The sequence below is a fragment of the Prionailurus viverrinus genome, chromosome E2 (genome assembly GCF_022837055.1).
Source record: "Prionailurus viverrinus isolate Anna chromosome E2, UM_Priviv_1.0, whole genome shotgun sequence".
NCBI lineage: Eukaryota > Metazoa > Chordata > Mammalia > Carnivora > Felidae > Prionailurus > Prionailurus viverrinus.
The window spans coordinates 6,968,164-7,112,342 of NC_062575.1; positions in this window are offsets into that span (position 1 = coordinate 6,968,164).

Genomic DNA, 144,179 nt, shown 5'->3' on the forward strand with positions numbered 1-144,179 from the left:
TCTTAATAAATGAGGCACCTTGGTCCTATGCCTACTGGGGCCCCTGTGGAGGTAAAGGGACTACCGAAAGGTGGGAAGCTCAACATGGTTTGTGATGCTGTTACTGCCTTTGTGCTTACTACCACTAGTATTATAAACTTCATTAATTGATTCAAACATCTACCCATTCTCAATAGAGTCAACCTCCATTTCCCACACAATTCAAATGCAAAGACCTCCAAGAATACAACCACATGCGTCCTTGAGCCCTGTAGCTGTGCTTCTCCTGGCTTCTTGCAGGAACCTCCACAGTCTTTAACTTGGTTTCCTTCCTTTGAAAAAAAAAACCAATACCTTGGGACTCCTGGGTGGCTGTCTGTTAAACAAATGACTTTGGCTCAGGTCATGATTTCAAGGTTTGTGAGTTCGAGTTCCATGTTGGGCTCTGTGCTGATGGCTTAGAGCCTGGAGCCTGCTTCAGAGTCTGTGTCTCCCCCTCTCTCTGTCCCTTCCCTGCTCATTCTCTGTCTCTCTCTGCCCCTCAAAAATAAATAAACATTAAAAATTTTTTTAAAAAGAAAAGAAAGAAAACAATACTTTGAAAAGCCTTGGTGATCCCCAGTTTCTTAGGCCAAGTGGTGACACTCGCAGAACTTGGGGGGACCCAGGAATGACCCAGCTTCTGAAAAATCACAGACCTGTTTATGTGCAAGAGAACATCTCTGATCACTGGCAAGAGAGGGTATGTGGCTCTCCCCTTTAAAGTGTGATTTTCAGGATCATTGTCAAGCCATGGAGAAGCCCAGAGCCTCAATCCCAGGCCTCTGCCATTCTAACTGATCACACACCTCTGTCTGTTCTCCCTTCCACCTAGATAATACACTCTTTTGTCAGTGATTAAATAAACCCATTAACCTGCTTCCAAGATTAGGAAGAGGTTATTCCTATTTAACTGTTTACAATGCACCAGAAATTGCTGAGGGCACCGAGTACAAAATGCAATCCACTCTCCCCACTCTCTCCTTCCACTCTGAGATAACATGCCTGCTGTAAGAAGTAGTATGGCCTGCCAGACTGGGGTTAAACATGCACATTCTTGATGGCAAAATACATCCTTCCACATAGCAGAGGTCAATTTTGTAAAATTAAAAGCAAACATCAAGTGGAATCATTTTTCCTGGCCAGGAGGAGGCTTATAGGATGAAAATAAAAAATGAAGAAAATAAGGATGAATTTACTAAGCCAGGCATCTGATTTTTTTCTAGCTTGTTTAAATATCTGTGATTCCAGCATGGGGTCCCACTCTCTAAGCTCAATGTTCCCATCCAGGTGATTTTCAGCTGAGTTATCTGCATGATCTGTTTCCATGGAAACAATGGTGAGGTCACATACCTAGCAGAGTGACTTCTTGGTGACTTTACGAGGGTTAGATCTAGGTGAAAAGTCGAATTCTGTCATTTAAGAGCTGTGTGACCTCGGGCACATCAGTAGACCTCCCTGAGCCTCAGTTTCCTCTTCTGACAATTGTGGATAACAACAACAGCCCTAGGAGTTTTTACAAGAATCAAATGACACTATCTGGGTAAAGTGCACGGTATGTTTTCCGGCTTTGAATATGCTCAGTAAATGTTAGGTGCTTCTGTTTTTACTATGTATTAGGAAGTTAGACCATTCACTCGTTCATTCATTCATTCTCTCATTCATTTATTTCACAATTATTGAGCTTCACTATGTTACAAATACTGTTCTAGATGCTAAAGATAAAATAGTGAACAAAGTTGACAAAGTCCTGTCCTCATGGACCTTACATTCTTATTCTAGTGATGGAGATAGACAATGTACAATAAACCATACGTATATTTCACATTCTATTTGGAGTGATAAATGCTATGAAGAAGCTTACAAGAGGATTACAGGAGAGAGGCATCAGGTTGCTGCAGAGGGAAGGGGAGCTATTTCAGATAGCATCATCCCTGGGGAGGAGACATTTGAGGAGAAACCAGAAAAGCACACGACAGAATATGCCTTGTGGATGTGTGGGGAAGGGGAAGGGCAGGAGGTGAGCCGAAGAGCAAATAGGCTACTGAGACAGGGGTATAGAGAGGAAGGGAGAACTCATGGGTCTTAACATGTTAAAGAGCTGCAACAGGAAACAAGAGAGCATGGTGATGAAGAGACAAAGCCCCAGAGTCCTGCTGCCTGTAAGAGAATCTCAACTCCACCATTTACCAGCTCTCAGTGCTGTCCCCTAACCAGCAGCCTAGGCATCACCTGGGAGCTTATTAGAAACGCAGAATCTCAGGCCCTAACCCAACCCTCGAGATCAAAATCTGCATTTCAACCAGATCCCCTGGTGATTCATAAACCCGTAAAATTCTGAGAAGCACTCGCCTAGGGACTCATTAGTTAACCTCTCTGGGTCTCAGAAACCCAATCTGCAAAATGGACATCATAAAAGTAACTCTTTCATAAGGTTATTGTGAATTGTAAATAAGCTTGTGGCAAGAAAGGGCTCAGCCCAGTGCTTGAGACTTTGTAATTGCTCAATAAACCTTATTTTTGCATTTAATCCCTGGTGGGTTATCATACCAGAGGGCTAGGTCCTGAAGGTTTAATTTAAAGAGGATGAAATCCCTGCATCCTTTATGAAACCCCATAAGAACCCAGGATGCTAAGGGAAAGTTCCCCTGGGACTCCCAGGAACTGTCACATTGCTTGTTGACTGCTTTGAGCCCCATTTTGAACCTATACAGAAGGAATGGTACCCAATTCTACTGCACCTATTGTTGAGACTGCTGGCTCTAGAAATACCCATCTCCGTGGTTACATACAGAAGGCCATCTTCACATGTGAAGAGAGCACTGGAGCCCTATTATCAGCAGTGCCTACAGTACGAGTCAGGTCTCTGATAGTGGAGATGGTTTTCAGGGATGCATGCACACTCCTTGACCTAGTTCCTCTGTGATTCATTGTTGTCATCGATGGTTTTCCTCCATGGGAAACTAGCTGACTCTGGAGAGGCTCAAACCTGAATATCGGCCTGGATACCACTGTATTTTCAAGTGTAAGGGAGTGCCTCTCGAGCCAAGATGGCAGCTGTCAGAACTCCCTCAATCCCAGTTACATCACTGTAAATCCCCAAACTATAATTGTGTAGAAAAGCAAAATCTGTTTATTAAATAGGAGCTTGTAACTTTCAATTAAACATTGTTGGCAACTATAAGAGAGTAGCTAAGCAGTCTGCTGTGCAGACAGACTCTCTGGTTTCCAACCCCAGCTCAACCCTGTCATGCCCTCACTCCAGTTACCTAACCTCTGTAAGTTTGTTTCCCTCATCTGAAACTGGGGGGAGGAAGGGGGAAGGGTAGCAAGAGGACACAGGGATATTGTAACAAGTAAACCAGAACCTTTAAAAGTCCTGCGAGACACTGAACATTCTAAAAATGTTAGCAGTTGGGACACCTGGGTGGCTCAGTCAGTTAAGTGTCCGACTTTGGCTCAAGTCATGATCTCGTGGTTTGTGGGTTCGAGCCCGGCATCAGGCTCTGTGCTGAAAGCTTAGAGCCTGGAGCCTGCTTCAGATTCTGTGTCTCCCTCTTTCTCTCTGCCCCTCCCCTGCTCACACTCTGTCTCTCCCTCTCTCTCAAAAATAAATAAACATAAATAATAAATAAATAAATAAATAAATACCTATTTAAAAAAATAAAAATGTTAGCAGTCACCATTGCTGTTATTATTGTCTGTGATTCCAGGTGTGTTACATGCTAAGTCAAAGAGGACACTTTCTCAGATAGACGGGGCCCATTCTTCAGCTAAGAGAATAATAAGGGCAATGTTCTGCTAGTAGGGACCAAAAAAATGACAAAACTGAGCTGGGATGATCACAACAGGAACGAAAAGAAGCAAACAATTCAGGGCATATTTTTAGAAATAGGGGCGTTAGGACTTAGCGATCGTGTGTGTACAGGTGGTAAAGGAGAAAGAGAGTCAAGGTTTGCAGTCTACATTCTTACATAGATGGTGATGACATTGCATTCCAGGGGAGACACAGAGAAAAAGTTCATGGAAAAGGTCAAAAGAGTTTAAAGGCAGTTTGTAAACTCTGGGAGTGTGCAAGCTCTGGACAAGGAATGTGTAGCTGTTCAGAATGCAGGGGTAAGAAAACAATGAAATATGCCACGAGGGAAATGCATGATGCAATCACGCTGAGGTACCAGATGGTTAAATCCAAAAGCATGAACAATACCAAGAGTTGGCAGAGGTATATGAGAACTGGAACTCTCCTTCACTGTGGATGGCAGGGTCAATGGGTATGATCCCTTCAGGAAAATGTCTGGTAATATTTATTAAAACTAAATACGTTAGCAATTCCTCTCCTGGGCATAGACACAGTCTACGTGAATGCTTAGTCCGTGAAAATACGTGTATGAAAATGTTCTGAGTGGTATTATTCATAATTGACAAAAACTGAAAGCAAGCTAAGTGTCCTAAATGTAGAATGAATAAGGAAACTGCAATGTGTTCATACTATGTTACAGTGCACAGCAATGGAGAAAAATAAACTATTCAATGGCATAGTCAAAATATTGACTGAAAATATCCAGCTATTAAAAAATAGCACTGAATAGTGATATTTATATAAAAATGCAAGAAAAGGCAAAACTAATCTATGAAATTATGAGAGTGGAAATGGTGGTTACATTTGGTGGTGCGGGGGCCGGGGTGGGGGGAGCATATCATCTGTGAGAGAGTACACACAAGCCTGCCCTCTGGGGTGGAAATGTCTGTATCTGGGGTGGAAATGTCTGGATCAGAGTGGTGGTTCTCTAAATGCACACATATGAAAAAAAAAAAAATAGTGAGCTGCACATTTTAAATGTCTGCCATCTATTTTGTGAAGGTTATATCTCAATTTAAACAAAATACATTTTAAAAAAGAATACAGGGCTAAAATATCTGAGCAGCTCTTGAAACAGCACACACAAGAGCAGTGAGCAAAATATAGGCTGAGGTGATTTAGTACTCAAAATTCGTTTTTGGCTCTAAAAGGACTATTGATCACTGTTGATGGTCATTTTTGGAATTAATTGTGGTTTTGGTGTTTGCCAACCATGGCCCGGTGGAATCTGTAACAAGCCTCCAGAAGGAGCCAACTGAGTGAGTCTGAAGGACAAGGGTGTGTCCTCTGCTCATGGACTCCGGGGAGCTTGGGACAGCTGAGTGTCTATCACAGAGCTGCCACTAGAGGGCACCCCTGGGAGCCTCTGCCGGGACCAGCCCAGGAGCTGTGGCTCCGGAAGGCTTTGGAGACACAACCCTTGTCAGCAGCCTTCCCAGTAGAGACCCACAGGCTTATAGTACAGGGTGTCAGCCTGGATTCTTCTTCTGGGGTAGCTTGAGTGGAGCTGCTTCCTTTCCTGGGCCTCGCCCTTCTCAGGAGCAAACAAACAAACAAGCAAAAAAAATAAACAGTGCTGGCTCCTTCTAGTCCTATAAATTTCAAGATTTCATGATGCTGTAGCTGAAGTGTTCCGCTATCAACTGTTTGTCCAGTATTTATGGAGCACCTACCATGTGTATGGGGGACACAGCCACAAGCAGGACAGAAATGGCTCCTGTCCATATAACTCTTGACTTTCTCATAAGGGAGACAGACAGAAAACAGGATGTGTTCAAACGTAGCTAGTGATCTGAAGAAAATGTATTAGGAGGACCTGGAAGGTGACAATGTTAGATGGGGTGGTCAGGGGCTGCCTTTCTGAGGAGGTGGCATTTAAATTTTTTTTGTTTTTTGGTTATTTATTTTTGAGCAAGCAAGAGAGAGACAGCGTGAGTGGAGAAGGGACAGAAAGAGAGAGGGGAAACACAGAATCCGAAGCAGCCTCCAGGCTCTGTCAGCACAGAGCCCGATGCGGGGCTTGAACTCACTAACTGTGACATCACGACCTGAGCTGAAGTCGGCCACTTGACTGACTGAGCCACCCAGGCACCCCCCCACCCCCACTCCAGGCAGGAGGTGGCATTTAAATTGAGGCTTGAATAACAGGAAGAGGGTGACTAGGGGGAGAACAAGGGAGGAGATCAGAGGCGGAAGCTGGAATCTGGAGTCCCTGCCCCACCTGAGCCAATCACCTGTGCTGGACTGGCGGTTAGAAGGGCCTCCGGCATCTCTCTGCTCCTGTTCCTTGGAATCAAGAGGCAGCAGTGGTCTCCGGTTTTCCTGCTCTCCTCATCACAGAGAGGAAACAGCAATTTTCCACCAGCAAACCCAGTTAAGTGGAGACTAAATGGCACAGGAGTTAACACTGAACATGGGAGCCGGGAAACCTACGGGATTTGGAATGCATTCGTTCACAACAGAGGCACACACACCTGGAGGCAGTTCCAACAGGAAATAAACATGAACTAGCAATTAATTACGTGTTGGGTCTGCAGATGGAATCACACGTGCGGAAACAGGAAGGACCCTCAGCCCCCCTGGCTGGTCTCCCCTCTCCCCAGGCTCCCTTCGCACCCAGGGTTTACACAGCCTCATGGTAATTATCACATTGGATTGCTATTGTTGGCTTGCCTGCTCTTCTCACTAGGGTATGAGCTACTGGAGGCCCAGACCATGTGGAGCTTGTCTTGCTCACGGCAGCTCCTCTTCACTAGCTGGCACTTTGTGCACATTCTAAATGTTGCAGAAATGAATGCATGCACACGTTCACGAGTTAGTGCACCAACTCAATTCAGACGATAGTTACTGAGTACCTACTATGTGTAGATATTTCTCCAGGGGCAGCAAGTAGAACAGGAAAAAAAGGTCCTGAGCTTACAAAGCTGGCCACATGGTGGGGGACAGGGCAGACAGACAATAAAATCAGTAAGTGAGGAGGCCCGGTGGCTGCTGTGGAGTGAGTGAGGGCAAGAGTAGAAAGTGAGAAAGCCAGAGAGTCAAGGGCAGCTGGTGAGGGGGGACAGAATAAGACCAAGCATGAGCCTTGTTAGTTAGGGCTTGGCTTGACTGTGAGAAAGATAAAAGGCCATCAGATAGCTCTGAACAAAGAACGACATGATCTGGCTTGTGTTTTTAAAGAATCAGGAAAACTCACCTAGATATGAGAGTTAAGGGCTTTAGTGTCCATCCTGTCCAGTTACATAAGCACCAAAAGAGATGAACCCTTACCCAGGGCAAGAATGAAAGAAACAGGTATCTGAGGCTCTCCCTGGGAGTCAGGTAGAGAAAAAGCAGTTTGAACCGTACTCTCAATCAACTGACTTCAGAGTTGAGCTGCCATAGCACCAATGATATCACCTGTCTCCTCGCTCATTTCTACCCGTTTTATGGAGACGTAGTTGACATACAACACGGGATTAGTTTAAGGCGTAAGCCTAACAATTCAGTATGTGTACATATTGCAAAATGATCACTGCAATACGCTTAGTTAACATCAATCTCACCACCCCACGTAGTTACAAACTTTTTCTCTTATGATGGGAACCAACTTTTAAATGTGCGGTATTGTTAATTACAGTCATGGTCATTTTCAAAGATAAATGCGAAGGTAAGGAGTGACCGCCTAGAAGGTGAGCGCTGCCAATCTTAGCCCCAATCTGACAGTCGTCTCAGAGACCAGAGCTCTCTGTCAGGGTCTCTTGGTGTGTGTAAAGACTTACAAGGCAGACAGAGCTTGTCGGGGTGTGAAGATTTGCTCTGAAAAGTCCCTTTTCAGCAACCAGGGCCCAGCCATGCAGGAGCTAGAGACAAGGGGGGGCCATCAGCTAGAAGGTAACCAAAGACATCCCCGTCTTTCTCTCGTCCAACAAGCAAGTGGTCCTCCCTCCTCAGGACCATGTACTGACAACGGAAATCCCAGAACCTTCTTCCTCCTTTGCTAGCTATCTCTCGACTTCCTCTTCTTGTCACACCTCCCCGTTGTCAATCTCAGCTAAGTCCCTGGATTCACCCCATTACTGTGATCTGTAATTGATTTCCTTTAGGAGCTTTGTGTGTGTGTGTTTTTTAACTGTCGCTGCAGGTCAGAGACAAACCTCCATTTCTACTACAGGTTTTCCTTAAAAACAGAAAAAGCCCATGTCCCAGTGCACCTGCCGCATCCTGTCCTAGGCACTTACAGCACTTTGGAAAGCACCCTCCACCTGGTGAGTCCCCGACTTTGATCTCCCCCCACCCCCTCCACCCCATACCATGCCCCCTCCCCTCCCCGGCTTCCCTCACCAAGGGAGGGTCAGTGACCCAAGCCTAGCCAATCAGAATCAAGGTGTTGGATTCAGATTAAAGCCAGGCCCCTACATGTCACTCTAGGAACATTTGCTGATATTATTTGGAAAAGAGTGTTCTTTGGCCTACCAGGATTGCTAAAGTGGCAAAGTGGAAGGCTGTAAGCTACTGAAGGGCCCCAACTCAGGGAAAGTCTGCCTGTGAACAAGTCTATCACAGAAGAAAATAGAGCTAAAGTATGATGAGGAACAGCTTGATGGCCACCTTGTTAGAGCACCTGGACCTAGCCATGCCTGAAGCCAGCATTGCCCTGGACTTTTTTAGGTATAGGAGTTGAGTTATTTTCCTACGGCTGCTGTCATAGATCACCACAAATTTGGTGACTGAAAGCAACACATACGTATTTACTCTTTTACAGTTCTGGAGGTCAGAAGTCAAATCAAGGTGTTGGCAGCACTGTGTTCTTCCAGAAGCTTCAGGGGAGAATCCATTTTCTTGCCTTTTCTAGCTTCTGGAGGCCACCTGAATTCCTGGGTTTGTGGCCAGTTTCTCACATGCCTCTACCCTTCTGCTTCCATCCTCCCATTTCCTACTTCTGCAGTGAAATCTCCATCTTTCCCTTAGAAGGACCCTGGTGATTACACTGGGATCACGCAGGTGGTCGAAACTAATCTCTCATCTCAAAATCCTTAGTTTAATCAGAACTTCAAAGCTCCTTTTGCCATTGGAGGTGACATCTACATAGGTTCTGGGGAATCAGATGTGGACACTTTGGAGATGCCACTGTGCAGCCTATCCCAGGAGTCAATGCATTCTTTTTTTTTTTTTTTTTAAGCTGCAATCTGTCACTAAATCCACATCATTTTACTTCTGGGGAACACACAAACCCTTGTATTCAGTTCATCCAATCAGAGTTCTAACTTCTTTGTGTCACTTCAGTATTTTTAATTTCAGCTGACAGTACAGAGCAGAAGTTAGGAACACAGATTTTTGGATTCAGACAGTTTGTGTCTACATCCTGACCTTTCCACTCACCATTTAAGACTTTTAAACGACAACCCTTTTGACCTGACAAATGGAGATAATAAAAGCACCTGCTTCAGATGGTGATTGTAAAAATTAAATGAGATAATGAATGTACCATGCTCGCAGTACAATGTCGATGCTCCCTAAACAATGCTCTTTCCACCAGGCTGCAGACCTGACTCCTTCCTTCTGGCATTACACTAAATTTACATACAGTGTGTCTCAATTAATTGCTACATTTTATTCAGCTCCTTTAGAAATGGCTCCAGACTCAGAGAAGGAACCTCTCAGCAGATTCTCACACCAACACCTCCGTTTTAAAGATGTTGTCAAGCACTTCCACGGAATAGACGACTGAACCAAATTTCTGTACATTGGCCATGCCTCCCTTTCTTCATCATCTGCCTTTATTGCTAACATCACTCTGCCTCCAGAGTAACCCTATCCCATCTACGAGGTCTGTATTTTTCAGCCACTTGAGGCAAACACTCCTCTTCATACCTATGTAATTTCATTTTTTTCCCTGGCTTATCCGATAACTATGGCTTTTCATGTTCTTTCAGAAAATGTGATTGTTTCTCCCTTCTGCCAAATTCCACTCAGCACTTAATGTTCTAGTTTAACTCGACAGAAATTGTTTCAGCCTCGTACTCCCTGGACATCGCATTTGTCTGCAGGGTGCCTCCCTGGATGGAGTCATGGGGATTTTCGAAGTTGGTGTTCCATGCTTCCACAACATCTCATAGAACAACAGGCAATAGCTTTACTGGGTGGTTCAGCTTTGGACTGCAAGCCGGCAAGGGGCAGTCATCTGTGACAAGTGACAGTTACACTATGTGGCTCATAGTGGCTGAAGTTTCCATGTATTTTATACCGCAGATGCAGGCTACCTGGAGGAAACACAACAGGGTTTCCTAGAGACAGGACAATTTGTGCTGAACTTTTACTGGATACCTGCCCATCCCAGCATCCACCCCACCCACTGTCTCCTCTTCCCTCCTCCCCTATGAAGAATTTCTTTGACATTTATTCCTACACATTTAAGGATAATTTTTTTAATTCGTTCATACAATTAATCAAAATATACTTATGGAATACATTTTCATTTCCACCCACTCAGCTAGTAACCCCTTTATTATTGAAGACAGTAGAAACTTCATTTCATGAAAGGAATCAGGCCACTTCTGAGCTTCAGGTTGGTCTAAACTACCATGGTAATTCCTTCCCTCTTTGCCAGCCATTGGCTTACGTTTGGGCATGTAACCAAGTTCTGTCCAATGAGACATCAGAATAAGCCTGCTGGGAAGCTTCTCTTTGCTGACAAAACAATAGAACCTCAGGGGAAAAAGTCTTTGCTTCCCTTCCTTTCTGCTTGGAATGGAGAGATTGATGCTTGGAGCAGTGGCAACCATTTTTTCCCCATGAAGTAAAGGCCAAAAATAATCTTAGAAACACTGAACCCCACTCTGACCTCATTGAGCTGCGAAACTTATTATGTGATATTTTTAGCTACCTTTATTATTTAAGCTGCTATTCATTAGGCAATTTGTTACTTGGAGCTGAATGCATTTGAAATGATACACCATTTAACTCTTTGCTTTCTAGGTGGACTATTAAATAAAACTTAACCCTCCCTATGCCTGCCTTAAAAATTGTGTGGGGCACCTGGGTGTCTCAGTCGGTTAAGCATCTGACTTGGGCTAGGTCATGATCTCATGGCTCATGGGATCAGGCCTCACATCAGGCTCTGTGCTGACAGCTCAGAGCCTGGAGCCTGCTTCAGATTCTGTGTCTCCCTCTCTCTCTGCCCCTCCCCTGCTCACACTCTGTCTCTCTCTCTCTCTCAAAAATAAATAAACATTAAAAAAAATTTCTTAATTGTGTATATAGATATGGTGGGTGCACCTTCTTATTGAACAACCTTTAAAATGACATCAAGTGTTAGACTCCCAGATGGTTCAGTCATTAAGCATCTGACTTCAGCTCAGGTCATGATCTCACAGTCGGTGAGTTCAAGTCCCACATTGGGTAAGCACAAGCCCTGCTTCAGGTGAGGTTGTGCACCACTTCAGGTGAGCTCCAGCCCCACATCAGGTAAAAACAGGAGCCCCAAGTAAGCCCCACGTCTCCACCTCTCTCTCTCTCTCTCTCTCTCTCTCTCTCTCTCTCTCTCTCTCTCTCTGCCCCTCACTCACTTGTGCCCTCTCTCCCTATCTAAAAAACAAATAAATAAAATGACTTCAAGTGTTAACAGTCCCAAAATGTGTAGTTATGTATCTTGGGAGGCTGAGTTCCCCCACTGAGCCTACTTACTGAACAAGATTTCTACCTTCCCTAAGCAGTCTATTAAGTGCATTTCTGGGCTCTTAAAACCCAAATATTGTAGCACTTGATGGTTCTTATCACCCAATATTGTAGAATTTGATTATCTCTCTCCCTTTTCCCTATCTGGGCCATGCAGCAAGGTATCAGGACCAGATCTTATTATATAGAAAATATGCAGAAAGCAAAAAAAAAAAAAAAATCCTAGAATTCCCAGCTGTGAAATAAGAATAAATCTCCAGTATAAATCTGATTTCAAGAAAAAGGGAGAAAAGAATCAGGAGCCATACTTTCCATGGGCATTGCTAATTAAAAATGGCGGCTTAATCACACAGTTTCCAGTTTAGACTATAACTAACATAAGACTTTTTTTTTTACTATAGCTTCGCATCTGATAAGTAAATTAGAAATCTAAATATAAAGTGGTCAAAGGACAAATTAAAAATATTACATAAGGATCAATGAGTCAGGAGAAGCAGTTAACCCAAGGCCTAAGCATCTTAGAGCTTCCCAAAGGCACATCTACAAAGAGTGTTACATGCCTGATGATCCCTAAGACTAAGACCTAAAACACTCAAATGAGCATTAGCTCACAAGCAAGGGCATCTGGTAAGACTACAGATGGAAGTCAGATGGTCCACACAGAAGAAACTTCTAGAAACATTAACACAGTCTCTCAAATGCAGATGTGGGTCAACCACCAAAAAAACAGGCCAGTAGTCTAAGCCTCAAAAGGCCTCACATAGTGGAATTTATTCCCTTGGTATATTTACTAGTCTCCAAGGGCTGATCCCTCAGTCTTAGGGGCTCAGAAAGCTGACTTTTCTAACACAGAAGGATCAGTTCCTTCTTCAGATATGGAATCATATTACTGAAGCTCATGGGACTTGTTATAAAACTGAAATGTCAACTTATTAATGCAAAATGATAAATGACTGGCATAAGAACTTTTAAAAGTTCTCCCAATTAATCCAGTCTCTTCATAGAGCCGAATGTGTGAGGAGGAGGCAAATCTATTTTATCTGAAAGTTTAATGGAATCAAAAGGCACTGGATCTGTAAGAGCATCACATGAGATAACCTGATAGAGCCAATGCACTCTGAAGATGGCCTTGCCAACGGACCAAAATCAACTGAGTACTTCCTCATCATCTCCATAAGGGATGCCCTTGCCAATGGGAGTAGAATTCTTCTAGGTGGCTGGGAATGCCCTTTTCCCCCAGGGCAGAGTCTATATGTGCAGTACCAAAAACTGCCTCCAAGACAATCCTTTCTCGCTGCTCTTATGAACACATTAAAATCCCTTTGACCAACATGTTTTGGTTTTTTGGTTTTTTGGTTTTTTGTTTTTTTACTAAATGTGCTTATTCATTCAATCAGATTGCTGAGAAATCTTGTAGCCTAGAAACCATCTTCTCTTTTCCAGTTGTTCAGAAACATTATATGTTGACATTAGGGCTTCAATCTCAGAATATAATCCTGATTAATGTCCTACAAGAGCTTCCAAGTGATATCCATAAACCCCACATCAGATCTTGAGTTCTACATTAGATCAGTAACACATGACCAGTATGGTTGCATCCCTCCCTTCCTTCCTTCCTTCCTTCCTTCCTTCCTTCCTTCTTTCCTTCCTTCCTTTAATCAACAGATATTCACTGGGTAGCTGGTATACAGTAGGAAACAAAACAAACAAAGCTCCCATCCTCATGGAGTTCATGTTCTATTAGGAGGAGATAGACAGTACACATACACATATTATGTCTGACGGTAAGGATTGGAATGGAGAAACATAACGGTGGATAGAGATTTCTGGGGGTGAAGTATGCAGTTTCTAAAATATGGCATTGGGAGTCCTCATTAAAAAATTACATTTAGACAATGACCTGGGAGGTGTGCATGCCATGAGGATATCTAAGGAAAGATAATTCGAGGAAAAGGAAGTAGTGTATGTAGCTAGAGCAGGGTGGATCTGGGTAGAGAAGCAGGAGATGAGGTCAGGGAGTTAATGGTGAGCAGGATCAGGTAGGACCTATGTCTGTGTCTACCCAAAACTGGGTATATAGACAAAGTTAAAACATACCATTGATAAAAATGTTCTCATCCCTCTGGCCCATGTAAACAAGTGGGCATTCTGGTTCTTCAAATATTAAACAAATTTAAGGCACTGTCCCAACATTCATTCAACCACTATTGCTGAGCTCCTACCATGTGTCAGTCCTTGGGCTAGGTCTGGATGATACCATAATGGAGAAGAGCCTACAGTCTAATGGGGGAAGATAGACCTCACACAAATAACTACTTGATCTCAATTGAGGTAAGAGCTTTGCCAAAAAGAAGACTACTGGATATCTCAAGATGTAGTCTAGTCTGGGAAGCCAAGAGAAGATTTTTTAGGAGGACAGGCATTTAAGTGAAGACCCAAAGATGAGACATTAATTAGGGAAAGGAAGAAAGGCAACAAGGAAAGGGAACTCTTCCAAAAAGATGGGAGTAACGTAAGGAAAGGCAACACAGTCAGTGAGTCAGAAAGAACAATATGGATAGAGGGAGATAAGCAAGAGAAAGCATGATGGTGGATTGGGTTACAGGAGTCGGGGGCCAGACATGCAGGTGAGAACGTTGAGTTTGGATTTTATGTCAGCACAATGAGAAGGCAAGAAAAGTTGGGGATCACCTGTTTATTCCTTCAACAGATAGTTAAGGCCCAACTAGGTACCAGATGTTGTCCTCAGCACAGAATGTTGCTCTGTGTAGCTCACAGACGAGTGAGGAAAGCAGGAGCTAGCATAAACCAAGCAACTATGGAATATCCACAGCCTTGCAGCTCTAGAGACTATAGGTCAGTAGTTCTATATTATCTACCACATTTACCTGTTTATAAAGTCCTTGAAGAAGCTATTTATTTTCTCCATCTTATAGCTGATAAAACTAAGATACAGAAAGGCTTAAGGAATTTCCAGAAACACACAGACGTATGTGATGGATTTAGGATTTGTGGCAGATTAGGTTTTCCAAACCTAACCATGACAACTCATCCTATCCCACACACCCTTTTTGTTAAATGACCTTGACATCCCTCCAACTGAATGGCAGAGACTAAATCCCCTTCCCTTGAACCTCAATGGGCCTGTAACTGTGGTGGAAAAGATGGTGTGTGATCACAATTGTGTAGCTAAAAACACACCTCCCGTGTTTCTCCTTTACTATTGACACATAATCCTTCACTTCTGACACTTCTGGCCACCAAATGTGTGTGGGTTTTCCCCATCAAGCAAATCTCTGGGACATCAGCTGGGTGTCCTACAATTCAATTCAGTTCTGACACTATCTACCCGGACTTGCCATCAGATTCCACACACACACACACACACACACACACACACACACACACTCTCTCTCTCTCTCTCTCTCTCTCTCTCTCTCTCTCTCTCTCACACACACACACACACACACACACACACACACACACTTTAGATGACATTTCTCTCACATTGTCACCTACACTTCTGACTGGCTATAAATCAAGGTTCCCACAACCCTTTCATTGGGTTCCACAATTTACTAGAATGGTTCACAGAACTCAGGGAAATATGTTCACCAGTTTATTATAAAAGAATATGATAAAAGATACAGATGAACATCCAGATGGAAGAGATACATAGGGCAAAGCACATGGGAAGGGACACAGAGCTTCTACGCTCTCTCCAAGAGCACCACTCTCCCAGCATCTCCACCTGTTTGGTGACCCAGAAGCTCCCCACATCCCTATGCTTTGGGAATTTTTATGGAGCCTTCATCACATAGGCATGGTTGATCATTAATTCAATTTCCAGACCTTCTCCCCTTCCAAGGAATAGAGGCTGAAATTCCCAAACTTCTAATAGGACTTGGTCTTTCTGCTGATGGCACCCACCCAGGAACCCATCAAGCATTGCCTCATTAGAACAAAAGACACTCCTATCACCCAGGAAATTTCAAGAAATTTAGGAGCTACGTGTTAGGAACCTGTTTGAAAAACCAAACATTAGAACCAAAAATATTCCTAGTGCTCTTATTACCTAGGAAATTACAAGGGTTTTAGAAGTTCTGTGTCGGGAACCAGGACAGAGACCTGTATGTATATTCTATTATTTCCACAAGGATCAGTCACAAAGGTGAAATGGTTTCCAACTGCTTCTGAGAGGCCTGCTTCTGGAACCAGCCAGCATGCAGTGAGGAATCCCCCCTGGGTCATGTGGAATGACCACATGGAGAGGTCATGCAAGATGTCCCAAGTGAAAGCCCCAGACCCAGCCAGCAGCCAGCATCAACCCGCAGACATGTGTGCAAGCAAGCCTGCAGATGACCCTAGCCATGGAGTCACCTCTGGTTTTCAAGCCTTCCCTGATGAGGCCCCAGATACAGTGGAGCGGAGAAGGACTAGCCCTGCTGAGCCTACTTCAGATTCCTGCTCCACAGAATGTGTGCGCATAATAAAGCAGTGATGTTTTCACACCCCTTAGATTGGGGGGTCTGGTGTGCAGCCACGGCAGCCAGAACAGGTTCCAACTTCCTATGCCCTCACTCCTCTTGAAACAGGACTTTGGCTGCCTCCATTTTGACCTCCATCTCGCTAGTTGGAGCTCTTCTTTCCAGCTTGTCTCTTGGCTCCGGTGAAAGACCCTGTGGGCAAACCATCCCCTGATGGGAACAGAAGCTGCCTCCTTAAGCGATGAAGACTTCCCAGAGCCCACAAGACCCCAGTGGGGACTGATTCCAAGACAATGATGGATTTGACCTTCAATGCCCACCTGCATGTATCCACCCACCTTTGCCCCACATTTTCCTTACCTAAACCTGGAAGTATTTTTGACACTTTGGAGACAGTCTTTGAGCCGCTAGTCTACTGTCTTCCCGTTGTTGGTCTTACTGAAATAAATCCCTTTCTTACCTATCCACCACTTGTCTCTCTGCCTTTGGATTTTGTCAGCTTTGAGTGGCTACACCATGTTTGCGACCCCCGGAGACAGGTGCTCTTGTACCCTGACTACAACACTTGTTTCCTGAGACATTCATAACCCCTAGGGTGTACCTTCTCCCATTTGTTGCAACAAATCCGTGAACCTAATTTTGTTTGCCTACAGGGGTATTCCTGGTGGTCCTCCACTGTCTACTGACAATAAAAAATTGGTATAACTACTTTGAAAGCTGTCTGGCAGGATCTACTGAAGCTGAAAATATACATGCCCAGCGACCCCAAAATTTTAATCCTAGGTATAAGCCCAGCATACGTGAGTGCCTATGTGCACAAAAAATAAATGTACAAAAATGTTCATAGTGGCATTATGCATAATAGGGGAAAAAAAACTGGAACCCACCCAAAGTCCATCAATAGCAGAATATATAAGTAAATTATGGTATATACTTAAAAGAGAATTCTGTATAATAAAAGGGAATGAATTCTTGCTACACTGAACTATATAGATAAATTTCCCAAAAAGAATGATAATGGGAAAAAGGAAAAGCCAAACATGAAAAAATATACCAAATTATTTCAATTATATTAGGTTCAAAAACAGACAAAATTGATTCATGAAGTAAAAGTCAAAACAGTGGTCATCTGGAGGAGATAAGTAAGGGGCTGTTAGGAAGCTAGTAATGAGTTAATTTTTTGTCTCAGTGATGGTTCTATCAGTGTGTTTGTGATAATCCATCAAACTGCATAATTTTTTAAAAATTTTAATGTTTATTCAATTTTGAGAGACAGAGCCAGAGCAGGGCTGGGGCAGAGAAAAGAGGGAAACAGAATCTAAAGCAGGCTCTAGGCCTGAGCTGTCAGCACAGAGCCCAACGCGGGGCTCGAACTCACCAATGGAGAGATCATGACCTGAGCTGAAGTCAGATGCTTAACCGACTGAGCTACCCAGACGCCCCAACAACCTGCATATTTATAAATTATACAATTGTCTGGATAGATGCTAACTTCAATTAGTAAGGTTAGTTTAAAGATTACCTAGCCATACTTTGTTAATACTTACAACTGAAATAAACTGAACTATTATATAATGTATTCACTTAACTAACTTTATTGAATACCTTCTATATGCCACACACCATGGATATACAAGAGCTAATGTTCAGTCATGCCCTTCCCTTCATGGACCTTTCCTTTACAGTCAAATGGAGGAGACTATATAAGAATAAATGCACAGTAAATGAAGCATGAAGCACTGTGGGGAGGGGGGGGAGGAAAACAAAAGGAAAAAAGAAATATTAGAAATTCTTAGAGGCAGCCTCAACATCCTGTAGGTTCATGTATATTGCATGTGAAAAGAAATATTAAAATGATATATTTGACTATCACAAACAGATATGCCGAAACACATTGCACTGATAACAAATAAATTGCAATGTGCTTCATAAAATGTTGATGTGGTTATACGTAATATATTCTCATTTCAAAATTTATTGCTAAATTATTTAACAATTCAAAACTGTGTGTATAGATCATAATTTTGTCAAAGTTGCAAAAAATGGTTTCTATTTTTTAAAAAAAATTAATTTCTTTGGATATATTTTTTTTCCTTCTTTTTCCTTCTTGGTCTTTAGAATGTTAAAATAGAACTACCTGAATGTGAGGGGGTGGAGCATGAGGGGGGTAATTATTTTCCACGCTTTTATTTTAACCCTATCACTCACCCCCTGAGAGACCTTCTCCATCTACTTATCTCCTGTAACTCACTTGCTCATGTGCTGGAGTCCAGCCAGCCTAGACTCACTTTAAAACTCCACCACGGTTTAGTGCTAAGCTAGGCAGAGAATTAGGAAAGAAAAATTGCTCAGGGAATTTTTGTTCAGTAGTCAAGAGCTCAAGCTCTAGAGACCAAGAATTTATACTTCAACTCTGCCACCTGTTGTATGACCTCAGGCAAGTCCTTGATCTCAACTGCAGTTTCCTCTTCTGCAAAATGGGGATAATAAAAATAGCATCATCTACATAGAGTTATGAGATGAAATGGAAAAAAATGAAAAGCATAACATAGCACAGTGCTTGGCATATTGCGAGTTCTTCCCCTCTTGCAGACAACACTCTGGGATCTGAAATCACACCCCCCACTTCTCTTCACTCCCAAGCCTCAGTCCACTGCCATTTGGAGACAATCAACAGAATCCTAACCCAAAACGATTTAAGCAAAAAGACTATTTAGTGGCTCTTGTAACTGTAAAGTCTAGGGGAAAGGGGCGCAGGATCAAGGAATTCAACATGTCAGCAGGATACTAACTCTGTATCTCTGTGTGTTTCTGTCTTTCTGTCTCTGTATTTGTATGCACCTCTGGTCAGCATCATTTTCCTGCAAGGTATCTCTATGTTATGTCAAAGATGGCCACCACCACCTACAGGCTTAACCATTTATTAGTACCAGAGAAAAGAGAGTATCTCTTTTCTAACTGCCCCATCAAAATTTCCAGGAGTGTCTCTCATTGGCTCATAGTGGTCACATGCCTATGCGTGAACAAATCACTGTGGTAAGAGGCTTGGAATAAACCTTGCAGCTGAGTGCTGAACTGAGCCTCACCCAATTACATAAACAAAAATCAGAGCAGGAGTGGTTCCCCAAGGGAAACTGAAACTACCATGCTGCCTACAGCGAGTGACTTTTCCCAAGAAACAATTAACATTCTCTGGTCCATTCCCCAAAGTCTTTTCTATCATAGGGAGGCTTCAAAGAATAGCTAATACTAATTAAGTGGAGTCACAGAATATAGGACAGTAGAGCTGGGAAGTCATCATGTTGCAACTCCCTCATCTCACAGGTGAGAAAGCTGTGTCTCAGGAAGGAAAAAGGACTCACCAGAGACAACATGGTGAATTAATGACCAAGGCAGGAGAAACCAAAAATCTGTGGGTGCCTGATCCAGTGGATTGTTATCTCAGTTTTTATTTTTCCCTCCATTCAAGTGTATGTGGCTAATATTTGCCTACATCAACCCCTTTAGAAGAGTCTATTTTTGGGGCACCTGGGTGGCTCAGTTGGTCAAGCGTCTGACTCGGTTTCGGCTCATGAGTTCAAGCCCCACATAGGGTGCTGATAGCATGGAGCCTGCTTAGGTTTCTCTCTCTCTCTCTCTCTCTCTCTCTCTCTCTCTCTCTGCCTGCTTCTCTCTCTCTCCCTCTCTATCTCTCTCTCTCTGCCTGCCTCTCACTCTCTTTCTCAAAATAAATACATATTTAAAAAAAAGAAGAGTCTACCCTGATATGAGCAGAAATTACAGGTTATGCTCAACAGTAACATACAGTTGTATAATCCTTGTACACTCTCTACCAAGGATGAAGAACATACCATAGTGAAGCTTAATACACACCACTTCATGCCTAGTGTAAACCACCCAAAGATTTCACTAAATATTGTGACAAGGGAGAGATGAGGCCCCAGTGAAGATTCCAATGGAGGAGCAAATCACCTGCCTTCGAGCATCATGAGGGTATTGAAGGATGACTCTTTGAACTTCTCATTTCTGCCCTGCCTGGCAAATGTTATCATGACCGCCCCTGAAATAGAAAGGGACTTCAGCTTCTTAACTGTCTGTGCTTAGGACAGGATGGACGTCAGGCAGCCTTGGAATTAGAGGTTATTCGTGTTTAACTTATGTGAATTCAACCATATGCACTCAGTACAGAAAAAGAGGGCAAAATTAAGCAGTGTGGATTATCCTACCATTTTTCAATAAATGAATGTCTGCTCCAGATTGACTGTGAGAGGGAAGTATAAATCTGTAAGCAATGCCTTTATCTGGAGCTCAACCCACAACAACACAATTGGATTTAGTGCTAGCAGGAAAACCGGCTGGGTTGACTTATCAGAAAATATGAGGGCTAGTCTCCAGGGGAATTTGGAGGTAATTTGGGCTATACAAGGTATTCACCTTAAGTGCTGACTTTGAATAAAATGTGATGGCTTGCAGAAAATGGACAGCACAGAAAACCTCACAAGCAGTATAATTAGCAAATAGTAACAATGGCTAACACTTTACAGCACTGCCCTATACATTTGTACCTCCATTAATTAAATTCTCAAAAACAACCCTAAGAAGTAGGAAGGCAGAGTTTTTATAATCTCAAGTTTATAGATAAAGAAAATCAGACCTGCCCAAGGTCATGTAGCTAACAAGTAACAGGAACCAGAATATAAAGATATAAATGTGTGTTTTGTCTTCCCTACTGTAGGTTAGTTTTCTCTTGCAGACTCAGAAAGGTAGTCCCTTCTTTGTATAATGTTGCCTTGGTTGTGCTTTAGTGGGCCAGAGCTTAAAAAAAAAAAAAAAAAAAAAAAAAAAAACAGCAGGCCTGCCAGGCAAAGAAGAAAATGTCCTTCCTAGCTATTTTTTTCCAAAAGCCTTGCCTCTCTGAGAAATGTTACAGTAGGTTCTACTATACAGACAGAAGGGAAAGTTAGATGCTTGGGCTTTTTCAGGAAACCTGATTTGAAGACAGGTAAATATTTATTCAGCAAGACAACAAGCACAAAGTCCTTTGCAGTTCCCACATGAGCTGGTCCACGCCTGGTGGCTGTTGGTGGCTGGGGTCGTGACTGAACAGTGGAAGCTTTAGTCCCAAGAACCGCAGAGCCATGCCCAAGCTTGGCATGGAAACCTCAGGGTTTTCCCTTCAAGTGAACTTCAAGGCTGGAAAAACGAGCCTGTAAGTGGTGACCCGTGTAGGCCAAGACAAGTGGACCCTTCCTTGGAAATGCTGCCCTGCAAAGACTTCCTGAGCCTCTGCTGGACTGTATGAGGTAGGAAGTAGAAGAATCTCAGGTAAGGACAAAAATTGAATTTTCTGCTACTGCAGATTAAACTTGATTTACACAACTACGGGAATGTGCCATGTCTTGCCCCATGGTGTTGGGGAATAAAATGCATCCTTGCTACATAGATAAGGAGCAAATTCCTGAGAGAGGGGACTAGAGTTGACCTTTGTAAGAAAGCAGTGGAGTGAAGGTCTTGGGGAGGTGAAGGAGGTGATGAAACAAATTAGGCCTCCACACAGATAATATTCCTGAACAAGGCAAGATAAGGGAACAAAGGCATATCCTTGGCTGACTAGAGATAGGGAAACAAAGAAGAGATCACTGTGGGTGGCCTCCAGAGACAGTGATGGGCAGGGAGAGAGGAGGAGAGCTGAATGATGGGAAGGAGGGAAGGGGAAACTTGGAGGAAAAGTGCTTAAGCTTGTATAATCAGTGTGCTGCTTTAAATCGGCCTGCTTGGTGTGGCTTTTTCCCCTCAGCTGGTGGACTGATGGAAGAGACAGGACTGAATGCAAATGGGGAGTTTAGTTTCATGAGTGTGTTCAATGCTAAGGTGCCCTTATCTCTCAGGGGACTACTATAGTAGTCTGTCTATGAGATATAATTGGTGTCATAATATGTATGATGCATGAGGGGACAGGAGGACAACAGAGAGATTGATAGAGAGGGTGAGTGAGGCAGAGCTGGTTGGCCAGGTAGCCAATAGGTTCAAGGGACCAGCACCCCAAGGACAGATACAAAACTCAATAAGCACAGCACATCCTGCCATGGTTTGATCAGGATTCAGCAGGGGATGCCAGTTTTGAGGTCAGAGGAGCATGGAGACACTAGGCTGAGTCCCAGTCCTTGGGTTAACTGGCAGGAGAAATAAGCAAACCACACTGGATGGAAGAGGTGAGAGGGGAACAGCTCAGAGCTTCCATGAAATCAATAAAGAAGGGAAAAAAAAGAGATCTGGACCTCAGAAGGCTCCCAGGGCCCAGCGCTGATGCAGGGTCTACTGGAAACTGGGTCTTGTAGGTAACATCATCTAATTCTAACCTTCCCAAGGTGTGTTGACAGTAGGGATGGTGACAAGTGCCAATCAGCCTGGGCTCAGGAGCAGTGTTCTTGGGTTCAAATCCCTGCTACACCACTTACAACTTGCCTGTGGAATCTGAGTTAACATCTACCCACCTCACGTTATCTCATGGGTGGATGAAGCTAACTGCTATCACCTATTCCAAAGAGTTACTGTTTAAACTAATTGAATTAATTCAGGTTAGGTACTTTATACATACAGAGTAACCACACATCCCAGTTTGTCTGAGACAGTCCAGTTTATGCCTACTACCAGATATATTTGTTAGTATAGCTTCCTTTAACTGAATAGTATCTTGGTTTGATTTCTGTTTCTGGCCAAGATGGAGTACCATGGGAAGCATATGGGTGGCTCAGTCGGTTAAGCATCTGACTCTTGATATTGGCTCAGGTCATGATCTCACAGTTAGTGTGTTCGAGCCCTGTGTGGTGCTCAGCATTGATGGTGGGGAGCATGCTTGGGATTCTGATTCACCCTGTCTCTGCCCCTCCCCTCACTTGTGCTCTCTCTTTCTCAAAATAAATAAACTTAAAAAAAAAATGGATGGGCTCATGACATTTGAGAAAACATGGATGGGCCTAGAGGGTATTACACTAAGTGAAACGAATCAGCGTGGGAAAGACAAATACTATATTATGTCACCTATATAAGGAATCTAAAAAAAAAAAATGAATAGACAAATAAAAATCAGAATCACATCTGTAAATACAGAGAACAAACTGATAACTGCCAGAGGGAAGGGGGTTACGAGGATGGGCAAAATGAGTAAAGAGGAGAGGGAGATACAGGCTTCCAGCTATGGGATGAATCAGTCACAGATATAAAAGGCACAGCATAAGAAATATCGTCAATGATACGATAATAGCATTGTATGGTAACAGATGGTGGCTACACTTGTGGTGAGCATAGCATCGTGTATAAACCTGATGAATCACTATGTTGTACATCTGAAACTAATGTAACATTGTGTGACAACCACAATCAAATAAAAAAAAAAATTTAAGCCAAATACTTTTTCAGACACACCACAACGTGAAAGAATTTATAACGGCAGACTTGTAACTCAAAAATTATTAAAAGGTCATTTATGAAGAAAAAAAATTATTCCAGATATAAACCTGGATTCAGAAATTTTAACTGCCTGTATAAATACAATAATTTTTTTCTCACCACTTAATTTTATCACTTAAATATTTATTAAAACAACTGCTTAAAGTATTCACACACATACATATACATACATATATAAGCACATATACGTAAAGTTTTAAACACTGAAGCAACCACTAAAATAACACAATGAAAAGTTATAGCTAATAAACCAACAAAGGACAAAAAATGGAATCAGGAAAATTAATCCAAAAACAAAGTGGAAAAATAGTAAAAAAGGATTTAAAAGGAGACAACAGAAAACAAAGAAAAGGATGTAGCCCAAATATATGTATGTCAAGCACAATACTCAAATTAAATGTAAATAACCTAAATCCCTCAATTAAAAATCAAATTGTCAAGTTGGATACAAAAAAAGTAATACCCTTACATGCTGCCTGTAAGAAACTCATATTAAATATAAAAATTAAAGGTAAATTGATGAAAAGATATATATCATGCTAATACTATTTGAGATTAAAAGGAAGAGGCTAGGGGCACCTGGCTCTCAGTCAGAAAAGCATGTGACTCTTGATCTCAAGGTTTTGAATCTAAGCCCCATGTTGGGTGTAGAGATTACTTAAAAATAAAATCTTTTTTAAAAATGAGGAGGCTATATTAATATCAGACAAAGTTTAAAAAAAAACTTCACCAAAATTAAATATAGCCACTTCAGATGATAGAAGTCAATTCATCAGGAATATATAACAATTTTAAATATTCACGTACCTAAACCAAGTAAATCCAGAAGTGATGGAAACTTCCATGAGAAATATATAAAGTGTCATTTTTGTCAAAGATTTCAATACTCCTCTTTTAATTATCGATAAACTACAGAAAATCAGTAAAAAGAAAAAAGAAAAAAAGCTTAGACAACACTCAACCAACTTAATCTAAGTGACATTACTTTAACACTTATCAACAGTAAACATTCTTTTCAGATGTACATGTAATATATATCAAAACAGCTCATATTAAAGGCCAAAAAATAAGTCTCAACAAATTTACAAGGATTCAAGTCATATAATGTGTGCTCTCTGCCCACAGTGGGATTATATTACAAATTAAGAATGGAAAGAAATGTCGAAAATCTTCTAGATATTTGGAAACTAAGTAACATACTGCTAAATAACCCAAGAGTCAGGGTGCCAGGGTGGGTCCGTCAGTTAAGGGTTCATCTCTTGATTTCAGCTCTAGTCACAATCTCACAGTTCATTGGTTTTAGCCCCACGTTGCTTGGGATTTTCTCTCTCCCTTTCTGCCCCTCCCCGCCTCAAAATAAAAAAAACTTAAAAAAAAATCTAAATAATGAGTCAAGAAGAAACCAAGAGTATTTTCAATTCAATGAAAAGGAAAACACAACTTATTCAAAATTTGCTAAATGTAGCTAGAGCAGTACTTATAGGAAAATTTATAACACTAAAATGCTTATATGAGAAAAACAGAAAGGTCTCAAATCAACGACTTCAACTTCCACCACAAAAACTAGAAAAAGAGGAGCAAATAAAACCCAAAGTAAGCAAAAGGAAGGAAATAAACATCAGCATGGAAATCAGTGAATTGGAAAACAACACAGAAAAACAATAAGACCAAAACTTGGTTCCCTGAGAAGCTCAATAACATTGAAAAAAAAAAAAAACTCTAGCCATCAGGAAAAAAAGAAAGACACAAATTTCCACTATTAGAAATAAAACAGGTGACATCCCTAAAGATTCTACATATAGCCAAAGGATAATAAGAAAATATTGTAAACAATTTATGCCAATAGATTTGACAACTTAGACAAAATGGACCAATGACTCAAAAGGCACAAACTTTCCAAGTTTACTCAAGAAGAGCTAGATTACCTAAATAGCAAAACAACAAACAGATTAGTTGTTAAAAACTCCCACAAAGAAAACTCCAGGCTCAGGTGGTTGCAAAGGAACTGCTACCAAACATTTAAGGGAATAATAATCCCAATTCTAGGCAAACTTTTCAGAGAATTGAAGAGAAAGGAATACTTCTGAACTAATTCTATGAGGCCCTTTACTCTGCTTCAAAAGAGAAAGAGAAGCATTGCAAAAGAAAAAGGAAAAAAAAAAAAAAGAAAACCACAGGCCAGTGTCTCTCATGAATATAGATGCAAAAAATAGTAACAACATATGAGCACATAGAATCTAACAATGTATAAAATAATAATACATCATGACCAAGTGAGATTATCCCAGGAATAGAAGTTTGATTTAACATTTGAAAATCAAAGTAATTAATGATAGAAAATTTTAAAACTTAGCCATTTAATAATTTCAATTGATTCACAAAAAGCATTCAACAAAATCCACCATTTAATTCTGATTTTTAAAAAAAATCTCAACAAACTAAGAACTCCTCAATCAGATAAAGATATCTACAAAAATAATGTAGCTAACATAATTCTTAATGGTGAAGAGCTAAATATTTTACCTCTAAAATCAGGAATAAGCAAGAATATACAATCTCACCATTTCTATTAAACATTGTCCTGGGGTTACAGCCAGTGAAATAAGGCCAAAAAAAATAATAAATAAGTAAAAACATTGAGACTGAAGTAATGCTACCCTTATTCACCAGTGACATGATCAACTATGTAAAAAGAAAAATTCTCATATGATGTACAAAAAAATTTCTGAAACTAATCCAAGAGTTTGGGAATGATTAAGGATATAAGATCAATATATTTAAAAACTGTATTACATACTAGTAACAAATAATCAGAATTTAAAATTAAACAACAATACTATTTACAATTACATCAAAATTATGAAATATATAGAGATAAACTGACCAAAACGTGCGGGACATGTATGCTGAAAACTACAAAACATTGTTCAGAAATATTAAAAGCCTATGTAAATGGAGAGATACCATGCTTATGTATCAAAAGACTCAACATTGTTAATATGTAAAATCTTCTTCTCAAATGGATATGTAGATTCAAACCATTCTTAATAAAAATCCCAGCAGATATTTTTTTTAGAAATTCACCATCTGGTTCTAAAATTTATTTAGAAATGCAGAAGACTCAGAATAACCAAAATAACTGTGAATGGGAAGAAAAACTTGGGAAGATTCACACTACAACTGTGAGACTACTTGTAGAAAACAATCAAGACAGTATGGTACCAGTGAACAGGTAGACAAAAAGACAAATGTAAAAGAATAGAGAGCCCAGAAATACACATGTATGGACAATTGAGTTTTTACAAAGATTCAAAGGTGATTTAATGGAGAATAGTCTTCGTGTTTGTTTGTTGAGAAAGAATAGTCTTTTCAACAAACTGATGCTAGAAAAATCATACAAATATACATGAATTTGTATATACATACACATGTACATATATATACACACACATTGTACACACACACACACACACACACACACACACACCTCAACCCCTACCTAGCTCCATACACAAAAATTAAAGCAAAATGAAAAGAAAGCATCAAGCCCAAATGGGTTTACTAGTGACTTCTAACAAAATCTAAAGAAGAAATTATACAAAGAAATTATATAATCTCTTTCAGAATATATATGCAGAAGGATTATCTCCTAACACATTCTATGAGGCCAGCTTTACCCTGATACTACAACCAGGCAAAGGAATAAATTATAGGAAAAAATAAACAGACCATTATGTCTCATAAACACAGATGCAAAAATCCTCAACAAAATGTGAGTAAATCAAATCCAACAATGTATAAAAAGGATAATGCATCATGACCAAGTGGTATTTATCTCAGGTATGCAAGGCTGATTCAACATTTGGAAGTCAATTAATGTAATCCATTACACCAAGAGACTAAAAAAGAAAAATCACATCATCATATCAATACACAGAAAAAAGCATTTAACTAAATTTGATACTCTTTCATGATAAAAACTTCCTCAACTTGATAAAGGGTAGTTATAAAAATATAACTAATGTCATATCCAATGGTGAGAAACTCAAAGCTTTGCCACTAAGATCAGTTACAAAGCAAGTATGTCCTCTCTCAGCATTCCTTTTCAACATTATTCTGGAAGTTCTACCTAGTCCAATAGGACAAGAAAAAGAAATTAAAAGTATATGGATTGAGAAGGAAGAAATAAAACTGTCTTTGTTCTCAGATGACATGATCACCTTTATAGGAAATCCAAAATAATTCACAAGAAAAGTTAAAACTAATCTGTGATTACAGTGAGGTTGTGTGACACAAGGTTAATATACAAATGTCAACTCCTTTCCTATACACTAACAATGAACAAGTAGAATCTGAAACTAAAAACAGTATCATTTACATTAGCACCCAGAAATGAAATACTTAGGTATAAATTGAATGAAATATGTATAAGGTCTATACGAGGAAAACTACAAACCCCTGATGAAAGAAATCAAAAAAGAACTAAATAAATAAGGAGATATCCCATATTCATGGATAGAAAGCATCAAAATTGTCAAGATGACCATTCCTCCCAACTTGATCCATATTCAATGCAATCCAAATTGAAATCTTAGCAGGTAATTTTGCAGATGTTTATATGCAGAGGCAAGAGACTCAGAATAGCCAACATGATATTGTCGAAGAACATGTTGCAGGACTGACACCATCTGGCTTCAAGACTTATTTTAAAGCTACAGTCATCAAGACAGTGTGGCACTGGTAAAAGAACAGACAAATAGATCAGTGGAACAGAATACAGGAGCCAAGGAGCAAAAGCAATTCAATGGAAAAAAGATAGTCTCTTCAACAAATCATGCTGGAATAACTGAGCATCCACAGGTAGAAAAATGAATCTAGACACAGACCTTATGCCCTTCACAAACATTAACCCAAAATGGACCACAGACCTAAATTTAATTGGAAAAAATAAACTCCTAGAAGATAACATAGGAGAAAATATAGAGGACTTTAGTATAGTGATGACTTTTTATGTATAACATCAAATGCTCAATCCATAAAATAAATAATAAGGTGGACTTCACTAAAATTAAAAACTTCTGCTCTGTAAAAAAAAACAAAACCAAAAACCAGTGTCAAGGGAATGAGAAGATAAGATACAGACTGGGGAAAAAATATTTTAAAAACACACATCTGGGGCCACCTGGGTGGCTCAGTCAGTTAAGTGTCCAACTGTTTCATGGGATGGAGCCCTTCATCGAACTCTACACTGGCAGCATGGAGCTGCTTGGGATTCTCTCTCTCCCTCTCCCTCTGCCCCTCACTTCTCAAAATAAATAAATAAATAAATAAATAAATAAATAAACAAACAAACAAACAAACATTTTAAAAATATAAATAAATAAAAAGAAAAACACCTATCTGGTAAATGACTCACCCAAAGTATACAAAGAACTCTGAAAATTACACAGTAAAAAAAGAAACAACCCAATCTAAAAATGGACGAAGGACCTTAACAGACACCACTCCAAAGAAGATATGTAGATGCTAATAATTACATGAAAAGATGCTCCATGTGATGTGCCATCAGGGAAACACAAGTTAAAACAACAATGAGATATCCCTATAGACCTATTAGGATGGCTCAAATCCAGAACACTGACAACACCAAATGCTGGCAAGATGGGAAGCAACAGGAATTTTCATTCACTGCTGGTGGGAACGCAACATGGCACAGCCACTTCAGAAGACAGTCTGGTGGATTCTTACAAAACTAAACACACTCTTACCGTGCAATCCAGCCAGTGTAGTCCTTGGTATTTACCCAAAGAAGTTGAAAACTTATGCCCACACAAAAACCTGCACATGGACATTTGCAGTAGCTATCTTCCTATTTCCCAAAATTTGGAAGCAAGCAAAATGTCCTTTAGTAGGTGAATGGATAAATAAACTGTGGTACATCCAAACAATGGAATATTATTCATCACTAAAAAGAAACTCAGGGCCATCTGTCTGGCTCAGTTGGAAGAGTGTGCATTCTTGATCTCAGAGTCGTGGGTCCAAGCCCCACATGGGGTGCAGACATTACTTCCATAAACAAAACATAAAAACAAAAAAAGAAATGCATTATTAAGCCATAAGAAGACAGAGAAGAACCTTAAATACATATTACTAAGTGAAAGAAGCCAATCTGATAAGGCTACATGCTTATGATTCCAACTATATCACATTATGAAAAAGATAAAATTGTGGACACAGTAAAAAAAAATCGGTAGTTTCCAGAGATTAGAGGAGAGGGAGAGATGATTAGGGCAGTAAAACTACTCTTGTATGATATCATAATGATAGACACATGTCATTATACATTTGTCCAGACCCACAGAATGTACAACACTGAGAGTGAACTATGATGTAACTATGGACTTTGGGTGATTATGATGGATCACTGTAGGTTTATCAATTGTAATCAGTCCAATCTGGTGGGTGATATTGATAATGGGAAATGCTATGCATGTTTGGGGGCAGGGAGTATATGAAAAACCTCTGTAATTTTCCTTTGATTTTGCTGTGAACCTAAAACTATAAAAAAAACAACAACTTAAGTATTGATTTTTAAAAAAGAAAAAGAAGAAATAAGTTTTAGTATTAGCATAGTCTTATCTGTCATCATCATAAAGGCCCAAGAATGAAACTAGGTCTGATCTAAGGACATGCCCAGGCAGCTGATCTAGGAGAGGGAAGTTGGGGAGACCATACAATATAGACTAAGGGCTTGAGTTTTGGGGGTAGACAGAACTAGATCAAAACCCTAGCTCTACCATTTACTGGCCATGTGACCTTGAGCAAGTTACTAGCCTTTTTTGAATTCTCAGATCTCTCTCTTATAAACAGTGGTAGACAGCAGCAGGTGCAAGGAAGTGGTAACACAAACAGTGGTAGCCTCATAGGGTAGCTGGGACGGCCGTGGCAGGGGGGAATCAAATGAGATGCTGCGGGGAAAGAGTGGAGAATCACATCCTGTATTCAGTAACCACAAAACAGCTTATTAAAAAGGGGAAAAAAAAACATGGCAAAGCTCTGGGCAAGAAGGGGATGTTGAGCATAGATGCTTGGTCACTGGAGGTGACAGTGAACCCCTAAGGCAGTATGCTGCAGTGTGACCCTTGAATACAAGGCTCTCTGCCAAACCCTAAGGGTATTAACAGGCTTGGTTCTGTTTTCAGGATGAAATTGGAACAGGAAAAAGTGTGAAGACTTTTTTTTTTTTAATAATCTAGCTAAATGTGTTACTCTTCCTAAGCGAGTTGCTAATGGAACTATCCCACCAGCCACAGCAGGTACTTAGCAGAAGTGTCACAAATGTTTAGAAACAAGACTATCCCTCTGTCAATGAGGATGACCTGTCCTCAAAAAGTGGAGCTTCTTAGGGACAAAAGGTGAGGCCACAGGGACAGTAAGTAATCTGGTCACAGCAAGGGAGAGACAAACAGAAAGCCAGACAGATCTGTTGGCAGAAAACAGCAGATGCAAGGTTGAGCTGACCTTTGAAGGTCGTGCTGCTTACAAAGTTCTTTTTCTTGAGGGCTGTCAGGCTGTCGAAGTACAATTTTCAAAAAGTTAATAACATGATTCCCATATAAACAATGGGCATATGCCAAAGTTTTATTTAACTTATCAGTGAGAGAACCAGCAGGATGACAAAGCTGGATACAGAAATCGATACACAGAGGAGGGGGACTGCTGGGTGAAGTTTGCTAAATCAGATTCTAAACTAGCTAGTGTCCTACAAGGCAATAAAAGCATAACCACTGGGGTTATTTCTTTCTATTGCACATAAATCGTTTGCATCTCTACCAGACAAAAACAGTTTGTACCTTGTCAGTTATTAGTAAATAGTAAGTCAAACAAAATTACATTCCCCAGGAGCAGGGACACATCAAACTAAGGCATATGGGCCATTCTGGTCTGTCTCATGTTTTTGTAAATAAAGTTTTATTGAAATATAGTCACATTTGCTTATGTACGGTCTGTGGCTGCTTCCAATACAACAGCAAAATTGATTAATTGTGACAAAGACCATATGGCTTGCAGAGCCATTTGTCACCTGGTTTTCTATAGAAAAAGTTTGCCGACCCCTGCCTTAAATAGTCAAATAAACTTTAGGTGGGCTTGCTACTGAGTATTCTAGCATGACATTGAAAGGATATGCAAATGTCAAATCATCACAGTGATTTAAATATCTTACAGTATGAGGGCGCCTGGGTGGCTCAGTCGGTTAAGCGTCAGACCTCGGCTCAGGTCATGATCTCGTGGTTCCTGAGTTTGAGCCCCACATCAGTCTCTGTGCTGACAGCTGAGAGCCTGGAGCCTGCTTCAGATTCTAACTCCCTCTCTCTCTGCCCCTCCCCTACTCACACTCTGTCTCTCTCAGTCTCAAAAATAAAAATAAACATGTAAAATAAATAAACATCTTATAATTTTATATGTCAATTATATCTCAATAAAGCTGAAAAAAATAAAATTCTGCACCAAGAAAAAGAAGAAAGGACATGGTGGGTTCTTTTGGCTTTATTTACAAATTTCAGCTAGACAGACATACAGATAGATTGATAAAATAGGTGATAGATAGTTGGATGATAGATAGATAGATAGATAGATAGATAGATAGATAGATAGTTTTGTTTTTTAACAAGGTCAACTGCCCTTCAGGGTAAATGTAATGTCCACTCCAATAACTATGGCTGAGGAAATCCATGACTTTCTTAGGGAAAGGATTATGTAGATGGCCGCCATTATTAATACAGAATTAACAGAAGGAGAAGATGTTCAGCAGAAAGAGTAAAATATGATGAAGACTCTCCTTGGCCCACAGCTTCATCCTTCTGGTTCACTTTTTCCTTTGGTCAGACCCTGCCCACAGAGCACTAAGAATTGGATTTGACTCTATTTCTGTCTGGGATGGCAGTTACTCCCTGACAGACCTGGATGTCTGAGAGTGTCTTAAATGAACGCAGAGCGGAGAATGGGGAGAACTATAAGGATGCCCATCGCAGAATTCTTTAATGGCAACAGAGTAGAAATTACCTGAATTTTCAATGATAGGGCATGCTTAAAGAACAATGGCTTAAATTAAATAGTCATTAGAAACAGAGATAAAGCTGCGTGTTTGTCAATAAGGGAAGACATCCATTATATAGTGTTGAAAGAACAAAGCTTGTCCCAAAGAGCTTGTACAGTATGATTCACTGTTTTAAAAGATGTAAGTGCATGAAAAAATTTTAGAAGGCCAAACACAACTTGATAATAGTTATTATCACTGGATAGTGAATTTTCATTTTCTTCTTTGTGATCATCTGGTTTTCTTTATCCTAACTGTTCTATGGTGAGTATGAATGACCGGTATCATAAGCAAACATTAAAGAGTATTTTTAAAGGCTTTCCTCATAGGGAGCTGTGTTATATCAGTTGTTAAAGAGGGTAACATGGGGTGCCTGGGTGGCTCAGTTGGTTAAGCGTCCAACTTCAGCTCAGGTCATGATCTCACAGTTTGTGGGTTCGAGCCCCGTGTTGGGCTCTGGGACAGCTCAGAACCTGGAGCCTGCTTTGCATTCTGTGTCTCCCTCTCTCTCTGCCCCTCCCCTGCTCGTGCTCTGTCTCTCTCTGTCTCAAAAATAAAACATTAAAAAAAATTTTTTAAAGAGGGTAACATAATTTTTATCTCAAAATATATGCATCTATACAATGGAGTATTACTCAGCAATCAAAAAGAATGAAATCTTGCCATTTGCAACTACATGGATGGAACTGGAGGGTATTATGCAAGCGAAATCAGTCAGTCAGAGAAAGACAAATATCATACGACTTCACTCATATAAGGACTTTAGGATACAAAACTGATGAACAGAAAGGAAGAGAAGCAAAAATAATATAAAAACAGGGAGGGGAACAAAACATAAGAGGCTCTTAAATATGGAGAACAGAGGGTTGCTGGAGGGGTTGTGGGAGGGGGGATGGGCTAAATGGGTAAAGGGCATTAAGGAATCTACTCCCGAAATCTTTGTTGCACTATATGCTAACTAATTTGGATGTAAATCAAAAAAATATATGTGTATATGCATCTCTGTCAATAGAGGACTTTTTATAAAAAGGCGGTAGTATAAAGTCTTATCCCCAAGTAATCTAATGCATCCACATCATTATAAACCATTATATGAAAAGTAACTTTCCCAAAGAGTACAGGTTATCATGGAAGAGACAAAGGGAACAGGAAAGAGTAAGAGCATATGTGCCAGTTATGGTACATACTGAGGAGTCAAATTAGCTCTCTTTTTCAAAAGAATATTAACCCAATTAAGCTTCTGATAATTTGATACAAATAAAACTAATCTAAACCAGTATTTCACAAGATAGCATGTAAACTAACCCATATGACCTTCTACCTAAAGAATATGTCCTGGGGCGCCTGGGTGGCTCAGCCGGTTGAGTGTCTGACTTCAGCTTAGGTCATGATCTCACGGTCTGTGGGTTCGAACCTTGCATAGGGCTCTGCGCTGACAGCCCAGAGCCTGGAGCCTGCTTCTGATTCTGTATCTCCCTCTCTCTCTGCCCCTCTCCTATTCATGCTCTCTCTCTCTCTCAAAAATAAATAAACAAAACAAAATTTTTTTAAAGAATATGCCCTATAAAATGGTGACTTTTTGAGCCAACAAATATTAAGAATGCAGTAGTATTCTTTCTTTTCTCCCTCCCTCATTTTCCATGTGACATCCTTGGCCATCTCCTGATATTTGTTGTCTCCTGGCAATATGCCAGGTACTCTAAGGGTAAAAAGATCATGGACATCAATGCAACAACTCATTCCAGTATGTTTGGATCTGTTGGCCACATGCACTCTGTTCCTGAGGTCAAACTGTTCCGCTGATATCCTAACAACTATTTTTACTAAGAGTTTTCTGTTTTTACAAAACAACAAAACATAAAGTGACATGACTACCACAAGATATGTGTCTTAGCGTCTAGGTTCTAAGTGAATGGTACTCAAATTCCCTTCTATGTCTAGAATAATAAAGAAGCACAGAGTGACAGTGTCCACTCTGTCTTTTTTCTTCTCAGGGTAAATGTACATGCAATGAAGAAGAAAGGATTGTAGAAAGAAGAGGCGTGGAAGAGGACTTACAAATTTTATTAAGAAATTAATACTAACACCCTTCTCATTTTTCATATGAGATGTGGCACTGGATAGGACAGATAGAACAAAAAAGGCTTGGGTTGGACAAAAGTTCACAGGGAAGAATTTTACTAGATTCTGATATCTTAGATTTGTATGGAGTTGCATCTAAATCAAGAGATTGTAGTATTTAGATAGACAAAGAAGAAAAAGCTAAATGCGTGCACAATTAAAGGAAGTTTAGACAATTTATATTTTTAAATGCTAGTTGATTTATTCATGTTGCTATGTTAATGCATTTAAAATGAGCCTTGACAAGGAAATTGGGAATATGCCCTAAGGAATCATTCCACAGTGGAAATTTGTGACCAAAGAGGCCTTTTTTTCAAACTGACATTAGTTTTTCAATGAATTAATTGCAAATTTCAAGAATTATGAGATTTCCTAAGTTATTTGTATTAGGAAATGAAGAGGAAAATGTAATTATTTTTCCCCTCAAATAATATTTGAGGTCTGAAAAGAAGCTATGAACTATGTCATATTTCTTGTATCTTTCTGACAGTTTGTAATTACTTTTAATGCTGCTGTTCTCTAAATTATTAATGCTAATCTGTCATGACAGGGGCTGAAGAGAACCAGTGATTATATGCCTTTTTACTAGCAAGCCTGGTTTTAAATAAATGTCTTAATCACAAGAAAATAGAAGAGTAGTTACTTTAAAGGAAATAGACTTGTACCTTCTACCAGGTTCCTCCCATCCCTTAAAATAAAGTAAATGTACAGTGACAACAGTTCAAGCAGGATGACAATCTATGCAATAATTTCTGAAAGTGACATCGTGCGATGACACCCAGTGATTCACAGACTCACAGAGTTGTAAGGTGTCTTAAAAGCTCATCAACTGCAACTTGCCTTCTAACACTCAAACTATCTCTATTCATCATGGCCAATGGCTACCTGTTCTCTGTTTGAATATCCTCAGAATGACAGGCGACTCCCCCCCTCCAACGGCACCCATTTCTCACTTATTTTGAGTCAAGATCTTGCTTCCTATAAATTGTACCTACTGGTCTTAGATCTGTTTTGGTAACACATAGAACAGGCAGGACTTCTTCCCAACACATGCTTGGCACCTCTTCAAATATATGGATATATCTTTGGCATTCTCTCTGGTCTTTGTATTTTCAGGCTAAACATACCAGTTTCCTTTAACAAGCTCCATGAGATCAGGGACCCTCTGTTTTATTCACAGCTTTATCTCTAGCTCCCAGCATAACATAAATAATAAATAATAGAAGAATAAATTTAAGACTCTATTCATCATCTCTAGTTTCCCACATTTTTGTTTCTTTGTTTGTTTCCAATGACTAACAAACCTGACTGCCCTTTTCCAATCCTTGGCCAATCACATCCAAATTCTCACCTCAATTCATCCAGGAATGGGACATCCATTCCCCAATTTCCTCCTTCTGCACGTTTACACCATCCTCACTTTCTCTACTTTTGTTTCAAAGAAGAAAAGCCTCTTATTTCTCTTCAAGGCTAATGCCACTATCTCACTTGTTCTCACTTCCACTCTTCCATCAATCATATTTCTAGCCTATACTTAATTTCTTTCTTGAGAGACACTCCTTCAGGTATCCAAATGCTCGGTTGCCACCTTCCTAAAAACTAAGCTTTCTCTCTTCAAAAACTGCCACCTTTTTCATCACTGCCAACATCCGTAATCATTTTCTACAGACATATTTTAGTCTCCATTCTAAAACTATCAATACTTCATTGCTAATATAAAAACATACATGGGTGAGAAGTGGTTAAGTGCCACCCAAAGCCTGCAGATTCTTTATGTGGTGAAAATGATTTCTGACAGTGGATTACTAATAATGAGGTGTCAATCAACTGAATTTAGAGACAAACTGAAGGACAGGACCAAGTTCTGTTGTTTAATAAACAAATGTTAGCCCTTTGTAGAAACCTTTTATTGTTCAACATCAACTCATATTTATGCAGACATTGGAATAAAGCTTATCTATCCATAAATATATTTTTTACAAAGGCACACACAGGCAGAATTTTGATAGTCTAAATTCCGTTTCAAAAACAATTTGAAACTATGCCTTTGAAACATCTCCCTATTTTAAAATCCACTGTCAAAATCAAATAATGTCACATCCATATCTACCTTTAATTTCCAGGGTGGGTTAATAAGATCAAAAATTAAACCTCTAAAATACACTCTTCTGTTTGCTTATTATTAACTTCTCTTAACACCGCTTTATGCTTCACATTTTTCCACAGCTCACTATTTCTTCATGGTCAATAAATCAAGATCATGATGTGTGTGTGTGTGTGTGTGTGTGTGTGTGTGTTTAAAGCAAGTGGCTGTATTAGGGAATCAGAGCCATGTAAAACATTTGACAATAATTAAAACCAAGAGGCTTTTAGCAAGCACTAGGCTAATTACTTGATGTGCATTGTTCCTCTGAGTGCTAGAAAGCGTAATATTGCCTCCATTTTATCCATGAGGAAACTGAGGTTCACAAGGGTTATGTAACATGCCTAAGGCTACACAGCCAGTCAGGGGTGAGGCTGTGATTCAAATACTGTAAAATTGATGCTCTGACCCAGGGCGACATGCCACCCCTTGATTCCACTCTTTTCCTTGAGTTAAGAATTAGGGCATGGAAGTGCAGAGAGGCGAGGGGCTTATACAAGCTCACACACTGTTAATTCCAAGAACCTGTATCACCCATCAGGTCACACAACACTGGGAGGGGGAAGATGATTTCCCATGATCTCAGCTCCTTTCTCAGGATTCACTTTTCCCTGGACACCACTGGAGTTCTGACTGGAATGCTGTGGTCAGGTAGGCGACGATCAGAAACCAGAGTTTGACGGGCAGGAGAGAGAAGGAATGAGAGCTTGAATCCCCAGTTCTTTATTTGCTAGACCCTTCAGCTCTATCCCCCACAGTGTGACCCCATATTTAAGGAGCAGAGAAGAACTAAACAAAAACCTCTGTGGCCTCAGCATTTTTTTCTACAAATAGAGCTTTAAGAGCAGCCTCTGTACTTGGGGAATACAGCAATGGCAGACAGAGCCCAAAACTCTCTTAGTAATGGAGAAGAATTATCCAGGCAGCCCCTAGTCTGACAAACACTGAATCCTTTCCCCACTTGGAGCAAAAAATAAAATTAAATTAAAAATAAAATCCTCAAAACCCACACCACCACCAAAGTCACAGAGAACTTTTGCTGAGTTGTACAAGCAAAGGACATTTTTGTAGAACACATTTGCATTTGAAAGTACCAACACATTCTAAATGTGCAGTGTATGCACAGATCTGTGCAGTAGCAATTAGGAACAGAAATAACCAGCGCAACTGAATTAGAGTTGATGAGATTCTGGTGTTCAAGGCAGCCGCTTCCTTTATATGACTAATCCCTATGCATTCTTGGGGTTTCAGATTAGATGTTGCTTTTTCTACAAAGTTTCCCAGACTCCCAAAGTCTAGGCTATGTGCCCATCTGATGAGTTTCACCTTGTATTTCTCCTTCTGGTCGGACCTGTTGCCTGACATCAGTATTTCCAGTTTACTTCTCAGTTTCTCCCCCTAGACTATAGGCTTTGTGAGAGCTGCCTTATATATTGTATCACTAGTATGTCTCACAGTGCCTGGCACAAAGTAGTTGCTCAGTAAATGTTTTTGAGTGGATCAAGAATAAATAAGCAGTGGGGCGCCGGGGTGGCTCAGTCGGTTAAGCATCCAACTCTTGATTTTGGCTCAGGTTATGATCTCACAGTTTATGAGTTCGAGTCCCACACTGGGCTCTATGCTGACAGTGTGGAACCTGCTTGGGATTCTCTGTCTCCCTCTCTCTCTCTGCCCCTCCCAAACTCATGCTCTCTTTCTGTGTTTGTCTCAAAAAATAAGTAAACAAACATTTTTTAAAAAAGAATAAATAAGCAGAGATGGAAAATAGGATAATTACTTACAAACACTAAAAAATCTATCCAACTCTGATATCAGCTTCAATTATAAAGTGTCACAAGACCAGGATGTGGTAAGTGGTGGCCATATAAGTAAGTCATAAATATAGGATCATGAAAAAGGAAATATCAGATCCAGACCTTGATGGCATCATCATGCTCACTCCTGGATAAGAACTCTACCCAAACTCTATTTGTGGAAGCATTGGTAATTATATAACAGACATGAACTGGTATTTACCTAACTTATCAATGTTATACTTCCATCTGTTCACATATCTACCTATCCATTTTCTAGCTAGCTACCCATCCATTTATTACCTATCAATAGCCTGCTTATCTAGCTATCTATTTATCCATGCATTCATGCATCCATCCAACTGTCATAGGCGAAATTATAAAGATGTCCCCCAAGATTCCTACAGCCTAGTTATAGGACAAACACAAACCTAGTTACTGCTATTAAGGGAATTTGAAGATATAATTAAGGTTCTAATCAGCTTCCTTTAAAATAGGGAGGTTATTCTGGATCATCCTGGTGGGCCTGACATAATCAGGTGTGCCTTTAAAGCAGATGAGGAAGTAGAAGAAATGAGACAGAAGTGGGTAGCAGGAGACATTCCAAGAGTAAGAGAGACTTACTCCCTTACTTGTTCCCTTGCTTCCTGGGAACCTTGGTCTTATAACTAGAAGGAACTGAATTCGAGCAACAATCTGAATGAGCTTGGAAAGAGATTCATCTCAGAGCCTCCAGAAAGGGACAACAGGCCTGGCTGATGCCTTGACTTTGGACACATGAAACTGACATCAGAGAAACCAATCTAGCTGCCCAGATTTCTGACCTATAGAACTATGAGATGAAAATCTGTGCTGTTTTAAGCCACTAGGTTTGTGGTAACATGTTACAGCAACAACAGAAAACCAATGCACCATCCATCACTCTATTAACTATTTAGCTAGTCTCTATTACCACTTATCTGTTATCCATCTATCCATCTATCACTTACATGTTGTCTATACCTGTCACTTATATATCATTGCTTATTGTATCACCTTACCTATTTTACTTACCTATTGCCTAAATAGTATATATTTATTATGTGTATTTCCATCTATTCATCTGTCTATCTTTGTTGCCTGAACTGACTCAGTTCCCTTAACAGCAGCCTTCTCTCCCTGACTTCCCACCTCTACCCCCAAACACACATGCTTTCCTCCTGGGAAAGGCCAACAACAACAACCAAACAGTGACAACTTGGATAGCAACCCCACAGGCCATGGGAAGCTCTGTGACCTGCACCTTCCCTGGAATCCCTGTCTCTTCCCAAAGCCTCACATCTGGCTTCTGCTTTCTCCTTGACCCTCATTCAAATAGCCTGCTCAGCTCTGGATCCTGACTCCACCCTGGGATGCTCAGCTCCTCCCAACAGGTAAGTAATTACCTAACTTCCCCATCCTTAACAAGCCTAGGCTCAGTCACTCCCACCACTAGGACCAATATGGCCATGGCTGTCCAAGAAAGACCCCAGATAGTCATCAGGACATAGTTCATTTTCTTCTATGAATAGTATCTGTTTTGTTCCATTTTTGTTTAACATTTATTTATTATTGAGAGACAGAGAGAGACAGAGCATGAGCATGGGAGGGGCCAAGAGACAGGACACAGAATCGGAAGCAGGCTCCAGGCTCCGAGCTGTCAGCACAGAGCCTGACGCGGGGCTCAAACTCGCAAATCACAAGATCATGACCCGAGTGAAGTCAGACACTTAACCAACTGAGCCACCCAGGCACCCCATATCTGTTTTGTTCTAAATGAAGCTTTCTTTTCTCTTTATAAAGACCTGATTTCAAATAACTTTCAACTATTATTAAAATATACCCAATGCAGGAAAACTGTCACTTATATTCGCCATTCTGATACTAAGAAGCATTATGTCTTAGACAACGGTGCCAGCACAGGGCCAAGGGGCCTCTCACAGCAACACTTACACAATATTTCCTTATAAAAGATACAGTGCTGTCCTTCTATGATCACATGCCAGAACTGAAATGGCCATATAAATCCAACCTCATAAAGTAAGAGTCAATTTTAACTATTGAAGCCCTTAGAAATACAGGTCTTACAGCATATTACCTGCCAGAATATTAGATTTGAGGGTTTTATGTAAATATATAAATGTGTATACATGTGTATATCCTTTGATATCCTTTGAGCCCTTGCTTCACACCAGGCATCAGACATACATACTTTCACTTGCATTTCTTCCTATAATCCCTACAGCTCTATAAAATATGTCCTGCTATTATGTGCATCTTATAGACGACAGGTTAAGAAACCAAAGTCACACAGCTAGGACATAACAGAGTCAGGATGTAAACTCAAGACTAGTTTTCTTAACGACTGCCCTCCATTTTGTTCTTATCATGGCGAGAGTGGCCAGGCGTGAAGGAAAGAGCATCCTTGCTCCTTGGATGAATCACATTACACCCCTGGCCCTCATTTATGAAATGAGGGTGGTGGGCCATGTGTTCCCTCAGGCTCCACCAGAACCCAGTGGTCTGCAGTTTCTCGGAGCAGCCCCTGTGGTTGGGTCCATCTCTAACCAGGATACAGGAGATGGATGTATCATTATCACCTTTCTCCTTTCCGCACTAACCTGATGTCACATACATCATTGTCCTTCCCTTTTTCTAAAGATCATTTAACACCCCATTTAGTCACCTTTGATAATGCTCTTCTTTCAAAGTACAGTGAGAGGAGTAGCTTTCAAGGTGATTTCTCTGCACTGAGGACATGTCAGTCTCTGGAGAGCCCATAGCCAGCATCCTGGTTCTGGAGCAGATGCGACGGGACCAGTGTCAACAGCAGGAAAAACAATCCAGGTCCGTGAGAGAGCAACAGGTTGACCAGTTCTTTATTGAAGAACCAGGCTGTAACAGACATTACTTGAGCTAACAGCACCATTTAGGAACTGTCCATCCTGACTCTGAATCACAGGAGAAGTAGTCCATGATGTCAGAAGAGTAAATGCATCTCCTCTAAGTCACCAAGTCCAATCAATTGTGAATGGGTTCCTGGAGTGCTGGGGTGAAGCACACAGGAGACGGGTCTCCACACAGCAGGAAAGAGCACTGATGGATTAATGACGTCTGCCAGAGCAGAGGGCTAGAAAAGAGGCACCAGGTTTGCGGCCTACTCACAGCCCCTGCGAAATCAGTAAAAGGCACAGGCTGTGCCATCAAATCAGCCTAGGTTCAAATATTGGCCCTCCCACTTACTAGCTGTCTAATACTGTGAAAAATTCTTAAACTCTCTGAATGCCAGCTAAAATAGAATAGCTGCAAGTAGAAAGACTGACATGTTTGGGAAGTGCTTAGTTAGGACCCACTAGTGCCTTAGCAATTATCATAAAGTTCCTCAGATAAAAATCAGTGCAAACAAAGCTGATAAATACAGCCAGGTAAAAATGTTCTCCTTCCCTCCATCTTTGACTTTTGAGACAAAAGTCATAAGCTGGCAGTCATGGGCTCAGTCTTGCCTTTAGACCTATTTTATCTGGTCCACATTGTCGGCTTACATGATGTCTAAATAATTTTGGAATTAGTTACAAGTTTATTTCACATTTTTTAAGAAAATTCATGTATCTTACTTCTTTGAAAAGTTTGATCTGACACCACTGACCCCATTGTCACATGGCCGTGCGTTGGAACTAACCAGCGGCTGCTGCCTTTGGAGGGTTCCTGAACTCTTTTTTCTTTCCTTTTTTCATTGTAGAATACGTCATATATTCAGGAAAGTGCATAAAATGCACCACAGTTTAAACAGCAATTAGAAAGCCAACATCTATGTAATCAAGTCCCAGGTCAAGGAGTGGAACATAGCACCTCAGAAGACCTATCTGTCCTTCCAATCACAATCTCGACCTCCCTCCAAGGTCACCCCCATGCTGACCTTTGGGATAATCATTTTCTTACTTTTCACTTTATTTTTACTGTGTATGTATGTACCTCTAAGCACATAGTTTGGAGAGCTGTATAGACATGAACTCTTACCGAATGTCTTCTTTTGGGTCCAGCTAAATTTACTCAACATCATGGTTGGGAGACTCACTGAGGTTGACAAATTACATTTACTTTCATTGCTGCATGGGTCAAACATTCTTTCTGTCATCTCTCCACCTGGCCCTATTATAGGCATTTGGATTTGCGCTTTTACATCTGGACACAGATGACATCTGATACAGAGACATAATCATCATCATAATCATGGTCCACACTCTGACCACTCCAGCCAAGATCCCCAGCCTCTTCTGCAGCCCCACCGTGAGCTCGGCTTGCTGACATTCCCCATGAAGCTTCAACCTAAGTAGGCTCAGTCTGTCCAATTCCTCCTCCACGTCACCCAATTCCTAGTGACCTTCCCTGCCCATCCAGTAAGTGACCCCGTCAGCTAAGGCTGACCATTCTGTATTTACACTTTCTTCTCAAAAGATCCCTTCTTCTCAATAGGGAATTAAGAGATTCAGGGAAGCCAGAGCCAGATCACCCTTCCAGGAGCACATCAGGCAGCTCATAGTATCTCCATCCATGACTGTTTGTCATTACCTTGCTTTCTGAATCTTCGTCTAGCTCTCAATCTGTGCAGACAGCTCCCCGCCAACCCAATTTGAATTAATTTGTCAAGCAAAATTTTGTGAAATAATATATCAGCTGCATTACTGAAGTAAGATCTATGACTTCTACTGCAACCCTTTCATCTTCTACTCTAGCCATTCCATCAATAAAACCAATCAAGTTTTCTCGGCAAATTTTTCTTAATAAATCAGCTTTATGGGTCATGGATCCATATTCTTCTTGATGTTTATGGATTTTCATTCCTAATACCAGTTCCATTATTTTACTACAATGGAAGTGAAACATCTAAGACAATGAGAATGGGGGTGCTTTCCAATACCTTCTGGCTAGAAAAGCCAAACTCAGAGTTTCAGGAATGCTGAATGGCTTTATTCTACCAACCCTCTGCAGTGTTGGTTCCAATCTCTCAGGATGGCATACAAGGCCCTTGGACCACCTGACCCCAACCAGCCTCCCATGCATGAAGGACATGACAAGGCCCTGTTGTGTCCTAATTATTAATCCTTTTTACTCTCTCTGCAATGCCCCTTGTGTCAAGTAGGACTCTTTAGGTATGAGTGACAGAAAGCCAAAGTAATGGCATGAATTGGCTTAAGTTTTATATATATATATATATATATATATATATATATATACACATACACACACACACACATACATACATATATACATACATATATATACATACATACATATATATTATATATAATATAATCTAGTAATAATCTAATAATAAACTGATATAATATAATATAATCTTATAAGATTATAATATATGATATATATAAGATATAATCTAATCTAATCTTATATTATATTATATATATATATATAATGTATATATATATTGGCTTATATATATAATATATATATTGGCTCATGTAATTTAAAAGTTCAGGAATAGCACTACCAGTACTGACGTCCAGTATTCAGATGCCACTTGATCAGGACTTCAGCAAAGAGATCACTCTCTCTCTCTGTGTCTCACTGTCTCATACATTCTGCCCTACAGTCACATAACTGCTTGTGGTTTCTCCAATATTTACATTCCTCACTTCCAGTCCTAAAAGACAGAAAGCTTCCATGGGATATTAGAGGGATTTCCTATGTTCTAGAATTTATACATCTATGGCCATTCTCTACTGGGAGTGATTTTGCCCTCAATGGGATATTTTACCATGTCTGGAAACATTTTTGGTTGTCACAATTTAGGGGGCATGCTACTGAGGTCAGAGGTGTTGCTAACATCCTACAATGCACAGGACAGCCCCTACCACAAAGGACTGTCCAGCTCCAAAGGTCAATGGTGCTGAGGTAAGAAGTTCTTCTCTATGCCCTTTGCACTTTGCTGTGTATATTGATAGTGTTTATAGTTCTCCCTCTCTAGATGCAACAAAATTCTGTGTCTACTGCCCAGACCCACACAGGCCCAGGCCCAGGCCCACTTGTATTGGACCCAGAGTCTACACAGGGACACTGCACATGACTGTGCACAAGGTGCCTGGCTGAGGGGTGAGTGGGACTGTCCTGGATCTGATAGCCAACTGACCAGGCAGTGCCCACAAAACTGTATCCACTTAAATGACATCTTTTCCCAATTTTCATGGATTCCCAGTGGTGGCACAAGAGGAGGCCAGCCTCTTTCCTGCATCTCCAGCTAGGTTCATGTATTCACTTATCAAGATTTCTAGATAGTTCATGTTATTCTTTCAGGTCTTAAGAAGGACATAATAAGGTGCCTACTACATTAGGACGCAGACCCGATAAAAGGCACATGTGGTTTCTAGGTAACCCCCACCCCTGCCTGAATCATTATTCCTTTGTCCCCCTCCTTCCAGCAGACTCATCAGAAGTTCAGTCTTCTAAGAGGCAGTGCCTCTGGTTGCAGGGTGTGGGTCTCAACAAACACCACGGTGGTAGAAAGAGTCTGAGATGCCCCTCAAGGTCCTATCCCCTGGTATGCATACCCTGTATAACCTAGGACTGTGAATATGATAAGATATCACTGCCATAATTATTTATGTTATAAAGAGATTTTACAGATATAATTACATCCCAAACCAATTAACTTTAAGACAGGGAGATTACCTGAGTGGGCCTGACCTAATCACAGGAACCCTTTAAATCTGGGTCTAGGGGCGCCTGGGTGGCTCAGTCGGTTGAGCGTCTGACTTCGGCCCAGGTCATGATCTCGCGGTCTGTGGGTTCGAGCCCCGCATCGGGCTCTGTGCTGACAGCTCGGAGCCCGAAGCCTGTTTCGGATTCTGTGTCTCCCTCTCTCTCTGACCCTCCCCTGTTCATGGTCTGTCTCTGTCTCAAAAATAAACATTAAAAAACATTTTTTTTTAAATAGTAAATCTGGGTCTAAAGGTCAACAACAGAGGAGATCAACATTTCAAAGCACAAGAAGAGGGGTGCCTGGGTGGCTCAGGTGGTTAAGTGTCCAACTTTGGCTCATGTCATCATCTTGTGGTTCATGGGTTTAAGGCCCACGTCAGGCTGACAGCTCAGAGCCTGGACCCTGCTTCGAATTCTGTGTCTCCTTCTTTCTCTCTGCCCCTCCCCCAATTGTGCTCTGTCTTTCCCTCTCAAAAATAAATAAACATTAAAAAAATAAAATAAAATAAAATAAAATAAAATAAAATAAAATAAAATAAAGCACAAGAAGAATTTGACGTGCCATTGCTGACTTGAAGATGGAGGGGCCCATGGGTCTAGGAATGTGGGCCCAAGATGACAGTCAGCAACAAAATGGGAACCTCAACCCTGCAACCACAAGGAACTGAATTCTGCCAACAACAACAGTGATGCGACTGGAAGTGGATTCATCCCTAGAGCCTTCAGGTGAGAACTCAGTCCAGCGATCACCCTGACTTCAGCTAAGTGAGGCCCTGAGCAAAGAAGTTAGGCATGATGTACTGGACATCTAACCTACAGAACTGTGGGCTAACAAACGGGAATTGTTTAAGCTGCTAAACTTGTGGTCATTTGTTACACAGCCATAGAAAGCTAAGACATCCAACAGACCTCTAGTCACACCATACCTCAAGCCCTTTGCGAACCTCAAAACACTGGCTTTCTACTTGTTTCCGCTTTCTTTCCACACCGCTGTCAAGTGTGGATGATTTACCTGAGTTTGCAAGCTCAGTCGCACCTAAATAAATTTTTTCAGTATAAGACCAGTGGAATTTACCTTAAACCGGTTTCTTTTAACACTCCATTAACACTCAAGGTTGTGCCTGACCTTGAGCACCCAGTAATGCTCATTTTAAGAGCTTAAAGCATATTATTTCTGAAACAAAATGCAAACATAATATTTTTTTAAAAATCAGTCACCCTGATGCCGAGCTTCACTCAAGAGCTGCAAGATTTCATGGCAGGCCCTCTCGATTATTTAATATTCTCTTCGTCTCCACCGGAGGCTGTGAGGCTGAATAGAGATGATGTCTCGGGATTGTTAAACATAACTCCAAAATGCGTGCCTGAAACACATTCTGGTTGCTAGAAGATGTAAGATATAAGAGGCAGGGCTGGTCTGTGCTGATGTAACTCTTCCTACTGAATCCCCAAGCTTAGCCAGAGTAAGAATTTTAAAGTATTTGGGCCAAATGTTCATCTACTTGCAATTTGAGGGATATTTAAAAAGTTATCCACTGGGTCCCACTATAATTTGAAAGATATATTGGAAAGAAGTATTGGGACTTGCGAGAAAATTTTTTGATCATGAATTAAAATTTCATAACACCACTACAGCATTTTTGATGGTACTTTTGTCTGCTTATGAAGCATTTCCCTTGAGTTCAGCTGTTCCATTTGCATTTTTAATATTCAGTTGTTTCTAACTCATGCCCAGACTTTTTGACCATGTTTATATTAGAATCTAAAGAGTACCAGCAGTTCCCAATTGTTTGCTACAGAATGCTCTTGAATGTTGTTTTTAAGTAGATCATTGCATAAAAGTACTCTTTTTCCCTTGGACTCACTTTTGTAAAGGGATAAGGGTTCCTGACCAATGATGAGCATCAGAAATTAACAAATATCTTTAAAAGAAAAGATCAATCATAAACTCCTCTGGATAACTAAAAACAGACAAATAACACTTATAGAATGAACATAAATATACCAAATATACAGATTATTATTGCATCCACTGTAAACCAATATATTATTGGCTATTAGTTAACAATTGGGCTTGTTTCTTCAGATTTAGAAAGACTTGTAAAGAAAGTTGCAAACACTCTTATTTTGTTTTTAAAATCTCTCAGGAATTGTTGACCAAGTACCAAATTACCCCCCTTGTGAGTTTCCTGGAACAAGGGATGGTGTTCAGAGTCCTATCAGTCATCACAAAACTATCCTCAACTTAAGAGTTTGTTTTTTTTTAAATAAAGCATTGATCAGCTAATCCACATGAATGTGCCTGTGCGTGCAGGTGTGTTTGTGTGTGTGTGGGTGCGCGCACGCACGCTCACACACACAGGAGAACCAGAAGTCTGCTTTCTCCTCTTCCAACTTCTCTCTACTCCTTCACACACACACCATCCCACCAGCCCACCTCCTCACTCCTCTTTGTCCTGATGACACTATTACAAATCCTACATGGAGAAATGGGGACAGGTACAGAGGAGAGGGATGCAAGGTGATACTTACCCTGACGTGGGGATGGTTTGTGCAACTAAGGATGAAGAAACGGGCTGGTATTTGCTGATTCCATGAAGAAAACCATTTTTCCATCAGGTGACTACAGTACTTTCTCCACCTGCTTCTTCCTTTGTATTAGAGAGAGACTCAATAAATAAATCAATATGGTGGGAAATGAGGTAGTCACACTAAATAAAACTGAATAAGCTAAACTATAAAGTTCAAAATTTGCAAGTGGGAACAGTATCTATCCATACTTCCTTTTCATCAATCTTGGAGGCTTTAACTTGGGAGTTCAACTCATGTCAGTGGAGGAGTGAGGGAACGTGTGATATAGAGTGTGATAGATATTGTAGTTTATTAGTGAGTTTGTTTTTCCTGCCCTAGATATTCCCCTCTTTTTCCCTTCTCCTCTGGCCACAGGGTGGGTGCCTGATATGAGCTTACCTACTGGAGTATCCTGTTTTACTGAACACAGTAACTGAGGGCATGTGATTCCAAAAAGGCCAGTGGCATTTCTTCACTGGAATTGACATACAGATGATGTAAGAGAGAAATTCCCTTTGTGTTAGTATGAATAATCTAAGGCTATCAACAGCCATTGTCCCTAGCCACATGGAAAGAACTTGTCTGCTTATTGAGGAGAACCACAAAGTACAGAGAACAGAAAGGGGATGGATGGATAACTAGATGGATAAATGAACAGAAGGATAAATACGTGAGTTCTCCCCTACCTTCCTTTAAAGGAGACAGGGATGCCAATAATTGTATCCCAAAATAATCTGATACTCCACTCATAGACCATGGGCTTTAATCAAATTCATCAGCTACTTTGCCTTGCTTTCGCAGTGCCAGCAACTTGAATTCTCAAAGTCCCATGGAGATCTTAGTGAGCCCCTGACCTTGGGTAAGGAAAGGACCTGACTAGTAGGTACCTATTATCACCAGCCTTCAAACCCAGAGCCATCACACTGCATTCTTCCAGAATGTGAACTGGGTCACACACACACTGCATGCTTCCAGGAGGTAAGTAGGACCTACTGGCATTGGATGACAGCCAAGGATAGCCAGCCCCACCCTGGGACCTATTCTTTGGAGCAACTCTTTCATCCTGCATCTCAGCCTTTGCCCAAGTGAATCCTTAGCTTCTCATCAGGTAGACTCCATAGTGGCCTTTCCCCACCAGTGCTGAAATCATGTCCAGATTTTACAATGAACACAGCTTAGACCCAAGCTGGGATCCTGGCAACCTACGTTCATGTGATTTTTCTACCACCTGCCCCTCTGGCTTCTGCTGCCAGAATTTGGCAGACGATGTGCTTGCTGGGCCAATCACTGGGCTACAGAGGGATGACACAACAGCCTCAGCCCCTCAGAATTTATTTAGGATTTCTGAGCCCAAACAGAAGACGAAGGATGCTAAGTATTGTATCCTTATTCATGCAAACCAACAATAAAAATACCACTTATGATGCAATCAGGGAAGTAAACACTGGATATTTGATGCTAATAAGTAGATACTGTCATTTTTTTTTACATGTGATAATGGTATTGTGATCATGCTTTTTTAAAGAATTCTTGTCTTTTAGAAATACATACTGACATATATGTGGATGAAATGACATGATAGTTGAGATTTGCTTCAAAATAAATCAGTCATGGTGAGAGAACTGGAGAGAAGTGGATGGGGGTACAGAAAACACACTTCTGTTGAAGACTGTTGAAGGTGGGTGATGATTACATGGGGCTTCATTGCACTATTCTGTCATTTTCTGTCTGAACTTGAACATTTTCATAACAGAAAGTTAAAAAATAATTCCAGGCCTCTTCAGAGGCTGTGGTTCTGCAGTCTCCTCATTGCAGGAAGGTGGTTATATCTACATTAGAATTTCCCGGGTGCAGGAAATTCAGTTGCACAGTAGAGACTGTTTTCACATGTCTAGTTCCCACCAAAAATATACAAGAAAGTCAAACTCTGTACACCATGTCAAGGTGAGTTAAAGAAAGTAATGTTCCATCAAGCCACAAAGATCTAGAAATATGTCTGCTTACACTCAAACTAAACAAAAATTTTAGTAACATCCTGGCTTAAGCCAAAACGCCTATCTCCACCTTCTGGAGGCGAAGACAAGGGTGTGGTTTCAATTGGAGGCAGCCCCCTTGAATATATCCAATAACCACAGACAGCTTAAGAATTACTTATTTCCTTCTCAAGTGGTCAGTTTGGACCATGTCTCTATAATGGGGGCTTTCAATGCCAATAACTACTGCTCAAACATTGCTACTTCAAGTATATCCATTATCATTGTATTGGGGTTCTCCAGAGAAATAGAACCAATACGATATACACAGATGTACATAAAAGAGATTAATAATACGAACTGGCTCACATGGTCATGGAGGCTGTGAGGTCCCACAATCTTCCATCTGCAAGCTGGAGAACCAGGAAAATCCGCGGTGTAGTTAAGCTTGAGTCCAAAGGCCTGATCATTGGAGGGCCATGGTATAAGTCCCAGTCTAAGTTCAAATGTCCAAGAGTCGGGAGTGCCAATGTCCTAAGGCAGAAGAAGATAAATGTCTCAGCTTCAGGAGAGTGAGTTAATTCAGCTTTTCTCCATCTTTTTGTTCTACTCAAGCCCTCAACTAACTGGATGATGCCCTTCCACATTTGTGAGGGCAATCTTTATTACTTAGTCTACGGATTCAAATGCTAACCTCTTCCAGAAACACCCTCACAGATACACCCAGAAATAATGTTTTACCAGCTTTCTGGGCATCCCTTAGCTCAGTCAAGTTGACACATAAAAGTAGCCATCACAATCATATTAGAAAAAAGCAGTGAAGGTTTCTTCCATGAGGTGTTCACAGACATGAGGTTGTGCCTGTTTTAAGCCTGTTCACTTATGGGTTTTTTTATGCAGCAAAATAATCCACATGAATGGAGGACCCACTGTGCCTGATACAACATGTCCATCATTTATTTCTACCAAATCAGTGTATCATTGCTGCCCTCTCAGAAAAACAAGGAGTCTCTGCATGCTTTTATACACAGGCAATAAAAGAGATCTTTGAAAACTGTGTTGAATAACTCCACAGTCTGCTGTGCATCACTTTTATTGACCGTGAGGAAGATGTTATCTTTGTGGCCTAAGTATCATCTGAATATGGCTGGACACAGAACTTTTCAAAAATATTTGACTTTATTCTCACTTGGACCCAGCAGCACTCAGCAAGGGAAGCAGACGGTGTGGTGAGCAGAATTCAGCCCTAGCGCTGAGGGAGGAGGTACCACCTGAGTATCTCCAGGTGTATCCATGGACATTGGCATCTCCTCCCCTGCCTCTAGTAGTCCCTGATGTGCCCAGCTCTGGTCCGCTGGGGGCCCTGATAACCCTCATCATAGCAATACAGGCCCATATCCAACAAGGGGATGCAAGTTTCCTCCTGTGTCTCTAAGTCAGCGATTAGTTATGACAGGCCCATTGTACCATATGTTCCCCCAAGACATTTGCTTTGCCTTTGCTCCTTACAAAAACTCTACACCAGTGGGCCTCAGCCTTCAGTGTACATCAGAATCATCTGGAGGGCTCTTTGCATCACACGTTGCAGGATCCACCCCTCAGAGCTTCTGATTCAGTAGAACTTGCATGTATAATGATTCTAGGTGATTCTGACGCTGCTGATCTGAGGCTCCCCTTTAAGAAGTACTGTTCTAGAGCTCTCCTGGAGTTGGCAGCCTCTTCCTGAATCCCAGTTTCCTTGGTTGAGGCCCTCCTCTTTCTTGGCCTAGACCTTGGCCTTCACCCTAGCTGGAAAAACTAGAAAGATCATGACACAGGGATTATCCTGATTCATCTTCAAGCCTCCTGCTGGTTCACTGTGAGACCCCTACTTAGACACCACGAGGATGGTCACCAACCTTGAAGACTGAATTCTCCATACTTTCCAGGACACTGTGATTTGAGTTGTTGCTACTATCTCAGTGCGTGCCCTAGAATTGGGTTAAATTCCCTTAGTTCCTCTTCCACCCATCCACAAATTTCTTCATGCCCTGTGGCCCCAATGCTGAGATCCCAATCCTATGTAACCAAACCAACAGGATAGTGTTCCAACCCTCTTACGTCTCTCTCCTGGAAGCCCAGATCTGAGGCTGCCAACTTGACCTGCACTGATGATTCATCTTTTATTGTTGATGATGATGATGTGCTCTTCCAGGGCATAGGAAAGCCTCAATTCAAGCCCAACTGTATAAATAATTATTTAGAAAGAATTTGACCAAATGCCTTTACTTCTCTGAGCCTCAGGCTGGAATAAATCTATAGATGCCCAGCTTCCACCTGCAGGTAGATGTTCCAATTCACAGAGCTTGGAGGGGACCCAGGCTTTTCCATTTTCTCAGAGCTTCCTTGGTGATTCCAAAGTGCAACCAGGGTTGTGAGCCACAGGTCCATACCCTGACTTCACAAATAAATGGACCAAGACTTGGAACAGTGGCATGTCGAAGTTCCACAAACAAATATTGGAATTCAGCACTACGATTCTGGCCTTCCAATTCCTAGTTCAGCGATCCATGCAGACATGGGAATAGATGCCACCTTCTCAGCCCTGGGCAGGCCCGAACCCAACCAGGGGCTGTCCAGCTTGAGTGTGCCACAGAATCACCTGAGGGGTTTGAGGTTTATTAAAATGGAGATCTGGAATCTCACCTCAGTGACGTAGAGACTCCCATATAGAGAGCCTGGAATGGGGGGTGGGGAGGACAAGGAAGGGAAGGTGACTAGAGTGCTCCCTAGCCATCAGCATCTGCCAAGCCTCTTCCAAACCTGAGTTAGTATCTTGGCACTGGACTGGCCCTCCATTCTCTGGCTGTGATGCTCTGAGTAAACCTGAGAGCTGATCCTGACTTGGGCCCCAGATGTGAAGCCCTATATTGGCATCTTGTCCTATGACCCTCACCTTTTCTCCCTCTCTCCTCAGCTTCCCCGGCTGAGGAGGTTGTGTGCCTCCCTTACAAAAGACCAAATTTTGCCACTGCTGAAATTTCAGAGGCCTTCCCTGCGCATACGAAAGCAACACAGCCTCTCCTCTCAGGGGCTGGAAAACTGGACTCATTATACACACTATTAGCCAGAAAGCCTTCAGGGGCTATTAGAGAGAAACAAAAGTCCCCCCAGTGACTTCCATAGATGGTCTGAAATGTTTGTCATTGTCCTCAAACAATAGTTTGTCACAGGGACATATAATTCGGCAGAGTCTGAGCAGGCCCCTGGCTCCTCACTGGTTTATTTATGTCATTTATTGGGAGCTTTTAAAGAATTGTTTTTCCCAGGCAGCCAAATGCACTGATGGAAGCACATTGTCAGCCTTCAAAAACCAGAATCACATCGTTGTCTAGTAAATATGTTCCTGCTCTTTAACGGAGTTTTTAAAATTGTACTGCATTGAGGAAAGAAAAATGGCATGTGTGTGAGTAGGATCAAAACCCCCCGTGCTTGGGGGACGGTCAGCTGGGTGCTAGTATCTATCTTTCAACAAAATGCAGCAATTTATTTGTGGAAATCCCATTATAGCTAATAGGAGTTAAAAACCATTAAAAAAGATAAGGATGTCTAGCCATTTCAAGATTATCTTGTGAAATGTGCCCTGCTAAAAAAGGAATGAATTTTGCAAAGAACATCACAAATCTAGTCATACCAATTCAACTCACATAAAACAATTAAAACTAAATAAATCTGATACCAGTGCTAAATGCTTTTTTACATCTATCTTTAACTACATCAAGCTTAGAAATTCTCACTACTAGGAAAACATAGGCTGCACACTTAGGCATCAAAGGCTATTCTCAGGCAACTCCCTTTAAGCAAGATAATTAGACAAAATTTTAAATTAACATGAAGGAAGACAGTATTAGAATTCACAGAATTGGAATTTTCAAACATAAAGAACTCTCAAACTGGAGTAAATCATACCCTTGAACCTGTTGTGCTCAATGTGTTTAGTAGCATCTTGGATAAAGATGGAAAGAAAGCTTTTCCAATTTACAGGAGAAACAAAACTCAGCAAAAGAAGTGATCCAATAGAGAATAAAATAAAGATGATTCACATTGATTTTGACAGCCCTGAAGAAATTGTACCCTTTACTAAAGTAATTCTATTCTATGCCTAGAAATTGATTCCAGGAAAATAATCCTAAGAATGTTGGAAGAGGAAATAAAAAAGAAAAAGAAAAATTCATGTACAAAGATGTTCTACACAGTCTTATTTATAATATGAGAAACATGAGCAGCAGGCTAATACTGGATGAATGCATCAATAGATTATGAAACATAATGTTACAGTATTTATGGAAAGTTTATAATAACAAAAAGAAGTGCTTGTTTTATTTTTGAGATTAAAAAAATCAGGATATTAAATACAGATAAAAAGTTTTTTAAAAAGATAACAGATAGGGAAAAATAGTAGAAACATACCAGCATGGTAGCAGTTCATTCTTTCTTTCAATGTTGCAATTCTCACAAAACAGTCACTCTTTCCACCGTCTAACGTTTATTAAAACACCAACCTGGGCCAGTACCTGGGGGTGACTTTTATTTTCTTTTACTTCATACTTCTCTATGATTTACAGTTTGTACATAAGGCTGTGATTTCCTCCAGAGGACTCAATTATAAGAGGATTCTCACTGAGCTTATGAAATTATACAGACTCTCCTCTTTCTTTTATTTTTTAAAAATTTTTATATATTTATTTTGATAGAGGCAAGGAGGAGCAGAGAGAGGAAAGAGAGAGAATCCCAAGCAGGTTCCGCACTGTCAGCACGGAGCCCAACATGGGGCTCAATCGCAGGAACCATGAGATCATGACCTGAGCCAAAATGGAGAGAGGTGGGAGGCTTAACCAACTGAGCCACCCAGGCGCCCCTCACCTCTTTCTTTTAACATTCAAATCCCATCTCTGTTATAGGCTCCCCAGGTCACCTGGACCATCTGCTCTTTTGCTTCTCGGGCCCTGAGAGATGCTATTTACCACCCGATTGTAGGAGTTGCATGCCTCAAAGAGGAAGTCTACTAACTGCTACGGACTGTCTCAGCTTGTTCCACTCCTCTGAATCCCCTCCCCCAACAAACAATAAGATAGTCTCTCTAAACCAATCCTCTATATCAGGTTTCAGTACCATCCTTGATAATGACCATATGGGTTAACACATACTATAAAGAAAGGTGTTTATCACACACCTGCCAAAATGCTCAACACCCTCCAGACAATCTAAATCAGGGCTTTATGGGTTACAAGTACCTGAAACTTTCTCTGGGCCCCAGGGACTTGGCACGTGCTAGTCTCTGTTTGCAGAACACTCTTCTCCCAGATGTCCACCTGGCTTGCTCATTTTTACTTCCTGTCTTTGCCCTAATTTCCCTTTCTCAGGAAGGCTCGTACAACCACACTATTTTAAAACTCTTGACCACTCCAATACCAGCCCTCCCTGTCCCTTTCTCTGATTTTATTTTCTACATCACATTCATCCTTTTCTTGTTTACCATGTGTTGTACTTGTGTTGTCCATTGTTTCTTACTCTCTCACCTCCCACCAGTAACCCCTGTAATGCAAAGTTCCAGGAAGTCAGAGATATTTTTGTCTTTATTTTCTGCACCTGTAACGTTAGCCATGAGAACAGTGTCTGGCACATTATAGGCCCTCAATATTTACAGAATGAGTGATGAGTAAATGATGCAATCTTGAGGAAAACTGTCAATCATAGCCAATAATTTCTTCAACACTTCCCATCTACAGAGAATATTTGATATGTTATTTCATCAGGTGCTCTCAGATGAGTGACTCATTTTACAGATGGAAAACTGAAGCCCAGAGAAGTGAAACAACTTATCCATGCTCATTTAATTAATTTATTTGTTTGCTATGGCTACCATAACGAAGTACCACAGGGCATCAACAACAGAAGCTTACTTTCTCACAGTTCTGGAGCCTAGAAGTTCAAGATCAAGATGTTGGTGGAGTTGGTTCTTTCTGAGGGCTGTGGGGGAAGGATCTCTTCCAGACTTTTCTCCTTGGATTACAGATGGCCTTCTTCTCCCTACGTCTTCACATAATCTTCCCTCCATGCATGTCTGGGTCCCAGTCTCCTCTTCTCATTAGGACACCAGTCAGATTGGATGAGAGCCCCCCATATGACCCCATTTTACCTTAATTACAACTTTAAAGGCCCTATCTCCAAATACAGTCATGTTCTGAGATATTGGGGATCTTCAAAATATGCATGTTCCCATAACAGGTAGCAAGTAGGTGGCAGTGGCAGAATTTGAACATGAATCTCTTGACTACAACCCACTCCCTTCCAACATCACTGCTACCTACCCTGGGATAGCCGCTGACCTACAGACATGACAATCACCTCCCTATGTGGCCCATCCACACATCCACTGTGCCTGAGCCAGACAGCTTGATTTCCGACTTCCTAGGAAAGCATGTGACCCAATTTCTCTCCAGCCTTGAATCTTGCTAATCCAATTCCTCCAGTGCTTCAGATTCCATTGTGAGTCACATGGGGACCATCCTCTGTGCTGTGTCATGTACACAGAGCATCCTTCTTCCAAATGGCTCCCGAGGCAATGCACAGACACTGCAGAAACCCACAGCCCAAATGATCCCACAGGAGTCCCAGATGCCACTCGGGAAGGGCCAGTGAGAATTTGCCAGAGTTACAGCCTGAGATGACCAAAGCTGTACCTGCCACCAGACCATTTCATCACCCTGCCTCCCCAAGGTCATTATGTTTCCTCTCCTAAATCTATGATAAATAAACGCCTTTTTTTTGCACTTCCTCTTTAGGGACATTTATCTAGCTCTCCCATAGCATTTATTTGGTCCTGAGCATTAGACAGTCTCCCCATCTACCAGACACTATCATCTAAGGCCCAGACCAGGCCTAGGCAATGACCATCTTCTGTCTCACTACCACTCAGCTCAGATCCAATGTCGCTATTAAGAAAGCCCAATTACTGGCCCACAAAGCAGTCTCTTTCCACCATCTAAATTTACAATCAACTCAGACTGACCAGGCAAATTGATAAGAACAACTGGTTAGTAATTGATCATTAAGAAAGCTTTAAAGAAAAATCTATTTGGTGGGAACAATAAAGCTTTGGGCCATGGAAGACACACTTCTGATGGGAATATTCATAAAAAGAAGAAAGACCCCCATTAGTCTTATTAATACTGAGAGCTCCTGCCAAGTCTCAGGCACTGGCTGAGCACCTGAGTTCCAAAATGGACAAGGCATGGCTGAGCCCCTCTAGAAGTCCACCATATCATAGATGTGACAGGAACACCTCATTACAGTTCAAGATGGTTCAAAACCGGAAGCTCACCATGAGATACAGCCAAGGTAAACCATGAGAGAATGACCCACACCCCTCACTGGGGGGAATCAGAGAGTTGACCTGGAAGCAGATGCAGTCAGATAGAGAAGGAGGCTGGGACAACCACCAGAAAACAGAGCTCAGGCTGAGCTGGCTCACGATTCCCTGTGTCGTGCAGTCCCTCCACTGACCTCCACCACCCGTTTACAGCACTTGGCCAGAGTGGGCTGCCACATACGTGATCCTGTCCTGGGCAGCAAGTTTGCACTCCCCCGTTTCCCTAAACACCCACTTCACACTCACACACATACACACTCGCACACTCATACTCTCACACATTCATTCATGAGTGTGTGTGCACATACACACACACACAGACACACGCACTTTCATTTTTCCCTTCAACCTCACATTCAGTTTCAAACTGAGGTAGGTTCAAATTATGGAAAGAGCCTAAATGTCCATCAACTGATGAATGGATAAAGAAATTGTGGTTTATATACAAAATGGAGTACTACGTGGCAATGAGAAAGAATGAAATATGGCCTTTTGTAGCAACGTGGATGAAACTGGAGAGTGTTATGCTAAGTGAAATAAGTCATACAGAGAAAGACAGATACCATATGTTTTCACTCTTACGTGGATCCTGAGAAACTGAACAGAAGACCATGAGAGAGGGGAAGGGGAAAAAAAAGGTACAGAGAGGGAAGGAGGCAAACCAAAAGAGACTCTTAAAAACTGAGAATAAACTGAGGGTTGATGGGGGGTGGGAGGGAGGGGAAAGTGGGTGATGGGCATTAAGGAGGGCACACGTTGGGATGAGCGCTGGGTGTTGTATGGAAACCAATTTGACAATAAATTTCATATTAAAAAAAAAAACTGAGGTAGGCTCCAAAGATAGTAGGGATGTCGAAAGGGGTCTGACATAAGGTGCTACATTCCCCCAAGACATCCTCAAGGGAAGTCTGACTTTTGCCAGGACTCATTCTATACCAACTTCAGCCTGTCCTCCACACAGATAAGGGAAACACCCTGTGAGATGTGAGCCACATTGGGCCTCCTTCCAAGTCCAAACTCACCAATGGCTCCTTACCTCACTTGGGACCCTCAATGGCCCACGCAGTCTTTCACACCTGCCTCGCTTGCCTGCCCTCCCACTCTGCTCCCCATCCCACTGGGATTCGGGCCTCTTGGCTCCTTCCTCAACACCTCACCTCACTGGCCACCCCCCTTGCTCATCCCACAGCTGGGTACTGCCATTCCCAGACAGCCTACCCCCTTCGCTCAAATGTCATCTTTCCAATGTGGCCTTTACTGGTCATCTTGTTGAAAACTGTTCCACTGACACTCCCATAGGCCTCATCTCCCAGTCCTGTTTGGCTTTAAGTCCACAGTGCTTATGCCATCTAATGTAGAGTACACTGTTTTCACTCACTTTGTTTTTGTCTCCATTTGCTCAGGGAAAAGGCAAGCTCCAAGGAGCAGGGAGTGTTATCAATTTGGGCCACAGCTATTTCCTCTGAACATAAGGGAGTGCTGGGACCAAGGATGGGCTCCACAAACAAACAACCAGCAGGAGACGGACTCATTTGTCTCCCGGCCCTCCAGGAGAGAGGACAGTCATCTTTACACTCAGAGGTTCCAGACAAGCACCTGGGAAAAACCAGAGCAAATGATGGGAAGGGGCACTGCCTGCAAGGCTCTGCACCCCCACCCCGCGCTTCATCCTGGGCAGCTCCATCTACATTCATTTCATCTCCAAACTTTCATGTAAGATTATACACCTGAAACTGATACTACACTGTATGTTAACTAACTGGAACTTAAATAAAAACTTAAAAAAAGATTGCTTTTAAAGAAAGATTTCCAGTGCTTTACGTTTTTTTTTTTTGTTTTTTTTTTTTTTTTGAGAGACAGAGCACAAGTTGGGGAGGGGCAGAGAGAGAAGGAGACACAGAATCTGAAGCAGGCTCCAGGCTCCGAGCTGTCAGCACAGAGCCCGACGTGGGGCTCAAACTCACAAACCGTAAGATCATGACCTGAGCCAAAGTCGGACGCTTAACCGACTAACCACCCAGGCGCTCCATCCGGTGCTTTAGACAGAAGTTTGAAAAACACTGGGGAAACATCACAGAGACAAAAAGAAATGGACAAAAAGAAATCCAGCTCTGCTGCTTATAACAGTGAGATATTGGCCAAGTAACATATGTTTTCAGAGCTTCAGTTTCTGTACGTGAGAAATGAGGATGATGCATACCTCCAGGTGTGGTATTGACAATATTTAACAAACGGTGAAGCACAGGCAGCAGCCAATCAGAGAGCACCAGTGTCAACATTTCAGGAGACAGGATGGCTGTGCCCGGCATAGGCAGAGGGTTGTTAAAGCATAGGTTCCCAAGTCAATCTCCGGGTCTTCCCAGGAAATTTGACGGCTCTTGGTGGTCCCTCCTAGAGACTTCGGAGTGTGGGAAAAGGACAAGGCTAATTCAGTGTGAGCAATAAAAACCCAAATCTTTTTGCAGCCACATTTGGAGAGCAGACCTAGAATGCCCCAGGAATGAAAATCCAAAACAAAAGGTCTGACCCATCTTCTTCCTAAAAGCCCTTGCCAGGGATTAAACAGCACACCCCGAAGCCACAGACAAGTCATAATACGCCCATATTTTATCTGGGTCATATTATGTGCAGCATAATTAATGTTTAAAAAGCATTTCTGCAATAAAATGTCTCTGGAATAACCGGCATGAATCACAAGGAAGCTGTGGCCGTGTTTAATTTGATTGCAGAAGAGATTTCTAGTTAGTGGAGCATTGCCGTCAATGGCCCCTTACTGGACACAGCTAAACACAGCCAAGTGATTACATTTCCAATCAGAGGCAGAGTCTGGGACCAACAAGTCCCCTGTGAGAGCGTTTCCTGGCCAAGAAAGCCCTTTGTTCCCTGTCTTGTTCTGGGAGTGTGCTTTCTCCAATGTCTCCCGATTACTGGGCCATTTACCCGCATCTCCAAGGAAGATCTTCGCGTGACTCTGATGAAAGAATTCTCGGCTGAGACTGCCTGATGGCAGACCTCTGTTGAGTCGTTCTCTCAATTTGGTGAGCTGATGAAATGCATCAATTATCTCAAAGCACTAAAGTTTGACAATTTCCTCATGAAATGAATATTTTAGTCCCCGCATAACAATGGAGGCAAAATGAGTTGGGAGGAGCAGAAAATTGACAGGCCAGGGTTTTTCAAAGAGAACCAATTTATCCTTGGTACAAAAGACTTTTCTTCATCCATTCCTTCCTACTTCCTACCTTCTTCACCCCTTGGCTGCTACTTCCCTGAGGTCCTCAAATGGGTTGGGGCAGGAGGGCAGCAGGGATGTTTGTTTCACCTATGAACTGGCAGATGCATGACAGGATCTGATAGAAATAGGGATGATTTCTGGACATGGGAGACATGATGCACTAGGCCTAAAGAAAATACTCCCCTGTCCCTGGCTTGGCTATGGACAAATAGACAGGTGGTCCAGTCTAGTCTTCTAGATTTCACTGCAGTTCCCCTCCTCCTTGCTTTCAGCCTGATTCATAAATAATCAAAACATAGCAATCTGCTACTAAAAATGAATTATCAGAAGCTGTATATCATCTACTCTTCTATAAAAGTATAAGTTGGATCAAGTTAATGGTTATCCCTACAATAATGTGTTTTATACTTGCATTTGAACTTGCTTTCTAAACGGGTAATGTTGCTTTGTACTTAAGAACTTGGGCTCATGAGTCTGAATGCCTGGGTTCAACCCATGACTGCCATTTCTTCCACATCCACAAGGCTGATTCTGTCCGGTGGTAGCCATTATACTGACATTTCTGCTCAAAGCGCTAATTAGTAAGTAACCCTTCCAAGCACATATAATACTTAAAGGTTTGCAAAATACTTTAAACATATATTATATCATGGAAACTTCCCAACACCCTGGGAAGATATTCTCCCATTTTTCAGGCCTTCACAAAGGCAATTGTTCTGCTTTGAAGATTCCACTTGCTGGTTAACATTCAGTTGTCCTTCAGATTTCAGCTAAGATAACACTTCCTCCAGAAGACACTATCCTTAATCCAGATATGGTACTTGGAGCAGTAAACTACTATTGTACCCTCAGTTTCCCCTGCTGGGGCATCACTGCACTTTATTGTCAGTGCTTGCACATCTGACCTCCCCTCAAAACAGAGGTTCTGTGAAGGCAGAGATTATGTGCATCTTGCCCACCACATCAGCCAGAGTTTAGCACAATGACTAAACCGAAAAGGCATGTATTATTTCTTTAAAGCATTCATTATTTAATAGATTAATTAGTTTGCAGATAGAAAAACTGAGACCTAGTTATGGCCCGACATTTCCCAGCCTCCTTTCAGCAGGCAAGGCCATGAAATTAGTTCTGGCCAATGGGTTGTGAGCAGAAAAAAACATGTATCCCTTCAGGGTCAAAGCTTAAAAGAATGGGTGGAGGTTCTCCCAGCTTCCTTTTCCCCTGGTGCAGTGATGCGAGCATCCACATGTCAAGAAAAAAGAGCCCTAGGACAGAACCACTTGGACCCCTGAATCATAAATTGAAAGAGAACTGGTATGAAGAGAACTTAGACAAGCACAGTACTTCCTGTAAGTGACTATAAACCCATGGATATTTGAGGGGCTTGTTACCACATCATAGCCTCGTATGACCCAATTTGAGTGGTATGTTTGTTACTACAGCATAGCCTAGCCTAATCTGATGAATTCAAAAGATTTTCCAGGATGACACAACACAATGGTCCCCAAACTCAGATCCCTTGAATTTATAAGTTAACATTAAGTGAATAATGTGTTGACTTTAATTCCTTATCATCCTAATATCTTTTTTTTTTTTTTTTTGCCCTTATATCCAAAATGCCAAAAGAGAAATAACTCATAAACCACCTACACCAAAAATCTCTGGAGAAAATGACTAGCCATTTGTTATCAATTTGCAAACATTCCTTGTGTATATTAGGTGGATGCTTCTAGACCCTACAATCACACTATATACCCACAGAAAAAGCTGTGTGGTAGAAGGTGAATCCCTCTTTGTGAATGAGGCTACTGTTCCTTTGTTCTGATTTGACTAATGTGAGTCTCTTCCCTGTGGGTAGGTGAACAGTCATCAGTTAATTTTCTAGATAGTTTCCTCAGATGGGATTATAGTACAATTACAGTGATAATCAGCTCAGTGTGTGGTCAAAATGTTTTCTAACAACAACAGTAAAAAGAATCCTAGTACATGGAAATAGGAGTCTTTATGGAGTAGTTAATTTATAGGCTAATGTCTCCTTATACCAACTATGATTGCAAAGAAGGGTCCTTTCTATGAAGTGAGGCTATTGAAAAGGAGATAGACCAGGTAAGTAGGGATAAAGAGGCTGAATCTTCGAGTTGGGGCAAGGGTAGAAACCGGTCCCCTAGTGTGTTTCATCACAGGGTAGTACAAACCATGATTCTCTGTACACTGCCTTCCTTTTTCCTCCAGTTCTGCAGGGCTAGCCCTAACCCTTTAGAAAAAGAACACCAGCATTTAATAAGAACCTATCCTTCATGGTTACTTACATACATTCTCATTTAAGACATCAACTCTTTGCAATAAGTGTTTTCCCAATTCAGCATATAGCACCTGGCTGGTCTTTGGAAAGTCACTGAAGTGCACCAAACCTCCACTTTATCATGTATGAAACGGAGGATCTATCTACTGTCCGTGCAAGGCTGGAAAGGAGTCAAGCACTGGGGGATTTCCTGGGAAATAGATTCTGAGACAAAGAATTGCCTTTGATTCAGGGAGCTTATTAGGGAGCACCCTCAGGAACAACCCCTATGAGGGAGTAGAAGGAGCTAGATTAGACACAGAACTTGCACCATGATGCAGTTCCAGAATGACCTTAGTCAATCACATGGGAGCTGTAGGACTGGCAGGTCCTTCAGAGTTGTCTTAGATTGAGGCAAGGCAAGCAGGCCTTCGTATACCTCTCCCCCACTACCACCACCACAGTCTAAAACTCATTGAACACCGGCTGGTCGCAGAGAAGGGGCATAATCTAGAACAAAGCAGTTCTCTATAGCAGGGCAATGCCGAGGGGAGAGCTCTGCCGTGAGCCATCAGAAGGCAACAAACACATCAGTAGCCAGGAAACGAATACTTAATTCTTGAAGGGGGAAATAGATGGTAGACCACAGTATTCACTGCAGTGGTAAATAAAACAGACAAGAGGTTTGTCCACACAGAGTTTATAATCCAGTGGTAAGAGGGAGTGAGAAGAGTAAACAAAGAACTGATTCTTTACAATGCACTTGGTGCCATTATGGATGCACACTGGTATCCATTTAGCATGGAGGAATATATTCCTGAAATGGAAGTGGCCCCTACATTGGCACCATCTTGAGTCCTTATACCGAAGTTTATTTGGATGTGTGGCCTGTCATTGTACATGGCAAGTGGTCTTCAAATTTTCTACATTATGACTTGCCACCCACCCATAATTTCTTCCAACGGCTGCTCTCAAGCTATCGTTAGACAATCCTCCCAAGTTTTTACCATGATACCATAATGTCAGAGGCCTTTCTGCCTTCCCACAGCATCTTCTGGGTCTCTGCCCTCTGTTTACCTTATCATGAACTCCAGGTATTGTCAATGCCTCCAATGAAATACTCTTCCTTGGGTTATCTGGACCAAGTGCAGCATCATCACTGTCATACTTGGCCTCAGTCACTGGAGTCAGAACTGTTTTCCAGGACTCAAAGTATACATGGCAGGAAGAAAGTCTCTTGCAGAGGAAATAGCATATGTTGCCAAACACACTCACTTCAGGACCATACTGCAGGTGCTCAACAGAGGAGAACACTCCAAAATCGTACACTGATATTCACTGGTCAAGGGTGTATAGACGAGTCTGCCCAGCCCCAGCTCTCAGGGGCTGAAAGAAAGACATTAAGACGCAGGACACAATAGGGGCACCTGGGTGGCTCAGGTGGTTGAGCATCCAACTCCTGATATCATGCTTTGGTCATGATATCATGGTTGCGCGACTGAGCCTTACATTGGGCTCTGTGCTGAGTGGAGAGCCTGCTTGTAATTCTGTCTCCCTCTTTCTCTGCCCCTCCCCAACATGTGTGTGCATGCACATTCATTCCCTCTCTCTCTCTCTCTCTCTCTCTCTCTCAAAATAAATAAACTTTAAAAAGAAAGTTGCAGGACATGATGAAGAAGAAACACAGACACACACACACAAGCAGTAATGTAATGGGTTTTTCATATTGAAATATTTTATAATTTATATAAATGGCTTTAGAACGTATTTCATAGACAAACAGCACTTAGCAGTACTGCACAAGGGTGGTATTAAACAGAATATGTTTACACAGGATGTGTAGGCACTCATAAAAGGGTGACTGACTTAGATGCAGGGAACAGGGAACATTTGCTGGCAGAGCTGAGATCTGAAAGGTGAGTGGGATTGAGCAATGCTTGGGGGTGGGGGAGCATATTTCAGTCAGAAGCAGCAGCATATGCCCAGCCTGAGAGATGAGACCGAGCATGTGGCATATTTGAGGAAAGAAGCTCATGTGGGTAAAGCACAGAGGGTGAGAAGGGGACCGAGGAAAGGTGACGTGAGGATAGAAAGGGAGGTAGAAGTTTCCCTGAGGAGAAAGGGAAACCAAGGCGCCTGTTAAGTAAGGGGTGGTGAAATGAAAGGCTGTGATTTTATAAAAAGAGGATTGAAAGCTCTGAGGCTCCTCCCTTAAACCATCAGAACCTCAGAGCGTTGCTGTTCTCAGAGCTGAGAATGTCTCCCCATCAACCCTGTCACCAGTTAGCATCAGAATAGCAATTCCCTAGAGTTTGCAGCCTTTCCTAGTTACAGCTCTTTATGATTTCATATATGCTGTCATTTCACATGTATCATATAGATGCATCCAGATATTTCATAGACACCATCACAAAGTCCTGTTAGGTGGGCAGAGCAAAGTATTTATGAAGAATTTTTACATTTTACAGATAAAATTACATAAAGTGATTCCCATTACACAGCTAACGAATGGAACCAGAACACAAACCCAGGTGTCCTTATTTTCTCCGGGCTCTTTCCAGGCATTTTCCAATGAGAACAGCCTTTCCTCAGACACAAAGGTGTTATTTTTTCCTATCCTTTCTACTGTCACTGAAAAGTAGTTTTCTGGAGGCACCTGAGTGGTTCAGCTGGTTAACTGTCCAACTCTTTGATTTCAGCTCAGGTCATGATCTCATAGTTTGTGGGATTGAGCCCCACATCAGGCTCTGTGCAGACAGCACAGAACCTGCTTAGGTCTCTCTCACTCTCTCTCTCTCTCTCTCTCCCCCCCCCCCGCCTTTTCTCTCTCTCCCTCTGGCCCTCTCCTGCACACACACTCTCTCTCTCAAAATAAATAAACATAAAAAAAAAAAAAGAAAAGTAGTTTTCTGGAGCCCATTGAGAATGATGTATAAACACAGATGAGAAGTAAAGTTAATGTTGGACCAAGAATCTCTTGACCAGCAATAGAAAATAAGCTAGCTTGTGAACAACTAACAAATTCTAGTCGTTCATTCAACAAAAATGTATTAAGCACTTATGATGATGCAGGCATTTTATGCTATTCAAATGGATACAAAGAGACATAAGGCAGTCTCCCAGCCCTTGAAGTACTCATAGGTTGTCTACTACATGCAGTTTGACTGTTCCCTCATTTAAGAGATGTGATGATGGCATTACTGACCCCAGTTATTTGCTACCCTGGAATCACATTATTCATCCACCTCTCTACCATAGTCTCATAGTGGGAAAAGAATGCATCTCTCCACTTGACCTAAGGCTTGGTCATATGACTTGCTTTGGCTAATGGGATGTTAAAAGACATCAGCAGAGGTTTGAAACATACTTCACAGCAGGGCTTTCCCTCTTCCTCTCTTGCACTACACAAGAGAAAACCCTGCCCTTGGCAGACACAGTCCAAGGAGGGATGAGAAACATGTAGCATAAACTTAACCCAGCACACAGCCTGGAGCCTAACTCAGCCTAGAGCAGCTAAGCTCCAACTAACCCACAGATACGGAGCAAAAACTAAATGTCTATTGATGTGTATGCCACTGAGCTATCGTGGTTATTTGTTATACAGCATTATTATGAGGAAAGCTAACTGATACAGGCTATATACATGCACAGTATCATCCCTTTGAAAAGGTAAGAACCTATCACATGAGCCTGGCTGCTGCTATATAAAATTGAAATCAGATGATATCAGATCCTGTTTAAAACACTTTAGTTTCCCCCTAAATTAGGAACAAGGCAAAGATGCCCACTCTTACCACTCCATTCAATATTATATTTGATGTCCTAGACAGTACAATATGGAAAAATAAAAAATAAAAAGCATACATATTGGAAAAAAAGAAAACTGTAATTATTTATACATGTCATGATGAAGTAGAAAATCACAAAGAATCTACAAAAAATGCCAGTAGCATGTATTTGTGAGTTTAGCAAGGTCACAGGAAACAAGATCAATGTGTAAAACTCAACTGTATTTCTATACACCAGCAATGAACAATTGGGAAATTGAATTTTTTAACGCACCATTTTCAATAACAAGCAAAAATATGAAATACTTAGGGAGAAAGCTAACATAATAAGCATTAGACTTGTATCCTGAACACTACAAAACATTAATGAGAGAAATAAAAAATAATAATAATAAATGGAAAGATATACTATGTGTAGTACAGAAGATTTGCTATTTTTATTTCTCTCCAAATTGATCTAAAGATTCAATGCAATCTTAATCAAATTCCCACCAGGTTTTTGTTAAAAACTGGCAAGTGAGTTCTAAAAGTTATATGAAAGGAAAAAGCAAGAACGTAGAAAAACCAAAATAATTTGGAAAAAGAACAAAGTTGGATAACTCACACTACCTGATTTTCAGAATTACTATACATTTAGAGTAAGACATTATAGCAGAGATTAACAGAGATTTTCTGTAAAAGGCCACATAGAAATATTTTAGGCTTTGCAGGCCACATAGTTTCTGTCACAACTACAATAGAGAAAAAGCAGCCATAGAGGATATATAAATATATGATTGTGACTGTGTTCTAATAAAACTTTATTTACAAAAACAGGTAGAAGCATAGATTTGGCCAATAGGCCATAGTTGGCCAACCCTGACATTATGGCATTGGTGAAAATATGGGCATACGGGTTAATGAAATAGAACATCATTCCCAAAATAGACCCAAATATATGTGGTCAATTGATTTTTTTAATAAAGGTACACTGGTAAGAATCACGACCCATACCACACCTCAAGTTAGACCATAGGTGTAAATGTAAATGGATCATTGACCTAAATTTAGAACCCCAAACCATAAAACTCATAAAAGAAAAATTTCTACAACCTTGGGTTAGGCAAAGATTTCTTAGATAAAACAAAAAACCATGAACCATAAAAGAAAAAAAATGATAAATTGGACTTTATAAAGTTTAAAACTTCTGCTCTCTGAAAGATGTTATTAATAAAATGAAGAGATAAGTCATAGACTGGGAGGAAATATTTGCAAACTATACCACTGATAAAGGACTTGTAGCTAGAATACTTAGAGAACTCTCAAAATTCAGTAAGAATAAAACAATACAGTCTTTTTGAAACGGTCAAAATGCATTAACAAACACTTCACCAAAGAAGAACTATGAATGCGTGATAAATAAATACATGAAAAGATGCTCAATGTCATTAGCAACTGGGAAACTCCAAATTCAAATCACAATAAATAGCTACAAAAGATGTGGGTTTTTTTTTTATTTTTTATTTTTTGAAGTTTATTTTTGAGAGACAGAGACTGAACGTGAACAGGGGAGGGACAGAGAGAGAGGTAGACACAGAATCTGAAGCAGGCTGCAGGCTCTGAGCTGTCAGCACAGAGCCCAACATGGGTCTAAACCCACGTACTGTGAGATCATGACCTGAGCCAAAATCCAATGCTCAACCGACTACCCAGGCGTGCCACTACAAAAGATGTTTTTAACTGATAATACCATGTGCTGATAAATATATAAACTAATAGCATTTCTCACTCATCACTAGTGGGAATGCAAAGCCACTTTGGAAGACAGCTTGGCAATTTCTTAAAAATTAAACATGTGCTTCCTATATGATACAACAATTCCACTATTAGATATTTGTGCAAGAGAAATAAAAACATGTCTACACAAATACCTGTATAAGAATGTTTATATCAGATGTATTCACAATTTCTAAAAACTACAAATAACTAAATGTCCATCAACTGTTGAATGGATAAACAAACTGTGATACACACAATTTCATATTGATAAATAAAAAGAAATACACTATGACACATGCAATAACATGGACTGATGGCAAAAGCATCATGCTAAGTGAAAGAGGCCAGACACAAAAGGCTACAAGCTGTATGATTCCATTCATATGACACTCAGGGCAAAGTCTATGGAAAAAAACTGATGAGTGGCTGCCAGGGACTGGGAGAGGAAGAAGGGCTTGACTATAAAAAGGGCACAAGGGTACTTTGGGGCTGATGTAAATATTCTGTATCTTGACTGTGACAGGCTGATGGTTATATAACTGTTATTTAGCTATTGCTAAAACCTACAGAATCTCAAAATGTGGAGGTGACCCAGATGGAAATTATGCCACAATTATATCAAAGAACTTCTTGGTGGACCTGGGGGGCTCAGTCTGTTAAGCGTCCTACTTCAGCTCAGGTCATGATCTCACAGCCCATGAGTCAGAGCCCTGCATCAGGCTCTGTACTGACAGCTCAGAGCCTGGAGCATGCTTCAGATTCTAGTGTCTCCCTCTCTCTCTCTGCCCCTTCCCCACTCATGTTCGGTCTCTCTTTCCTCAAAAATAAATAAACATTAAAAATAAAATTTTTTTAAAGAACTCCTTCAGTGGTTCCCCAATTCAATACAGATTAAGATAGGAACACATATCTTTAACATGGTCTCACTGTGTCTATGAATCTGCTATGTCAACCACCCCAAGATTCTTGTTAAAATGAAGACCTCCACCCCAGATCATCTGAATCAGAACCTTCAGAGGTTCTGCATTTTTAAGCAGCTTCTCCAGGCAATTCTGAAATTCACTGAAAGTTGAGAATTCCTAAGGAAGAATTTCTATCTGATGATCTACCTGCCTTCTCAGCTCTGGGCCTTCCCCACCCCACTCTGTCTGCACTCCAGCCACACTGGCTTACTTCCACCCTCTTGAGGCTGTCCCCTAGCCTCCTAAAGCCCAGCACAAATGTCACCTCCCAGGGACAACTTCCAGGACATGTGCCAAGTGGGCCAGAGCAACTGAATTCACTCTCACTGCACCCTGCATGTCTGTTTCCTTGCACTTCTTGTAAATATTGCACTGGGACAGCTCATCTCCAAAAGGGAGGCACACTCTGTGAGGGAAGGGCCCTGCCCTATGTTGCTACCTAGCTATGTGCCCAATTTACAGTATTAACACAGCAGCAAATACTTAAACTGCACCCACAGGTGCCAGAAATGACTCAGTTAACATACGGAAATATTAATTCACTTAACCCTCAGAAAAAATCCCTATGAGACAGATCCTTTTATTAACCCCATTTTGTAAATGAGGAAACCAAGGCACAGGGAGATCAAATAACTTTTCAGAGGCCTCATAGCTGCTAAATGAAAAGCCAGGATACAAACCCAAGAAGTATGGCCCCAGAGAACTCACCCAGAGCCCACTATGCTGTGAGTTTAATATCTATCAGCGGAATGAGGAAGAAGTGAATAGAAAAATCAAGTTGACAAATCAACAACCCTGTTAGTAACAAACTGACGCCACAGGACAGCTCTGCTGATCCCCAATCCCAGTCATTACCACCTCTCCTCAGACACTTCAACTTCCACACAGGCCACCTCTTCAAGGGGAGCAGAGAGGAGAAACCTTCACCATGTTTCTCAAACATAAACTTAGAGGTTTTGTGTCTCAGAAAACTTGCTGTCATCAAGACTGAGAAGAGAACCACAAAGAGAAGGATTTGCTGTCAGACAGCAGACTCTCCAACAACCCACACCCCCCACCGTTTAACCACGTGTTTGCTTGAAGGATAATCAAGTCCATTTATCAGACATTTGAAAGAGCAGAGATGCTTTCTCTAGACAGATAAGCAAGACAAAAACAAACTAATTTGTGCTTCCTTTCTTGATACTTGGATTTCTCTAACTGAATCAGCCAACTCTTAAGGAGGCTTTTGGGGCGTCGGAAGAGATAACAATGACCACAGCTATGGTGATTGGTATCCAGTGGGACCACAGACCTACAGAGATGAGGGAAACGGGGTCAGGCCAAAGGGATACGACACCAGACAAACAAGTGAAGCGTCCACAGATGTAGAGGTCTTATCTGGCCCCAGTGGGTGGTCTTCTAAAAAATAGCAGGCCCTTATCCTGTTGCCTTCCAGACATATGAATTCCTCTAACTGGGAAGTCAGTCAACCAGTGCTTACTGGACATTTTCTGAGCAATGGGAGGCCCATGGTTTAAAATCAATCAACTGCTACGATTACTATGGCCCAAAGCACTGTGTGTGGAAAACCTAGAGCTTAACGGAATGGGGACACCACCAAACAACAGGAGAATGTATATACAGAGCAGCTCAGGCCCAGCACAGAACCTGCACAGAGCTGTCCATCCCAGTAGGCCTCCTCCATGGTCCTCAGGACAAAACTGATAAAAAGTCCAGTGGACAAGGCAGAAAAACTTTTTAAAGAAATTTCTCTACAGCTAGTAAAAAAAAAAAAAAGTATTTAGAAAAAATTTGGATAAGAGACATGAGATATAATTAAATAGATGTATAGGTTAAGTTATATAGATATAAGTAAATCACAAATGAAATGGAGAAGAAGGGGGGTTGAGGGGACATTTGAATTTCTGCCATATTTTCTGCAAGTGATTCCATATCTACCACCTTCAAAGACACGAAATCATCCTGTAGGTGGGCTTGCTGCTACCCTATTCCCCAAATGAGGAAACTGAGTCTTTGAAAAGTTAAGTGATCACTCGCTGTCACTCCAACCAATGTCCACAGCAGTCCTGTTCTAATCACACTGTGTCCAAGAGAAACTAATGCACAAAGAGAAGTCTCTGAATGCGCAAGTACATCAATAAAGCCTTTATGGTTTTCCAAGTATCTTCAAACAATGATGTTTTGTTTAAGATACAAGACAAAAAATTAGAAGTTCATTTCTCAAAATAGACTTCACGTGAAGACAGATGCATCGTGAGGGACCCAGTGGTGAACTCTAAAGGTAAAAAGTAGAAAGAGATTTGGCATCATAACATCCTAAGAGGGACACAGATATCAATAATAACCTTGTGGGAACTAACAGTGACTAAATGCCTAGGAATGTCAAACATTCTTAACAGTTACTGGAATGTCAAAAAGTGTCCCAAGGGCTCGATGCACAACACCTCACTTGATCCTCAGAACAAACCCAGAAGTTAGGTACAATAACCAGTCCTATTATCCAAAGGAGGAACTGAGGCCCAGCTGGCTAAGTACATTGTCTAAGATCACACGGTTAGGAAAAGATAGAAATAAGATTAAAACCCAGGTTTCTGGGGGTGCCTGGGTGGCTCAGTTGGTTAAGCGACCGTCTCTTGATTTTGGCTCAGGTCATGATCTCACAGTTAGTGAGTTCAAGCCCCACATTGGGCTCCGTGCTGACAGCGCAGAGCTTCCTTGGGATTCTCTCTCTCCTTCTCTGCCCCTCTGCTCATGCTCTCTCTCTCTCTCTCAAAATAAATAAATAAACTTAAAAAAAAAAACAGGTTTCTGGACCTCAAAGCTGGTATTCTTACGCACTGCATTCACTGTGGATGAAGATGAGTTTCGGGGGAATGACACACTGGCCAAGACATTTTATTATTTGGCAACTGACCTGGGTGCCATGGATGCTCTAAGCTCAGTCCTTGATGAAAAGGTTCACATAAGAGACCAGTGGACTGAGAGGCAACTAGAGGAAAGGAACAAGGCTCTGAGTCACAAAGTCAGGATTGCAGGTCGGATGGGGACAGAAGGTTCCAAGAGGAAAGAGGAGATCTGCTGGAAGCTAAAGCCTGTCTCAGACCCTTATAACTTAAAGTGCCAGATGAGTGAGATGGCCTGCTCCCAGTTTCTGTTATACCTTCTAGTTGCTTAAGGTATCCAACAAGTTACTCATGCATTCATTCAACAATGATTGGTTTCCTCCTACAATGCCAGCCACTTGGCTACGCACTGGGTATAAAACAAGACACTAGATTGAGCCTCTAGCCTCATGTAATTTACACATGGTGTGGGAATGACAGACAATGCAAACAAGGACTTAAGACAATGTCAGGCATTGATAAGGACCATGAAGAAAAATAAAGCAAAAGTAAGAAGAATGAGATGGGCGTGAGGGGATTTATGTTTCTGTTGAAGCATAACACACACACACAGAAGTGTATTAGTTTGTGGTTGACTGAATGTTAACATGCTGAACACAAAAATGTTACAAACATTCATATCAAGAAATGGAAGACCATACTTTAGAAGCCCCCCAAGACCCTCTTCCAGGCACAATCCTGGATGATGCGGGAGAGTTCTCTTGAAGAAAGTGACATTAGAACTGAGAGCCAGATAAAGGAAGAGAACAACTGAGCTGTGTGGGTATGAGGAAAAGAGTATTCCGACAGAAGGAACAGCAATGCAGAGAAGGAATGAACTAAAGGCACTTAAGGCATAGCAAGAAAGCAACTGTGTCTGAGTCAAAGCAGATGGATGGATGGATGCATGCATGGATGAGTGAGTGGAAGGAAGGACGGATGCATGGACAAATGAAGTGGTGGACAGCAGATGACATCAAAAGAGAAGCAAGGACCAGATCAGACAGCATTTTGAAAGAAGGAGCTATGATTTGATTCTAATAGGACTGGGAAACCAACAAACCATCAGATGGTCCTCTCTGGGCACTGTGTGATCTCATTTGCATTTTCAGAGCTCAAGTGCAAGACAGATTTAAAATTGTTTTTTTAACATTTTTATTTATTTTTGAGAGACAGAAAGAGAGAGTGAGCGGGGGAGGGGCAGAGAGAGAGAGGGAGTCGCAGAATCTGAAGGAGGTTCCAGGCTCTGAGCTATCAGCACAGAGCCCCACGCAGGGCTCGAACTCACCAACTGTCAGATCATGACCTGAGCCGAAGTTGGATGCTCAACTGACTAAGGCACCCAAGTGCCCCTAAAGTGGAAGACAGATCTAAAGGATAGATGGGAGCAGTATTCCAGTGTGGGTTGCTTCTTACCTCTGAGGTAGAGGAATCATACCACCTACTCCCACTGACTCCACCCCAAACCTTTTCACTACCCATGTCAGACGGAAGGGGCCAGAACTGCTTTCCAGAAAGACACTACAGCCTGGGAGAGCCGTACAGGCAGCCCAAGGGCCTGGCCTCAGTTATAGTTGCTCAGTGGTCAAGCTGGACAAGGCAAACACAGCACATTGGCATCCTCGCGGGATAAAATCTGCAGACTTCAGCATTCTGTCTTCACTACCTCCAGGCCTCTTCCTTCTGGCTCACTCCTCCACTCAGCATCCCCCACCCTAACTCCCCCTACCCCTTCAGACACTCAGCACTCCTCTGCTCTCTAGCCCTTACCTTGACCCAAAAGCACAAGGAGCTGATGTGGCAATCAGCCTGGAGCCTAAAACTCTTCACATCAGCATGTGGACAATCTCAGTTTTCAGAACATAAGTCTGAACTCCCTGAGCATTCAATGTAATGCCTGTCTCCAGGCATTCAATGTAATGCCTGTCTCCAGTTGGGATTTCCAGGCTGTACGAAATAAGAAGTGGAGAGGCTTGCAGACAGAGGGATATAGGGCTGTTAGCTGATGCTGCATCCCTAACTGGCCTGGACTGTGAATGGCATGGTGAAGAGACTATGCACTTGATGTTTTCTTTTCTTTTTTTTTTTTTTTACGTTTATTTATTTTTGAGACAGAGAGAGACAGAGCATGAACGGGGGAGGGTCAGAGAGAGAGGGAGACACAGAATCTGAAACAGGCTCCAGGCTCTGGGCTGTCAGCACAGAGCCCGATGCGGGGCTTGAACTCACAGACTGCGAGATCGTGACCTGAGCCAAAGTCGGTCGCCCAACCGACTGAGCCACCCAGGCGCCCCGCACTTGATGTTTTCTGCAGGAAGCCCCTCAACTGATGGCTGCTGCTCTTCCTCCCCTAATCTAACCTCTCCTCCCCCAGACTTGGTCTCAGGACACCTCTCACCCCTCACCAACACCAGGATCACTGGCTGCCTTCCCCTGGAAGTCTTCCCTGCTCTATCTGCCACCCAGAGCTACAAGGGGCAGAGAGGAGAACTTAAAGCATTCTAGAAGTAGGGAACCAAGGAGGGGTCTGGCCAGATGGGCATCAAAAGTAATATTCTGATCCTCAATCTAGAGCCACTGGTGGGGTGACAGGGCAAGGGAACCTGGGCATGGAATTAGAACTAGAATCTCTGTTTCAGAGCAAGGGAGAAGGCAAAACTCATGCTAATTAGTGAGAAGGAAGAAGCAACAAGGTGCTAGTAGAAAAGCTCAGGTCGTCTGCATAATCAATGCTAATCACAATCTTTTATGGGAATTGTTTCTCATTTTATTCCTAATTACCACTCACTACAACAATGCTAAAGCGTATCACTAAATATAATCTCAAATTAACTTTGTAGTAAGTTCCATTTGATTATAACGGTAAATTCTAGATGTGTCCAAGGAGTGATTACAAAGTACTGAGTGGTCCCAAAATTAACTCTTAAAAAGCATACTCTTTGCTGGTAGCCCAAACATCAGATAGACAGGCACTGAGCACTCACTTCTACATGTGGTCATGGGTCCTGGATTTTCTCGAGAGGCCTCCATTTTAAAATACCCCATCCCAGGGGCACCTGGGTGGCTCAGTCCACTGAAAATTTGACTTCTGATTTCGGTTCAGGTCATGATCCCAGGGTCATAGGATCAAGCTCCACATCGGGCTCAATGCTGGAGCCTGCTTAAGATTCTCTCTCTCCCTCTACCCTCCTCTCCCCTGCTCACACTCTTTCTCATAAATGAATGAAAGAATGAATGAATGACCCATCCCTGTTATCCTCATGAGTATCCAAATATTAGCTAAATTACAATACTCACTTTTAGTTTAGAAGGATGACCACCAGCCTCTGGCAATGAGGGTTGATTCCCAAACTTCAGGAGGTCTGAGAATTCACAAGTCAGGGTAGCCCTGTTGTCTTTGGAACAGTTGTTTTTTCCAGCCTGGCTCAGGACAGACTCTGGCCGTTGCATAAGAACAAGGAGGTGCTTTTATGTTCTCCTAGGTCTGTGATAAGACACTGACTCCTCCTTTAGGGTCGGTATTTGGAGATTTGGATATTCTAACTCAGCAAAATCCAAGAATGTTAAGTCCCTTCTCCTCAAAAAGGCATGCACACACTCACTAATGGCAAAAGCATAGGATTACTAGTTCAGGTAAAGAGAAGGCTGTTTTATAGCAAGGCCAGTACCTGAAATGTGGCTGGATGTCCCTGAGGGAGCTGCCCTGTTGCCAAGGCAACAGCTGAAAGACTCTCACCCTGACCCCATCTAGCCCCCGGCCATTTTGTAGGCAGCAGGAATTTCCTGACCCCAAACCATCCCACCCTCTAGAGCACAAACTGAATCTGGTCTGTGGGTCAACCTGTATCACTCAGTACAAAAAAATTCCACAGGCACACATGTGGATCCCATTCGGGGCACCGGAGCTCTCAGCAGCAGCCTAAAGCTAGAGCCTGCCCCACCCAGCTTCCCCCAGCACAGCCCGTTGGGCCACTACAAAGTGCTTTAAAGCTGAGAAAGACTCACCTGAATTATAGGCAGATGGAGACAAAACATTGTTTATAATCTCAAGGGATAGATGTAATATCATTGTATCATGCCATCATGACTATCATTTATTAAGGGCCTACTTTATTAATGGACATGGGGGGGGGGGTGGCACATTTGGCCCAGACCCCATCTCTTTAAGAGCATGGATTTACACTTTTGAGGTCACCCTGAATGAGGCTATTTACATGGTCCTTCTATTCTTGTATGTTTATTAAAGGCATTCATCTGTTCAAAGTAAACATTTAAAATGTAGCACTTTTGTAACAACTTTGAAATTTCTTCATTTTATTAAACATACCTGGAGGCTCAACAATGTGAAGCTTCCAGTCTCTAGAAAGCTAAGAGTTCCTGTCCCTATTATGTATTAAACGTCTTGCTTGGGGGCACCTGGTTGGCTTAGTCAGTCAAGCCTCTGACTCTTGATTTCAGCTCAGGTCATGATCTCATGGTGTGTGAGTTCAAGCCCTGCATCCAGCTCCAGGCTGACAGCGCAGAGCCTGCGTGGGAATCTCCCTCTCTCCCTCTCTCTTTGCCCCTCCCCTCTTTGTGCTCACTCTCTCTTTCTCTCTCAAAATAAATAAACATTTAAAATTTTTTAATAAATAAATGGACTGCTTGGCACTTTAGGTGTATTATTTCTAATTCTCACAACAAAATTGGGTATTTAGGGTATTATTATTTCTACTATACAGCTGATATTGAGAGGTGGGTACATGGTTTCTATCAAACAGATGAGATTGTGAGGTGGGTAATATGACTTCTATTCTGTAGATGAGGTTGTGAGATAGATTATATTGTTTCTTTATAGAGATGAGGAGACAGAAACCCAAAGAAGCTGAGAAGCTTGCCTAAGAGCATACAGCATGGACAGATGAAGAATCAGATCTGAAGAAGCTGGTCCTTGTGGGGGTCTGCAGGTAGGGGCCAAGCAGCCCTGGAGAAGCATGATGCCCTCCCCTGGGAAAGAAGAAACTGCCTGCAAACCTCCGTTGAGGCTTTACCCCAGCGCCAGCCTGTGCCTTTCTGCACATGTTTCCTGGGAACCAGCAGGGCACATGCAGTTCTCCACCACCTTCCTCACCCCTAGCAGCTGTCACAGAGGAGTTCCCCTAATGGATGGGACGAGCCCTGGGCTTTCAAACCAATTTTGAAAAATGAATCTGAAACGGTGCATGTCAAGGTTGCAGACAGTGATGCTTCAGTGACAAGCATCTGTAATAACGTGACAGTACAGCTGCTGGGCTGAGCTGAGGAAGCTCAGAAACCTCCCTCTCGTTGCTGGCAATACTCAGGGCACTTCCTGCAGAGTGCGGCCAAAGCTCCAGTCATAGAGTTCTGTGTACCAGCATCTCTCCAGGCAAAGGAGAGCCAGCCTCTGCTTCAAAGCTGCAGCAGGACAGTGACTGCTTTTCCATACTGCATGCCACAGAAAGTCATGCACTTCACACACTCCTGAGGAGGGTGCGGTTCCAGGTCCCCTGCAAGTCACAAAGTCACAAAGCAGACCTTGCACCTTGCAGCAGTGACTCTAATATTCACCAGCTGCTACCTGAGCTGTCTGGAAATCCCTGCTGTGGGGGGTCTGGGTCTGGGGAAGATAGGTGAATAGAGATCGAGATTTGCCTTTTACATGTCGTCCAATTTCAGGCTGGCTCCAAATTACAAGCTGAGGAACCAACAGTACCTTTGTCTTGTATTTTTTTTTTTATCTCTATGCCTGGTTTTCCAACAGGCAGCAGCCTCTCCCTCAGCATTTAAGTAGGGATTCTCAACTGTATTCTGGGGAAGCCTGGGTGTCCCTAGAGATGCCCCAGAGCTACCCTGGGGAGGAGAATGAGAGAAAGTCAAGCAGCCAGCGTTCCAGGGTAGACACACCAAGTTCAGTTTGAGCAAACTTGCTTTGATCTGTATCTTACGCTGGGGTTTTGCATAAGATACTCTTTTTAAAAAAATTTTTTAATGTTTATTTATTTTTGAGAAAGATAGACAGAGTGAGAGCAGGGGAGGGGCAGAGAGAGAGGGAGACACAGAATCTGAAGCAGGCTCCAGGCTCTGAGTTGTCAGCACAGAGCCCAACGTGGGGTTCGAACTCATGAACAGTGAGATCATGACCTGAGCCAAAGTCGGATGCTTAACCGACTGAGCCACCCAGGCACCCCATTGCATAAGATACTCTTTGCCAAAAGGGTTCCCTTGCTATTTTTTAAAGATATGGAAAGGAGAAAGAGGTAGAATAAAGGAAAGCCACTTAACAGCCATCCAGGTGTCTCCCGTTTGAAGAGAATCCTTCCATGGAGAGATTCCCAGGAAGGAAGGTAAAAATTGGGTGTCAGGACATTAATTTGAAACAATGTCCTCGGAAGAACCAACAAGGTATGTTACTGTTGGTCCCATTTGACCATCTTCAACAGAGCAGAGATCAGGGGTCTCAAACTCAAGCACCTGCAAGGGCCAGGAAAGAAGTGTCCAAAGAGAAGAGGCCTATGGGGTGTTTGTATTTTGCATTCAAAAGCTGCTACACAGCAACTCTTGGGCGTTGTCATGAAGAGACGAAAGCCAGTATTGCCAGACCTTCTGGTTTCCCAAGAGAAATTAGGACTCCAAAATTCTATGTGACTTTCCCAAAGATATATGGTGGCAACACTTCCAAAAACAAAACAAAACAAAAACATCAAAACACTTTGTGGACCAACATACACATGTCTGTGGCCTCATGCTCCACAGAACTGGAGCAGACAGACTGGTTATCTTTTGGGGGGCTGGAGAGGAAGCAACCCCCCTGCCATGGACATGGAGGAACAGTACCGCACACTCAGAGATGAGGGCACACACCTCAGATCAGCCCACGCACTCCTGCACATCTGCCTCCACTCCACCGCATCCCAATCTGATCAACTCCTTCTCCTCCTTTAGCTCTCCATTCAAATGCCCCTTGTTCAGCACACGCCTTCCTTGGCCTCCACTTCCTCCCAACTAGCTCAGAGGCCCCATTATAGCTGGCCCCTCATAGCTACTCCCAGCCCTGTTCTTTCCCAGCAATTAACACAATTTATTTTTATATCTTCGTTAGGTTTTTGGAAGAACATCTCTACAACATCTCCCCCTCTAAACTGTAAGCTCCAGGAGAATACAGGCTGTACTTCTGGCTCTCCACTATGAATTTCCCACACTTAGCACAGCACCTGGCCCAAAGCGGGGGCACAGATCTGCATGGACTTGTAAATGAATTAGCCTAGAACACCTTGAACCACTGGTCACCATCCCAAGCATCTGCTGGAAACACACAAATCCCCCTGCCCACCTTCAGCTTGCCTTCCTTATAAACTCTGCCCATGTCCTTGCCCTTAGAGGCATGAGTTTAGAACTGAGCATACTGAGGCTCAGGTTAGGTGAGGTGATTTGCATGAGTATATAACCAACAAATTGTTCAGTCAGCTTTGAAGCTGGGTGGTCACTCTCGACTTCCTAGAGCTACTGGAGGCCTCCCTGGCCTCCCCCGACTGGAGCAGAGTCCCACAGTACACTCTAACTGCCAGTCCCTGTGTTGTGACTAACACGGTTTACAGGGGAATTTCTTTTCAGAAAAATCTTATCTTTGGGCTTCTGTCCCTCCTGAATGGCCCCGCTCATGCCATGGAGATTTACCACACTGAGCTATGAGCTGGCTTGACATTACTCCTTGGTACCCCAAATAGAATATTTCAATAACTCAGTCACAGCCTGCCTACCCTCAAAAGAAATTTAGAGCACATCTGTTGCTTATAATCAAGCGTCTTCCTTCTCCTCCAAACACTGAAAACCCTTTGGACGGAGGGGGTGGGGCAGAAAACAGCAGGATCTCAGATAAATGGAAAAGTATATAGCACGTGCCCCTTTCGGTCCCAGCTCAGAACATCAGCCACCCGAAACAGGCCTTCTTCCGGCTTCCAGCCCAGAGGTCAGGAGGGGCAAAGTGAACATGGTAATTTTTCTAAGTGTCTTATTAAATCTCTGTCAAGTGGCTGAACATCTGTTCTCTTTTCTGCTTGTGTTTTGAGGAACAGATCTAGCCTGAAATCACAGGCCTTCGAGGGACCCCGGTTCATGTATAATCATACCAGAGCTTTCTCTCAGGCTCTTGCCAAAGCAATTAGCAAAGCTGCTTTTAACCAATTAGGCCCATCTTTTCAGCTCCCTGAGGCAGAGGCTGCTGCCTCCCTCCCCACCGCTTGGCCTCCATGGAGGCCATTTCAAAAGGCACAATTTGAACCAATTACGCCTGTCTTGTTATTATAATCATTAATCATCATCACCCTAATGACAGCTAATAGGCTACTTCACATCCCTTTCTGGAACATGATGGGGCCTACACAAATAAAAAAACAACAAATATTTTGAAGAGTGCGTTCAAGTTCTGCATAGTCTTTTCACACACGATCTTGTTGGGTCTTCAGTGCTATGAGATGGGTTCTTAATGGCAAAATAAAAAGCAGCCTTCCTCTGGCTCTCAAGTTCCTTAGGCCACAGTCAATTATTAAATCACAAAGAGTACTGCGTAAAACAAAAGAGGGAGCCCACTGTGTGGTAGGGTGCAGAGACAACAGATAAACCCCATAGGTCTACATCTGTATCATGATTCCCTACTTCCAAAGCCCAGTTTTCTCATCTGTGAAGCGGGCCTCACGGTGCCCGTCCCACTGAACCCTGGAAAAGGCTCCAGGGCGTGGCGCTCAGAAAGTGCCCAGGACGTGATGCTGATCGAAGTGCAGCCGCAATGATGAGGAACAGTTCTTGAGCTCATACGCTGTGTCAGGCCGTGTGCTCTCCCCCTACCTGCTCTGCGTTCTTTAATCCTGCAGGCAACCCTACAGGTAGATGCTTTTGTTCTAGCACTTCCTAGCTGGGATACATAAGGCCAGGGGAGTTCAGTGTATTGCCTAAAACCATTCCTTAAAAACACAAAAAATAAACTTTGAATGGATCTCTACTGGTGCATGACTTTGTTACATCATACACTGGGCATTTGGAACATACTGGATCAAGGAGTTAATGCATCACCACTGCTTTTACTCCAACAGTACAAATATCAAGACAAATTATGAATTGATATTATTATGAAAAAATTTTGACTTCATGGGATGCTTCTGAAAGCATCTCAAGGGAACCCCCCCTCCCCCCAAACCCCAGTTCTATGCACCACAACTTGAGAACTGCTGGAATCTAGTGACTAAAGACAGTCAGCTTTGGAGTCAAGCACAGTCAACCTCTGCCACATGCTAAGTGCATGGCCCTGGACAAGTGCATGATCCTTCTCTCTGAGCCTCATCTGTAAAATAGGACTAACGGTAGTTCCTACTTCATAGGACTGCAGTTAGGGTCACCTGAAATATGTTCTGTGAAGAGCTTAATACAGTGCCGGACACAGAGTAAGGTACTTGATAAGTAATTTATAAATTTTAAGAAAGTATATTATTATAATGCGATGTGAGTGTGAATAGAGGAGGACACACAATATGAGCTATAAAGGGGGAAATGGCATTTTATTCTACTTTGTATAATATACACGTAGATGCATGCCTGTCTTCCCCATTCTATTTCAGGATCCTGAAGGAGAGGAAAGGACTAAGCACTCCTCTGAATTTACATGCATTTTCAGGGAGACATATGCCTTATTTAACCTACAGAGCCTCTCGGTGCCCATATGTAGTTAATGCTCATTATCAAATAAAAAATAAGTAGCAAAAAGGCAGTAGTTTAGCTCAAACATGGGTTTTCATTTGGATATGGATCTTTTTCAGATTTTTTTTGTCTCTTGTTACATTAACTATTCATCCATTACACCTAACTGACACTAATATTGCTTTCACATGCTGAGGGGAGACTTCAAATTTAAATACTCAAAGTTCTTAGAAGTCTCCTTTGCTGTAAAAAATAATATGCCTTATTCTTTCAGAAGTCAGATCAAAGTAAAGACCAAACCTTTCCTCTAAAAACCAGCAGCAGCTTCCTCCAGAAAAGACAGCCGTGTACATCTCTGCACAGTTGAAAAGCAAACTAACAGTGTCTGGCTCAATACAAGACAAGAGAGAGTTACGAGCCTGCCTGTGTGTTGAAATATGGAAGTGCTGCCTCGCAATGACTCTACAGGGGTACCTGTTAGCCCCTTCCTGCTCACGCAGACTGCTGGTCCTCACACACCCAACCTGCTGCTTACCCTCTCCAAGGCTCTATGGCTCCCTACGGTCACATCTGTGGATCTGAACCTCCCTCTTTATTTGCCTCTTCAACTGTCCTGCATCCCCCTCCCCCAGCAAAGGAAAACCTGTACCTCACAGATGAGTTGTGAGAGAGTTGGCACACAGGGCAAAAGAAGAAAACTGGAATTACTTTTCGAAAATGCTTCAACCTCAAGCTGACCCAGACAGAGACGTCCCACATGGGACCATCAGTGGGAGAGGAATGCAATTCCATTCTTCTCATAAACAAAGTGGTAAGAGTAAAATGTTTGGGCAGGAATAAATGAGGTACTTCTCATTTTACCACCCACAGGCAGGGTTTTCCAAGAGGCAGAAGGCTCAGGGTTTCTCCAACATCAGGGTGCTCAGAATCACCTGGAAAGCTTGCTAAAATGCAGATTGCCTGACCCCACCCCTCAAGTGACACAGAGAGAGCATCCAGGTTGCCCTTGAGAAGTATTCTCTACCAATATGGATTTCCAAGCTACTAATGACAAACACAATTAATCATGTCATTATATATATATATATATTATATATATATATATGTATATGTATATTCATTGTATACATATATACTAATTATATATATATTGATATATTATTTTATATGATATAGAACAAACTTGGCTTTCACGGAGCTTAAATTCTCATGACACAAGTCAAGTAATCAACAAATAGCCTATGTGATATATGCAGCTGTTCATAGCAGCATTAGTCATAATAACCAAAAAAATGGAAACAATTGAAATGCTCAACCACAGGAGATGGAAACATAAAATGTGATATATCCATACCATGGAATATTATTTGGTAATAAAAAGGAATGAAGTACTGATGACATGTTACAACATAAATGGATCTTGAAAACATTATGCTAAGTGAAAGAAGACAGACACAAAAGGCCATGTATTGTTTAATTCCATTTATATGAAATGTCCAAAAAGGAAAATCTACAGATACAGAAATTCGATCTGTGCCTGCCAGGGCACTGGGGAGTTGGGGGAAAGAGGAGGTGAATTCAAACAGGCATGAGGGATATCTTTGGATGATGAAAAGTTTCTAAAACTAGAAAGTGGGGATGGTTGTCCAACCACACACCCTTCAGCCTTGTGTGACTGAACAAACACCACTACAAACAGGTTATGCTCCCCATGTCTGTGTTTAGACCTCTGGAGTTGAGCCATGACATAGGGCTCAAGAGAACCCTGGAAGGAGGCTATAGTCGAGCACAGTGTGAGAAGGAGACTGGTGAGCTCAGAAGTGGCACTAGCTAACCCACCCATCAACCCACACCACACCTCAGAGGGGAAGAACATGTAACGGTCAGAAACATGATAGAAGGGACACCTGGGTGGCTAAGAGTCACTTAAGGACTCTTGATTTCAGCTCAGGTCATGATCTCACAGTTCGTGGATTCAGACCCCATGTGGGGCTCTCAGCTGACAGTCTGGAGTCTCCTTGGGATTCTCTCTCTGCCTCTCCCCCATTTACTCTCTCTCTCTCAAAATAAGTAAACTTTGAAAAAAAAAAAAAAAACGTATGATAGAATAGCCAAATGGCCATGAAATCAAGCGCCCATGATCTGACATGCTTCTGTTACTCAGAGATAGCATAACAACATAAGAAGAATTAAGACTCATGCAGCAGCTAAAATTTAACAAGCCCACCCTATGCACTTGGCACCATTTTAAGCTTTTCACATATGAACTCATTTAGTTATCGTGGCCACTCTAGAAAATGTTATCATCATAAGAGGTTCCTGTAGGGTCCTGGCAGGACGCAGATGGCACATTCAAACGAGGTGATTGAGGAGAGCTTCATAAAAGGCCATTTACAAAGGTGTAGGCAGTGTCCCAGGGACCAGCAGGCACTGGTGTGGTACCCCAAAGCTGGCATCAGCAGGAAGCTATCACTTCCCTGGGTCTGAAAGAACTTGCAAGGGGAGGAGTAGGTACCAGCCCCTGGAGGAAGCCACCCTAAGTAGGAAAGAGGATGAGACCAACTCACAGGGACCCATAAAGCAGGGAGGTTGGGGAATAAATTCCCTTTCTCCAGTTTCCTGCTGACAAGTCCCATTAACCATTCAGACTCCACAGAACAAGGAAGCCCATTGATGCAGCCCACCTAAGTCAACCTCTTCCACACAAAGAAGGATGGAGAAGGAAGGAGAATGAATAGGGAGGGACAAAAGGGAAATGTCCAGGGTATGACCATTATCATTTGCTCTTGACAGATAAGGAAACTGAGCTATCAAGCAGCTGAGGAACATGTCCAAGCTTCTACAGCTTGAAAGCCAGAGCTAGACTGGGAATCCAGGTGTTCTAGTGACCATTAACCACCACCTCTAGGCTGCAAGTGTTTCCCTCCAACCCCAATCAAGGTAGAAAATGGTCAACAAACACGTGGGAAGGATGATCAGGGCTCCAGGGTTTCAGGATCAGGGGAAGCAATTGTGCCCTAGCATATCATGGTAATCCAGAACTAAGAACAGATCTGGTGACCCCATACTCGCATGCACCCACACCCAGATATTTTAGTCATGTTGCTCCCAGGGCCCCAGTCTCATGGGACAAGAGCAGCCCAGGTGTGTGTATCAACTCTTCGGCCACGTCATTGAATGTGTCTTGAACACCTAACTCCAGGCACAAGGTTTTCAGTGAAAAATATTTTAGACTCTTCCAAGTGGGTGCTGGTTTTCTGCCACCTCCTGTACTTCTGAACTGTTGGGGAAGCAAAGTTCCTACAATTCCTGCATGTCCTTCAGCCCCAGAGAAAGTACCACCTGGGGAGATGCTTCAATTTATGCAGTAAAATCCTCTCCAACCCTTAAAGAAAAAAAATAAAAGTGCTTCTCCCTATTCTGATTTGCAGCAATTTGCAGAATCGGTAGGTGATGAAATGGGCCATGGGGTTCCTGAGTCCCCAAATAGACCTGGTTATAAGGAACCTCCTTCATGTGACCTCTCAGACCCCACAGACTGGGCCTGCAGGGTCCCAGAGCTGTCCAAAGAAGACCCTGATCCCAGAGACAGATGCCACCCAGGAGTTACCCAGCTGGAGGGTTCTGCCTTTTGAGGCCCCTGTAGCCCCACAGGAGAAGCAGGCAAGGTGGGCCTCTTGGCAGCGGCTAAGCTGACGGCTATAGCTGAGCAGTGGGGCTGACGTGGAAAGAAAAGCCTGTCTGCCCTTCCAAGCCTTTGTTATCAAACAGCTCCTACAGAGTAGCTGCAGAGAACACATCAATACAAATGCAGGCAGCCTATCACAAGGTAGACGCTAGGCCTGCCATTAGCCAAGGTCCTAGGGGCTCTAAGCCCATCTATTTCATCTTTGACTTCCAGCTTTATTGTTCTGTGATGAGGAGGAAGGGACCACTCTCCCTGTGTCCACCTCGTCTGCCTTCTCTACCATGCACTGTGATGGTCTCTGCCCCCGGCAGGTTGCAAAACCGAGCCAGCTTTATGATTGCTCTCTCCCTGTTTCCCCAGTCTGTGGATCTTTCTGTCCCAAATAAATCAATGTTACTATTTCTCTTTTTCCTCCTCACTCTCCACAGGCCACCACTCTGGCCATTTCTTTCAGATAATGAGCCAGGCATGCTCTTGAGCTGGGCCTGTGTGGGGCTCAGGCTAGGATGGAAACAAGACTGCATGGTCCAAACCAGAGGGTTTCTGAGCTGCTGCTCACATTTCCCCCTGGCTGGGTCCATCACGGCCATTTCTCTTCTGCATGATGTATGAGGAGGACGGTGGAACAGGGCAAGGGCGGTGAGGGTGGAAAGAGCAGGTGCAAAGGCCTCATCCTAAGCCATCTAAGTGGACTCTCCAGTCAGCCCACGATACACACCCCAACTTTAGGTCAGCAGGCTTCTAATACCATTTCCACTTCAAGTTCAAAAGGAGGATTCTAGGAGCCATTGAGCTGGATGGTTACCAAAACAGAGACTTAAAAAGAAAAGTAAACAAACTCCTACATGGAACCCCAATACATAAAAGAGGTAACTGTAGCTTTGTATCAGATGATATTGAGAGGAGGACCCAGGACCCTCCCCTGCTTTCTCTCCCCATCAATACCACAGGCTACCCAGGTGTCTCCTAAAAGCCCAGATTTCTGCCAGATGTCATTTGGAAATTGTGAGTCAGCCCTTTAATAGAGCTGAAATCCCCTCTGGAGACTTTCTAGCATGTTCTCAACTCTAGTCTTTCATGGCCACATCTGTGAGTCTGTCCCTGCCTGGCATCCACTGTTCTTATAGTAGCTGGTACCAAGCCACCCTGGAGGCTCTGCCCTCCCTCTCAGCAACCCTTGCCATACCACTCCCAGTAAGGAGGAGCCTGAGTATGGCAGGGCCCCTAACCCAGTGCTCCCCAGTCCCCTGCTTGACCTTTAACACCTAAAAGGGCTCCCTTGACCTGCACATTGACTAGCTCCTCCCCAAGGTGAGAATTTCCTTGAGCTCTAAGACCTAAATGCCTTCTGGACAATTTGGCCTGATGGTTAGGAGCCTGCATTCAAATCCTGACTCTGCTCCTTTCTAGCTACATGATCTTTGATTAAGTTAACCACTCTGTGAATCAGTATCCTCATCTACAAAATACAGACAGCAACCCATCCAACTGCCTGTGGTTCTTGGGAGAATTAACAGGGTCAATATAGCACAGTTTTATGTATGGCCCCAGCACATGGTAAACACCCAGTAATTATTACTCTATTGCACTCACCCCGTTTCCACCCCAGACCTGGCACCCAAGATCCGGCAGGAGCTGGGCCACCAGGCAGTTCTCTTACCTCCCTGCTTCTGTGTGCACACTTCAAACCACACTGCCACCTGCTGGTGGCCTGCACACACTCCAGGGGCACCCAGCCAAGATAAAACTTCAACTCAAAAATTCATTTTAGAAAAATCCATTCGATAAATATTTATTGAGCACCCATGCAATGCCAGAAACTATGCTATGTACTAGTAATGTAACGTGGGGTAAAGGGAGACAAGATTTTTACTCCGGTGAAACTTACTGTGCAGTAAAACTTCCCCTCAAGGAACCCAGAGGCAAAGGCTGACAGTGAAAGCTGACAAAAGACTCAAGAAAATGTTCAGCACCCCTGCCCTGTGTTGCACATGTGCCCAGTGGAAGCACTAAGGCTAAGAAAAGAAGGAAAGAAGCATCACCATGATGGTGGCCTGGGTTCCCTTTTTCTCTTGGGCCTCCTCTGCAGCTATGTGGCCATGGGACGGAGTCTGGCCCACAGAACCTGGGCAGAAGTGATGTGAGCTGCTTCTAAGCTTGGCCCATGAGAACTTCCAACAGGAGATGCTCTCCATGCTTTTGTCCCTTCTGGGTGGTCTTGAATAGAAAGGACTCCCATGGCAACTTAAGAGTCACCTGTTGAAGACAGCAGAATCATAAGACAGAAGTCTGAGCTCCCGAATTACCACTTGGGAGAAAGTTTTTCAACCAGAAAACTTGCACTGGAGTTTGACAGGAGTGAGAAATAAACTTGGAAACGTGGGGGTTATGTTTTATCACAGCTGATACAATATTAATGTACAGAAGTGGTAAGGGATTGTGGGGAGCAACAGAGAAGCTAAATGAGAAAACAAGATGGATGATGAATAAGATGGGAATTCAATAATATTCTGTTGCTCTTGTAAGTTTCTGTTCTTTAACATCAAAAAGTAAATGTGGTTTATTTTTCCACTGAGCTTAGTAATAAAACATGAGCCACAAAAGGGGATTATATGCCCACTGCTTTAGGAAAAGAAAAACATAACTTTGGCTTGACATGATTTCTTTCACAGAGAACAGGAGAAAAAAAAGAGAGAGAGAGAGAAAATACAAAGGAAATCCTCAGGCTGGCTGGAGAATTTAGAAGCAGAGTCACAGAGAGAGCTCAAGAAACTTGAAGGACATAAGACCAATTTCAAAGGCTGAGAAACATCTTAGACTGGAGAGCCTCAGGCCCAGGGAAAGGTCTGATGAGATCACCTAAATCACAGATGAGTTAACAGAAGACAAAAGCTATTATCTTCTCAATTTGTGATCAGGGTTTAAGAATCCAAACTACCCTAAACATGTTACACAAGAATGATAGAATGAGAGATACCAGAAGGGACTCTCTTTCAAAATAACATTAAAATTATTCTCACTGGGGTTCTTCATACCGTCAACATCAGAATCATAGGGGAATGCTAGTTGAAATGTAGTTATATTTATTTGTAGTAACCAAAATCTAGAAACAACCCAAATGTCCATTAACTGGTGAATGGATAATCTAAATTGGTATCTCCACACACTGAAATTTTATTCAGCAATCAATACAGTGAGCGATTGATAAGTATAACATGTCTGAATCTCAAAAATGTTACAATAAGGCAAAGAAACCAGACACAAAAGTACATACTGTATGTTTCCACTTACATGAAACTCTAGAAAAGACAAATTTACTCTACAGTGACAGGGCAGGGAGAGAGGGGAGTGGAGAGTGAAGGGGAAATGGCACAAAAATGTGGGAATGTTCTCAACCTTGATTGGAGTGGTGGCAACTCTACTTGTAGGAGCTTATGGGTATATAAATTTGTCCAAACTTATCAAAGTGTACACTTAAAGTGGGAGCATTTTATTTTATGTAAAGTATACCTCAGTAAAATTGATTTATAACTTTTTTAAACGGTTGATTTATTTATTTTGAGAGAGACAGAGATGGTGCAAGTGAGGGAGGGACAGAGAGGAGGGAGAGAGAGAATCCCAAGCAGGTGCCCCGCTGCAGCACAGAGCCTCATGCAGAGCTCAATCCCACAAACTGTGAGATCATGACCTGAGCCAAAACCAAGAGCCTGATGCTTAGCCTACTGAGCCACCCAGGTGCTCCAATAAAATTGATTTAACCATTAAAATTTACAAAATACAGGCTTATTAGAAGCAAAACACCCCAGGAGCAATGAGCAAAAAAACTAGTACTCAAATGTTGGTTTCTAATATCATTGTCCAATTCAAGGAACCAGGGCTGATTCTAGAAAATAGGCATATACAGATGAGCCCTGAGCTACAGAGGGTGCAAGAAAGTAAGGAAGTACTGGAGGGGGGGTAGCCCACAATGATGTAGACGTGTCAAATAGAGAATCAACCAAAGGCACTCCCAACGGCCAAAACTGAAACAATTTGAGCAAGAAAATAAAGTAGTATTGGATAGAACCCGAAGGTATAACGTATATAACCATGTGTCCATATCGAGGGAAAGAAGGAAGGAAGGAAGGAAGGAAGAAAGGAAGGAAGGAAGGAAGGAAGGAAGGAAGGAAGGAAGGAGAAAAGGAAGGAATAAAGAAAAGAAGGAAGGAGGGAGAAGGAGAGGGAGGGAGGAAGGAAGGAAGGAAATAGAAAACACTCTCATAAAGAAAAATTCCAAATAATTTATGTAGATATTCTACCCTCAAGGAGAGGGAACTTAATTCTTCACTCTTTCAGTGTGGGCTGTGCACAGTGACTTCTTTCTAAAGTGTACAAATATGACATCAGCCACATGATCAAGGTCATCATCAAAGTGATAAGTCATGTTGATAATATACCTACTGATACTACGTGATGAGAACGGCACCTACCCCTGTGGTTTAAAAAAAAAAAAAAACATAACCACAGTCCATGAGAAATATCAGACAAATCTTAAGTGTGGGATAGTCCATAAAATACCTTACTGGTACTCTTAAAAACTGTGAAGTTATCAAAAACAAGAGAAATCTGAGAAATTGCAGCAGCCAAGGGGACATGACAAGTAAATGTAATATAATATCCTGGATGGAATCCTAGGACAGAAAAAGGCCATTAGCTAAAAAAATAAGGTAATTGGAATAAAGTATGGACTTTAGTTAATAAGAATATATTAATATTGGTTAATTAATTGTGACAAATATAAAATATTAGTAATACAGGAAACTGGGCTTAGGGTATATGGGAAATCTCTGCACTATCTTTGCAATGTTTCTGTAAATCTAAAACTATTCTAAAATTAAGTTTATTTATTTATTTTTATTACAGCCCTACTCGGGCACCTGGCCGTTTCAGTCACTAGAGCATGTGACTCTTGATCTCAGGGTTGTAAGTTCAAGCCCCAAGTTGTGTGTAGTGATTACTTACAAATAAAATCTTAAAGGAGCCCCTGCGTGGCTCAGTAGGTTATATGTCCGACTCTTGATTTCGATTCAGGTCATGAACTCACAGTTTGTAGGATTGAGCCCCACATCAGGCTCTGGGATGGCAGTGTGGAGCCTGCTTAGGATTCTCTCTCCCTCTCTCTCTGCCTCCACCTCACTCGTACTCACAATCACTCTCAAAATAAATAAATAAACTTAGATAGATAGATAGGTAAAAATCTTTTAAAAATGTTTCTAGATGGGTAATGGGGATTAAGGAGGGCACTTATCAGGATGAGCACTGAGTGTTGTATGTAAGTGATGTATCAGTGAATTCTGCTCCTGAAACCAATATCGCACTGTATTTAAACTAAACTAGAATTTAAATAAAAATTTAAAAAGTAAAAATAAAAAGTAGATTACAGCCCTATTCAATCACAATCTCTGGCCTGTGTTGCCTTCCTTATACTCTGTGCTCAACATACTTGAGTGTATCCAAGAAACCCTAAAGCGGTAGTTCTCAAACCTGGGCTGCTCATTAGAATCAGTTTGGAGGGGCCTCTGGGCTCAGTTGGTTAAGTGTCCAACTCTTTTTTTTTTTAATGTTTATTTTTGAGAGAGAGAGAGAGAGAGACAGCAAGCCAGGGAGGGGCAGAGAGAGGGAGACTCAGAGTCCCAAGCAGGATCCTGGCTCTGAGCTATCAGCACAGAGCCTGATGCGGAGCTTGAACCCACGAACTATGAGATCATGACCTGAGCTGAAGTCAGACGCTTAATCGACGGAGCCACCCAGGCCCCGCAAGTATTCAACTCTTGATTTTGGCTCAGCTCATGATCTCACGGTCAGTCATGACACTGAGTCCCTTGTGTGGCTCACCCTGAGTGTGGAGCCTGCTTAAGATTCTCTCTCTCTCTCCTGCTGCCCCTCTCATGTGCTCAAGCTCTCTCTCTCTCGCAAAAAAAAAAAAAAATCTATATATACATATGTTATATTATATATACAATTTCTTTTGTATATATATTTTTTATATAATTATATATATTATATATTTATATATAATTTTATATATTTTTTAATGTATATAATCATATAATCACTTAGGAAACTTAACAAAACAAAACCAAAACAAACAAAAACTTAGACCCCACCCCCAGAAACTGATTCAATTGGCAACAAGAGGGATCAGACATGGGTCTTTTTTAAAGGTCCCCTGGTGATTTAATGTGCAGCCTGAGTTGGGATTCACTGCTTTTCGAATAGTGGATTCCTTCCTTTATTCTCTTTTACTTGGACATCCAATATTTCCTCTTTCCTTTCCCTTAAAACATTTAATCACACCACTTGCCCGCTTGGGAGAAAACAAAAAACAAAAACAAAAACCTGTCACGGGCCTGCAGGAGGCAGGAACCACTCCTAAGCAGCCATGCCACAGCCCCTGGCCACCAGCGCCTGGCCATCTCCCAACTGTACCTGTGTACATCCCCATATCACCACAAGCACCCAGCCCAGCAAGACTCTGCTCCTTCACAGGACCACAATCCACAGAGAAGCCTCCTCTTTCCCAGTGGAAATTTCCTGCCTCTTCTGCCTGGCAAACTCTTCCTCATCTTTCAAAACCTAGATCAAATGTCCCCTCCTCTCTGAAGCCTTCCCACACATCACCCTAGAACTTAGTCGCTTTCCTCTTCTGTCTTCACACCATACTTTCCTAACACCTGTCTTATCGCCCACTGCGATGGCTTGCAATTATTTGTTTGGGTGTCTCTGTCCCATCACTAGGACATGAGCCCCCTGAGGGTAGGAATCTGGCACTGCTTGCACTCACACCCCCCATCTTCTCAGCCCAGAGCTGGGCACAGAGTTGTTCCTCAATATTCACACAAATGAGTGAGTGAGTAAGTGCACTAGTGAACAAACTCGTTCTGGAGGACTTAGCCTTGTGTTAGGGGACATAAAATCCACCAGCTAAGAGAAGATCTCTCTCTGTATCAGATGGCCCATCTATTTTTGTTCATTTGCTCTGCAAGCGACATTCTGAATGTTTCCTTTATGTGTTTGTTAAGAAGAACTATATACAGTAACTTAATGAACAGGCTCTCATGTACACAAACCAGTCCAGGATATCAGTGATGCTACTGGGAACATGGAATGCAAGCAGGCAGGCACCCCAGACTAGAAGCTGCAACCAGCCTGAAAGCAGCAAACACCTTACATGGAAGAATGCAAGCAGAGGCGGGGCCAGGAGACCAGTACTGTACTGCCCTCAGCTTATCGCCCCGTAAAGCACACAGGGCAACACTTTTAAACGTCTCTTTTTTTGTGGGAGGAAACTGAGTCTCAAAGAAGTTGGGAATGGGAGCTGGTATCAGGGGCAAACCCCAAAGCAGCCACCAAAAAGGAGAAACAGACTTAAAGCACCTTCTTCTACATTTGTAAAAGTTTCATGAGAACCATAAATCCAGTTCCATAGATCCTCACGCTGCATTTCAAGAAGTAGCAAGTCAATATCCCCAAACTCATTCAGTGGAGGAATAAGGACTGGAATCCAATCTTCCCATGAAGATTGGAAAGGAAAGATTCTGTGTGACGTAAAGAAGAGGATCTAGGACCACAAACTATGTGAGGATTGACTAAGAGTTATAGACCCTCTTGCCAGGAAAAAATTCAGGGCTCAAGATTCTGCATAAAAGCCAGAGTCTAAAAAGCTCTCTGAAATAAGCAAGGACTCTCCGTGAGTCAATGGATCCTGGGTAAGAACCCCTCGGCTAGATGGTCCTAGAGCTCCTCCACGTTATGACATTCCCTAAATTACCCTTTCTTAAACAAAAGCACTTAGTGCAGGCTGCAACATAGTAACTTCTCAATAAATGAAAGCTATTAATTATAATGATGTGAAATAAATGCGAAATTAGTCTCTTTCGATTGCAAGGAATAGAAACTCAACTGAAACTAGTTTAAACAACATGGGGGTTACTGGGAACATCAGCTTTAGGCGCAGCTCGATCTAGGTGCGCAGATGAACTCCTCTAGATTCTTTAACTTCTTGGTTCATCTTTCCAGGATCTTGTTGTATTCTCAGCCATGCTCTCTCCGTGTTGGGGCAAGATGGCTGCCAGCCGCTCCAGATTCACAGCCTATACTTTCAGTAACTCCTGCGCAAGTTTCCCAATAGTTACAGAGGAAACTCAGGATGGTCTTAGGTGGATCACTTCAAGTCACCTGCCCATCCTTGAACCGTTCTCTAGGCCTGAGGGACAGCATATCCTAATGGCCTTGTTTCAGTTTCAAGCCCACAGTGAGATCTAGAGGTGGTGAGGCCAACCACCCAAACCGCACACACTGGGAGTGGGGAAGGGTTGGCTCCCCAAGAAAAATCAATGTGCCATTACCAAAGGAAATAGACAAGGGACCCTGAATGGGCAGAATCAATCTGTGTCCAACACAGTCATAATAAACAGCAATCATAGCTAGTGGGTTGTTGCTGTCTGGTCTGGAAGCTGATGCTTATTCAATGCTGCTCTTAATGCCTTGTACATCAGACAAAGCAAAATAAGGTGGAGAAGCTAGAAGGCACGGGAAGCCCATGGACCCCTTCATCCCAGTGACAGCCCTGTTTGCTCATTTCAACTGCTCTCCTTTGGAGATAGCAGCTCCCAGTAATAGACACTCTCTATCTCCCGCAGTCTTGTTTCTGCCAGTCAACAGCCACTGTTAAAGGGAGAAGAGAAAAACTTCCTGTCTCCTGACAGGCCTCCTGCTCAGGTGTATTTTTGTTCCTTTACCTAACCCTGAAGGCTATCTTTATTTTCTCCCTTACTGAGTGGTTTGGTGACTGTCTGCTTTAATCATTATAGAGATTTAGAAATTTGCTGCAGGGAATACTGCAATCCTTACAGAACCAGGATATCTGAAGTGTTTTTTCTATTAATGACCTCGGCCCTGAAAAGGAATCTGAGCACCAGTGATAGATTGCCACGCTTCAGGCCTTGGGAACAGGGACTAGCCTCTCTACCCCCTTGTCCTCCATTAGCAGCTGGCCCCAAGACATCACTGGGTCTGGTTGAGACGAAGTAAAGGGCTTTCAACTCTGTTTCCTGCGTCTAGTCTGCTCTGAGCCACAGCCCAGCTCAAGTGAGGCCCCTTTTCCTGCAGTAACCAAATACCCCCTGAGAAGCCCCAGAAGAAACGATCAGCCTGCAGCCTTGAAGATATGGTTGTGTAGTTTCATCTGAGGAGAGGGCTCAGCTCTTTCCAGGGTACTTTGGGATGGGAGGGAAGAACGTTGAGTGTAATGAGAATAAAACGGTAGAAAATTAAGTTGTTATCTAGGCAACCAAAGTCCACTTCTTTTCTAAGAACAAGGAAGAGAGTCAAGTGGTGATCTCAACACTAAAATCTGCTTGTCCCCTACTCAAAAGCCTTCTCTGGCTCCCTATTTTCTTCTATATAAAAAACAACCTCCAGAATGTGCCTTTCAGGTCCTGTATGATCTGTCCCCTACTTAACTTTTCTAGTCTCAATTCTCTGTACTGATTCATCCCTCCACTTTTCTCCAACATGTCTTAGAGAGTGGATCTTGCTCTCTTGCCAGAAAGCTTACAAGCTGTTCTCTCTTCCTAATGTGTTTCTCTACTTAGTTACTGCATTAGTTTCCTTTTGCCACTAACAAATAAATACAAACTTTGTGGCTTAAAACAAGACACTGTCTTTTCTTACAGGTCTGGAGGCCAGAAGCCCCAGCTGGTTTCACTGGACTGAATCGGCAGGGCCATGCTCCCTCCAGAGGCTATAAGGGAGAATCTATTTGGTTGCCTTTCCCAGCTTCTAGAGCTATATTCCTTGCATTCCTTGGCCCCTGGTCACTTCTTCCATCTCCGAAATAGCATAGCATTTTGCCTTGTTGCTCCAATAGCCTTCTTCTTCTGTCTGATCTCCCCGTGCCTCCTTCTTATAAGGACACTTGTGCTTGCATCTAGGGCCCATCTAGATAATCCAGGAAAATCTCCTCAATTCAAAATCCTTATCTTAAAAATTTTTTTTTCAACGTTTATTTATTTTTGGGACAGAGAGAGACAGAGCATGAACGGGGGAGGGGCAGAGAGAGAGGGAGACACAGAATCAGAAACAGGCTCCAGGCTCTGAGCCATCAGCCCAGAGCCTGACGTGGGGCTCGAACTCACGGACCGCGAGATCGTGACCTGGCTGAAGTCGGACGCTTAACCGACTGCGCCACCCAGACGCCCCATCAAAATCCTTATCTTAATCACATCCGCAAGCCCCTTTTGCCACATAAGGTAACATCCTCAGGTTCCAGGAGGTTAGGACCTGGATATCTCATGTGGGTTCACTACCAGCCTTCCACATTCACTTCCTACACATCTATCAGGAGTCACCTGGGATGTCAGCTGGATGCTCCGGGATGCCCTCACTGCTCTCTTCTCCCCTCAGCTCAAGGTTATATGTCCTCGCCTCCCCTGCACACTGAGCACACTACAGTATGTGACACTGTCACTGGTCTGCTCCCTAATTAAACTCATCTCTTTGGAGGCAGGGAGCAGATCTGAGGCACAGAAAGATCTGTCACTTATGGAAGGGCATGTGAATCAAGAAGTGGGGGGAAATGAAGCTATAGAACAATAGGTACAATGCGGGCACTGGTTAAAAAGTACCTCTTGCGCGCCTGGGGAGATGCAACCCAACTTGTATCGGTGGTTACCTCTTGAGAGAGGGGCAGGATTGAAGACGGAGACTTCACCAATCCTGGGTTGCCTGCGCTTTTGTCATGAGAAGGTGTTCACGAAACACCTGAGAACTTGAACAGTGACATATTTGAGATCCTGTCACATTTCCCAGCTTTCTGCTTGAACAAACAGTTGTTTTGTGTGTGCGCGCAGTGCCAAACAGGCCCCAGTTTGAAAATGTTTGCAAGAAGACCACTAAGTCTTAAGGCCTCATTATTCAGTCTTCTGCCAAAAGCCAAAACGCCATCCCAAGATTTCAAGTCCTGCCAGGCACTTTCTGCTGAGAGGATCCATTTAGGGTAGGACATGCTCCAAAAAACCCAGTCTCTAGTGAGTGAGGGAGCCAAGTGGCCCACACCATGCAGCCAGGAGCGACCGCTATTGCTTCAGGATGCCTCGCGGGGCTGAGATGACACTCATCCATCCCTGCCAGAGCAGGGAAGGGGGTCCGCAGCCACCTTATTCAATAGCAGATGTTACCAACCAGCCAGCAAACAGCAGAGGTCACCAGGACTGAGCCAAGCTAATTGTTCTGATTAAAATATTACGTTCTGGGGTGCCTGGGTGGCTCAGCTGGTTTAACATCCAACTTCAGCTAAGGTGATGATCTCACAGTCTGCTGGTTCGAGCCCTTCATCAGGGCTCTGTGCTGGCAGTGGGAGGCCTGCTTGGGAGTCTCTCTCTGTCCCTCTCTCTCTGCCCCTGCCCAACTTGTATACACTCTCTCCCAAAATAAATACATAAACTTAAAAATAAAAATAAAAATAAAATATCACTTACTACAGAAATGCTGACTCAAGTCAGCCAAAATTTGCCCCTAGCACACCATCCAAAGAAGCAAGGAGATGCCCAAAGAAACCCACATGTGAACACAAGAAATATCTGTAAGCAGTCATGGAAAGAGAAAGGTAAAAGACACAAGGTAATAAAGACACCACTAAAAACAATTTCTGGGGGCGTCTGGGTGGCGCAGTCGGTTAAGCGTCCGACTTCAGCCAGGTCACGATCTCGCGGTCCGTGAGTTCGAGCCCCGCGTCGGGCTCTGGGCTGATGGCTCGGAGCCTGGAGCCTGCTTCTGATTCTGTGTCTCCCTTTCTCTCTGCCCCTTCCCCATTCATGCTCTGTCTCTCTCTGTCCCAAAAATAAATAAACGTTGAAAAAAAAAAAAAAACCTTAAAAAAAAAAAAAACAATTTCTGATAAGCAAGGGCAAGAGACAGGCAAGGAGAAAATATGTGCCACACATGTAACAAAGGATTATTATGTAAATATACATATTTTAAAATTTTCTCACAAATGAGTAAGAAAAAGGCAAGCAGACCAAATAAAAACTGGGCAAAAGATAGGACAAGTAATTCCTAGACAGAAAACGGTGTACACATGATCCATCAATTCATGAAAGAATGTTCAAATTCAGTAAATGATCAGGAAAATGCAAATGTTATTCTTATGTTCTATTTGTAGACGGGCAAACTGTTAACAGTTTTGTGAAAATTTTGGGTGTATGTAAGAAACTTTAAAATGCATATATCCCTCCATGTTGCTGAGTATCAACCCTAGGGAAAAACTCACATACCTGGGAAAAATGAGAAATGGATTTTTGTTGCAACACTGTTTGTTATTGTGAAAATCTGGAAATAGCCTAATGGTGCAGTCACAGATGAATTGCTAAATAGAGTATAAAACATTCATACTGGGAAACACTAGGTAAGAGTTTAAAAGAATAACACACATCTTTATATACTGACATTAAAAGACCTCTAAGATACCCTATAAAATTTTAAAACGATATTAAGGAATTATGCTTACAAATTATTTCTAGATATCTGTATTATAATAGTTAGGAAAAGTATAATCCAAATTGCTAATAGTAATGATAACACTAGCTGTCTCCAAACTATCTTCCCCAATATAATTTATGTAAATATGCACATAGGAAAAGAAATTAGAACTATTAGCTGATTGTATTAGTTTAAAATCAATATGTAGCTATAACAATAGCAAAAAAAAAAAGAAAAGAAGAGAAGAGAGAAAAGAGAAGAGAAGAGAAGAGAAGAAAAGAAAAGAAAAGAAAAGAAAAGAAAAGAAAAGAAAAGTAAAGAAAAGAAACCTTTATTCATATTAACAGAATAGGTCCTTGGAATTTTTTAGGGATATTGGCTGATGTCTTTTGAGAATATCCTAATTTGCAAATTCCATCCTTATTCATTCTACATCACTTCTATTACCACATGTATGCATTTAATTTATTCTATTTTTCTACGAATTACTAAAAGAACAGTAATAAAATATCCCAGTATGATTGTGGATTTTTCCGTTTATCACTTCAGTTATGTCATTTTTGTTTTCTATATATTAAAGCTTTTTTTAATAGAGGCATACACATATTAGACTGTTGAGTATTCCTGAAAAACTGACAATTTAATTAATGTAAAATATCCTTCTTTATCTCTGTTAATACTCTTCTGTCTTGACATCTACTTTGTCTAATATTTACATAGCCACATCTGCTTTCTTAAACTTAATGTTAACCTGGTGTATCTTCGCCCATCCTTTTGCCTTCAATCTGTCTTTATATTTAAAATCTTTCACAAATGGCATATAGTTAGGTCTTACATATTTATCTAATCTGACAACTCTGCTGTGGACATGACGCATCTTGTTCATTTACACTTAATGCGATTGTTGGTAAGGTTATGCTTAAGTCCATCATTTTGCTAGTTGTTTTCCATTTACTCCATTTATTTCATCTGTTCCTTTTTTCCTCTTTTCTTTGATCAATTTGGGTAAATTGGGTACTTTTTGGTATTGCAAAGAGTCTTTTTTTTTTTTTTTTTTTTTTTCAATGTTTATTTATTTTTGGGACAGAGAGAGACAGAGCATGAACGGGGGAGGGGCAAAGAGAGAGGGAGACACAGAATCGGAAGCAGGCTCCAGGCTCTGAGCCATCAGCCCAGAGCCTGACGCGGGGCTCGAACTCACGGACCGCGAGATCGTGACCTGGCTGAAGTCGGACGCTTAACCGACTGCGCCACCCAGGCGCCCCTTGCAAAGAGTCTTTTATTTGACTTTTGAGCTGTATCACTCTCATATATTTTTAGTAATTTCTACAGAATAGCACTGTTTAATAGAAATACAATGTAGGGGCACCTGGGTGGCTCAGTTGGTTAAGTGTCTGACTCTTGATTTCAGCTCAACTTCATGACTTCATGGTTCATGGGATAGAGCCCCATGTGGGGCTCTGCACTGACAGCACAGAGCCTGCTTGAGATTCTCTCTCTCCCTCTCTCTCTCTCTGCCCCTCCCCCACTCATGCAGGCACACACACTCTCTCTCTCTCAAAAAAAATAATAAACTTGAAAAATACAATGTAAGCCATACACGTAATACTTACAGAATATCTCAATTTTCTAGTTGTCACATTAACAAAATTTTTAAAGGTGAAATTAACAATATATTTTATTTAATCCAATGTCCCCAAAATATTGTCACTTAAACATGTAATAACTAAAAATATTGAGGGGCACCTGGATGGTTCAGTCGGTTAGGCAGCCAACTTCGGCTCAGGTCATGATCTCACTGTTTGTGGGTTGGAGCCCCACAATGGGTTCTGTGCTGACAGCTCAGAGCCTGGAGTCTGCTTCTGATTCTGTGTCTCCCTCTCTCTGCTCCTCCCCCACTTGTGCTCTGTCTCTGTCTCTCTCTCAAAAATAAATGAACATTTAAAAATTTTTAAAAAATATTCATACAGTTTTCATTCTAAAATTACGTTCACATTAAGTCTTTGAAATCTGATGTGAATTTTATCCCTATACCATATCAAAACAGTGAAAGTGAAAGGTAGTTCTACAAGAGCAATAAAATGGTATTTCATAGAAGAATATGTATGCCACTTCAGTTTTTCGTTCAAATTTTAATAATTCAAATTACAAATTCATTTCCTCAGCTTCACTAACCATATTTCAAGTGCTTAGTAGCCACATGTGGCTGGTAGGTACTGTATTGAACAGAACAGCTCTAGAGTTTACTCCATGTATTAATGTATTACAGTCTAGCCTAAAATAATACTCTAGAACTTCATTAACAATGGAGTACTACTGATAGCCTAATTCCGCTTATCCCTGCCCATGCTTTGTGCCAATATTCACCTATCTTTTTCTCTCACCTGTATTATAGACCTCACGACACATGGCTGTAACATTCGCTTCAGTCGGTAGTCTTTTAAAGCTCAGCTACATATTTAGTATGCATTAAAAATTTTTCCTAAAAATTGGATTTTCAGTTTCCCTTCATATCTATTCATATTTATTTACCCTTTCCCACACTCTTCAGTATTTACTGTAGACCTGAGTTCCCATCTTGTATCATTTCCCTTCAGCTTGAAGAACTTTCTTTAGCATTTCTTACAGTGAGGTTCTGCTGGCAACAAATTCATCCAGCTTTCCCTCACTTGAAAATGTCTTCATTTTGCCTTCATTTTTAAAGTATATTTACTCAGGATACAGGATTCTATATTGAGAGTTGTTGTTTTTATTTCAGCCCTTGAAAGATACCATTCCAGCATCTTCTGGTCTCCACTGCTTCTGAGGAGGAATCAGCTTTAATTCTTGCACTGTTCCCATGTGTCTAATGCACATGTATTTTTTCTTTGATCTCAATATTTCCTCTTTAACATTCATTTTTGTCAATTTGACTATAATGTCTTAGGAAAATGTTGTTGTTGTTGTTTTAATTTATCCTACATGTTCTCTGAGTAGTTCTGTTAAATTATCTTTTTTTTTTTTTTTTTTTTTTTTGGTAATTCTCTTGTTGCCTCAGTTTACATGAAGATTTTATTACCAATATAGCATTTTTTCAATTCAAGTGTTTCCATCATGTTCTTTTTTTACAGGTCCCATTTTATTCATTTGTTAAAATGATTCATTTCTACAGATTTTTAATAGACTCATTTTTTAAACATTTGTACTAGATCGTTATTTTTAAGTTGTTACCTGAAAATTATATCTGAGTTGCCTCCCTTTGAGTAATTAACCACACTTTTCTATCTTTTGCAGGTCCTCTAATTTTCTATTGTATATTAAACACTGTTTCTAGAAATGGCTCCTCCCTCTAAAGTTAAGTCCCTTTACATTTCTTTGCCTCCAGGGCTCTTTGATAGTTTGAAAGAAAAGTATGACTGTGGCACCTGGGTGGCTTAGTTAGTTAAGCATCTGACTTCAGCTCAGATCTCACCATTCATGGGTTCAAGCTCCATGATGGGCTCTGTTCATGGGGTAGAGCCCTGCATCCGGCTCTGTGCTGACAGCTCAGAGCCTGGAGCCTGCTTCCGATTCTGTGTGGTTCTCTCTCTCTGCCCCTTCCCCATTCCTGCTGTCTCTCTCTCTCAAAAATAAATACACATTAAAAAGAAAAGAAAAGTATGACTGTATTGCTCTTGTTTGCCTAGTGACTTGTGGTTGTGTTGTTGGGTTGAGGGTCTCTCACATTTTCCTATATCCCAGCCAAGGATGCAACACCTCATTTAGGTTTTGTTACGTAACAAACCTTCCCCAAAACTAGTAGATTAAAACAACACCCGTGCTTAGTTCACATGTCTATGGGTTGGCAATTAGGTCTGAGCTCAGCTAGGTGGTTTTTCTGGACTCGGCTAGGCTCTCAAGCATCTGTAGCCAGGTACTGGGCAGATTGGAGGATTCACTTCAGAGTGCTGAATATAAGCTGCACAATGTGGGCACCTCGGTGACCCATATCTCATCCCCAGCAGGCAAGCTCGAGTTCTCATGACAGCAAAACAGCAAACCGAGCCAAAGCATGAAGGTCTTAAGGATATGCTCAACACTGGCACACTGTCATATTTGCCACATACTACTGGCCAAACAAGTTGTAAGACCAACCCAAATTCAAGAGATGGTAATAGAAACTTTACCTCCTGATGGAAGGAGCTGCAAAGCCACAGCAATGGCATGGGTCATGAAAGAGTTGAGGATTGCAGCTTTTTTTTTCTTTTGCAATCTACAAAAAATGTAACAATTTGTTCTTTTTAAAAAATGTTTTTCAGTTTTAATTAAGCACTCAAATTACCTTTTCCAAAAGAACAACAGAATCTACTTTTTAATGTTTCTCAGAAAAGAAAATAATGAATCACGGACTGCAATCAATCAAAATTGAGAATGTTCAACCCATGAATACCAACAATGTGGGGTAATCATATAATGACTTCAGGGAGGGAGAGGCAGGTTTTATTCTACTGTAACCCCATGAGTCTCCACTTGAAACAGTGTTTTGATTTGGAAAGGGATATCATAAAAATAGCACTGTCAACCTGGGGTATTTAGCAAAGAAATCAGTTCAAACCAGGAATCAAAATAAGACAGATGGCTAAAGAAATCAGAGCTCTTTTTCTTGGAGAAGAAAATCTTGAATAAATACAAACTGGTCGGCTTCAAATATCTATAGATTTGTTTGGTTTAATCGTTATTTTTTGAATCAGAAATAAAAAACTATTTTCTTTCCTAAATAATTTTTGTGTTATAATTCATATACCATAAAATTGGCCATTTTAAAGTATACAATTGAATGGTTTTTATGATATTCAAAAGGTTGTATGACTATCACCACTATCTAAACCCAGAACATTTTAACCACCCCAAAAAGAAACCCTGTGCCCACTAGCAGTCACGCCCCATTCCTCCCGCATCACAACCCTTGGAAATCACTAACCTACTTTCTGTCTCCATGACTTGCCTATTATGGGCATTTCATATAAATGGAATCATATAGGGGTGCCTGGGTGGCTCAGTCAGTTAAGCGTCTGACTTCAGCTGAGGTCATGACTTCACAGTGTATGGGTTCAAGCCCCTTATTGGGCTCTGTGCTGACAGCATGGAGCCTGCCTGGGATTCTGTGTCTCCTGGCCTCTCTCTTTGCCCCTCCCCTGCTCGCACTCTGTCTCTCAAAAATAAATAATCATTAAAAAAAAATTAAATGGAATCATATAATATATGGTCTTTCGTGCTAGCTTCTGTCACTCAGCATGATCTCTTCAGTATTCATCCATTCTGTGGTGTGTACCACTATTTCGTTCTTTTATATGGCTGAATAAAATTCCACTGTATGAACAGATCATATTTTTTAACCATTTATCAGTTGGTGAATACTTGCAATATTTCCAGATTCTGGCTATTATGAATAATGCTGCCATGAACACTCACTAATATATATATATATTTTTTTAGACATAAGATTTCAATTTTCCTGGGTATATACCTAGGATTGTTGGGTCATTTTGGTTTACCTTTGAAGGCAATGCCAGTTCAAAGAGCAAAGAATTCTCCACCAAAGTAACTATGTTCACAATGGAATGAGTTTCACTGAACACAATAAGCCACCTATCCCTGTGGTGGTTGAAGGCGAAACCAGGTGAGATTCTTGGTAGGCTATATGGAATGTTAGACTAGCAAGAAACAGAAGTATAGGGGCTAGGAGCAAATATTCCAGAGCTTAACTACTTGAGGTCAAATGTCACTTCTGCTCCTTGCCAGCTGTGTGACTTTAGGCAAACCACATAATCTGGTTTAGCTTCTGAATTTCCTCATATTTAAAATAAAAGCATATGACTCCCTGGGATTACATTACATGCTATACACAAAGCTCCTGACACAAGGCCTGGCAGAGAGTTAAGTGCTCAAACAACACAAGCTACTATTATTACTGTGATCATCATGAGACTTGAGTTTTAGAAATCTTGTTTTAAAATACAAACTCAGGGACGCCTGGGTGGCTCAGTTGGTTAAGCGTCTGACTTTGGCTCAAGTCATGATCTTACGGTTTCTGAATTCAAGCCCCGCGTTGGGCTCTGCGCTGACAGCTCAAAGCCTAGAGCCTGCTTCTGATTCTGGGTCGCCCTCTCTCTCTACCCCTCCTACACTTGCACTCTATCTCTCTCTCTTAAAAATAAACATTAGAAATAATTTAAAAATAAAATAAAATACAAACAATATCCCTTTATCATTTTGCTCTTCCACTTACTCACAATCTTTCCATTTATCAGTTCCTCAATGTTTTTCTCTCCAAATAGTTTTGCCAGAAATAAATACATTAAAAATAACCTGGAAGACGAGAGGCCCACGGAAGAGGGTAGGAAGGGCGGTGAGGCGGTGCGCGCTCCACGGACTGGCGGGAGGGAGCCGGGGCGGAGGGGCGGCTCGCCGGCCAAGCACAGCCACCGAGTCTGGCTTGCAAAAGCGGAGGGGCCTGACGGACTGTGTTCCCACAACAAGCGCGACTTAGCGTCTGGGAGGTCATAAGTTAACAGCTCTGCTCGGAAAGCGGGAAGGCTGGAGGACAAAGGGAGGGAGAGCTGCTGAGCCCCCTGACAACAGAGCTCAGTTTGGTGGGGAACAAAGGCGCTCGCCAGCGCCATCTCCCCCGCCCATCCCCCAGCCGAAATCCCAAAGGGAACTGGTTCCTGCCAGGGAACTTGCTCGCTCCGCGCAAACACCCAACTCTGCGCTTCTGCGGAGCCAAACCTCCGGCAGCGGATCTGACTCCCTCCCGCTGCCACAGGGCCCCTCCTGAAGTGGATCACCTAAGGAGAAGCGATCTAAGCCTGCCCCTCCTGCCCCCGAGCACCTTGCCTACCCACCCCAGCTAATACGCCAGATCCCCAGCATCACAAGCCTGGCACGGTGCAAGTAGCCCAGACGAGCCACACCACCCCACAGTGAATCCCACCCCTAGGAGAGGGGAAGAGAAGGCACACACCAGTCTGACTGTGGCCCCAGCGGTGGGCTGGGGGCAGACATCAGGTCCGATTGCGGCCCCACCCACCAACTCCAGTTATACACCACAGCACAGGGGAAGTGCCCTGCAGGTCCTCACCATGCCAGGGACTATCCAAAATGACCAAGCGGAAGAATTCCCCTCAGAAGAATCTCCAGGAAATAACAACAGCTAATGAGCTGATCAAAAAGGACTTAAATAACATAACAGAAAGTGAATTTAGAATAGTAGTCATAAAATTAATCGCTGGGCTTGAAAACAGTATACAGGACAGCAGAGAATCTCTTGCTACAGAGATCAAGGGCCTAAGGAACAGTCACGAGGAGCTGAAAAACGCTTTAAATGAAATGCATAACAAAATGGAAACCACCACAGCTCGGCTTAAAGAGGCAGAGGAGAGAATAGGTGAACTAGAAGATAAAGTTATGGAAAAAGAGGAAGCTGAGAAAAAGAGAGATAAAAAAATCCAGGAGTATGAGGGGAAAATTAGAGAATTAAGTGATACACTAAAAAGAAATAATATACGCATAATTGGTATCCCAGAGGAGGAAGAGAGAGGGAAAGGGGCTGAAGGGGTACTTGAAGAAATAATAGCTGAGAACTTCCCTGAACTGGGGAAGGAAAAAGGCATTGAAATCCAAGAGGCACAGAGAACTCCCTTCAGACGTAACTTGAATCGATCTTCTGCACGACATATCATAGTGAAACTGGCAAAATACAAGGATAAAGAGAAAATTCTGAAAGCAGCAAGGGGTAAACGTGCCCTCACATATAAAGGGAGACCTATAAGACTCGTGACTGATCTCTCTTTTGAAACTTGGCAGGCCAGAAAGAATTGGCACGAGATTTTCAGGGTGCTAGACAGAAAAAATATGCAGCCGAGAATCCTTTATCCAGCAAGTCTGTCATTTAGAATAGAAGGAGAGATAAAGGTCTTCCCAAACAAACAAAAACTGAAGGAATTTGTCACCACTAAACCAGCCCTACAAGAGATCCTAAGGGGGACCCTGTGAGACAAAGTCCCAGAGACATCACTATAAGCATAAAACATACAGACATCACAATGACTCTAAACCCGTATCTTTCTATAATAACACTGAATGTAAATGGATTAAATGCGCCAACCAAAAGACATAGGGTATCAGAATGGATAAAAAAACAAGACCCATCTATTTGCTGTCTACAAGAGACTCATTTTAGACCTGAGGACACCTTTAGATTGAGAGTGAGGGGATGGAGAACTATTTATCATGCGACTGGAAGCCAAAAGAAAGCTGGAGTAGCCATACTTATATCAGACAAACTAGACTTTAAATTAAAGGCTGTAACAAGAGATGAAGAAGGACATTATATAATAGTTACAGGGTCTATCCATCAGGAAGAGCTAACAATTATAAATGTCTATGCGCCGAATACCGGAGCCCCCAAATATATAAAACAATTACTCATAAACATAAGCAACCTTATTGATAAGAATGTGGTAATTGCAGGGGACTTTAATACACCACTTACAGAAATGGATAGATCATCTAGACACACGGTCAATAAAGAAACAAGGGCCCTGAATGAGACATTGGATCAGATGGACTTGACAGATATATTTAGAACTCTGCATCCCAAAGCAACAGAATATACTTTCTTCTCGAGTGCACATGGAACATTCTCCAAGATAGATCATATACTGGGTCACAAACAGCCCTTCATAAGTTTACAAGAATTGAAAATATACCATGCTTACTTTCAGACCACAATGCTATGAAGCTTGAAATCAACCACAGAAAAAAGTCTGGAAAACCTCCAAAAGCATGGAGGTTAAAGAACACCCTACTAACGAATGAGTGGGTCAACCAGGCAATTAGAGAAGAAATTAAAAAATATATGGAAACAAATGAAAATGAAAATACAACAATCCAAACGCTTTGGGACGCAGCAAAGGCAGTCCTGAGAGGAAAATACATTGCAATCCAGGCCTATCTCAAGAAACAAGAAAAATCCCAAATACAAAATCTAACAGCACACCTAAAGGAACTAGAAGCAGAACAGCAAAGGCAGCCTAAGCCCAGCAGAAGAAGAGAAATAATAAAGATCAGGGCAGAAATAAACAATATAGAAACTAAAAAAACTGTAGAGCAGATCAACGAAACCAAGAGTTGGTTTTTTGAAAAAATAAACAAAATTGACAAACCTCTAGCCAGGCTTCTCAAAAAGAAAAGGGAGATGACCCAAATAGATAAAATCATGAATGAAAATGGAATTATTACAACCAATCCCTCAGAGATACAAACAATTATCAGGGAATACTATGAAAAATTATATGCCAACAAACTGGACAACCTGGAAGAAATGGACAAATTCCTGAACAACCACACTCTTCCAAAACTCAATCAGGAGGAAATAGAAAGCTTGAACAGACCCATAACCAGCGAAGAAATTGAATCGGTTATCAAAAATCTCCCAACAAATAAGAGTCCAGGACCAGATGGCTTCCCAGGGGAGTTCTACCAGACGTTTAAAGCAGAGATAATACCTATCCTTCTCAAGCTATTCCAAGAAATAGAAAGGGAAGGAAAACTTCCAGACTCATTCTATGAAGCCAGTATTACTTTGATTCCTAAACCAGACAGAGACCCAGTAAAAAAAGAGAACTACAGGCCAATATCCCTGATGAATATGGATGCAAAAATTCTCAATAAGGTACTAGCAAATCGAATTCAACGGCATATAAAAAGAATTATTCACCATGATCAAGTGGGATTCATTCCTGGGATGCAGGGCTGGTTCAACATTCGCAAATCAATCAACGTGATACATCACATTAACAAAAAAAAAGAGAAGAACCATATGATCCTGTCAATCGATGCAGAAAAGGCCTTCGACAAAATCCAGCACCCTTTCTTAATAAAAACCCTTGAGAAAGTCGGGATAGAAGGAACATACTTAAAGATCATAAAAGCCATTTATGAAAAGCCCACAGCTAACATCATCCTCAACGGGGAAAAACTGAGAGCTTTTTCCCTGAGATCAGGAACACGACAAGGATGCCCACTCTCACCGCTGCTGTTTAACATAGTGCTGGAAGTTCTAGCATCAGCAATCGACAACAAAAGGAAATCAAAGGCATCCAAATTGGCAAAGATGAAGTCAAGCTTTCGCTTTTTGCAGATGACATGATATTATACATGGAAAATCCGATAGACTCCACCAAAAGTCTGCTAGAACTGATACAGGAATTCAGCAAAGTTGCAGGATACAAAATCAATGTACAGAAATCAGTTGCATTCTTATACACTAACAATGAAGCAACAGAAAGACAAATAAAGAAACTGATCCCATTCACAATTGCACCAAGAAGCATAAAATACCTAGGAATAAATCTAACCAAAGATGTAAAGGATCTGTATGCTGAAAATTATAGAAAGCTTATGAAGGAAATTGAAGAAGATTTAAAGAAATGGAAAGACATTCCCTGCTCATGGATTGGAAAAATAAATATTGTCAAAATGTCAATACTACCCAAAGCTATCTACACATTCAATGCAATCCCAATCAAAATTGCACCAGCGTTCTTCTCGAAACTAGAACAAGCAATCCTAAAATTCATATGGAACCACAAAAGGCCCCGAATAGCCAAAGGAATTTTGAAGAAGAAGACCAAAGCAGGAGGCATCACAATCCCAGACTTTAGCCTCTACTACAAAGCTGTCATCATCAAGACAGCATGGTATTGGCACCAAAACAGACACATAGACCAATGGAATAGAATAGAAACCCCAGAACTAGACCCACAAACGTATGGCCAACTCATCTTTGACAAAGCAGGAAAGAACATCCAATGGAAAAAAGACAGCCTCTTTAACAAATGGTGCTGGGAGAACTGGACAGCAACATGCAGAAGGTTGAAACTAGACCACTTTCTCACACCATTCACAAAAATAAACTCAAAATGGATAAAGGACCTGAATGTGAGACAGGAAACCATCAAAACCTTAGAGGAGAAAGCAGGAAAAGACCTCTCTGACCTCAGCCGTAGCAATCTCTTACTGGACACATCCCCAAAGGCAAGGGAATTAAAAGCAAAAGTGAATTACTGGGACCTTATGAAGATAAAAAGCTTCTGCACAGCAAAGGAAACAACCAACAAAACTAAAAGGCAACCCACGGAATGGGAAAAGATATTCGCAAATGACATATCGGACAAAGGGCTAGTATCCAAAATCTATAAAGAGCTCACCAAACTCCACACCCAAAAAACAAATAACCCAGTGAAGAAATGGGCAGAAAACATGAATAGACACTTCTCTAAAGAAGACATCCGGATGGCCAACAGGCACATGAAAAGATGTTCAGCGTCGCTCCTTATCAGGGAAATACAAATCAAAACCACACTCAGGTATCACCTCACGCCAGTCAGAGTGGCCAAAATGAACAAATCCGGAGACTATAGATGCTGGAGAGGATGTGGAGAAACGGGAACCCTCTTGCACTGTTGGTGGGAATGCAAATTGGTGCAGCCGCTCTGGAAAGCAGTGTGGAGGTTCCTCAGAAAATTAAAAATAGACCTACCCTATGACCCAGCAATAGCACTGCTAGGAATTTATCCAAGGGATACAGGAGCACTGATGCATAGGGCCACGTGTACCCCAATGTTCATAGCAGCACTCTCAACAATAGCCAAATTATGGAAAGAGCCTAAATGTCCATCAACTGATGAATGGATAAAGAAATTGTGGTTTATATACACAATGGAATATTATGTGGCAATGAGAAAAAATGAAATATGGCCTTTCGTAGCAACGTGGATGGAACTGGAGAGTGTGATGCTAAGTGAAATAAGCCATACAGAGAAAGACAGATACCATATGGTTTCACTCTTATGTGGATCCTGAGAAACTTCACAGGAACCCATGGGGGAGGGGAAGGAAAAAAAAAAAAAGAGGTTAGAATGGGAGAGAGCCAAAGCATAAGAGACTTAAAAACTGAGAACAAACTGAGGGTTGATGGGGGGTGGGAGGGAGGAGAGGGTGGGTGATGGGTATTGAGGAGGGCACCTTTTGGGATGAGCACTGGGTGTTGTATGGAAACCAATTTGTCAATAAATTTCATAAAAAAAAAAAATAAATAAATGTTAGAGGAAAAAAAAAAAATAAAATAACCTGGAAAATAACACAAATTCTATACCATTCCATAGAGAATTTGTTTGTTTCATATTTAAAGAAGGTAATTAAAAGATAAAGTTATAGGAGCACCTGGGTGGCTCAGTCAGTTAAGCATCCGACCCTTGATTTCAGCTCAGGTCATGATCTCACAGTTTGTGGGATGGAGCCCCACTCTGGGCTCTGCACTGACAGTGTGGAGCCTGCTTGGGATTCTCTCTCTCTTTCTCTCTCTCTCTCTCAAAATAAATAAATAAACTTTAAATAAAAGATGAGTTTATAGCCAGAGTCTAATTCCTTGAGAGGAATCCAGTCTCCTTTAGGTCAATGAGGCCATCATTGGGCCAGATGACCTTCTACATGTTCCTTCCGGCTTTTCCAAGAAGGAGCTCAGAAAGCTCAAGACTGCCCAAGGATTCAAAAGCAGTAAAGCCAGAGTCAAACACAGTTAACAAAATAGGGTGGAGCAGGGACCTCAAACCTGGGTCCAGAACTCTGCTGAGTGTTAACAAATCAATAGTTCATCAAATGAATTAATGAGGTTGTTGAAATAATGCCAACATTCCTTCTTTAACAAAACATATATGTATGTATGCACACATACATATTAGTGTATACTGCTTACAATACAGCAGGCACCAATCCTGAGCACTTTACATGTGTCACTTGGCTCAAACCTCCTAACAGTCCTATGAAGAGGTGCTCTTTTTATTATCATGTCCATTGTACACATGGGTAAATGGAGGCACAGAAAGATGAGTACCTAAGATGATCTAGCTGATAAGTGGCATAGAGCCCATGCTGTCACCCACTGTGCTATGCTGCTACTGGCATCGAGAGAGGAAAACTGACAGTAGGGTAATTTCCCTACCTATTAAACGTCTACTTCCCCCCAGATGCTCTCCTTGCCAGGTGCAAAATCTCCTGTGACCAGAAGAGAGGTCCCACGTCCTAGACATCACTGATGGAGTCTGAGTCCAAAGCAGGAAGTTCCACGGTATTCTCAGACCTAAAGCCACAGGAGCGAGGAAAGCATCCTTTTGTAAGAAGCCCAGGATGCTCTCCCCATTATGGGTGTATCAGCTGCCCCTGTTCTTGGCCAATACTCCACTTCACAGAGAGGGCTCCTCCTCTCTCCACTTCCTGCTGCTAGTTCACCTCGGCAGACTTCTGGTGTCTTCAGCCCAATAACTCTGAGCTCATTCTGTCTACCCAGAGGCTGGCTGCCCTTGACCTGCATTCTGCCTCCAGCCACAAGCAGCAAGGCCCTGCACCCCACAGATGAGTAATAATGGCTCAGCGTCTTCTTTCCGGATGCTCTGGGGCTGGAACTGCGTCCTCCTGTGCCCCTTTCAGCTCATACGACACATCAACCTTTGCTTTGGCCTCCAGTCGACATGCAAATGAGCCAGGTCCTCACTCTAGTGGGCAGCGGGCTTGAGAATTCTCTCAGAAAAATATGTGCTTTGCAGCATCACATAATTCAATTCGCCTCCACCCATTGCAGAGATACTCTTAAGCTCAAAGAACCAAATGTCATCTTGGAAGAAAGCATTTGAAACTGCCCACATTCAGCATCATTAGGTTATTTCTAAACATTTCCAAAGCTATGTTTGCATATTTTACTTCTATGTGACTGAGTTAACTCATACTCCAAATCCACTTTATGGTTTAAAAGAACCAGGGTGCCTGGGTGGCTCAGTCAGTTAAGTGTGCAACTCTTGATTTTGGCTCAGGTCATGATCCCATGGTTCCTGGGATCAAGTCCAACATTGGGCTCTACACTCGCAGCTTGGGAGTCTCTCTGTCCTTCTCTCTCTGCCCCTCCTCCACTTTCTCGCTTGCTCTCTCACTCTCTCTCTATCTCTCAAAATAAGTGAATACACTTCAGGGAAAAAAAAAGAATGACAGTAAGACATTTTGAATTATTTACATCAGTGGCTCTCAAAATTTAGTGTAAGATACACAATCAGGACAGCAGCAAAAATGAGGCTGTTATTACAGTTTTTCAAAACCTGAATCTTCAAGAAGGAACATTTACTGATGTCCACCACCCCACCTGTCACCTGCCCCCCATTTATTCTGATGCAGGTGGCCTAGTGCTTTGAGAAATACTGCAACAGAGTAAGCAAAGGAGTCTGTGAACAGGATTCAGGGGTCTACAAACTTGGGATAGGAAAAAAGCTTTACATCCTTGTTTTCAGTATCTTCTCACTAAAATTTAGCGTCTCCCTCAATAAGGAACACGGGCAACAGACCAGAGCTGTATTAACAGTGCCTGTGAGTTTGTCACCAGAACAAGTCACAGATATTTTTATATCACCAGGCTTTGCAGGCATGTCAAAATATCTTTTACGGTTCTTCAAAATTATAGTTGTTATGAGACTTGCTGCTATATCTCATCAGTATATATTTTTAAAAGCACATTGCAAATTTTGTTTTATTTAGTATTTTGATCATTGTAATTTAATAGAATTGGCTGCCTTGGTAATCCAACATATATTTTTATGCATTTAAAAACGTTATTCAGAGGAGAGGTCTACAGGTTTCACCAAGGCTTTCTTGCTTTAAAAAAAAAAATTATGGGGTGGGGTGGTTGGGGGGAGTGGGGAGGGCAGGGCGAGGCGGGGGGAGGGGGGGGCGGGTGGCTCAGTCAGTTAAGTGTCAGAATTCAGCTCAGGTCTTGCAGTTGGTGAATTCAAGCCCCATGTCGGGCTCTGTGCTGACAGCTCAAAACCTGGAACCTGCCATGAATTCTGTATCTCTCTCTCTCTCTCTCTCTCTCTCTCTCTCTCTCTGCTCCTGCTCTGCCCCCCACCCCCCTGCTCATGCTCGCTATCTCTCTTTCTCAAAAATACAGAAACATTTAGAAAAAAAATTTTTAAATGAAAAGTTTAGGAACCTCTACTCTCAGACCTCCCCCTCACCATCTAGATGTTTATAGAAGTTGGAGGATGATAGTCACCTGACTCAAGAGAAACCAGTCCATTGGCTGGGTTGAGCCAATCAGGTTCTCCCTCTTGACTTAATTGGCAGCCCCGTTGTCAGTGGAGGAGACTCTGGGGCTAAGAGGTGTGTAGAACCAGACCTGCAGTGAGCTCCACTGAAAGCAACAGGGAGAAGTGAAGAGACTGAGAGAGCTGGCCCCCAGAAAGAATCCAGCAGGCACAGAAAGGGAGGCAGACATCTGCTCCACAAGCTCCAACCTGTGACCCACAAGGGGCAAAAGAAGAAAACCGTTCCAACTGCCCCATGGCTCAGCTGCTTTCCCTGCCCTAGACATTCATGAGAGTCTCGCCTTAAAATCTATTTCCCTCCCCTTTCCTAGTCAGGGTTTCTGCTCCTCATAACTAAGGCCTTGACTACAACTGCCTGTGTGACCCTTACTGCTCATTTCAATGTGTGTCCATATTTGCCACATCATCACTTAACCACATGGTAGCAAAGAGTCTGTGTGTTCTGGTCAGAATTCCTGAGGGCATCCTCAGCCAATTTCTCATCCTAAGAACACAGGCAAGTGGCCTTGCCTCTCTGTGCCTTCCTTCCTTACCTGGAAAATGAGGACATTAACAGTACTGACCTAAGATGAGCAACAAATGAATTAGTACATGTAAAATAGGCCTGGTAGGGAGCAAGTGCTCGGTAAGTACATGCAATTATGATGTTCATTGTCCCCAAGTCACAGGCCTTGGACTCTACACAGTTTGCACCTGCTCACCTCATTTTTCAGCACAGCCCTAATCAGAGCTAACGGTGATGTACAGGCCTAGTTTGGGGCTAGGCATATTCACAAATTGGCATTCTCCATCAGCAACCTTAGACTTGCTCTTTGTAAAAAGTTTCCTTAGTAGGATCGTGAAGGTTCCCTCTTGGAGTCCTGTTCAATTATTAGAATGGATTTACTTACTTATGAGACAATTATTTCTCTTATGCTGAAGTTACTCTGCTTGTCTGGGCCAAATTACACCACATCTCCACTAACTATTGGGCAAATGGCTCAGACCCGTGCTAAAGCTAGGACCCCCTGCCACAAGGGCTGGGCTGGATACAGGTGAGTAGTTGCCTACCTCCCGGGGAGCATGGTCACAAATGTATCTCTGAACTGAATGCAGAAGCTCTGAAAAAGGACAGCCACCTCTTTAGGCTAACCACCTGACCATGCACATCTCCATGCTGTGACCCTGGGTGCTTCCTCTCCTATTTACAAATGCTGTCTAGCACCAGCCTCTCAGCACAAATACACAGTGCAGAAACTGCTGCTGCTTCCCAGATGCACATCTACCCTGGGGGCTGTCAGAGACACAGATGTACAGAAAACTTGTTCCAAGGGTCCAATTTCAGATCTCAAATCTATTTGGCTTAAATTCTGTACCTCCATCATTGACATACTCATCAGGGAAGTCACCTGGGGTTGATGTGGCATGCTTGAAAAACTTGTCTGTGATTTTTTTTTCTCGAACCATCAGGCAGTTTCATTACTGCACTGGGGTTTAGATTTTTTTAAGTGATTGATGGGGCGGGGGTGGGGGTGAGGACAGAGGGCACTTCTAAAGTTCAATTATACTAAGACCCTCAATTCAAAGAAGATGAATAATATAATCAACCAGGATAAAAACTAGTCTAATGCTTAAAGTCTGCAAAGATTGTGAAATCCCCCATTCCCTTGTTGTACCCTTTAATCATGCTAACATATGAAAGGTTATTAGAATAACAATAATAATATTAATAACAGTGAGTGTTTAATAAATAGTAATGTGCCACATACTTTCTAGGTGTGTACTAGCACAATAGATGAGGCAGGTGCTGACATCACTTGCTATGTTCGTTTCTCCACGCCATGGCCACAGGTGATGCTCCAGACTGTGAGCCCCATCAGCATGAGTGGGCAGGAAACGCAGAGCAGAGCCCTCAGCCAACCCACCACAGACACGAAAGATCAACAAGTCACCCTGCATTGTGTTAGGTCAGAGAGACTTAAACAACTGTTACTGTAGCACAGCGCAGCCCATCCAGAATGCTACATGGTAGGATTCTCATGTTAGAAGTTCTCGGACTGGCTGCGTGACAGAATCATATGCACGGATTCTAAACAATAATGCCTGGACCCATCCCAAGGCAAAGTGGTTAGTAAGACACGATCACTCTCTAGATACACAGTATAACCATCAATATATGGACTGGGTACATGGGGAGTTTTTCAGACTAAGGTTTGGAGGGAGAAAGAAACAGCAATGAGTTGATGCATATATAAAATAATTTAATGACTTTAATGGCAATTTAAGACAACAGTGGCTTATAGGTACCTCTAAGTACCAAGTGGTGTATTTATTAAGCAACAACAAGGAGTACTGAGGTGTCTAAGTTGGTTGTGATTATTCAGAGAAATGTGACAGCTTTCCTGATCTACCAGCAGATACTCCTATCCCAGCCAGTTTAATTAACTTTTGTCATGTGGTTCACTGAGTCTAGAAATGCAAAATTATCTGACTGTGTCCAGAGATTTGTCAAACATAACCTGAAAAAAAAAAAACTACTTTTCATTTACTATACAGAGAGAAAGGGAAGAGGAAGGAGGAATTCAAAAACAACATAAATGTATCACCGAAATTCCATTTTCCTAGAGCCACCCTTTGTTTCAAAAACAAAGAGAAATTAGTCAGACATGTGACAAACAGACAAAAACCCAAAATAATGAAAACTTGCTCTGGAAAAAAAATCCCCATTATTAGTATGCCTGGGGAGATCGCATCTATGAGGCAGCTGGGCTCGGCTAGTCTCCAAAGATAAGCAGAGAGGAGGGAAGCAAAGGCTGTTACAGAGATGGTGCCGTTGATACCCAGAAGAAAGCCACCCTCTTGATAATTGGCTAAGATTTTAAAATTAAAATCTCCTCATTTGGCTGACCCAGAATTGCAGAATTACAAGTGCATACAAATTTGCCTTTAGTGGGAAAGACGTCTCTGCACAAGAAAGATGGGCTTCAGGTACCTCTTTTGAAGTTGAACACTCTGAGCTGTTCCTGTCACATCTTCCACCTCTGCATCACCAGCCTTGCACTGATGTCATGAACAACGGAGGGCAGCTTCCCTAGATTTTCAGCTTGCTACTGAATCCTACCTGAATTCAATGAAGAGGAAGCCAGAGACCTGCGGCCCCTTCTCAGGAGCTCTGAGAAAGGGCTGACAGGAGTCGGAGAGACAAAGATCCTGTTTATAAATGGCCCATCAATTTCTGCAACACATTTGCCTGTGAAATATATAAACACGGCTTCTAAAAACTAGAAACACAAGGAGTCCTCAGGGAAGTACAACAGTCTAGGAAGACAAAGCCTAGGGCTTAAAAACAATTTTTTTTAAAGGAAGAAACTTTTCCTGCTAAGTACCTACCCCGACAGACACACACCCCTGGCAGACATTGTTAATCAATCATGGCTGTCTTTCTCACTGAGTCCAGATGTGGGCAGAATCCTCAACATCGTATTCCAAGTATTCGCTACCGGTCAATTCAAGTTAGCGCTTACGGTGAGTGCTGTGATCTCCATCTCTGAATTTGAGATTAGGCAGAACTTCTGATGCATAGGGGGAAATCCAAGCACATGCCAAGAATCGCATGAGTCAAACACTGTTGGCTGCCTACCCAACAGCCATTCACCCTTCCTGAAAAAACTCCAACTTTGCTCAGGTAGCTGCTCCCTCTTTACTTGGCCATGTGCCTCAAGAGAGGAGGACCCCAGTTCTCCTCCCAGGAAGGAAATTATGCATGGTCTAAGCCAATCACAGTGTTCCAATTCCTCTGCCAGTGACACAACGCTGGTCAATGAGACTTGACAGGAGGGCTTGAGAGAGCATCTGGGAAAGGTTTTCTTTTACCCAGAAAGAAAAGAAGAGACCGAAGGAGAGGAAGGAAAGGAAGAAAGGAGGGGAAGGAAGAGAGGGAGGGAGAAATAAAGGCAGGAAAGAAGGAAAGAAAGGGAGGAGGGAAGGAAGGAGGAAAGGAAGGGAGAGCAGGCCTCTCTTCCACAGGACATTCATATTTGGATGTGGTACTTGGATCATTTTGCTACCAAGGGAAAGTCAAGGCTGAAAGGTAAGTCATTATGCAAAGATTGTCAGAGAAAAATGATAGGAAAAAACCTGGGTTTTTCACCCATCCAGGATTTCTAATTATGGAAAATAAGAAATCTTATCTACTTTTCAAACTAGCCAAGTTAGAGCTTTTGTTTCTTGCTGCTAAATATTCCCAATTAATACATAGGAGAGGCTCTGGGCGGATGGGCAGAGGCGAATTCCAGAAAGGACCCCAACAGCCACAAAAGGTAGAGAAAGCAGCACCATGCATTGCTGATGTCAGCAAGCAAGGGGTCTGCTCATAACCTGAATGTGAGTTCCAGACCAAGCAAGGCAGGCTACCTATCTAGGAAAAACACAATTAAGGAGTAGAGTCAGGAGTCAGGGCTGCAACCCAGAAGGCCAAAGATAGGTCCCCAGGTTCCATAACAGGAGACAAAGTAAATATAGAGAAGAGGAAGGCACTACCTTCCCCCAACTAATCATGTGCCAAATGCCCCTCTCTCTTTGTGTTTCTTAAAATCTCACATGGTAGGCTGGTTATTCTTATCTTGCAGCTGAGGAAGTGAAGGCACAGAGATATTAAATGACTTACCCCAGGTCACCAGGCAATCAACAGCAGGGCAGGGATTTGATCCCAGGTCCAACTCTGAAGATCAAGTCCCTTCTATTGCATCACGCTACCTTCCCAAGAAACAAGGTAGGAGCTAGAAACCAACATTGAGGGTCACCTGGTCCATAGCTCTAAACCTGAACTTCTTTAGTACCCCATCTGGTTACAATACTAGCCTGGTTTAAGACAGAGGCTGCTGGTGAGGGCCATGGCTTCCTGGGGAGGAAGAAGAAAAATTTGGGACCAGCAGCCAGATCCATTAATGGTGCTTAGAGGATGCAGACCCCTCTGTGGGCTCTGCCACCAGTAGCAAAAAACACTGACCCCTCAGACTGTCACTTGTAGTGACACTGAAGGAGCAGCCCAGGTGGTCCCCGCCTGAAATCTACATGCCAGCTGTCAATTCCAGTGGCCACTAATGCAGACACATCAAAGCCAGGAGTTTACTGAGGACCAATGTTGAATGGAGGTGTAGAAGTTAACAAACAGATCTAGAGTCAGAAAGGTACATAAGGTATGCATTTTGCCCTGTTGCTGTAACAAATTACAGTAAACCTAGTGGCTCAAAAGAACACAGCTATCTCCTACAGTTCTGGAGGCCAGAAATCCAAAATAAGTCCCGCCAGGCCAAAACCAAGCTGTTGGGCCACAGTCCTTACAGAGGGTCTAAAGAAACTTCATTTCCTTGCAGTGTGCAGCTTTGAGAGCTGCCTCCTTGCATTTCTCAGCTCAGAGTCTCTTGCTCTATCTTCAAAGCCAACAGCACACAACAACTCAAATCTCGCTGCCTCTGTTGTCATCACACCATTTCTCTCCTGCAGTCAAATCTCCCTCTTCTAAAGATGCTAATGGGGTGCCTGGGTGGCTCAGTAGGTTAAGCCTGCGACTTTGGCTCAGGTCGTGATCTCACAGTTTGTGAGTTTGAACCCCACGTCCGGCTATGTGCTAACAGCTCAGAACCTGGAACCTACTTCGGATTCTGTATCTCCTTCTTTCTCTGCCCCTCCCACCATGCACGCACGCGTGCGCTCTCTCTCTCTCTCTCTCACTCTCTCTCTCTCTCTCTCTCAAAAATAAATAAACATTAAAAAAAAATTTTTAAGACACTATTGATTACATTTACGGTCCCCTTCCAGAGACCCAAGGAAACCTTCCCAGCTCAAGATCCTTAATCACATCTGCAAAGTCCCTTTTGCCATATAAATTAATATTCTCAGATTCCAGGGATTAGGCCCTGGCTATCTGTGGGTCCATAATTTGGCCTATCACAGGTAACAATACTGACTGTACCACTTGTTACCCATGTGATTTGGGGACACTTCCTAAATCCCTCTGAGTCTCTGTCCTTTTATCTGTCAAATGGGATAATAATGAAACCTACCTGATAGGATTACTGTAAAAATTTAGAAGGAATGCATGTTAAGTCTTAGTACAGTGCTTGCTTTGCACATGGATGTCACTGTTAGTAGAAAGAACTCTACATTTGAACTCATAGCATTCTGAGTTCTAAGCCCAACTCTCCCACAGGTCAGCTGTGTGTCCCTGGAAAATAAAATCATCTCCCTGAGCCATTCTGCATCTGTAGAATGAGGATAATATTAGACCACACTGCTCTGAGGGCAGTTTAGAAAAAGAAATTATACTGTCATGTGTAATGAGCTAACAGAGGTGGAATCACTAAATGATAAAGGAAAGAGGGGCACCTGGATGGCTCATTTGGTTGAGTGTCCGACTTGATTTCGGTTTAGGTCATGACCTCACGGTTGTGAGATCAAGCCCCGAGACAAGCTCTACTTAAGATTTTTCTCTCTCGGGAGGCTGGATGGTTCAGTCGATTAAACGTCTGATTCAGGTCATGATCTCATGGTTCATGAATTTGAGCCCCACATTGGGCTCTGGGCTGACAGTGCAGAGTCTGCTTAGAACTCTCTCTCTCTCTCTCTGCCCCTCCCTTGCTCGTGTTCTCTGTCTCTCAAAATAAAATAAATTTCAAAAAAAAAGGAAAGAAAAAGATTCCCTCTCTCTTCCCCTCTCCCTCCTCTGCTCTCTAGCTCTCTGTTTCTCTCTCAATAAATAATAATAACAATAATAATAATAATAATAATAATAATAATAATAATGGAAAGAGAATGGCAGGAACAATAACAAAATTTAATGGGTATTTATTATATGGCAGGCACAGTTCTGCGTTCCCCACATGGATTTCCTCACTTAATCTTCACAATGCCCTATGAAACAGGAACTATAGCCATCCCATTTTGCAGATGAAGAAACAGGCATACAAAGTTTCCGTAATTTGCCCAAGGTCACACAGCTAAAGCGTTTCTATTAGTCTCCTAAGGCTAGTATAACAAATTGCCACAAACTTGATGGTTTAAAACAACAGAAATTGTTCCTTTCACATCTCTGGATATCAGAAGCCTAAAATTAGGTGCTGGCATAGCCCCAACCCCTCTGCGGGTTCTAGGGAAGGATCCTCCCTTGCCTCTCCCAGCTTCTGGTATTGCCAGCAGTCTGTGGTTGGCTTGCAGACGCATCCCTCCAGTTTCTGCCTCCAACATTTCATGGAGTGATGTCTCTGGGCAGGGCAAGCATTTCCCCTGGTCTCCTGCCTCTGAGCAGCCCCAAATGCAGGGGTGGCTAATGCCTCATGGTTATGAAAGGCCCCAGGGCAAAAACGACCCTGGGAACAGCCCCTCCCCACCAGCACAGGCTCTGTGAGCTCATGTTTCACTCAAAACTGATTTTACTTCAAACTAAGGCTGAGCCCCATTATCATTACTTAATGTCAGTGTAACGGCAGCGTGATACCCAGGCTTTTACACGATATATCATCCCTACAGACTTGGATGCTAGCAGGACACAGCAGAAATACAGCATCCCAACTTCCCAATGTGCTCGTGGCCATCAATATTGATGGTGTATCATCAATCAAACCCGGCAAGCTTTTACATGCTCTCATTTTTAACCGAGCCTTACCATGCATTACAATGGAATATTTAAAACCATGTACACATTTTATCAAGCCTTCGTGACCACTAAATGCTCTCTGGTTTGCAGCTCCAAATATTATTCATTGCATCTAGAGAGGTGGTGTGCAAAAGTAAAGAAACTGCACGGGAACACAGTGTGATTAAGGACAGGATGGAAGAAAGATACCACTGGAATCCGCTGCCTGATCCAGCCCTACACTCCAGACCAGCCACCAACCATGGACTCACACCCCCTTCCACCTGCTTCCTTCTCAGCCTGAACGGATGCCTGGTTTGAATCCCAGCCCTCAGCTGAGCTTGGCCAGGCTGCTTTGCCTCTACTAGCCTCACTGCCCTCATCTGCAAAATGGGGATGATTCGATCTACCTTGGGAGATTCTGAGGACATAATCAAGTCCTGCAAATATACAGGAATCAGCTCCAGTGTCACCTTAGCAGTGAAGCCTTCTCTGACCCTCCCCCCTTTTTAAAATTTATTTAATTGCCACCACTCCCCATGCTAGTCATGCCCAACCCTTCTTACCAGGTGCCATTTTCCTAGCACCTACCACCTGCTCACAGCCTCTCTGACTCACTTATGTATCATATGAATGATCTGTTTCCCCACACCAGAGTGCAAGTTTAGCAAAGGTGGGATTTGTGTCTGTTTGGGGCACCGATTTACTCCCAGTTCCCAGAACAGTGCCTGGCACACAGTAGCTATGCACAGTAACTGTCTGTTGAGAAGTGAATAAAGCACATAGGAGGCTCTTGAACAGTTCACATTTGCTGGGTGCAGACAGACTGAATCTCGTGACCAAGCATAGCAACAGCAGCACATGTGTGCCTAGTGCTGACACTGTGACGGATGCTACAGTGAGCTGTGTGTGCGTTACTCCCACCAATCTGGGGAGGCAGCTGGCTGTCTCCCGTGTTGTAGATAAGGACTCCTGGAGTTCTTGTCCTGCACCTGCTGCACAGTCACAGTATGACCCTGAGCAGGTCTCTGACTCCTGGACAGTCTTCTCCTCCTTGGTCCCTTCCTCTGTGTTCCCACAGGACTCTGTCCTCATCCCTTTGCCCCAGAGACCACACTCCTCATAAATTCTCTCTCCTGAGCCACCTAGCCTCCACGCAGGTGGATCCCATGACTTACCCATCTCTGTGTCCCCAACACCTGGCTATAATGTCCCATATATGTAGGATAAATACATTAATGAGATAAAATGAGGAACTCAAACTAGAATCAGGGACAGCCCTTCTCCCGTCCTCAAACCTGGTACACAAAAACCAATGAAGTCTCATACCCTTTCTTTCTAAGCATTGATTCGGCCTCAGAATCCCTCTCTACACCTCACTGCAAACGAGTCCCAACACACAGGAGTTAGCAGAACACATGTATTAGGCAGACCTGACACAAAGACAGTTGCAAAAAGATCAGCAAACCTCGTCCCTGGTTCATGAAAACACATTCCACCTTCCCCACCCTCTCAGAGGGAGCCATGCCATATGGGAGTCCCAGCCATGGGATGCGTGTGGCCATGATGGGCACCGTGTCCGGGGCTGGCCTGTCCAACAGCGCCCACGTGGAAGTTTCCATCCTCCTTACTCCCCTCTGTGGATTGATGTAGACAAACACCAAAATCTTCAAGAACTCCTGTGGAAAATAGTGGAGCCACAAGATAAAAGAAGCCTGGAGCCCCAGGTCACCTCTTGGAGGAGAGCCATCTGCCAGCCAGGAAGGCTCACTGACAAGGGCCAAAAATAAATACTAACTGCGTATTTGGCACCGTCCAATCTGAAGTTGTGTTGTGTGTTACAAAAGCTAGCTTTACCTCAGCTGATACACTTGGGCTGTTTTTTTGTTTGTTGTTTTCCAAAATCTCTCTTCTAGTTCCACATTCCTATAATTCAAAATGTTTCCATTTGTTATCTAAGTACCAAATGACATTTTCCAGTAGCTTAATGAGGCACGTGGACTTCTGGGTGTTTTATATCATGTTAGGGGGCACTGTGTGCTCAGCAAATACACTTTTAACTCTGGGAAACACATGCAGAATTATAAGATGTAATGCCTATCCTCAAAACACACATCATCTTCTTCAGAAATAAGACATATCCACGTGAAACAGTTGGCTGTCTCAAAAGCACTATCTCAAGAAATGTAGCAACAGAAGACATGATCACTGAAAAGTCACACAACCACCTCACCACCCATGTTCCTTCAGTAGGTTACTCCCCTTACTCCCCCCAACAACACACCAGACCTCACTTCCCTCCTTCAGTAATACACACACAACAGTTGCACCCTTCTCCTCAGATTGGGGAAACTTTAAGTAAATATGAGTGATGGGCTTATCACAGTAACTGGTACAAAGCAAGTGTTCTACAAATGTCAGCCTCCATTTGTGACAGGAATGACAAATCACCGTGAGCTAGAATACCAGAAGATGGGTGTGGTGATGGCCAAGAAAGAATATGATGGGGGAAGGAGGGAGGAGTAAGACTATTCAGGAAACAACGAGGAAATCGGTCTGGATATGTTATAGAGATTTTGAAGCAAAGGATAATTCTCACCAGGACTAGATTCAGAAGGTCCCTAAGTTGTAGAATGAGAAATCGGTACTTCAGCTTCTTTGTTGTTGTTGTTTTTAATTTTATTTTGAGAGAGAGAGAGAGAGAGAGAACATGGGGGAGGGGTAGAGAGAGGGAGAGAGAGAATCCCAAGCAGGCTCCACTCTGTCACCACAGAGCCTGATGCAGAGCTCAAACTCATGAACCATGAGATCATGACCTGAGCCGAAATCAAGAGTCAGGAGCTTAACTGACTGAGGCACCCAGGCGCCCCTTCAGCGTCTTTTTTGTAAAAGTGCATGATGAAGGAAGGAAGGAAGGAAGGAAGGAAGGAAGGAAGGAAGGAGGGAGGGAGGGAGGGAGGGAGGGAGGAGGGAGGGAGGGAGGGAGGGAAGGATGGGCAGATATATGGCTGAATGGATGGAGGGATGAAAGGAAGAGAGAAGGTGGCAGAAAGGAAGTCAAGAGGCAAGAAAGGAGGGAGAGAGGGGGAAAGAAGGAAAAAAGATCTGCTATTTGGGATCTGACAATGGAGCACAGTTGAAAGAACTCATGATATAGAAGGGCAAAGGCCTGGGTGGACACTTCAACTCTGCTTTCTCTCATTACATGATTTTGAATTAACTGCCTTCTCTTGGTAAGCCTCAGCTTCCTGCTACAAAACAGGGGTCATAATCCTCACGTGACATGGTTGCCCCCGGAGAATGAACTGAGGTGACCCACACAGGGCCTGACACAGGATCACAGGGCAAGTTCAGCCAGTCCTGCATCGATTCAGCATTTATGCAGCACCCAGGAAGGCCCTGCAGTCGGGATGAAGTTGTGTTCCACAAATATTAGCCTTCTCTTCCACATACTATTTAACTAGTAAAAGCCGTGCTTGCCAATACAATAGCACTGAAAGCCCGATTCCCAGCCAGGGCTTGGCAAGGACCCAAACTGGAACCAGTCAATGGGAACAAGAACAAAAGCCAGAAAACGCCACCGATTCACCGAGTCCTGAGCAGCGTTTTGAGTCGTCACACATCTCTATCAGGGGGAAGGCCTGGGAGGCTGTCCAGTGTAGCCACCACCTCCCCTCACCCCGTGGAATGGAAGTGTGCCCTGGTCCGAGAACGCTCCTTTCCAAGCACACGTGTCTACACCTGACTCCCCCGCCCCCCCCCCATCATCTGCACTCCGAAAAGAACAGCCTACCCTTCACAATTTCTCAATCATGCTGAAATTGCTGCCCAGAGCTCTCAGCATTTGAAGAGCTGGGGAGGGAAGATCCTGTCTGGTGGGATGACGAACAATAGTTACAGAACTAGCTGGGGTCCCAGCCAGCTCTCCGGTGGGCAGTGTGTGCTGTTCTCATCAGTTGGCTTGGCTGAAGAAACAATCCTCTTTTCAGAAAACGAGGGTGAGATTGCCCACTGCTGCCCTACCGACGGAGAGGTTCTGGAGGCTGAGAGCTATTTTGACAACTTCCCCTCAAATTTGGAGAAAATGCATCCTGCTGAGAGGTGGCAGTCCCTGCCTGTGGTTGTACAAAGGTAACACTCACTGCAGGACACCAGAGGCCAGCCGTTGTGGGGAGTTTCTTGATGGTTTGCTTGTATTCCTGAAATGCCAGAGGTGTTGGGAGAAGTGTGGGGGAAGGGAACAGGACAGAAGTGGGGGAAGAGCAGAACCTTCTTTAAAATCATCAGAACAGCAGAGACAGGAGTGGGAAAGAAAACAGGAAGCAAGCACTGATCTTCAGTGAAGCTAGAGACAGAACAGTCACAGCCTAGCAGAGCGAGGGCTCCAGAGGCAATAGACTTCAGGGACTTGTAGGGTTCTGCCCAACAATTGTCATTGCAGGGCCAGACACATAATTTGCAGGACCCAGTGCAAAATGAAATGAAAGGTGGGCCTCTTGCTCAAAAAGCAGAAAACCAGGTTGCTAATGGCACTAAAATATAAAGCTCTTTCCTTTCTTCCATGATCTTTCTCTCAATTTGTCGTGGTGCTTTTTATATGCTATTTAACATCATTCTAAGTAAAGAAAAATTAAAATTTTAAATTATTAGCATGAATTTTACCATTCATCTTTGTATTGTGCGGTGCCAAATGTGGGAGCATTTAAACTCATATGTAGATTTGCAAAAATTATACAATTCGTATTCCATAGCTTGTGCATGGAATTTCATTTCAATTTCATTCTCACCATAACTGTGGAAATACTGCACCAAACCAACTCAACTGGTTTTATTTCACTTCATGATAAGCACACTTTCTACCAACACTCTGCCTCTGGCTTACTGTGAATATGCAGGGACTGGAAGGAGAAAGAACTATGGGTTGCACAAGCCTTTCCTCTCCTTTCTATAACATCATTTTCAGTGTAGTGGTTGCCTGATATAGGGAAGTAACATGAGTCAGAAAGAAAGGATGTGACAGGGCTCCTTGGTCACTCATGATCCTTAGAACACCTCTGCACTCCTTCTGTGTTCAAAGCAAGTTCTGGAATGGAAAGCGTGGCCTCCTGGGACTTCAGGACAGAGACAGCAGAGCGCCAACCCAAGTGTGCAGCCTCTGAGTGCAGCGCACCACATGACTGCTTGCCCATTAGTTAATGAGCTTCCCCAGGGAGCCCTGGTTGACCCATCACCCTGTCCTCCCAGGTGACTGGATTCAGCATCCCATGTACTCCATGATGTTCTTTCTATACTCAAGGTGTCTACTCACTACAGTGGGGTGAACAGTGTTCCCTCAAAAGGTATGCCCAAGTCCTAACCCCCAGTATCTGTGAATGTGATCCTGTTTGGAAACAGTATCTTCACAGATTCGTTAAGAAATTCTAGATGAGATCATGTTGGGTTTAAGGTGGGCCCTAAATTCAATGACTAGTGTCTTCATTGAAGAAAAGAGAGACACACACAAAGGAAAGACACAGGGGGAAAGGCTAGACACAGAGATTGGAGTGATGTTACCACCAGCCAAGGAACATCAAGATCCACCAGAAGGTGGAAGCTGGCAGGAGAATTCTGCCTTAGAGTCTCAGGAGCAAGGATGGCCCTGCCAACACCTTGACTTTGGACTTCTAGTCAGTCTCCAGATCTGTGAGAGAGTACATTTCTACTGTTCTAAGTCATTACATTTGTAGTAGTTTGTTCTGGCAGCCCTAGAGAACTAATACACTCATGCTTTTCCTTCTGCCTGGGCTGCTTTCTCCACCCCACCGACCCCCACCACATACATCATGCTATTATATAGAAAGCACTTGGCAAAGCTCATGGCACATTGTTTTTGTTTAATCAAGAGTAGCTAAGATATAATCTCCAAAAGCACAAGGACTTGTCTCTCCTGATTCTGTAACCTCAGTGCCAACACAGAGAAGGGCCTTGACACATAGTTGTTAAATCAGTGAGTGAGTGAATGAATGAATGAATGAATGAATGAATTTTCCTGTCAGATTCAACATAGGTTTGACCTTTACTCAACAAGTTTTCATAACACCCTGCAAATGAATTAAACCTATCTCTATATTTCACTACAGTGCTATCAGAATTGATTCACTGATCCATTCCTTAACTGAGAGCCTACTATGAGCTTGGCCATATTCAAGATGCTGTAGCTGCAGTAGCAGACAAGACAGGTGGAGCCCCTGATTTCATGTAGTTTATGTTTGAGTGGGGGAGATAGGCGATATACAAGAAAACAGAAAATAATGTAATAGGATTCCAAGCAGTGATGAGTACTATGGGGAGGAAAGGATTTATATGAGGACAATAGTAGGAAGGCAAGAGTTATTTTGGATATAATGAAGATGAAAGAGGTCTCTGAAGAGAAGACACACTACCCAAGATCTGAATGAAGTGCGGAGACATGCCACACTAAAGGCTGAGGAAAAGAGTATCCCAGACAGAGGGCACAGCAAGCAGTGCAAAGGTGCTGCAGCTTGGCAGGTTGAAAGACCAGTAAGAATACCAGGTGGTGACAACACAGGGGCTGATGGGAAGCTGAGAAAATATGGTCAAAAGGAGAAATAGGAGCCAGGTCATGTAGGGTCTCATAAGGAGTTTATATTTATTCTGACATTGGAAGTTTTGGAGCAGGGGGCAATATTTTCTGATCTAAGTCTCCAGAAGCTATGTAGAGAATAGATTGAAGGCAGTGCAGGGTGGGAATAAAATCAGAGACCTGCTGGGGTGCCTGGGTGGCTCAGTAGATTAAGCATCCAGTTCTTGATCTTAGCTCAGGTCATAATCTTGCAGTTCGTGAGTTGGAGTCCTACTTGGGATCCTCTCTCTCTCTCTCTCTCTCTCTCTCTCTCTCTCTCTCTCTCCCCCTTCCCTGCTTGCACCTGCTCTCTCTCTCTCAAAATAAATATATTAACTTTTTTAAAAAAAGAATCAGAGGGGCGCCTGGATGGCGCAGTCGGTTAAGCGTCCGACTTCAGCCAGGTCGCGATCTCGAGGTCCGTGAGTTCGAGCCCCGCGTCAGGCTCTGGGCTGATGGCTCAGAGCCTGGAGCCTGTTTCCGATTCTGTGTCTCCCTCTCTCTCTGCCCCTCCCCCTTTCATGCTCTGTCTCTCTCTGTCCCAAAAATAAAAAAGAAAAAATAAACGTTGAAAAAAAGAATCAGAGACCTGTTAAAAATACTTTGCAACTATTCAGTCAAGAGGGTATGAGAGCATGAATGGGTCTTTTTTGAATAAATTTTAAAGGGAGAGTTTTGCACACAGTTATTCCCATGAGAGAAAGGTCTTAAACAAAACCGTGCTTATTTAACCTGCCCTTGCTGTATTGGACGATCCTCATGCCCTGCCCATCAGCACTCAGGCTGACTCAAGGCTGGTGCTCCAAGGTGCACTAAATCCTCCAATAAGATGCGGTCTTCATCTGCCTCCTGATTTACAGTGCAGTAAAATATAAAAGAGCACCTAAGCTCCTAGAAGCGTCTACCCCATTATTTACCTGGTAGTCAATCCAAGTCGTTTTGGCCTGGCTACTGCCAACCACAAATGGCAGAAAAGATAAGTGCCACAAAAGTTTCTTGTGGATAACGTACGAAACATCTCAGATACCCTTTCTGGGTTGTGATCCCAGCTACTGTGGGACAGGTTGTAATAGGGTGTAGCTTCATGGTGCAGTTACTCATGAGATAAGTAACCCAACACATGTGTCCACAGAACTAGCTCAGAGCTGAATGACTAGAGAGATGTTTTGTACTGGGTTTCAGATTCAGAAGTTCATCAGGCATGATTCAATCTGCCTGAAAGATTCCTCTCGAACAGGTCAGGCAGGATAAACACTCAGAGAAGCCACTGTGAGTGGGATATGATGAGACCATGAGCTGGTGCCTCCCTCTCTTGTATTTTTTAGGATGTCTTTTCCCAGAGTTTGTATCACAATCTTCAGGCAAGTTAGAAACCTGCCTGGAATTAAGCAATACTTTATCCTAACACCCTAACCTGTCAGCTAAGAGGGTCATGATGCAAAAGCAAGTCAACAAGATCCAATTTAACAACTCATGGAGGAAATAGAGTTTTAGAGGTAATGTGGCACCCAATACTTTGGTTAATACATAGTAGAAACCTGAAGAATGAACAAGTAATGAAAAACTGATGTTAGCTCACAGTGTCTGAGACTAAAAGCAGAACCTATGGGCCTCTTAACCATGTATGTTCCCAGCATGTGCATATCTGCATTACGGGTAAATGACTGCAAAATGGTAAGATCATGGGATTAACATAACTCATCCATGATTCAGATTTCCATATAGCATCAAGAAGTCAGAGAAGGGGGGCATCTGGGTGGCTCAGTCGGTTGAGTGTCTGACTTTGGCTCAGGTCATGATCTCACGGTCTGTGAGTTCAAGCCCTGAGTCGGGCTCTGTGCTGACAGCTCAGAGCTTGGAGCCTGCTTCGGATTCTGCATCTCCCTCTCTCTCTGCCCCTCCCCTGCTCATGCTATGTCTCTCTCTCTGTCACAAATAAATAAACATTAAAAAAAAAAAAAGTTTGTTTTTTTTTTTAAAGTCAGAGAAGGGAACCGAGTCTGTGGCAAGCCGGCAGCTTGTCTGGTGACCAGCAGGCCTGGGGATGGCCTCACTCACGTTATCTGGTAGTTCACTAGCCATTGGAAGGATTTCAGAGGTGACTGAGCCACACATCTCTTACCTATTTGGCCATGCTGGCCATCCTTCTCGCCACGGGGCCATGACAAGTTTTCAAGAATGCAAGGCCCAGGCTTACAACTGGCATGCTATCACTCCCACAACACTATATAGGCCAAAGCAAGTCACAGACCAGCCCAAATTCCCAGAATTCCCACAGATGGGAAATTCCTGGCATCACTTCTTGATGGAAAGAATCACAAAGTCATATCACAAGGGATATATTGTGGTCATTTTTGCAATCTACCTCACAGGTATATTTCAAAGACTATGGCTAAAAATACAGGTTATATATCATATAGACAATGCATTGTTGGAGCTTCCTTGAGGACAGTTCTGGGAGATGGACTATTAACTCTAGAAACTAACACAAGTCTTAACTGGTCATCATGCTGCCTGTCAGGTTCCAAGAGCATCAGTAATAAAGATTCAATTATTTCATCCCTCCTACTGGGGGAAAGGAGTCAAAATAATTAGAATTATGATGATCATAATTTTTCAATAATATAAAAGGAGGAAGAAGAACAATACCCACGGTACAAGTCCCAACTATGTGCCAAGAATGGGACAGGGTCTTTCCTTGTTCTCAGTCCTTAAAAATCCCAAAGAGGCTTTTTCATCCATTTCTCTGATAGGGAGATAAACTCAGAAAAGGTAACCAACTTGACCAAACAAAATGTAAGCTCAGGCCTGCTGACTTCTGCTTTTTTTTCTGACTTCTGGATTTTTCTACGACGCCAATCTCACATCTGAAGATTCCAGGAAGACAACACAAAGTAGGGAAGTAATTCACTTTACATGGCTTGACCCCTGGAACTTAAAAAAACTCCCATCCCTGCCATGCCATCTTGCCTCTGCTAGTAATGCCTTCTGGTCAACGGGGGTCAGGGTTTTAGCAGCCACCAGGGCAGCAGTGTTATTGAAGTTTCTATTGTCTGATGACTTAGGGAAACAGTACAGCTTAATTTTATTAATTCACATTGATTTATATACCTTGGCTCTTTCCACAAAAGATTTGAGGAAACTTACAACAAAAACAATACAGCTGAATATAGAATCCCGGAAATCAAATGCTCTTAGAAATATATTCCCAGATCGCTTCTCGGCCTTTTGGCTAAGATCAAGTGTAGAAATATATTCCCAGAACCTTTTTTTCCATGGCATTTTTTGCTGTCCTGTGCGAACAAAATGAAAAATCAGCATCACAGAATCTCAGCCCTAGAAGAGGCCATAATGGGTTTCAAAGAAGAGAATATGAAAATCACTGGAGAATGTATTTAAAATACAGATTACCTGACCCCATGCCCAGAGACTGATTCAGGTGGTCTGCATGAAGCCTTAAAATACGTTTAAAACAAGTTCTAAATTTCCCAGGCAATTCTGTTGCAAAAGAACCCTGCGAAAGAACCCTGATAAAATCCAAACCACTTAACAATAAAGAAATACTCTTGCCAGCATCCACTTCTATGCTAACTAAACACAGTGCTAGGCCCCAAAAGTAGAAAGATAAATACGGGGAAAATCCCTGCCCTTAAAAAGCTCAAAGTCTGGGGGCGCTTGGGTGGCTCAGTCGGTTAAACGTCCCACTTCGTCTCAGGTGATGATTTCATAGTTCATGAGTTTGAGCCCCACATAAGTCTCTGTGCTGATGGCTCAGAGCATGGAGCCTGCTTTGGATTCCTTGCTTCCCTCTCTCTCTGCCCCTCCCCTCTCCCTGCCCCTCCCTTGCTCATGCTCTGTTACTCTCTGTCAATCAAAAATAAATAAACACTGAGAAAAAAAAAGCTCAAAGTCTAGTCACAGAAACAATGAATTACACAACCAATGGTGACACAATGTATTTAGAGCCACAAAATTTAAAAATCCTTTGGGGAATTAGTAAAGTTTCATCTATGAGCTGTTTCTGTGGGGAGGGATGGTTAAGAATAAGGGCTCTGCAGGTAAACTGTCTGAAGATGATATGAATCCTGGCTCTGAATTTGTTAGCTGTATGATCTCAGGCTGGAGACGTAACTTCTCTGTGACAAGGCTTTCTCAAATGTGAAGTGGTAATAAGGGTGGTCCCTACCTTATTAGGTTGTGGGGATTCCATGGCAGAAAACATTGGTAATGTGTTATGTCTCCATTTTAATCTGTGTGTTCTCTAGGTATGAAAAAACCTGTTTCAATGTTGTCAGTGGTGATGGTGTTGAAGTCAGTGATGGCAGCAGTGGTGATGGTGGTGTGGAGGTGACGATGGTGTTGGAGGTGGAGGTGGTCGAGGTGGTGGGGGACGTGGTGGTAGTGGAGGTAAGGGTGATGTTAGTGGCGATGGTGACAGGGGTGGTGATGACAATGGTGGTGTCTAACCTCTCCTCGTTCTACTTGGAAACAAAAATAAAAACTAAAAGAAGCTACGGCCCAAAGATAAGAAATATGCCAATGCCTGATTGCAGAGTAAATTCTTCATTTCCAAGTTCCTAATAAAATATAGGACTGAAATTTGGAGTGAGGAGTAAGAGAGATAATGAGTTCCATTTTGGCTAATAAGTTTGAAATAAACAGGATTTCCAGCTGGGAAGGTTGGTTCGGTAGCTTTGGAGAAAAATGGTTAGGAGACACAGAGCTGAGAATCAGTCACACACAGAGAGAAGGTACTGGGGAGAGAATGTGCAAGGGAAATCTGTAGAGAGAGAAGGGAGAGAGGAAGATACAGGAACAAATTTAGAAGTCAGTGCAATGCTAGGATGTCTCCTTCCACAGTGAGGTACTCTTTGGTACAGTAGTTTAGTCAATTACAAATTCAACTAATTTCTACCTTACCTGAAAAAAGATGTCAGAGGAAACATTTACCTAATGCCTCACTGAAATCAAAATATGACACATATATATTTTCAACATGATCTTTCCATCTAATAACCTTACCATAAGCTGAATTAATGTCACTTCAGCAAGACTGGGTCTCAGCAAACCTATGCTAGTCTGGTGCTTAATGCTTTCTTTTCTAATGATCATAACCTGCACTTAAATCCTTCTGTAATTTTTCCAGATCTCTTCTGCAAGGTCTTAATTGCAATGTCAAGATTCTACCATGTTTCCCTTTTTGGAAAATCAAAAGACTTTTCCTCTACAGATATCTAGCTGCTCTCCTACCCCTTGTTATGTCCCAAAGATCACATACTACAGTATCACAGTTTCAGCTGAAAATTGTCTCCTCTGGCATGTGATTCTTGTGGACTTGTGACCTCTGAATTCATCCAAAGATTCTCCACATTCTCTTAATATATCCTCACCCATCTTTAAGTGTTGATTCCTCCTAAACCACATTTGTTCTCATCTGTCCAGTTTGAATGCCTGTTTCCTTTCCAGAGATAGTACAAGCATACTGTTGTGGGTAAGAATATTGAATTTACTAGACACCTGCTTCATGGGCTGTTCATGGAAAGGCATGTCTTTACAGCCAGAACATTCCTGCCATGTGTACCTGCTTCACCTCTCCCTCTGCCCTATAGGATCTGACCATCATACCAGCCCACTCACTTGTACTCCATATCACTTTGCACTTTCCGAGCCACTCTATCCCTGTTACTGTTCTTGGTCACTAAAAAGACTGGTTGGGATTCTCACAATTAACCACAGAAGTCCCTGGCCAGAAACAATATCAAACACCTACTTGATAGTCCTAAAACCTAAATAGGATTACTTGGGACACCCTAAAGATTTTGGAAGTGCCCTAAAATTCATTCATTTATTTTACCATTATTTATCAACCTCCTATCAGGCATTAGTCACTATTGACAGCACTGGATTTACAATAGTGAGCAAAATAATAGATAACCATAACCCACATGAAGCTTAAAGTCCACCGAGAGAGATATTAATCCAATTATCCCGCAAATAAGTGTAAAATTCAGACTCTTAAGTACCATGAAGGAGGGTAGGTAAATCATTCTTCAGTAGTGTAAAACAGGAATATTCTGACCTAATCAGGGATATCAGGGAAGGCTTCCTTGAAGAAAGAACCACGGAGTGGAGACCCCAATGGCTGCACAGCAATTAACCAAGCCAGGGTTGGGGGCATATTAGAATCGCCTATGGCATCTTGGGGGCATATTAGAATCACCTGTGGCATCTTACAATGCTGATTACCAGGCTTCTCTCTGGACCAAGGAAAATTCGTGTCTTTGGTGGTGGTCCCAAGCATTGCTATTTTAAGAAACCCTCTCCCAGCACCCCAGGCAATTCTAATGTGCAGCCAAGGTTGGGAGCCACTGAACCAGGAGGAAGAGACTGGGTGGGGGTAAAGGAATAGGCATGTGCAAGGTCCCTTAAAAGACACAGGCATGGTCCTTACTGGAACCTAAAGAAGGCTGGTGTGGCCTGAGTATGGAGAGCACACAGAAGCTTCACTGTAGATGAGGCAGGAAAGGAGGGCAGGGAGCAGGCAGGACCCTGGAGGCCATGTTAAAAATTTTGGTTTTGGGGCACCTAGGTGGCTCAGTCAGTTGAGCATCCGACTTCAGCTCAGGTCATGACCTCACAGTTCATGAGTTCCAGCCCCGCGTCAGGCTCTGTGTTGACAGCGCAGAGCCTGGAGCCTGCTTCAGAGTCTGTGTCTCCCTCTCTCTCTCTGCCCCTCCCCCTCTCACACTCTGTCTTTCTCAAAAATGAATAAACTTCAAAAACATTAAAAAAAAAAGAATTTTAGTATTTTCAGTTAGCATCAATGAGAATCTCGAGAAGTTTTATTACCATTATTACTATTATTACTATTACTGCTGCTGCTACTACTCTTATAATTGTGGCCACGATCAGCTTTGTATTCTGAAAACATCATTCTGACTTCTTGGTGGAGAATGGATTGGAGGGAGCAAGAGGGAGCAGAGTTGCAAGGGGAAGTGTCTCCGGAAGACCAGCAGTGACTCCCATCCCGAGGCAGTGGGAGAGGGCAGGGAAAGGTCTGTCCACGAAAGGGGCCAGCCTCCCCAAGCAGGCAGAGCACTTTTGGCAGCCTCAGTGAGCACTAATCAACAAGTTTGGCCAAAACTCTTTTCGAGAGCACCAGGCACAGCAGCTTCAACAGCACTGCTTGGCACAGGGCGGGGTGACACTTGGGCGATCCAGGCAACCCCCCGGAAGCCATATGCCCCGCTTAATTCCTCCACAAACCTATTGCTTACAGCCATGCAGACATATGCAGCCTTAATATGGTTACAGTGTAAAGTCCTGAGGAAGGGGGGGGGGGGGGTGATGGGATGTTCCCACCCAAGCACAGCGATGGAGACGAAAATTGTCAGAAGTGATTCTTGGCTGAGATTGGCAACATACACTGTCACTTGAACCTATCAATAGACCAGGCTGATGATGTTTTTCACTTAACACCTAGCGACAAGGCTGTCAGAAACTGGCAGGAGATCCCTGCATTTCCTGCCAAGAGAGAGGAACATGAAAATCTGTCGAAATTCATGCTTGCTAATAAATATACCCCTGGAATTCTTTTTTAAGGAACCCAGGGTTTTAGATGTCTAGGCAACATTTGGCAGGGATTCAAAAATCCTGATCGAGCCCGGAGGTTTCTTTCCAGCTCCAGTCTTCAGATGGTTTGGGCTTGCTGGCAAAGGAAAGGGGTGAGGCAGAGGCTTAGTAAAGGAAAATCCCCAAAGATACTAATCATTATAAATTCTAGCATGGGGTCTGCTGTCTATGGGCAAAGTAAGCAGACACATGACATTGACAGCAGGCTCTAGAGACACCCTCTAGGGTCACTGGGACCAGATTTCCAGTAGTACCTACATCAGGAGAGGGCATGGGAGCTCAGCAGAGGGCCTCATATAAACGACGATGCTAGGAACAACAAGAGCCAGTGTCTGGTGACCCCTGTTCTCTACCTATGATATACATCATGTCACTTATTCCTCACAATAGCACAAGCACTGTCCCCAATTACAGGTTAGGAAACAAACACAGAGAGATTCAGCCACAAGCCCACCAGACAGCATCACAGCTGAGGGGGCAGACTTGGAATCCAACCTGCCGTGGTCCCATCTCAACACTGTATGAGTTTCCTGTGGCTGCTGTAACAAATTGCCACAAACTGGGGGTGGGGGTGGGGAGGTGCTTAAAACAACAGAAAATTATCTTCTCACCATTCTGGATGTTACAATTCCACGATCAAGGTGTCAGCAAGACCATGTTCCCTCTGAAATCCCTCGGGGAGGATTCTTCCTTATCTCTTCCATCTTCTGGTGGCTCCAGATGTTCCTTGGCTTGTGGCTACATCTCTCCTACCTCTGCCTCTGTCTTTGTATGGCCTTCTTTTCGTTTGTGTCTATATGTTTCTTACAAGGACACTTGTGATTGTATTTAAGGTTCATCTACATATTCCAGGGTAATCTCATCTCGAGATCCTTAACTTGATTATATCTGAAAAGATTCTTTTTCCACATAAGGTCACATTCGCAAGTTCTGGGGATGAGGACGCCAACATATCTTTCAGGGGTCACCATCCAACTCACTACAAACATCAACAGTTAGTTCCATGTACTACTGGCCAGTTACTTAACCTTTTGGCATGTCACGGAATTGCTCTGAGGGCCAAGTGAGGCAGTGCATGAAAAATGTTTGGCATATAGTCTAGCATACATAAGAGCCCAGTAAACAGCAGTTACCATTATTGCCCATAACCACACAGTTGTTGACGAGGCACTAGGACGTGAACCAGGCACACATAACTGCTGTTCGTTCTTACTTCACTCTGAGAACAGTTAGAGGAGGAGGCTTGGAGAAATTGTTGTCGACCCAATGATCGTCCACCCATCAATCTGCAGTCATTCTGACTAGGACCCTTTTATATACTCTTTTGGTCCAGAGCTTGTGGAGGGGCTGAACTCCCCCCACTCAAGGACCCCTCCTGAGGCCCTCAAAGAATAATTCTGGAGAATCTGGGCTCTTCTGTTTCACCATCTCAAAAACCCCGACAGTAATTACAGCTGCCACACTAGAGTGCTTTGAGGGTTATCGAGTTAATGACTATAAAGTCTGTGGAGCTCTTCAGAGGAAAGAAGCCATAAAAATCAGATAAATAAAACAGTCAATCAGCACATGTTTATTGTGTCCACAGGGTGCATAGCACTGTACTCGGAAATAAAGATTAAAGGGGAGAAAAGCAAAGGAAAAGAAAGAGGAAAGTTAGTTCCGACCAAAGTCTTTCCAGGCGAGCGTACAAGGCCAGCTATAAACTAAAGAGCTAGAGCCCTCCAAGGCTTTAAGAAAAGAAGGAGGTACCTACAAATCACTAAGAAAAAGATAAAGAACTCAACCGGGGGGGAAAAAAGGACAAAGCATTCAAGGAAACAGTTCACAGAAAAACAAATATAGCTAGCCAATAAGCAATGAAGAGATGCTTAGCAGTGCTCATAATTAATCAGAACAACAATAAGATAGCATTCCTCACTTATCACATAGATGTGTGCTTTCTGATATACAACCCTGGCAAGGGTGTGAAGAAACAGGTATTTTCCATCCACTTTGGGGGACAATATGGATTAGAGGAGCAACCTGTCTGGAGAGCAATGAAGCAGGAGCCATCACTATTAAAACTGTGCATGTTTTTCATCCCAGCAATCCTGCAGCTAGGAATCTGCCCAAGGAATAAACTTACAAAACCAAACCTGGCTACATACAGATATTCATCACATCGATGCTCTTACTGACAGAAAACTGTGAACAATTTAATATCTGGGAACAGCACTCTGGTTAAATTATGGATAGTGTACATGGTAAACACCAGGCAAATGTAAGCAAGAAAGAGGTTAACTCCAAGTTGACATATTAAAAGAAAGAAGCTAGAGCAGAATAGTATGCATAATATGACCCTTGTGTGAATAAGAATATGGCGGGGTGGGGGGCGCTTCATATTCAAGGATGACCCTTGGGATATGCTGTGAACACACCTCGATCTGCACTCCTGGCCCTTCTGTGACCAAAGGCCTGCCCTACCATGAGGCTGTCACGAGATGGGATATATGGGAGATTTGCTTTTGTTTGCTTTATGAAAACCAAACTCTGACCAGATTTGGTACAACAAGGAAAAACACAATGTATTAAGATCCTGAACTTGGAGCCAGACTACCCAGGTTCAAATTCCAATTCTGGTGCTTCTTACTAGCTGTGTGACTTTGAGCAAATCACTTCACCTCTCTGTTCCTTAGTGTCTCTAATATAGCAATAATATCGGTACTTACCTCATCGAGTCATTATGAGAAATAAATGTGTCTCTATCTGAGGAGTGCTTCAACAATGCTTGGCAGAAAGCCACTCCCTCTGTAAGTGCTATCAAGCAGGTAAGTGAGACTCAAACACTGAGTGCCTCATCTCCTGAATCCCAGTATGACCCCTCTGTTAGTGTGGCCCCAAACACCCCAAGGGAAAAGAAGAAAGGAAAAGAAAGGTGTCTTTTATGTATTCAGTGGGCCACTCTACAGGATGAAGTCATTTTGAAAAGGATAATTAGACCTCCAATTGGTTTTCATTTTATTTCATTTTCTTGCCTGCAGTTGACAAGCAGGGAGACTGTGTTACTTCCACAGTAACTAACAGTAAAGTCGCCGGGTTCCTCTTATTTCTATAGCAAACCCATGAAAGAGAGAAGCCTGCTGGTGCAAACTGCTTTGATGGGAGGAAGCATCTAAAATTCATTTTAATTTCAATTTGTGTGAAGCTTTTGTATCAAATTACGGATCTGGGGCACGATGCGGCTCAGTGAAGAATCCCATTTTCCATCAGTTTGGATGCATTCCTTGTGCCGTCAAGGGGTAAAATAATTAAGGCTGAAATCCTATCTCCACTGGAGACTGTCTACTGGTGTCCCGCTTCCTGTGTTGATCAAATCATGTGACAGACCAACAATTAGTATTCAAGGACCAGCGCTGCCCCCTTGGAGGTCCCAGACCAGCCAAAAATTCCCAGGCAAGTCAATTAGTTCAAGAGGCTTCTCACTCAGAGATGATCATGCCAGTGGCCTAATGCTAACTGCAAGACCACCAATCAACCAGGGCAAGCCAAGGTTGCTTGGATAAATTAAAACAGAAGTTGGAAGAATTCAGTAAAATAGCTGAATTCTGCAAACCCACCAAGTAACTGGTTACTAGGCAGCTGAATTCACATTGCTGCTTTTATGAAAGATTGAGTCCACATTTGGAGACCAAAGCAATCAGGCTAGGAAAGCCACCAATGATTACGTACTTTTTCCCCCCTCTGGTCTGGCATATCAGATGGTCTCACTGGAGTGTTCAAGTTCTGCTTGATACAAGGGTCTCCATGATGGGGACCGTGCACCCAGTCCCCAGATGCTGTGAATGTTGGCTGCCAACAGGTCACAGGTGTCTCTCTTCTCAGAGAAAGGCTCTGCTGACAGGAGTCATGTCATCTAGGAGGGTACATGCTGCCCCCCAACCCCACCACCATCACCAACCCAGGGGCTGCCAATGGCTGCCTGAAACCAGAATCAAAGGGCAGCCTCCTTGCCTCAAGAGAGAATAATGCTTCAGTGTACCTTATGCCCACAGCACCAACATGAATCAGGCCAAGGCTAGATTTTAATCAGGGCCACACCCTTGCTTAGCAATCCTTTTCATCTTGTCTTCTCGCTCTCTTTACAGGGATCTCCTGAGAGCATTCTCTCAATAAATCATGTGGACCCAAATCCCTGACTCTGGCTCTGCTTCTAGGGAACTCAACTATATTCATTTCCTATCACTGTTGTAACAAATTACCACAAAGCTGGCAGCTAAAGCAATGCAAATGTATTATCTTACAGTTCTAGAGGTCAGAAATCTGACCCAGATCTTACTGAGCTAAATCAAGATGTTGGTAGGGCTATGTCCCCCTGCAGACTCTCGGGGACAACCCATTCCTTGCCTTTTCCAATATCTAGAAGTCACCTGTATTCTCTGACTCCTGGCCCCACATCACTTTAAACTTTTCTTCCACTGTCACATCACCTTCTCTGACTCTGACCCCTCCTGCATCCCTCTTATAATGACTCTTATAAATACATTGGACCCACCTGGGATAACCCTGGCTAATCTCCCCATGTTAAGACCCTTCACTTCATCACATTGGCAAAATCCCCTTTCCCGTGTCAGGTAACATACTTGCAGATTTGGGGGATTAGGACATGGACATCTTTGGGGCTATTATTCTGCCTCCTACACTGACCTAAGAGAGTTGGTATGAGGAGAACTCTTGAGAACCAGACTCAAAGGAAGGGATTCTAGAGTTGGGTCGCTGATTGGCAATAAGGAGTCGATCCCTGGTGAGAGGTGAAGCATCATCTACCCCTGACATATGGCCACAGTGCAATTGCTAAGACTTTCACCTAAGACGAGCTATAGGTGGAAGTGAATGCACTGTTTTCTGCAACATTTCTACTGTTGGAGAGGTATAAGATATACAGTAATAATCAGGATTGTGAATTTAGGTGGTTTTTGCTAAATACCATGAATGCATTGAAGAGAAAAAATGACAGCCTCAGGGCAGTCATTCAACAATTTAGAGCTAATTGTGTCAGATAGCTTCCCTTGGCAGTATTTAAAGAAACCGTGATCTCCTTCAGCATGAAATAAAAGAGCTGAAGAAGATACACAGGACTTAACTGTATCTCCAGAACTTCAGAGAAGGCTGGATTCCTACACCAAAGTCAGGACCCTGACAGGAAGGAGTGGGACTCGGAGACTTGGGGTGGGGATATCTGGGAAGATGTACTTGATTACCCTTAACCCTCTGGTCCTGCTGAAGTGTCTTCCTCCCTCTTGTTGGAAGACAGTCCCCTTCCCTTGTTTGAAGAATAAGCAAAACCTCTAATGGGACAGGTGCCTGACAAAACGATGCTCCCACCTTCTCTGCTGGCTATCAGACCAACACCAAGGGTTGACTCTCAACCAAACCCGATGAGCAAGTGTTGGGCCTGCTAGAGAGAGAGAAACACATGCCATCATAGTCACAGGAACCTGGTTAATATGACTGGGCAAAAACCATGAGAGGATGACGAGGATGCTTAGTGAATAGGGGCAAAATAGAAAGCTTTGGGTATAAAAGGGAGTTGATTTGAAGGGAAACCCTCCTGTGACATAGGATTTAACCCCTGGAAAAACTTTGAGAGATGAGTCTTATATGAAGTAGTGATGGCCCTTGGGAACTTGGACTTAAGCCCCTCAGGATGGGATGCAAAGGAGAAGGGGGCTGTGGGTAGCAACTTAATCAAAGCCAACTGTTAGCAGTGCCTTTGAGGTTTAGAAATGTGGAAAAAGAAATCTGAACTGATATTCCAGGAAGTTCCAATTCTTCATGGGATCTAAGGATAAGGAAAATGTACTTGCTGGGGAACTCCAAAGATGACTACTTTAACCAGGGGTAATCCACGTGACATCACGTGGGGGGAAAAAAAAAGCAAACAGCAGAATTGAGCACTACTATCCGTAGAAAGACCTGCCTGCAAGGCTGGCCCTTGGCTGGCATCTGCAAACTTGGATTTGGAGAGGGCTCCTACCATTCCCAGCATTGAGAAGAGGGCTCACTGTGCCTAAACTGTGAAAACAATATCAGTTATAATGAATACCCATTTTCCTTCTGCAAGTCTGGAATCTGGGCATATGCCAGCCAGAGGGTGCCAATGCGACAACCCCCAATAAAAGTCCTGGGCACTGAGTCTCTGATGAACTTCCCTGTCAGACAAGATTTCACATGCTGTCACAACTCAGAGCTGGGGGGATTAAGCACACCCTGTATGACTCCACTGGAGAGGACTCTTGGAAGCTAATGCCTGGTTTCTTTGGCCCATGCACCTTTACCCTATGCTGATTTTGCTTTGTAACCTTTTCCTGTAGTAAATCAGTATGATTATATGCTGAGTTCATGAATCCTCCTAGCAAATCACAAAGCCTGGGAGTGCTCTTGAGGATTTCCAACATACACCACGACAAACAGATCTATGTAGTTCTCTTCACACGTATTTATCTGGGCCCTCCTAGGGCAAGAAGCTTAGTGAACCATGATGAAAATGCCCTCTTACCCTAAGACTTCTTCCCCTCAATCTTAAGGGATTTTGCTTCCCTTTGAACCCACTGTTGATGTATTCCATCTTATTTAATGTATAAGGAGTTTGGTTTCATACTTAGAAGTGTATGTCTTCACCTTCTGAAATAGAATTTTTCGGAACTGCTGGGGGCCCCTTTCCCAATCTCAAAGTATCAGTAGACTTTTTTTTAATCCCACTATTCCCAAAGATCTCCAAAATGTTTGAATTTTTAATGTTCTTTCCACTAATCACAATTACTAAACTACTTCTTGCACAAGTAAGTGGAACCAAAATCCTATTGGACATATTTCATGTCCCAACAGTGGGAGAATGTGGGAGAAGACTAGGATGATGCTGTGGGGGCCCAGAAGGGTATCTCCATCAGACTTCCCAAGCCTTTCAGACCATCTAGAGAACGACTAACAATTATCATAGTTGACTGGGTCTTAAAGAAAGACTAAGAATTACCATGGTAGAAAAGCTATCAAATGGGGACTATTTGAGAAAGGACAGAAGCAAGAAATGATCTGGGTCATTCCAGGAACCTGCAAGGAGCTCAAATCCTGGAAAGAAGAGGTGGGAAATGGAAGGTGCCCCTTCTCGAGGTATGCTAAGGAAAGGGAAAAGTTCCTCTAGCAACAGGGCATGTATTAAAGTGAACTGAGTGTGCTTAGCTGAAACCCACAGACCATCTCACCCAATGGCCCAAGTCACTACACAGTAATAACTCTGGTCAGAATGTTACTTTTATTTCTTCTATTCTGCATGCAACTTCTAGGCAACTTCTCTTCCAGTTTCCTCTGCTGCTTCCATTTCCTGACCAAGTTCTTCAGCCTTCTGTTCTCCTGTTCTCAGATCTCCTATTCTCTGGTCCAGTCCCATTAGGCAAAGATAATGGTGCCATAGGTTGATGCTTAGTTGACCTGTATTCTGTTCCAGCCTTGGAATTCTTACCTCATCCTGTCAACTATCAGATACTTGCCATAGGGACAGGAAATACTGGGTAATGAGTCCTGGAAAATGTCATGGCAGGAAACATATGGGATGCTGAAGAGGGTGAGAGAGAGTTTATATGGACTCTTTATAGAGCTGTGGGCTAGCTGAAGAAAATCCACTAGGAACACAGACCCTCCAGAGCTAGCAAAATGTGGGAAGCTGAAACCACCCCCTAATACTGAAGGACAACAAGTAGAGGAAGGGTAACCAGAACTCAATAATATCTATAGATTTGTGAGAGGGCCACTTGATAGGAGCTGCAGGCCACCACAGAGAAATATAACTACTACTGACCTGTGTCCCATCAGGACATGAATTAGGAATTCAAATGTGTTCAACTCCATTTTGTCCTTCCTTCCCTCCAATCTCCTGCAGGCACCTCCCATTGGCCAAAGCCAGTGAGAAACTAGAGGGCAAAAGAATTCACTGGTGGGTCTAGAGGACCAAATGAAAGCTGCCCAACTTAATGGCTAAGTACAAATCAAGACACACACACAGAAACATAAATCAAGGTACATTCCAAAGGCTTTTATTTATGAGATATACAACAGATTGCAGTATACCAAAAGGGTTTAAGGAGTTATTTAGAAATGTAATTTTGTGCTTCAATATCACACACCTTGGTTGGCAGCCAGCTATTAACATACTCAGGTGTCTGAAGTGACTCTCCCCCTCGGGTAGGCTGAAAAAAGATGCCACTTTAGAGCAAGATGGGAGCACCTGAGGATATAGCTAGGCTGTTAAGTACTTCTAGGGTAGGAGATACAACAGAAATTTTGCTGCTTGTCTGCCCCCACAGTGATGCTGGCACTTTCTAGCAATCGTGTGTCTCAGAAGATCAATTTCACTTTTCAGCATTTACCAGGTCTCAGTTGTGATGAGCCCAGTAGAGCCTCTGTTTGCTCCTGTCTTACTTCTCAGTCACCCTGGGGTCTCATTTCAAAAAAGGGCTATGTGTGGGCCACATGGGTGGCTCAGTTGGTTAAGCGTCCGACGCCTGATTTTGGTCAGGTCCTAATCTCATAGTTCATGAATTTGATCCCTGCATCAGGCTCTGTGCTTGGGATTCTCTGTCTCTCCCTCTCTCTCTCCCTCCACTACTCACTCACACACTCTCTCGCTGTCTCTCAAAAAAAATAAATAAACTTAAAAAAAAAAAGGCCTATCTGTGGAGCGCCTGGGTGGCTCCGCTGGTTGAGTGTCCGACTTCGGCTCAGGTCATGATCTCATGATTCATGGGTTTGAGCCCCACATCAGGCTCTGTGATGACAGCTCAGAGCCTGGAGCCTGCTTTGGATCCTGCGGCTCCCTCTCTTTCTGTCCCCCGCCCCTGCTTGTGCACTCGCTCACACTCTCTCTCTCTCTCTCAAAAATAAATATATACGCATTAAAAACAGGGCTATCTGTGATCAAATTTACATTTCCATTCAATGGGTATTAATCCTAACGAACACCACTTATCCTGGGTT